Below are 117,957 nucleotides of genomic sequence, written 5' to 3'. Positions count from 1 at the left end.
GGGAGTTCTGCAAGGACGTGGCGCCAACCAATCAGCGACGATCACGCCCCCCGGTGTTGACAAATAAGAAAAGAGAACTGGCGACTCCCGCCCTCCGTCTGCACCAATCACAATGGTCCGAAACCCCCCCCACACCCCCCACCCGACCTACAACCCCCCCGCCCCGCGTGTCTCTCGTGAACCGAATCGATTCCGGGTCTCAGCGACACTGATGAATCGAATCGCACAACTTTTGGAATCGATGTTTTCTGATTGGCTTAAAGTCGCGACCGGGGGCGTGGAACTCGATTCGCTCCGAATTTACGCAGCGAGTCGATTCCGCGGATCGTTTGGCGGCGGCGACGACGTCACCGTCACCCCCCCACCGCCGAGAGCCAATCAGGTGGAGTGTTCGCTGCGTGACGTCACCCCTCTTTTCCCGCCAAATATAAATATAAATTGGCGGGAGAATAAGGCCGGCGGCAGCAGTGGAGGCGAGGCCATGGCGCAGGCTGCGACCGGGGCGGAGATGGGCGGCCCTGCGCATTGCGTGGCGGGTGAGCCGTGCAAGGCGAGGCTCCGCGCTCAGGGCTCTCCACGAGAAGGGGGGTTGGATTTGCTTGTCAGGCCTTGTGTGTGTGTACGGAGGGGCAGAGGAGCGAGGCACACAACAACGAGCGCAGCGCCGGGCGGTTAAAATGCTGCAAGTTTTGCGCAAGCAGCTGCCAGTCATCTCGGTCGATCGGCCCCATAGCGCACCTGGTTATATCCCGTGACCTGTCGGCGAGCCTTCGACACTTCACGTGGCCTCGGAGTGCACCTGGCCTGGCACAGGCGTCGTGGTCACGTCATCGCCACTTAGTGGCGCATCGAGACTGTTGTGTAGGTCTAAATATGTCTGCTTCAGTCCGTGCGGTCACTGTCAGGCGCTCAATGTTTGCGTTTCGTTGTCTCTCGCAAAGCTTCGGTGTGTGTTACTTTCTGTAACGCCACGGGGTCCCCCTTTCATATGGCACCTGTCTACCTGGTGTGGAGTAGCTTAGCCGCACAGAAATGCCTCACGTCTGGCATGATCAACCCCTCGTATAAGCTCCTAGCAATGTAACCTGGGCGTCTGTGAATGGCTACACGTGTGAGTGACCACACGTGTGAGTGGACACACGAGTGAGTGAGTGACCACACGTGTGAGTGACCATACGAGTGAGTGACCACACGTGTGAGTGGACACGTGAGTGAGTGACCGCACGTGTGAGTGAGTGACTACACGTGTGAGTGAGTGACCACACGAGTGAGTGAGTGACCACACGTGTGAGTGAGTGACCGCACGAGTGAGTGAGTGACCACACGTGTGAGTGAGTGACCACACGAGTGTGTGAGTGAGTGACCACACGAGTGTGTGAGTGAGTGACCACACGAGTGTGTGAGTGAGTGACCACACGAGTGTGAGTGAGTGACTACACGTGTGAGTGAGTGACCACACGAGTGAGTGAGTGACCATGTGAGTGAGTGGCCACACGAGTGAGTGAGTGACCACACGTGTGAGTGACCGCACGTGTGAGTGAGTGAGTGACTACACGTGTGAGTGACCGGCACGTGTGCGAATGAGTTGTGGGGAGCGGTAGTGTAGTGGTTTGCACGCTGCGCTACGAACCCGGCGACCCGAGTTCGATTCCCGCTCACCGGTGACGATTATCTGAACCACTCCTGGACCTCCCTTAGGTCGACTCGGTCTAAAATAAATACCTGATGCGGTGTGTAAACATCGCCACTAGGGATACAAAGGCGGTCGGGCGTGGTGCTGGCCACCCACCCCCTCGTGTGCCGGGCCCGCTTTTATAGGTGCTCGCTAACAGCACTTGCCCCAACAGGCTACACGGGGGATCGCTGTATTTGAATGACTTGTGTGGAGGTGTGCAACTCTGGTCTCCTGGTCAAGCGGCCGTGGGGAGGCGCTCTTTCTCATTCACAGCCTTGAGCCAGGAGTGGACAACCGCATTCCTATGGCGGTGGCGAAATCATCCGTAGCACAACCACTGTTGACCTTCCACCATGTGCTGCGAACTGCAGCCCTCTCGCTAATCTACTCTGGCAGGGTACTTGTGCTATAGCGTGATGCGAGCGCGTGTACAATAAACGATTAGATTCCAAATTTAATAACCAGAACGCTGAAGCTGACACCAACCCCCCTGGCTCATTGTTCTCGCGAATATTCTGCCAATACATTTCTACACAGATGTGAAAACTACAATTACATGTCTTGCCAATTACATTAACTAAGATATCAACCTTGTGCCTCGCTGCCCACTCTATACCGGATCCCCTTTCTGGGTTCGCACCATCGCCATCCTAGAATCTCACCCAGATGCGGAATAAATCTGGTGAACAGTGTGAAAACGTAGACATCCAGGAGACCACAGTTGCACACCTAATTCAAGACCCAAACGTCGCACCTGACTGACATTCCTCGAAAAAGAGTCGATTGTATCAGATCATCAAATGGCCGATGCTCACATCTTCATAAATATACAATTAAAGACAAGCCACAGTGCGATTGTGGCCATGCAAACTAAACTTTGGAGAATACAGTAAAGCATTGTGTAGTCTACGTTCCTTCAGAGGAATGGCAAAACCACGAAATCTTTCCTGAACCCCTCTCGTGGCAAGCAGACCTCAGCATTGTTATTTACCCCCTGAACATATTGCCATGCACAGGAATAGAATTGGCCCGATGTATTATTTATATTTATTAGGCTTATATACCCAGGAAAACCTCTGACAAATGCGGCATGACTTTAAGAAGGGTCCTGCCAAACTTTGGTCAGAGGTGATGTTGCTATGTATTGATGAAGATATAAGCTGTGTATTGCAGAGGTGGGACAAAGTCATTGTTATGCAAGTCCAAGTCGAGTCTCAAGTCATCAAATTCATGACTCGAGTCTGACTCGAGTCCAAGTCACATGACTCGAGTCCACACCTCAGAGGTGGGACAAAGTCATTGTTATGCAAGTCCAAGTCGAGTCTCAAGTCATCAAATTCATGACTCGAGTCTGACTCGAGTCCAAGTCACATGACTCGAGTCCACACCTCTGGTGTATTGTATCCACAACACCACCCAGGCTGATCCAGCATGCTCATTAGTCCCATATCATAATCTCAAATGTACTCTACAGTTTACATTGATATACTGGATAGCTATAACTAGCCTCGCACTGCAATAGCATTTATTATATGTACTCTGTTCTTCTGATTAAAAGACCTAATACAAAAGCTCTATATGAGAACATTTATGTTATCCTATAACATTTTCAAACTGCACTCACCAAGCCATCTCACCATTTCCATGTGCTCGGCTGAACTCTTGAGGTTGGAATTACTGGTGCAATTGTAAAATCAACGCTATTTTAATACGAGTATTGCTGGGCTGTGCTCTTTTTCAGAGTTCAAGTCTGCAATGATGGACTTTAAAAAGGAGCTGAAGCGTCTCCAGGCCAACCTGGCAGTGTTGACGGAGTACCAGGAGAGCTTGCTCCACGTCAACAAGATTATGGTCAGTGCTGTCCTCAGCCAGGCAGGCAGCCCGGATGACTCACTGCCTCATCCGAACCAAGACAAACCAGGAGACATATCTTGTTTTTAAAATCTAATAATAAATCATGTACGGCACTTTGTTACTGCACTATTAGATGAAAGCCTATTTACATCTTGTCGGTCATGGGGATTGTTTGACCATATTTCTACAATGGTTGGTAAAGGTGGCACGCAAGACAAATTTATATATAACTTGCCACCAATGTTATCCCTGGCCTGGGAAAAGGAATCGGGTAGTCGATTTCATAGTATAGTGTGTTAACTGTGGCAACAGCTCTGCACCTCATCACAGCAGGGTATCTCATAACAAGAAGTTCCTTGGTTTGATTCCCAACTCGGCACCTTTTTGTATAGAGTTTGTATGGTCTCCCCCTGTTCTGTGTGGATTTCCTCTGGGTTCTCTGGTTTCCTCCCATACCTGTATTAGACAAACATCCGAATGCTGAAAAATTATGTGCAAATTATTTAATTGGGATAACAAAATTGCAACATTGCCCCAAATTACACTTTGGATGTTACGTTCCTCAAAAGAGTCGAGACTCAATGAAGCGCTCCTGGTTAAACATGCGGAATAATAAAATGATTTCATTATAAATTGAAAACGGAGCTCCCAAGTAATACAATTCAATATTGAAGTTCTATAATATTTGTAGGGTTTGGATAACATTTCAACTGCTTCACATTGACGTTAATATACTTTGTTTTCTATCTCATTATGTAGTGACTAACTGATGCATTCTTTTCAGTGCTCTTGGATGGAACATTCTCAGAAACTGGGGGACCATCTCAAGCAGATGCCAGAAGAAATGGCTGCCACCCACCCAACATAAAACTGCTCATCTCAAGCTTAGAAGATGGGAGAAGTTTCTCTGGAGAGTAGATCTTTATGAAAGAATGAGGCAATACATGGTTTGTAATAGTACTTTATATATCATTTGGCATTGAATATGTATGACTGGTCTTTTGCCAATTTGATTCATTTTGATAATTTCATAACAGGGAAAGGTGCCTTATCAGTTTTGGCAAGGGAGCTGGGATCCACGTATTCCATTGAGCGAGAGTGCCTTCAGAAGCGTTCAATGTGTGAAACGCTTAAACATGACATTTAACTTTGATTAGTCAAAAGCCTGTCTTATTTGCTTGTTTTATAGGTTGTCTATAAATGTATTATCCATGGTTAAGGATTTATAGTTACACTAGTTTGAACTGCATGTGTCATGTTGGTATTATTTTCATTACATGGAATATAGTCTTATCCGTGGCCCTATTGTCTGCGACTCCATTTGTCCACGGCAGCTGTAGGTATTGCAAAAACTCCTATTATCCGTGGGCTGTATTCCTGTTATCCTATTCGTGCTTTTTTGTGGATAAGAGGATTCGTGTGGCAAATGCTATATTCACAGATTAGCCACAAAATGTGTTTATAACAAAATGCATTGATAAAAGAAAGTGTACTTGCAGCACTTTCTTTGACCATGAGACAACACATGCAATGACAGGGAAACACAAAGACATGAGGGTCTGGAAAATTCAGAATTTTCGTGGGTTATCGGTGGTTTTACTCCACTGATGAATGTAAAACCGTGGATAAACCTACAGAATAGGATCCACAATATGGTTAATCCAAATCACGGATAAGAGCTTTGTATAGACACGTTTTCAACTGAAAACTTAAATTACTTTCAGCAGGTGAGATAAGCAGTCAAAATATAGACACCCGAGATGTTTGTCACCAGAATCATGGTGGGCATATGGAGGTTTACAAAAACACGTGATAAATTCGTACTACCAGGTGTGTGTAATAGGTGCATTGACCTTGCTCAAATGGCTCTACAGTTAAACCTTGGATTGCGAGTAACTTGGTCTGCGAGTGTTTTGCAAGACGAGCAAAAATGTTAAATAGATATTAATTTGATAAACGAGCGAGGTCTTGCAATACGAGTAGTACGTGTATACGCTTTGTCTGCCGAGCGTCACGTGATCACAACTGATATACGAGTGCTTTGGATTACAAACACGTTTCCGGAACGAATTATGCTTGCAATCCACGGTTTTACTGTATATACTTTATTCGTGGATATCTGTATTAACACCCTGTACTTTTTAAATATTGAGTAGACATCTTGTCGAACTTACTATTATTTTATCAACACATGATATTGTGCTTAATAATGCCAGAGTTATTACTTTCTGTGAAAGTGAGGAAGCAGCAATCGCTCCACTCACGTCTGGTGGGTACATACCCCGTGTGAAACTCAATTCTCCACGGCTTTGAGGTGGTCAGGAGATGCCAGTGTTGTGAGTGGACTCTTAAGTGGTCTGTGTGGTTTGTGATTTACATTGTGATGCACAAGTTTTTTTCAGGTTGTTTCCTCTCGCTTCCAAAATGCTCATTGAAAAACTGGCTAAACATATCCAACATCCCTATTGATAAAGTTTTGAAATTCAGTGAAGCTTCTTGAAGACACGACAGAGTTATTGTACTTTATTTCTCTGACATGAGCTGAACTCGTGTATGGTTAGGGTTCAGAGGTAACAAATCATAGTGAGAAATGAAGTATGACTGAGTGAAGATCTTGATTTGAGGCTTTCGTGACTGCAGGAATCCATATTCTTTGGTTCTTTCGGTAAAGTCACGTCGGTAGAAAAATTATATATAATAAAATAATAATAATCCAGCAGTAGAACTGCTGGATTATTATTCTCTTTTTCCACCTGAGGACGACCGCTTGTGTTGCGATCAGAACGTCGTGATATATTATGTTTAATTTTTTTATTTTTCCACCTTCGTGACTTTACCGAAAGAACCGAAGAGTACTGAGTGAAGAGTTTTATCATTGGGGTCTGATGACAAATCACAAAAGGTATTGAGCATGTGACAATTGAATTTATATCACATAAACAGTAGGCTCGATTATCTGTGCTAATGACGGAGGACGACTGCAAATCGCAGGAAATCCTAAATATAATTTCCACGGATCTCGATGCCAAAACCCCCTATTATAGGTATAAATTATGTTTAAGTTAAGAAAATTTAGTTTGTTTCGAATTAACTGGAGCATACATTTGTTCGGTTTAAGTACATGAATTGTAATAAACATTTCCGAGAATAATGTTTAACTGTTTTAGGTTATTAATTTAGGCTTAAGGGAACATCCATAAGTTATTAATTTGTCAACATCTCAGGTGCACGGCTAATCCACAAATCGGATAAACCGCACGCGGATAACCGAGAGTATTGTAATTTGGATTTAATGGAGTCAAATAATGTATGGGTTTATTAATGCAAACAACCGATTTTGTTTAAGTTGCCAGCTTGTTGCTCAGCATTTGACAATGCAGCCAAAGATGAGCATTGTACGGGTAGGAACCTCTGGTTACACCAGCCCACAGGGGATTATTGTATCCGTCCGTCGTGCAGGGAGGGGCTGGGTGGGGAGGGGGGCTCGGTGGGGAGGGGGGTGGGGATGGGCTGGTCACCCCGTGGTGCCCTTATAAAACTCAACGTTTAACCTACTCACGCCGGCTTGTGCCCGCCCTCACAGTCGGGCATATTTGCGGAATACACCACGCCGCCGTTGACCCTGCAGGCCATTGACCGAGCAATCCAACGTTCCTACCAGCTCCCTCCACAGGAGGAATGTGTTACTGTTAAGAAACAAATGGGGCTTGTGATGAAAACGATCCTACGGACTCCTCCCATCAAGATCAAGCTTGAGGAAACTGGCTACTTGGAGCACCATATTACGGTATTGTAATACAATGGATCCTCAACAGTGGATAGTGCTGTCTGCGCAATATTCCACCATTGGTTACAAACCCGTAATCCTCCCTACTCTAGGCCTTTTACAGTCCTTAATGATTATTGCTGGCTCTTTAGGGGACAGTTGTTGAAAACCCCTGGTCTAAACGTTGATACAAATTCGTTGCTTCGTTCTGTTCGTGATGTTCAAATTCTGACTACAGCTTAAGAGATCACTTTGTACACGCTTTGGGATTTTTTTGGTATATTGCCTACATTTTTATTTTAACAAAAATAAAGTTTAATAATTTGAACAACATTAAACAGTTGCCAATATATTCACATAATTACTCATGTCCAATAGTTCAATGTACATTTGACGTCAAAGTCCATAGTTAATCATTGGTATGGAGTTTGCAATCCACTTGACCTTTGTGTGCATTGTTCATTTTGCATGTGGTTAACATTTTACTGGTAGGAACCACCTGGTTCCACCAGCCCACAGGGGATTATTTTGTCCGTCCGTCGTGCATCCACAAATGGGTGGGGCTGGGTGGAGAGGGGAGGGTGGGGCTGAGTGGAGAGGGTGGGGCTGGGTGGGGAAGGGCTGGTCACCCCATGGTGCCCTGATAAAACTCAACGTTTAACCTACTCACGCCGGCTTGTGCCCGCCCTCACAGTCGGGCATATTTGCGGAATACACCACGCCGCCGTTGATCCTGGCCATTGACCGAGCAACCCAACGTTCCTACCAGCTCCCTCCGCAGGAATGTGTTATTGCCTTTGTCCTGTTTCAAATATGAAGTTCATCGACTGCCAATTAAAATGTTTCAAGGATTGTTTTTCATGGAAGCCCCATCTAGGGTATTTTTGTATTCTGAGTACAGGCAGCTGACAATGGCTGCTGATCACATTAATAGGGGTGATCCGAAATGGATTTGATGGGTAGCAAAGCAACTAATGATGAGTGGTGGTTCCCGGTTGGGCTCTGACATGGAGGGGTCAGGAAGGCCACGCAGTGATGTGGTGGCTAACGTACCAGTGTCATCTGGCAAAGCAGCAGCCCGCGGCCCTTGTTTCACAATCACCACCCCCGCGACCAAACAATATTTGGTTGGCGCCACAATTTTTTTTCTATATTTTATTTAACCATATATTTCATGGGACAATATGTAATAAATGTATAGTGATATTGGAGAGATGGATTAGAAGTGAGGGGGAGGACAGGATGAGAAGAGAACGTGAGGGCAAATTGTGTTATGCAATTCAATCGAGGGCTCTGAATGGTTTTGACATCTGGTTATCTATCATGCTTGAGAGGAATCTGCATTTAAATAAACTCCACGGTCATATCTTCAGCAAACAATGATGATCACGTGAACAGAATACTGTATAGCAAACTGATATTCATTTCATTACCCTCAACTTCATCACCCTATTTAAACTACTGTGGTTGTACAACATTTTTCTTTTCCAGATAGTGTAATTTTGCTAATTAAAGGTACCACTTAATATTTTAACATATCATCGAAATTGGCCTTAAAGCCACTGCTAAGCATATTATAGCCCGAAGAATCGGCATAAGAACATAAGCACAATTGTCATTTTGCAGTATACTTTAATTACATTGTCAGAAAAGTATTACTTATTGCAAGGAATGTAAAGCTATGACAACAATATAGAAGGTACAATATAACCTGCACAGCCACATACCAACAAAATCACAATGAACTGACAATATTGAGCAATCTTGGTCTTTATATGTCCATTTATTGAATGTCTGGAAATCATGGGGGGTTGGAGGTTGTTATAAATAAATTATTTTAAAACAGCCAACAAGAGCTTAATTCCCAAAATACATGCCGTGCGGAGGCCTTCATCCAACAGTGTATTGACAATGGCAGCAAATGATTATTATACCGTATATACTAAAAATATAACAGTTGTGCATTATGTTATTTGATAAGTGTGCAATACAGTACACAACTATCAACGACAAAGTCCCATTGCATATTAACGTCTGTGGATAAGGGACAGGAACCAGGAGGGTTGTGGACCTCATCAATTCTGTACATGGTAGTGATCGTTTTGCAACGAGACAAATTCGCTTTTTAAGTAATTAATGTCCCTATTTAGCATATTAACGTTAGAATAATGTACTGTAGTCGTGTGCAGCTCTGTAAAAATGGTTTATGCACTTTATCAAGCATGCTTTTATAAAGTGTCGCGTGCTTTTTTGTTCAGCAAAGACACAAGTGCATTTCAAGCATTCAGTACCGTGAAAGCCATCGTGTACCACACGAGATGCAGTAGTATATATGTGCATATATAAATACCCACGTAAATAGACATAATTACTAGGTAGGCTGAACATCTCACCTTCCTTTAATCAATCTTTATTATTGAGTGCTAGACAAACCTTATCTCGTTTTAGTTTTAGTCTACTTATTTTAGTTGCATATATGTATGTGTACCTCACATTTTATTTCTCAGATTTCTCCAGCTCAGGAATGCAGGGCACTCAAATCCCTTTTTTATTGAAATGGTAAATGGACCCAGGAATTCATTGCTAAGGGGATGACTGTCTGGCTTTCACAGGAACACATTTCTTCAAAATTTAACGTGCCAACAATATTTAATAACTTCCATCATAAATTCGTTTATTAAGTTAAAACGTGTTTTTTTTATTGAAGACATTCTCTACTAAATAGCTATATTGTAACTATTCATATGGCAATACAAAAAAAATGGGCATACATTTTTTAAAATTTAATTATCGTCAAGTGCGGTCTCCAATCCTTATCCACTTTATTTCTCTGGTCTCTATTTAAATACTATGAATAAGGGTCATTGGATGAAATGTCGCCTATTATATATTAATCCTTTAACGCTGTGCACGTTTTTATTTATTAATTATTAAAGCATCTCTTCCACAGACGCGCGGTAAGATCAACCCATAAGCGTCGCCAGTGCTCTCACGGTCTGAGCACAAACTGCATCGACATCAACCACGAGCAGCAAGAGATCCCTGGCCAGAAGTGAAACGTGTCAAACAGGCACGGAATTAAACCTCGTCAGTCACAACTGGTTCAGTTATTAATATCAGAAAGACTTCAAAAAGAACCATTTAATTCTGCGGGTAAGTAGGGCTATCCTATTATAAAAAAAATACACAATTGAAGTGATGAAATATGTGCCATGCCATTGTTTAGTTTGCATTGCCACGTTTTAGATTAAATGAGTTGGGAAGAGTAGTAACTGTTAACGTTGTTTCAAAAGCATCTGCAACTATGTGAAATGTTTGGAATATTATTTAGTTTGTATACGTAACTGTTTCACTGTGTTGTGAATCATTGATTTAAGCGGAACAGTCATGAGTCACCTGGTGGTCTGGATGCCGTCACTCAGCCACCTGCCATCAACGACCTAATTGTTGCCACCAGTAGTTTCTGCATGGTGTTGGTAACCGAGATACACCACTTAAAATGGCAGTGGATAACAAACACCCTGGTACCATAGCTTGTCTAAGTAGACCATTGTGTGTTGGTACCCCCAAACAAAACCGCACAATTTAGAATGGCCTGCAAGGCATTCTAACTGCAAATACACATCTACAATGCTCCTGGTCTCGCAAAGTACATCGCATCTTTCAACTGCATGAACACAATGACAGATAATCTAATATACATGGTAGTGTTGTTTTCGTCGTCAATGCGACCGTCCACTGGTATTTATGCATAAGCTCTAAGCAATTCCTCAGTTTTTACACCAACAGCAGGTGCAGACAGAAACATCCATGCTCGCTAGAACGTTTCCAAAAGTTATTTAGAAGTACAGGTTGAACCGAGGGAAGCTGCAAAATACTGTAAACCTATTATCCCGTGTGTTCTTTTTGGCTTTTACAAATGAAAAGGTATCACGACGTTTAGTGCATCCTCAAGCATTCGCTACGGCATGCGTTGTGCAAGTGGCCATGCAGACTTCCAAACATTCCTTCATATGTTCGGGAGACATGGATGAATTTAAATCTCGTCGAATTGCAACAATCTCGGCAGCTTTTTGCTGTTACGACAGGAGCCGGTGAAACTCGGAGGCATGAGTACTCTTGCCAAGTCATAACTACCAGTGGACGGTGGAAATGACAAACAATAAGGTTGTGTTCCTTGTAAACTTGTTTTTCTAGTTGATGCCACAGTCTACGTTTCTCCCACCCATACCTTTGACACGCTGCTCAATCCTTAGGAGTTTGGTCAGGGGTTCATCAGTGGTCAGTTAAGATACAGGTGTTTGTTCCGTTATATGCTCTCACCTTGGGTTTCTGGTGATTGTTACACTCAATTCTGAAGATGATCTACTCTGCATCTTGTTTTAAGGGGTCAGGTCTCTTTCTTCCTTACCTCTCTATTGGTATTCCTGGTTCTTTCGGTAAAGTCACGTAGAAGGGAAATAATAAAGTAATAAAAAGAAAAAAAAAATTCTTATTTTATTATTTCCCTTCTACGTGACTTTACCGAAAGAACCAAGAATATGAATCCCTGCAGTCACGAAAGCTTTAAATCGAAATCTCTCTTGGTGTTCGTGGAGAGAAAGGGTGTTTGTTCTTGTGTATATCCTGCTACCACAATGGCTTGCTCATGAGTGAAGGTAGTGGGCAACAGGCTGGGGGGGAAGTGGAGGTAGGGCACACAATGTGCCCCACCTCAACTGTTGAAGATCTACGAGTAACTACCAGTGGAAGGCAGCATCGATTAGAAAACAAGTTTTTACCAAGCTACAAAACCTTATACAGTATATCGGAGCTTATATTATCGATTTTCCCGCACCTCCAATTAGCATGGTTGGCTACGTACAGTACCAAGTTCAACATACATATTGAATATCAATAGCAGTCATTTTAACAGGATCGCACTTGCTAAAAACTATTTTCCAAATTCTAAACCTTTCCTGAATAATAAACTGGGGTTATGAGGCAGTTACAATTGTAAGCAGTCGGGAAAACATCTCCATCTCGACTACATTCCTGTATGTACTGCATTAGCCAACAAAAACAACCAGACTACACAATAACTACATCATTGAAATGATCGCAACCAAAACTGCTTACACTACCCACTGTTAATAAAAACAGTGACGTTAAACAATGGCTGTGTTCACGTTGACATTTGAAGCTTCGGCAAAAACTGGCAAGACATCACACGTATGTGGGATTTAACTTGTGGCCACTTGAAAAGCGTGAATCATTTTACGGTCTGTTGACCTTCAGCCACACAAATTATCTCCTTGCTGTTAACTTACGACCAGAACCATGTGCTGGAGTGAGTTCTTGTGGGTCTCAAGAGTGACACATCATTTGATAGAGATGTTTTATAATAGTAAATACTTTAAAATCAAATATATTATCTGCTATTCAGCAATTCAAGTGTGTATTTCATTCAATCTTATTTTAACCATTCATATTTAAACTGCCAACGATGTGAAGCATTGCACTGGTCAATTCTAATTAAAATAGCCCATAATATAGGTCAGGGAATTTAACATCAAACACTGTACACGACTTCATGACATGATGGATTAAGCATAAAATACAAAATGTGAGCAGGGCAGACAGTGGTGCTGTTACTCAAGCCTCAACACGGGCACCTCGTGTGATTTATTTATAAGGTAGAACCCTCCACACACGAATCGAACAGGCAGCCTGCCTTACCCATAATGTTAAGTCCTCACAATCTGTATTGTTTCTCCCATTTTCTACATTCAAATAGAACCAAAGTAGGTTTACCAGATTCTCACCATACATAGCGCAGGGTGGATCCATACAAGCATGTGCTGATCACAGGTGATTATCATGAGCAGTGAAAGTGTTTTAAATGGGGTCGTGTATCACATCTACAGTACATTTATAGTGACGACTGCAAATGCAACCGACATCAGTTATCACAAACTGAAGAACACAATTTAATACAGAACCAAATATTTCACTAACCCCTCATACAAAAAAAAATATTGGTTTATGCAAGTGAAAAAAAATAGATGGGCGCATGAATGAGTAGGTTTAATCATCCGACTCGTAGCTGATGTGGAAGTTGCAGTCTGTTGTATATGCCGCCACACACAGTGCATCGCCTTGTGCATGACCGAGCTGCACAGGAAATTGCACCCAGAATTGATCTTGGCGTTCACTGGGCTGGTCATCTCACGGTGGTTAATTCAGCTCATCGATTTGTTTTCTTTCAATAACGGAATGATCATCTTTGAATAATTAATTCTAAATCAGACAGCCATGGCTGAAATTACGGGAAAATGTGGCTCCAAGCAGTGGTTATGAAGTTGATAGGAGTTTGTAACATTTGCATTTCATTTTATTCCCATTTTTACTGGAGTCAAAATCGACTTCTTTATACCTGGATTTTTTTTTCTGAAATCAACTCAAAGCATTCTGTTACTCTAAGATATGTGTTAATATAGGCGTGCCTCGCTTAACGAGATACGCTCCGTGAAAATTGCTTAACGATAATTATTTCCCCATTGACTCCCATGTTAAAAGCAAAGTTTTTAGCCTCAAAATTGTCCACTCTTGAAAAACTTTTTTTTAACATGAGAAATACAAATTATAATTTAAAAAATAAATATTAAAATCAAATATTACACGACACATTAAGAACCACAGTGCAAGATCCCCCGTATAGCCTTAACAGACTGTTGGGGCAAGTGTTGTTAGCGAGCACCTTTAAAGGCCGGTATGGCACAATAGGGGTGGGTGGCCAGTACCACGCCCGGCCGCCTTTGTCTCCCTAGTGGCGATGTTTACACACCGTACCAGGTACTCATTTGAAACTAAATTTTTATTTATTTTACTAAGGCCGACTGAGCTATATTGCTTTTTCAGAAGAGATGTGGCCACAAATGATTGCTCAGCGAAGTGGTTGATCACGTGGAAATTTATAAAATCCAAATATTAAAAACGCATTTCTGGCTGTGTCGACCTAGGGGAGGCCCAGGACCGGATCAGATAATCGTCACTGGTGTTGGCCTTGAGCAGGAATCGAACTCAGTTCACCGGGTTCGTCGTGCCGCACGCTCACCATTACACCACCCCACTCATTAGTGCCACACAACCAAACACCCAGGCAAGCTCTCACCCCCTGCCGCCACAGGATGCATATTTATCGGTCTCCACTCGATAAGCGAATAATTTGCTCGTTATTGCGAACAAATGGGTCTAAATTAAAATTGCTCATTATAGCAAATTATCGTATAAAGAACGCTTGAAAGAGACACGCCTCTATTCTACGAGTGCTTTTAAATAGTGATGGTATCAGGGCACACAGGGCCAACATGGTTTTATGCAGCGATGATTTCACATGTTGGTAACTAGCAAAATTCTAATGAGCAACAAGCTGCTATGACAGATAATTACATACTGACCAGATGAGTCACCGATAACTATACTGTAATCAGAACATTTTATGTAAAGGATAAAGATGATATAGTTGCAAGGACTATAAATAGCAAAATTCCAAAACAATGCTAATTATGGAGTACGAACAAGGCATAAAGAGACACCATTCGGCATTGAATCACAATTTGCAAAAACGTAATAGCTATTGCTAAGCAATCGAGGTGAAATCAGACACGTGATCAGAGCTCGTCGATCGCAGGCAGCAGGTCAGCGATGGAGTCGATGACGTAAGTGGGCGCCAGCTTTTGGCGCTCGTGGTCGTTGCTGTCGCGACAGGCCTGCGCCTCGGCCAGCGTAGAGACACCCGTGAGCACCAGCAGCGTGGGTAGGCCGCATTGCGTGCCCATGAGGATATCCGTGTCGAGGCGGTCGCCGACCATTAAGCAGCGCTCGCGTGCCACCTTCTCGGCACGCAGCACACACTCGAACATGAACTCGCTGGGCTTGCCCACGATGGCCGCCTTGCGCTGCGACGCACACTCCAGGGCGGCGAGCAGGCTGCCTGTGCCTGCACAGCACACAGGCGCGGACGAAACTCATCAAGCCAACAGCCCAGTTATCATCAGGCGTGATGCGATTCACCGCTCGTCAACACGATTCCACTGCAGCAGTCACGTTTCAGTTCCATTTATTTGGTATAGCCCTGTGAGCCATTCGGCTCTTGAATCGGGTGCAACCGCAAAAAATAATAACATGAACAAGAAAACAAGAACCCATAACATTTGAAATATAAGGACCGAAAACAATCGATTCTCCGAATGCACAATTCGATGCATGTATTTAGCAAGAGAAGTGAATTCAGCTTTCATCATAAAATGCTACTCTATACCAGCAACAGGCACCACATCTTGACATTTTTTGCAAAAAAATACAAAGATATTCTTTCGTAAGGTGTGACGTATTTCACAGCAATAAAATTAAGGTAAAAATGTGAGGAATATGCAAACCAGGAAGTCGTGTAATTTATGGTGTCAGGCTAGAATTTGACAAATGTATGGCTTTATTAACAATCGTTTTTCATGTTCCATTCATCCCATCATTCCTCAGGCGAGGATGAAACAACACCACAAACACACAAGAATGAACCTTCTACCACGTAATCAAACTTTCGTTTTTCAACAACATCACAGACAAGACTCGTTCTCTGTAGGAGCATATAATTAAACAGTTGGTGTGCATGCATTTAATTGAAATTTCAGTTCTGTCAAAACACAATTATTTATGGGCAATTGAACATGTCAGATTTTGGCAAGTTACACTACTTGCTTATGGAAATGTCAGTTAATGCAGAATATTTAAATGTATCTACGTAGTTGATCACCAATTACTTGCTAAGATCAAAGTACATTTAGCGTGCAAATATTTGCAAATTAAAAACCTCAGTGCAACTGCAGATATGAGCATTATACGTTTTCAAGTACAAACCTGTTCAAAAATAACTTTACAGCTTTCAGCTGATTCGGTAAAGTTACTGCATGCCGCTATGCAGGCAGGGCAACATATCAAATCACTCAACATGTATAGATAGCCAGTGACCTCTCAAAGTCATTCCCCAACGACACTGCACCACTCCAATTACGCTAACGCCGTTGAAGTATCAACCATCTCTTTAAATATTAACAAAACATTTTCCTAAGACCATTTTGGTCCCATGGATAACAGCAGACGTGGGTAACAAGGTCACAGATAATTGTCAGCTGTACTGTACATATGAACAACAAACATCGTCACAATGTAAATCAGGTTGTGAATTAATGTGCGGTACGATAGATCAAGACAACCAGTTATACTGGTAGGAACCTCCTGGTTACACCAGCCCACAGGGGATTATTGTGTCTGTCCGTCGTGCAGGGAGGGGCTGGGTGGGGAGGGAGGGGCAGGGTGGGGAGGGTGGAGAGGGTGGGGCTGGGTGGGGAGGGGAGGGTAGGGAGGGGCTGGGTGGGGAGGGGCTGGGTGGGGAGTGGGAGGGTTGGGGCTGGTCGCCCCGTGGTGCCCTTATAAAACTCAACGTTTAACCTACTCACGCCGGCTTGTGCCCGCCCTCACAGTCGGCCATATTTGCGGAATACACCCTGGCCATTGACCGAGCAACCCAACGTTCCTACCAGCTCCCTCCGCAGGAATGTATTTTTGCTATTTCCTCCAAGACTACCCTAAATCCAATGTGAATGTCCTTTCAAGTTTAAACTTTCTATGTAAGTTTTAGGAATAAAGATCTCATGGCAGGTGAAGGGAATTGCTTTCGAGGCGCTGTGGCAAAGTTGGATGGTCACAAATAGTAGCCATATTCCTATTCGCCATTTCCTTTACTTTTGGGATACGTTTTTGTGGCACAGCATCCTTTTATCCGCAATTTTTTCCCTGGATAAGAGTAGTCATACTCAGTGGCGGCTCCTGCAAAATCTCTCAGGGGGGGAAAATGTCTGGATGATTGATAAGGATAAGGTTCACCCATGCAATGGATAAATTAACAGCTTAAGCATGTAAAGGCAACTTCACTTCTTTAATATTAATGAAAAATAAAGTGACTCTTACAATACATCTTGTTTGTTTCTATACTCACTATTATTACAATACACTCAGTTTCTTTTATTAAAGATTCCACTAGGTGGCGACAAATAATATTGTTGACTGAAACGTGCTTACGTATGATGACGTAAGCACGTTAGTGCGAGCCCTCCCGGAAGCCATAGAGAATGCATTGGAGCGCCCGCCGTTCGAAAAAAAAACATCTTTGAATGTAAGTCTATGGGAACACTCTGGGCAATTCTCAGCCGGAGTGAAATCGCCCAAAAAGAGGCGGTACTCCACAGAACGTGACATGACGCTGATTGGACTATATCCAGAGGCACAGTAACGGCAAGCGTAACTCTGTGGTTGAATGACATTGGTGGTGCGTCGCCCAATCGCCCTAATGAAGAAACCGCCCCTGGTCATACTGCAAATATATCCTATTCGCGGGTAATCCGCCGGTTATGTTAACATGTGGATGAGAGTAAAATCGTGGATAGTTCCGTGGATAACAGGATCCATGCCATTGGTCTCCCATATCACCATGGACAAAGAGATCTGCATCTGTAGAGTTGACAAGCTACACGGGAATATAGAATGTCCACCACTGGCTTCACGCGCTGCCTTGAGAGGAGACGAGTTCCACTCGCTTCGGCAAGATGCTCACAATGGACCGCTGCAGCAGGTATTCAAATACAGAAAGACACCAAGACTCAATTGGCAGTGGGGGGCTCAACAGTAATATAGGCAAGTAAAATGGAGCCCATCAGCCAGAGGTCGCAATCGGGTACCCGATACCCGTACCCTACCCGATACCCGGCCGGGTATGAGTAGCCGGGTATTGGGTAGGGTATAGGTACGGGTATCCGTTTGCGACCCTGGTGCGGCCGGGTACGGGTAAGGAATCAAAACCCGATTGCGAACTCTGCCATCAGCTCACCTGGAATAACCCTGTCCCCCTCCAGCGGCAGACAGGTGTCAGTGTTGGTAGCGACGAAGGCACAGGCAGGATCGCGGAGGTAAGCCACTGCCCGCACCATCTTGGCGTAGCTGAAGTGTCGATCAAAGCCCAGCAGCACCGCCCGCACATCCGGGTCCAGTTCTGGCTTCTCCGGCGGCCAGCCCAGGTCCACTTCGGGGCCCGGGCCCCCAACAAAAGGGATCCCCGCCTCCTCAAGGGCACTCGCCATGGCCTCACTGCCGATCAGATACACCTGCAGGGCAGCGCCTCATGTTAATGGCTGGGTGGGGGAAAAGTACATTTCCATTTCAAAATGTCCATTTGTTTACTTAACACAAATATAATTACATATACTCTTTTATATATATACTAGCAACTCGTACGTCCTTTGGATGTGACTGTCCAGCCCTCCCCTGCCAGCCAGCCAATGTTTTAATCTTATACAGAGCCCTGTCACCAACTTTTTCTGTCGTCTCCGTATTGTGCATCCCAACTTATCTCGATTTCTCAGTCTCTATTCCAGTTCCCTCTTCTATCTCTCCCTCATATTCCTCTCCTCCCTCCACTATCTTATCCACTTCCCCCCCCCATCTCTCTGCATTTCTCTCTCACCCTCGCTCTGCTTATTCCCACTTCTCCCTTTCCCGTTTCAATCTCTCTTGCCTTTCCCTTATCCTCTCTCCCACCGCTTGTCACTTTCCTTCACCCCTCTTTCCATTTTGCTCTCCCTTTCCCCTTAATTTCATGTCCTTTCACTTTCTCCCTGCCTCTCTCCTCTTCGTTTTGTCTCTTTCGCCATCCTCTTATCTCCCTCCCTCACCTATCTCCCTCCCTCCCTCACCTCCCTCCCTCCCTCACCTGTCTCTCTCCTCTTATCTCATTTCCTCACCCATCTCTCTCCTCTCACATTTGCACAGGCTCCACGGCCAGGATGGAGGGTCGGTATGGGGGAGGTGTGACGTCAGCTCCATGCGTGATCATGGATCAACGCTGTGGGATATTGGTGACGTCATCACGCAAATAAGCGCAGCGATGTCACCAACATGCAAGCACACTTGCCCACATGTCAGACAGACAGGAATCCAGAAAGAAAGGATTTTCTCATGTTGTATCCAGTATGATACATAGTCAAGGTTAGCATGAACTCATGTTGTGTAAGATCTCTACATCACAGGCACAGGGTAGTTGTGTCCAAAACTAGCAGCATGTGCAACCTCACCACACTGTTGGCACACACACACATTTGTAATTTTCCATTTTGCAATGTCACTTTTTGTGTTGGTTGCCAATGTTATGGAAGATTCTCAAGTGTAAAAGACTGCAAGGCAGTAGTGTGCCTTACAAATGTTATTTAGGACGAATGTTTTACAAGATTGTATTTCTGCGAGACTTTCCACCACAAGTTTAAACAGGAAAACACCAGAGGTATTACCGCTGCTGAAACCTATGCTTGGTTACGTAATACAGCTTTTCTTTTCACAAATAACTGTGCACAAGATCCGTTTAATGTTTTAACATCATACAAAAAACCCATTGTAATAAGAAATTACCTAGATTACTATAAAAGTAGCCTATCCTGCATGAAAGAATGCACTGAAGAATATTCATGTAGTTTGCAAGGCCTAGTTCAGCAGAGAAAATGTTGAGAAAAGATACATAGCGTGTATTTTACATTAATGTGACATTAATGTTCACGTCATTAAATGTTCACATTGTTCATTGGTGAGGTACTGACAAGGGTTAGTTTAATTGCTGCCTATTGGTGATATCCATACCGACTCGTATGCATAGTGTGTATAACATTGCACACAGTATTCCCATGTTAAACATAAAAACCACACGTGCATAACTTTGCTTGTAATCAGCCTTGTGCTTGACGTGGGTGCTATTGTAACATATTTAATTTCACGAAGTAAATTAGTCAAATAAAGCTTTATCAGTGTTGTATTTTTACATCACAACCATGCCGCTCCGCACACAGCTTTCCAAACACAGGTCACGACGACACAATATGGAAATTACTCCACCCTCCACCTTGCAGCACAAGACGTCTTACTCAGTAGCTTCCGTTTCATGCACTTACGGGATAGCTATGGTCAGGGCTTGAGCAACGAGAAGTTTGAGTTGCTGTTCATAAATAAAAACCTGTTAATGTATTGTTGAACATTTATTTCTTTTCAACCAATGATATTGGTGTTAGACAGGCCCCCATTGTGTAAATGCAGTGGTCTTGCCAAAAAAATATGGCAATCCAGCAGTATTTGATTTACAATTCCAACTGCTTAGGAGACCCAAAAGGCTAAAGAGTGCTTGTTTAAAACACATGCTACTGGATAATCTAATATTTTTTAACAGCTTTATTCAAGGTGCTTGAAATAGTAAAACAAAAGTGACAGAAGAAAATGTATTTAATTGGAAGATTGCAATGCAAATATTGAGGAATGAGTGACTGCGATCGAGGGTACTTAGAGATTATGAAAGGGTAGGGGAGAAACGGAATGAGGTTATGAAGGGTGACTGCTTAATGTACAGGGGAAGTTTATTCCAGGAGGGAGATCGACCGAAAACAGGATTGGGCACAAGGACAAGGAGGGACAGAGAGAGACAGAAATTGGGAATGAAGAGGAGAGGGGACATAGAAGGAGATTAGAGAGGCAAGATAAGGTGAGGCAAGATAAGGTAGGGCAAGGGCATGATGAGATTAAACACAGCTGTAGTGGAGTTGAAGGAGGAGAGGAGAACTTCTTCTTGGTTCTTTCGGTAAAGTCACGTAGAAGGGAAATAATAAAATAATAAAAATTAAACATAATAAAATACAAATTCTCACGACGTTTCGGCCGCAACACAAGCAGCCGTCCTCAGGTGAAGAAACAGCTGTCGGAAAGACAGCATCCCAATGGACAGCTCTGTTTCTTCACCCGAGGACGGCTGATTATGTTGTGGCCGAAACGTCGTGATAATTTTTCTTTTATTATGTTTAATTTGTATTATTTCCCTTCTACGTGACTTTACCGAAAGAACCAAGAAGATGAATCCCTGCAGTCACGAAAGCTTTAAATAGAGAGGAGAACTGTGACAATTAATGGGGAAATTGAAAATAACCCTTGCAGAGCATTTTCTATTTGTTGGAGGAGAGTGAGAGCAGATACAGGGAGACCAAGAAGACAATTAGATTAAATAAGAAGTTGAATCAAGTCAACTATGTCAGATTTTTTGCGTACAAAAACACATTTTTGGAGTAGTTGTTAGTGTCTGATCATAGATAAAAACAAATCATATCAGATTCTTCAACACTTTGCCTGGTGAAGACAGGATATATGAACTAGTTATTTAAATAAAGAGGGAGAGGGTGATCATTTGGGACCCAGGAATGTAACCCTGTTTTCCTGTAAGGTCTTAAATTTGCCGATCGCGGTTTTTCCCAAGACGGTATTCCAGAACCATGATCACTACATTCGGTGAAGTTTTCCTGTACAATAACGATTACATTCTCCAAGTATAGGGCTGTGATGTAAGCAAGTTAGAATCTGCAATTTTGTTTAAAGCACAAAGGGTGATCAGCGAGTTGCATAGCTTCACATATATAGCCACAAGTAATGTCGCTCGGTACATATGCAATTACAGGGCACGTAACCTTATGCCTGTGTAGTGACTTAAATAGAGTCACAATGGGGACTCTCCTCCAGCGCGATAATCGTTCCCGCACCGTCTGTTGGTGGTCACACACACGAACCGGATGGGTCATTGACTGATCCTGGGTCTTCTTGTGCTCGCGGGTGGTGACACGAGTACAGGGGTAGGATTGTGGGTTTTGGTGCCAGGAGGTAGGGTCGGCCCTTGTACATTTGCTGACATTTGTTTTCTCTTTTCTTTCTCTCTCTCATTCTTGGTTAATTGTATGTATTGTATATATTGTATTTATTCTCATTCGCGGTTGTTCATTGTTATTGTTGGGAGGCATTCTTTTTTTTTATTGTTGCTGTTGTTATGGTTAAGGGGTTAGTGATCAGCCAGGACGGCTGTGTTTTCTAAAAGGGAGGGTTGATGGAGTGACGTACATAGAGTCACGATGGTGTTTAGCGCCAGCTACTGTCACAAGAGTGGAACTGTGCGTCTTGAGCCTCTCTCTGGCACCAGAGTGGGTATGGCATGCAAGCGGACCCTAGGGGGCATAGTTCTGGTGACGGTCTGAGAGAGGGCAAGTAAGGACGTGACAGTCTGTGTGAACCCAAGAGGGCACGTGACCGGGACAGGGTAGTGAGGGGGCCCAAAAAGGGGGCTCGAGGGACACGTGATGCTTAGTCGAGAACCTTCTGGTAAGAGCCAGAAGAGGACGTGGCCGAAGGCGGAGCGAGACCCCCCTTCGAGCATAAAAGGGAAGTCCCGAGAGCGATCGCGGCTGTCTGTTGGAATGGAACTCTCGGGGCTACGTCTCTTCGGTCTTCGGTTGTTACGCTCGGCATCGTGGATCAGGCAGTATGTTGCTGACCTGACCCGTTTATGTAGTTACCCTATTGGGGTCCATTTGACTAGTGTACGTTTATGTAGTTACCCTGTTGGGGTCCATTTAACTAGTGTACGTTCATGTAGTAACCCTGGTGGAGTGTGGTAATAAACGTGTTGCCTCCAAGTTCAAGTGTATGCCTCCATGGAACCCACTACACCTGTGTAACTTCACATTGCATTAAACAGTTCACGTTCAATTAAAATTTAAAAGCAGCTCCACAAGTTTCTTTAAACAATTATGACATCATTTTTCAATATTTGTACGTCTCAAACCAAATGCTGTAAATCTTTCAACACTTTATGCTGAATGCTATTTTTAGTTACTGGTATCCACACAAGGATATTCGGTGACAGGTGTATATATATATGTCTGTACCCCAATAGGCCACTCCACTATTATTAGTCTCAAATAGAATGTGGGTGTTTCTTCTAATAACTAAAACACGTCTCCATTTAAAACATTTGTAACTTTTGTAAATAAAAAGAGGTAATTTTAAGTATATATCTTTGAGTCTTATCGTATAAGCCTTGGATATGAGGACAGCATGTGATACTATTATATTACGTGCTGAGAAGTCATGTCACACCAGTGATGTTACGATGTGACAATAGTATATGACACTACAGCAGCCATATGCTCATTAAATTGATGTATTCCTTTGGTTTACTTTAGGTATCCAAGTCAATCGGTCAAAAAAGTTACATTTTAATTAATTGTCACAAGTCAACCTGGTTTGTTGCTTGTTAAAATTACATTTGTAAAAAGAACGCACAAAATAAGTCACGTGACAATCTTGGAAATGCAAGCCTACAACATAGTTGCAAAAGCATTAAAGGAGAGTCAACATCTATGGGTCCGAATGAGCAGGGATGTGGAAAAATATGTGGTTGTGGCATCTGCCACATGTGAGCATGAGCACTCGTGCATACTGCTGCAATTTCAAGATAAATAGTGATGAACATGCACGCACAAGCACATGATGATTCTAACCGTAGCGAACATATCCAAAATAATTTTTGGTCGATTTAAACTCATACAATCCTGTTGTTGTGTCGTTCTAATGCTTATTCACTTTGTTTCATTGAAAGAAATAGCACAAGAAATGAAAAGTTCACAGAGATATGCATGTATAACAAACATTACACTGAGATGAAGAGAAACCCATAAAGGAACAAACACTAATTACTGACATCACATTGACCATTGGGAAAAGTAAGCAGGTATGGGGTAGGACACATTGCGAGGAGAAATGAAGGCCAATGCATGGGACTGGTGATGGAATGGCAGCCAAAGCAGGGAACATGTCCAAGAGGCAACCTCTATGAAAATGCAGCGATTAGATCAGCTCGCGTGCAGAAGTAAGATGGATTGTGGCATCATGGGAGGCCTTCATCCACAGCGATAGAACATGGCTGATGAGGACGACAGTGAAAATTATTACACATGAAGAGAACTTTCTGTTGGTGTCATCATTTGCTACGGGAGGCGCTGTTGTTGCAAAGAATCACAGAGATGATCATAACTGTGAAAATTACATGTGTATGTTGAACTTCTTTCGCAGCATACATAGCCAACCATGTGAATCAGAGGTGCAGGAGAAAGACAAACTAAACACAAAGGGCAGTTCTAAATAAATGAGTCGCATAAGAATGGAGCCAAGTTCCCTTGGGCTGTGTACAGCAAACCCTTAATATTTGGCTGCGTCGCTGCTCGCCGACATCTCTCTCCGTCGCCAGGCCACGTGGAAGATCTCCTGCGTGGTTTCCATCGCCGTCATCGTCACGCCGCCAGCCAGCGGCATAGCCGAGTGAGGGCGATGGGACCCCGCTGAGTGATCGGCTGTGTGTAGCCAGTAGAGACGTTAATATCTAGTGTTGTACTTAGTGGGAGAAAGAATAAGTGTTGGCCTGTGCTGTGTTAAGTGTGAGTAATAAAGAAGTACCCTCCACACGATGTGTCACGGAAGTCGCTCATTACACATGTTTGAAGCTTAACATTCTTCTACTGCCAAGCAATGGAAGGCAGCAATGTCAAGGCACATTATTTAATCTAAACTATGATTTTATTTTTCCATTCAGTGACAGGCCACAGTTTACCAATATCATATGCAACAACAGAAAAACTCTTATTGGCGAATGCTGTTATCCGTGAGGTTGGGTCAAACCCGTCTGCAACGTTTCTCATTATCTGCAGACATCCTCGTCCTGGCGGGCATGAGACCTGAAGTCAATAATTATCCTGAAGGATTCGCAGGACAGTTAGTGTCAACATTAAAGGTGACAATACACGTGACTCTCGATTAACTACATCTACTGGCAGTGAACCTCATGGGGTCCATCAATGCTGACTGGTCACAGTGAACATGGGGTTAATTGTTGAGGCAAGGGGAGGATTCTGGGAATTGTGAGTATGGGCTGGTGTTGTGGGAGCAAGAAATATGTGGAAGAGAAAAATACGAAGAGGAAGGCCAGATTAAGGGAGCTGGTTTTGAGTGCAAAAGGGATGGAGGGTGTGGCAGATAGAATCAAAACTAACATCCATGTGCCAATCACAACAAGTGGACAACATTAAAACATAAAAATGCCCAGTCAAGGGCAGCGTTTCAACTGAAATCAAGCAAATACATCCGGAAGTAATATCAACGTCTTGTAGTCTCCGAATGTGCTAATAACGTCCTGCTACTTCCTGCTTCTGCGACATCAAGAGCCAGATGTGCCATCACACCAAAACGCAACTCCATCTTGTAGCTTATTGTTTCCTCATAACAGCATTAATCCATTATTATTGCAGATTCCAGAAAGCCACTTTCAACATACAGTAGCTGCAAATACATGCGGTGTTTAATAAGGCAAGTTATTTAATTAATACCTTGCTTTCTCAGCATGGGGAAACTGCAGCACATATTACATAGTTTAGATTAAGTTCAAGTCAATATCGCTTTCGATCAGATACCCCAGGTATTTTTGTTGTACATTTTGTCCCGATGTAAAGACTCATGTTTTAATGTGTTAGTATTGGTGGCTGTAAAGCTGACACTTTACAGGGCATCAGCTTCTTTCACATCTATAAGCATATTTTCGCAGTGCCATCAAGTGTCTTTGCACGGACAGAGTGGCTGCAAGCGCAGGCATCGGACACACCACTGTACTCAGGCTCGATGAGTAGACAAACGTTTTGTACTCAGAACTTTGCGCCCAACAAGCATCCAGCAGACGCACGGCTGCGCAATCTGCAATAAACCATTGCCTAGCGCAGGCATGCTCTGCTTCAATACATGCCACACGTTCAAAGTGCACAACTATTTTCACATGTATGCAATGTGGATTACACAGCCTGCATTACACAACATGAGTGTGCAATTCTTGTTTGTAGAGTCATTAAAGCTACCTGGCCAGAGGATAAAGGCAGATTTGATAATTTAATAACTTCGCAAAAAGGGGTCAAGCAAGGTTACTGTTATCCATTTCATTAACTGATAAGAGTTTCTCTCTGAAAGCCTCCTGCAGTTTGTTGATTTTTCAGATATAAAATAAGTTTGGGTTTCTGTTTTATGTGCAAATGTGTTGATGTTTTTTGTGTTTCCTCTCCTCAATTGCATGCCTCCATATCTGTTTGCTTGTGTATGAAAATGTGTGTCCCTTCAAGTTCATAATATGCATTCCATATTCTGAAATGTCAACAATGCTCATTCACTGGAGAACCTGGCACCACATCATAAGAATGTGGCATTTTTATCGCAGGCTCACGGTCTTGAAAGAAGATAAGTACCATCCCACACTAGTCTGAGCAGAAAGACACTTCGATTTTACAACACTTTCAATAGCGCTATTGACAAGAGACGTGTAACATGATTATACTCAACTACTTGACTTGTTTTTCATTACAAAAGTTGCTTCTGGATGAAGCTTACTTCTGTATTTATAAGTAGTAGTAATACTCATTTAGAGGTATTTGTCAATACAGTTCTGGATGAAAGCCTTACCCACACGATGAGGATTGTTTGGCTATGTTTCAACATGCTGGTGCGGGGGTGGGAGAAAGTTCAAACCGGTCTTACATCGGCTTGAAAGGTGTGTGTGCGTGTGGTTTGTGATTGACAATTTCAGATGACACACTGTTTAAGGTGGAATGAGTCATTTGCGTTTTAACAGTCTTAAGGCATTAAAAAGTGTCTGTGGAGATTGACAACGTGAAATAAGTTCTCACTCAGGTGAACATGCAAACAAAAAACATGCTCTGACAGTATATGATGCATTATCTTTGAAACGGATTGGTCCACACCAGAGACAGCTTTCTTTAGAGCCTAGTCTCAAACAATGTTAGACCAGAGGACGCCAAAAGGCGAACAGCACAAAGACAATGCACTATCAGGACATTGAGAGCTCGGGCTGATGATTGTTCGCAAAGTGTGGAAATGGCATAAGCAATTATAAAAATAACACTTAGCACCCAGAAACAAAAATTGTGTTACAGAGTGTTATGATTGGTTTACCGAGGTCAGGTAGGGCGACGCTTCTCAGGCGTATCACCAGCGTACATGACAAGGCATTTTATATTCATAGAACACCTCTCTCACATTACCATATCTGTAATGTGCTGTCTAGCACACAACAAGGTGGCCTTAAAGAAAGACTTGATGTCCGCTAACTACTTTTACAGCATCGTGGATGCTTTCAGAGACACACACGCGTAGGTGTGCTGTGGAGCCCTCGTTTACACGTGTCGTTTTCATAGAGGTGATGCGGGTAACACATGCGAGGTGTTGGCTTTGACACATTTGACATCGTAACTATTTTTAAGAGCAGCAGTTAACATTCCACAGAGCTCCATTAACGCATAAAGGATTGCAGAAATACACTTACTATTAGGGGCATAGTGTTTTCAAAAGGGCTACTCAATTCAGAATCTTCATAATGAATCATTCATACCGTGCCAATTGTCAAAACGCGAAAATTACTTTCCACGCAATTAGAAAACTCATCACCGAGAGAATCCGCATATCTAATGGGAAGCAGTAAAAATTTAACCCGTAAAAACTTAGTTTTTCACTATAAATCCTTTATATGCGTGGCATCGGTTTTATTTTATTATTCATTTCTGTTTTTCTTGAGTAAGAGTTTCATTTTAATCACATTGGTATTTTAAATTAAATATGAACATTTTTTTTCCCTAAAAAGTGGAAAATTTAGGAAAAATGTTTTCACGAAAATAAATTGTCACGCACAACGAGTCTGTGTGCAAAATGTCAGCTCGATTGGATCACGGGAAGTGGGTTAAAAAACGACCGAAAGATTTGCATGGTCGTAAGCTCGCAAGCAAGCAAGCAAGTGAACTTAATATAAAGGATTTTTTAAAAAATGTGCACACGCTGGTGACTCAACGATACCCCAAATGAGTCCCATCATTTCACACCCCCCCCCCCTGCCACCAACAAAGCCGACCGACTAACAATGCGTCAGACTCGTCATCCTCTTGTCGGCGAAACAGGCGAGACCAGAGAGGATGTTCTCGTTATCAGCAGATTCCAACAATCCGGATTTGGGAGATGGACACAACTTACCGCGAGAGATTAACTTCGCGGTCGTTCGAACCTGCCTGCGACAGCACGGTTACGTAAGTAAACTTGTGGCCACCCAACCACGTGGCCACTCCACATGGGAGGGCACACGAATCCGTCTCTACGTTCTCACACGGCCAATGGCTGCGATTACAAGTTCAAGTTCATGTATTAGGTAAAGCCCTGTGAGCCATTCGTCTCTTGAATCGGGTGCAACCGCAACAAACAAAAACCAAAAACACGAACAAAAAACATCTTAAAGTGAATATGTGACTAAGTGTAAACAGAAATTCCAAGAAAAGACAGCAAAATATTGCAGAAATAAAACCGTACACCAACGCTGTGTGCAAAAATCCCAGTGGGATGCAAGTCAAACAACAACAACAACCACAAGACAACTTAGATTAAGGCCATCAGTCTGACTCTGTACTACAACAAACAAACATGGCCAAACCGATACACTGTGATTACAGCGGCTGGTCTCCAATGGAAACCACACGCAGCCTCATCACTTGCTTGGCACTTCATGCACTCACAACGGAGAGCTGTTTAACTTTTCAAAGCCCTCCTACTTCGAAGGCGTTAAACGCGAGACGACAATGTACCAACCATTCTCGTGCCATAAAAGCGCTAATCAAACAGAGGTTTCGGCTTTCATAATAGGGGTTTATGAAACTCTGGATACGATATAAACATGCAGATATATGATACAGGAATGGGGTTATCAACGTGCTCGGGCTAAGTTGCTGCACGAGTGAATACAGGGAGGTTCAGCATAATGCCTTGAATCCACATCCCCCCCCCCACCTACGTTAACGTTTAACACACACAAAGCTGATTTAAAGCGTTCGTGACTGCAGGGATTCATATTCTTGAAACAATTAAAAACATTTCTCACGACGTTTCGACTGCAACACAAGCAATCGTCATCAGGTGTGAAATCCACAGCAAGAAAATAAAATAAAAACTTTTTTATTGTTTAATATTTGTCTTATTTTATTATTTCCCTTCTACTTGCGTTGTGGCCGAAACGTCGTGAGAATTTTACTTATTATTTTTTATCTAGTATTATTTTTTTTAAACGCCGTGAGAATTGTATTTATTTTTATTTATGGTTTATTTATCTAGTATAACTTTTAATATTTATTATTTCCCTTCTACGTGACTTTACCGAAAGAACCAAGAACACACACAAAGCTGTCAAGACACACACACACATCCCACTCTCGCAGCGTCATTCACACAAGTGGTTCTGTCGGTCAAGTCACATTGGGACGCTGTCTTCCCGACAACCCTGGTCCTCACCTGAGGACGGCTGCTTGCGTTGTGGCCGAAACGTCGTGAGAATTTTATTTATTTTTTATCTAGTATTTTTTTTATTTTTTTAAACGCCGTGAGAATTTTATTTATTTTTATTTATGGTTTATTATTGATCTAGTATAACTTTTAATATTTACTTATTTTAAAACGTGAGAATTTTTTTTTATTGTTTTATGTTTTATTTGTATTACTTTATTACTTCCCTTCTACGTGACTTTACCGACAGAACCAAGAAGATGAAAAGTGCAACGTTCCTCCGAACGTCAATGAATGGAGCACCTTGTACGGCCGCTGCTTCTCCTCCTGCTGCTGCTCCTGCTGCCGCTGCAGCAGCAAGAAGAGGGGCGCGCAGTGCGCCGTGCCGTACACGCTTCGCTGCGGGTCGTCGTCGTCGTCGTCCCCACCACCGGGCAGGCGCACGCCGAGACGCCGCAGCTTGTCGGCGTGGCCGGCCCGCGTCGCCGAGCTGTTGTTGGTGAGGAAGAAGACGCGCTTGCCCGGCGTCCGCAGCAGCGCGTTCAGCGTGGCGGCGGCGCCCGGCAGCGCGTCGGCGCCGCGCCACACCACCCCGTCGCAGTCGAACAGCAGCGTGTCCGTGTCCCGCAGCAGCTGCCGCAGGGCCGGCACGGACAGCCGCTCGCAGGCGTGGAGCGAGCGCGACATGGACATGGGACGCGGCGGCGGCGGCGGCGGTGGCGGCAAAACTGCGGCAGGCGTGCGGCGATTCCTATGAGCGAGGTCTGATAATCGATTCCAGAATCGTCGGAACGATTCCCGACGTAACCGATTCTCGATTCGCGATTTGGGGGGCGGGGGTTATTGAAGTGACGTCGGCGAATCGCAGTCGCGATGACAGGGCGGGTGGTGGCGGGTGGGGGGGTTCGCGCGCGCGATTCTCAGCGCAGCGATTCTCTGAGTATCGATTTCGTGGATCGCGCGATGCGGGTCACGGCCGTGACCGCGTGGGGTCGCTTCCCTGTGAGAGGTCACGGGAGGTCCCACGGGGGTCACTCTCGTCAAGGTGACCGCCCGTAAATGTAACGCCGTGCTGCCACTGTTGAGTTCGCGTATCTTGTGTGAAACATAAAATCATATGGGGCCGTCCATGAATGACGTCACACGATTTTGGGCGATTTTTGACCCTCGTCATACGGCGTCACAAAAAGTCAGATCCCCTCTCAAATGTGACGTCACAAAGCTCTGCCCCCCCCCCCCCCCAAAATAAAACATGCTCCCTCCATTCACTCCACTTTATTTCCCGATTAAACTTAAACACAGAACATACTTATACATGTATCTCACTTTTTCTGGTGTATTTTGCTCCCAGATGTTTGCAAGTGTTTTTATGTCACTGTTAGACCGCAATATATAGAGCTTGCACATGTAAATTTCGATTTAAAGCTTTCGTGATTGCAGGGATTCATATGCTTGGATCTTTCGGTAAAGCCACGTAGAAGGAAAAGAAAATAATACTTACTGTGTTTTATTTTTATTATTTCCCTTCTACGTGACTTTACCGAAAGATCCAAGAATGACTTGCACATGTACCTAACTTTTTATGGTCCCTCTTGCTCTCATTACATTTGCACTTTTTTATTCGCCTTTGTTCCGTTTACGACTGTGCATATCTGCGTGATTACATCACCAATATCCCACCACGTTGCATATATGTACCGTATGTTGAACTTCTTTCACACCGTACGTTGCCAACCGTGCTAATCGGAGGTGCATCGATCCGGGGTCGCGCATAACGCCGACGTCACACCTCCCCCAAATCCACTCTCCACCCGAGCCGTGAAACCCGCGCAATTGTGAGAGGAGATAGATGAGTGAGAGGGAGAGCGAGATAAGGGAGGTAGATAGAGGAGAGGGAGATAGGTGAGGGAGGGAGATCGATGGCGGAAGAGGCAGAGAGCCGAGATGAGAGGGGTGGGGACACAGTGAAAGGGCATGAACCGAAAAGAGAGAGCAAAGCAAAAAAGATGAGAGTGAGAGGAAGGGAATAAACAGTTTCAGGATTAGGTTAAATGCAAAAACGATTGAGACGGGGAAAGGAGAGGTGGGAATAAGGAGAGTGAAGGTGAGAGCGAGAAACAGGGAGAGGTGAAAGAGGGAACAGATGAATAGAGGAACTGTTAGAAACAGGCACACAATGAGAAATTGAGATATATTTGGGTATGGAGTACAGAGAAGGCAAGAGATGCGTGGAGACAGGGCTTTATATAAGATTAAAAGTTTTTTTCTGGTTGGCTGGCTTGGAAGGATGTGCGGTTTGCTCGTATAAACTCAATAAAACATTGCTATCGAAATTCTAGCTGTTACAATAGTAGTGCACAATTATTGATAAACAAAATAACTCTCGTTAACCACTATTCCAGTAATGTTTAAATGGAACTGTACAACAATGATTGTTCCAAATACAACAATCAACAAAACACATTCCTGCTGAGGGAGCTGGTAGGAACGTTGGGTTGCTCGGTCAATGGCCAGCGGCGTGGTGTATTCCGCAAATATGCCCGACTGTGAGGGCGGGCACAAGCCGGCGTGAGTAGGTTAAACGTTGAGTTTTATAAGGGCACCACGGTGTGACCAGCCCCTCCCCACCCAGCCCCACCCCTCCCACCCCCTACCCAGCCCCACCCTCCCCACCCCACCCTCCCCACCCAGCCCCTCCCCACCCTCTCCACCCAGCCCTTCCCCATCCTCCCCACCCAGCCCCTCCCCACCCTCCCCTTCCCACCCAGCCCCACCCTCTCCACCCAGCCCCTCCCCACCCAGCCCCTCCCTGCACGACGGACGGACACAATAATCCCCTGTGGGTTGGTGTAACCAGGAGGTTCCTACCAGTAATACTGGACTGCCCAGTGACCTTCTCGCCTCGTGGTCAGCGCGCCCCCTGCTGAAACATTCATGCGTGGCATCCCGATACTTTGCCACGTTAAAACACGTTTGCCTGATTAAAATCAGTTGCATTATTCGTGAGAATACTTGACATACGATTCCGAGCTGGAGTTGATTCACTACCGCCAGTAAAAAACAGCATGAATTGCTGCCTACGTGTATGGAATCTAAACAACTTTAACTGGTAAACACCTTGGCGATAGATTTTCCAAACGTCCTTTAAATCTTGCAAGCAGGAAAGATTCTAGGAGACAATTTAAACTTACTTTGAAAATGTTTGACTTATTCACGTGCAATAAAAAATGTCCATTGCGCAAACCGCCGTATATATATTTTTATTTCTTTACAGGCAGACAAATGTGTTGAGTTTTATGTTTGTGCTTGTAGCACCACTGTCACAGCAGTGTCACCAAAGAATTTGTTTAAACATTTATTGGTGAAATTTGAGTAAGAATTTACTGTTTATATCCACAATATTTATATTATATTCAAATTTAATAAACACAGAACACACAAACAATGTACATTTTGTAATATAAAAAAACAACTATTAAATGCATATTTATATAATAAACATTGAGTTTTATTTTTAGTCTTCGACAAAAACTATGGGGTTACCATACTATTGTTTTCTAAACAAAAATCTTAAAGAGGAAATGTTACAAGAGCTGTTTGAGTTTCCTGTCTATCAGGAAGAAAGTAAACGAAATGTTTCAATAAAAAATAGGGTTTCCAAACTTAAAAATGTCCTCACCTGTGAGAGTGAATAAAAAATATAAACACTTGGTTCTCGACTTACGTTTGTTACAAATGTGCAATTGTTGTAAGAATGATTTAATTATTATAAGTTTCGACTTCTGAATTCTGTATTGATGTGAATACAAACAAGTTAACTATAAACCGGGGGGACAGGTCGGTGTTCACAAATGTTCACACATTTTAGCAAAAAATGTGAGCAGGTCGCTTTTACCAAAATTAGTTTGCACTCAGTTACAACAACTTACTGGATTTTTTATTGATGTGAATTTGAAAAAAGTTAGTATTATTAATCGGTCGGTGTTCACAAATTTTCACTATAAGTGCGTGCAAAATTCATACAAGTGATTCTACTTATTTATTTCAATTTAAAAATTTCCAAAAGCCAACTATTGTTACACACAAATGAACTGAATAGATTATGTATTATTATTCTGTAATGGTGTGCAAAACGAAAAGATAAAATACAAAAACAGGGGCGCACTTGGCTTTTATCAAAAGCGGCGCTGGTATATTTTTGGAGAAAATGTGTTATTGTTGTCATAAACTATTAATTAGTTATGATTTAAAAAGCCTTTTATGAAAAACTAAATATAAAAAATTGCATGAAAATCCACGTAGCTTACCCAGCATTACACACAGCATACAATGTCAGACGTTGGGCACCAATCACTAAAACTCTATGTACAATTGACTGTATCGGGTGGTGGTGGGTTGAACGACACATTTATATTTACGCGATCTAAAACAGCGACACCTTGAATATGGATAATATTGGTCGCGAAAGCCTACGTGTTAAACTCCTCGTTCTCAGTTGACAGGCTATAGTCACATAGTCACTTTAAGATGTTTTCTTGTTCATCTTTTTGTCTTTTGTTTGTTGCGGTTGCACCCGATTCAAGAGCCGAATGGCTCACAGGGCTATACCAAATAAATGAAAACTGAAGCTCTGGTGAGATGCGAACCTGAATTCACGTGGCTTTATTTAGTTGATTTCAAATTTTTTTTTGGGTTTGACCATGTTTGTTTGTTGTAGTACGGAGTTATAATGATGGCTTTAATCTAAGTTGTCTTGTGGCTGTTGTTATTTTTGACTTGCATCCCACTGGGATTTTTGCACACAGCGTTGGTGCTTTTTCTTGAAACATTTTGTTGCTGTTTTTTCCTGGATTTTTCTGTTTGCGCATAGTCACTTTAAGATGTTTTCTTGTTCATGTTTGTTGCGCTTGCACCCGATTCAAGTGCCGAATGGCTCACAGTGCTATACCAAACAAATGAAAAGAAACGGAGCAAGTGAGTCGCGTCACTCGACGCGCGCGCCTCGCACGTGGCCGAGTCGGCGGGCAGCAAACCACGCGGTGACGTCACCCAGAAGCCCTCGCGACAAGCGACGTCACGCGGCGGAAGCCGTACCACGTGACTATAAATACCGCGGGTTCGCGGGGTTCAAGGCTCAGTCGCGGCGAGCGGGGGCCGCAGAGTTCCTGCTCCCGTGCGCACGACGCTCCTGACAATACACACGGACGGACAGACAGAATCGCGCTAAAGTTTGACGGGTTAGGTGTGCGGCGTGGCGGGGCCGGGGGGGGAGGGATTTGTTTTGTTTTGCCTTTGCTGGGCCGAGGCGAGGTCAGGGGCGGCGATGAACACCACCACCACCCTGTTCCTTTGTGCGTGAAGGAAAACGAAGGCAGCGACGCAGCGTTTCGACCCCCCCCCTGCCGCTCCCTCCTCATCCTCCTTCTCCCAGCCTTCCTTGGTGGACACTTGGTCGGCGAGGAGTGTCGACCATGGAGTGCCCGCACCTGTTCGTGGAGGCGTGCGCCCGGGTGGAGGGGGCTCGCTTCCCGCACGGCTCCCCGTCCTCGTGGTGCTGCTCCGGTGAGTCGGGGTGTGGGGGGCCCGTGGCCTCGCAGCAGACAAATCGACGACCCACACGGGGCATTAAGACGCAGCGGGGTTAACGCACGAGAGTTGCCGTGCAATTATACGGGGGTGGTGGGGTGGTGGAGTATAATAACATCGGCGTGGTGTGGCAGTAAGATCACACAGAGCGCGTGGTACTGTAAAAACAAAGGTAGCGTGGTTATATATTGTTGGTTCTTTCGGTAAAGTCACGTAGAAGGGAAATAATAATAATAATAACGAAAGAACCAAGAAGATGAATCCCTGAAGTCACGAAAGCTTTAAATCGAAAAATGTAACGTGGTTAGTTAATTATAAGGATATCATGGGCAGTAGAGTTAGACATCGGGGGAATATTGCTATACAAATTACATGGGGAATGCTTGACTGACACTGCAGTAACACGGAAAGTCGAGGTTAACACTTTCCGATATATGTATTTGAAAACACGACTCATCACGATCGTTAACTTAAGCATGTAGGAGTAAAGACATGCCAGTAGACTAATGATAATATACGCAATATGCAGCACATAGCAGTAAGAAAAACTACACTGATAAAAAAACCCATCTATAATACAGTAACACATGCAATAATATACTGTATTATAGCGGTAAATATATTGCGCACGAACAATATTGAGCAATATGAATGTCGAGTACATTAAATTACTGTAACACTGTTATTGACGAAAGGATGTCACACGGCACGTGCAGGAAATGCCATCGAGCAGCAGCAGAAGTGCCGTCTCACGCAATTAGGCAACTACAGAGGCAATGCTCAATGGCTCTTCATTCACCTGGGGGTGGCAACCAGTCAAATATCACTGAATACTGTCGTTTGTGGCCGCACTGGCAAGGGACTTTACATTTCGATTTAAAGCTTTCGTGACTGCAGGGATTCATCTTCTTGGTTCTTTAGGTAAAGTCACGTAGAAGGGAAGTAATAAAATAATAAAAATAAAACATAATAAAATAATGTAATATAATAAAATAATAATATGATAAAATAATATAATAATATAATATTATTACTTCCCTTCTACGTGTCTTTACCGAAAGAACCAAGAAGATGGACTTTACATTGTTAATCGCCTGAGCCATTGTCCGTGAAAGGCGCGGATCGCAGACAAAGCAAAGCAGCGGCTGCGTTGAGCCTCCAAGCTGAGATCCAAAGGGCTTCATCCCACGTCTCATTCACCCCGAGCCCAATGTGGCTATTGCCTTCTCCTCCTCCTCCTGCTTTGTGCTGCCGAAGGTTAATGCCGATTCGAACCGAGCCACAGCACGGCTGGGATTCCTGGATACGAGTTGGCGATTCGGGGCGTGTTGTCGCGTGTGAAGAGCGTGATGTGGGCCTTGGGGGCATTCACGGAAGAGTTTATTCGTGGGGTTCACTCGGAGGGAAAGATGCAACAGTTTCCGTAAGACACACGCCGAGGATTGTGTGTTAAAGGCTAGTCCCACACGCGTTTAAAGCCGAGTTAAATCGAAACGAGAATGTCACGTTGCTTCTACCAATTTGTCATCAATAAGACGTCAATGCACCGACGCGTTTCATTGATTGGGGTGAGGTCAGCAATGACGGATCAGCGTCTGGCCGTGATTTTAAATCTTATTTTGTTTGACCAAGATTCAATCAGTGTTTAACAATGTTCTTGCGTGAGCTGTTCGTGTTTCGGGTTGTGTGTGCTTTCCACGCAACCCGGAGGGCTACATCAACACTGGATGTGAAGATGCAGCACAATGGAGCTTGCTACGTGCTGTGATTGTGTGTTGACCGACATCTGTGTGTCTTGAGGGGGTATTGCGTCCTTTCCAGGGAAATTCCCGAATGGGAGACACGTGGCTTGAGATGGATGTGGGAGTTCGTTGCACAACACACTTTGCGTGGACAATTCTGCTCCATTATTAATGGAAAGCATTACGAGAGGAATATTCCCTTAAGGTGTTTTTATGCAACTCCCCACTTGAAGCATGTTTCTTTCACTTTGTACATTGACTCGTATAAATACAGACTAAGGATACATTAGCATAAGTGATTTACGATTATTACATTTCATCACTGATTTGACAATTATATTTTTGTTTTGTAAAGCTTATTCACGAACAAGAACAGTGGGTGAAGGCTTGATGGCGATGGCACAGCTGAGCTTGCCTTTGCTGGTGTGGACCCAGCCGGGTTCTGTCGGTGCAGGCGGCGTGGACCTGCCCTGGTGCTTGTACCGCCCCTCCATGTCCAGTAGGGGCATGTCTCGGCACGGTGTAAACAAATACGGGATATTAGGGCAATTTAGTACGTACGTAAACATCTGTCAGCTTGACCCCTCCCTGTACGCACGCGTACTTTTTACACCCTCCCCCCAAATCCTATAGAACGGCCGATATTTATTCCACGCAGAAACGATCAAGGATTAATAATATTAACGTGTTTAAGCAAACACATAGTCCACCTTGCACAATTTAACTCATTTGAAGGCCAATGTAGACAAATTATAATTATTATCGAGGCTTCACCCCCCCTCCCCCCCCCGGTTTCCTATGCGTACGTACATTGTCAGTAGACCCCCGACACACAAGCGTCATTTAGGTTAACCCCCCTTCATGCGTACGTACTAAATGGATGGCCCCTGACCGGGCCAGTTTCAGTCGTTCATAGAGACGTCGGATGAGCATCAATTACGATTTGAGTATGAGGGTTTTTTTTTTATTGTAACTCGCAACCAAAAGTTTTTTGGACGTGACCGTCCATCCGTCCATCCTTCCTTCCCAGCCAGCCAGAAAATAGTTTAATCTCACACAGAGTCCTGTCTCTCTCCACATTTCTCTGCACTGTATATCCCAATTTATCTGGATATTTAGTTTTGTTTCTGATTTTATCTGTTTCTCTTTCTCTGTCCCCTCTTACCCACTTCCCTCCGCCTGCCTCTCTGTTTCACCTCTCATCGTCACTGCTTATTCCCATTACTCCCTTTCACGTCTCAATCTCTCTCGCCTCTTCCGAAACTTCTCTCCCACTGCTTCTCGATTTCCCTCATTCTCCTTTCCGTTGGCTTTCTTATCTCCGTTTCATGTCCTTTCACTCTCTTCCCGCCCCCTTGGCTCCTCTTCCTCCGTCTTCCCTCACTTCTGTAACATTTTTTTTCATGATGATTTACATGTATAAAGAGGAAATAAGTGAGACATCACCGGGAATATAACATAGGAAAGAGACAAGATAGATAACTAGAGTGAGAAGGCCTTTTTAATCATTACTTCGGCAATAAAGGTGTCATGTTATGGAGGAGGAGCAGGAAGGACTTTTCAAACGCTCCAGTCCTGCGAAAACTGGCCGTGGAGATAAGGTTTGACTGACACCTTTTCTGTTGGAGGATGCGGAGGAGGCATTGCCAGAGGAGGTCACCTTAGCCGAAGAGGAAATACTTGGGGCCATACACACAGGTGATGTTAAGAGGAAGCGTGCACTTTCTGGTTGCAGGCTTCATAGCTAGATGAAAACATGGTTCCTTGATTCCCTGTTTAGATGCAGTTGTGTTTCATTGTTTCATGACATATAACATTTGTAGTGAATTTCAAAATCATCCGTTCTTTTATCATTTGTTACTGAGTTGAATATACTGTACGTCTGTAAGGGTAAACAGTTGATATACATGCAACACATTTTTTTTTATACTTTAATACTTGCAGAAGTACATACAATTATTTGAAGAAGTGTTACAGTCAAAGTGAAATGAAAAATAGCAGAAGCTGGATTTGTATACAATTCAATATTTTGTATGTCTGAATTATTTGATGCCTACTTCCAGCCCTTCATGGCAGCAATTTCCCATTTCCAAAAACAGTTTGTTTCCTGGGCGTAAACATTGTGTCCACTGCATTACCTACACTTCTTGAGCAGCTAAATGTGGTCACATTTATAGCCTCAAACTCAATTTATTGAGCTTCGAATAGTTTGTGATGTGTATACATCAGTGATTGCCATATGTGCATGCTCATCGTCATTACTTTCGGTTGTCTTAGTGACTACATTTTTTCTTGCTTCCACATCAACCTATTATATGCAGGTGAAGTTTTTTTCTTTTGGCAAGGGAGATGTACAGTACAAGGTAGCGTTGTCACAAGAATAACATGAGTACCAATAGCATTGCATGTGAGGGTTGCCGTATTTTACTGAGATATGTTTTCCTTGGTGCATTCCTCAAGAAGGTGCCAGGCGATGGGGGTCGCCTCGTTGTTGGAAAACATAACGTGCGGTGCCCCACTCGCGTCGTCTGCCCAGCAGTGGTCCATCGCTATGTCGCGTCTCCATGAGCAGTGTCCACTGTACCCTCTTCATCTCCTGTCTGTGCTTACTGCAGCATCTCTCTGGGGCTGGGGTGGCAGATTGTTGTTGGACTGGGGAGGATTTATTGTTTGAAAAAAATTGGTTTAAATTATATTTTCAATTTGACAATTATAATCAAAAGTTGTGGACATGGTTTAGCATGTAGAGTACTTTACTTCATGCAATAATTATAATAATTGAACGATGTTCAGTCTTTAGTTAATCCACGATTGGATGAAGGATCATCCCGCCCTGTGTTGGTCATGCGAGTTTGCCCATACTTAACCATGCTGGTCCATTAAGGATGGGGCTGGGACCATTTCAGATATCACTTCCGATTGATACTGCCAGTGGCTGGAAATTGAACTCGGGTCACTGGGCTCATATTCAACAAGGAAGGACGTGCAGATAGATGAAGAGAGCAGCAGAAATCAGATGATTATGGCAGAGATCATTCAACATCGGACCTGTCAATGAACAGAACGCTTAATGAATGAATGTAGTCCCACAAACTGGCTTTCGCATGATGAGGCATTTCACAGTTTGAGCATGTGCAGTAGTTATTGGCACATCTGTATTAGATACCCAAGAAACCCACTGGGTATCAAAGAAACCCAGCTACGTGACTGCACGCCATAACGTGTGTGCCCCTTCAGGTCCTCATAACAGGTGGTGCCGATTTTATCACGAGTGCGAAGGCTCACTGTAAGGAATGCACAGAAACAAGGCAAATGCTACAGAATCACGAGTTTACAATATGAACCAAACTACTGTATATTTCAAGTGTCATTTTTGCATCCCTTTAATGCTCTACGGCTGTAAAATTACACGAATAATTTAGTTATTCAGCATTTAATAAGCTGCATGATTTAAAGTATGTTCAGCAGTGCATTGGCAAAAGGCCTGTTAATTATTGTGGTGTAGAAATACTTCCATTTGCTGATAATATCGGCTTGGAACAGCTTGTCCTGGCAAGTAGGAGCATTTGATTCTGACCTGTTCATAAAGCAACCGCATTGTTATTTACTGTATTGTGTGGCGAATGCGGTGTATTGACATGAGTACCCAAGATGCATTGAGTCTCGCTGTGTAAGCTGTAAAGGGTGCGTTGGCCTCGGGTGCAGTGGGGGGCATCAGATGATGTAACAGGGCGAGCAGCTGGAATTGAACCAAGACCCATTGTAATCAAGACGTGGCAATTAGGCTCCCAACACTCACCGAGTGGGGCTGTTGGTGGTTCTCTCTGGTGGGTAGACAGTGGTAGCATTCTCTTGGTAGTTGTCCAATGTAATGCAGTAAAATCCTAAATAATGTCGCTTGAAAATGTCATATAAATAAGAACACTTTCACAGTTGGAAAATGTATTGCTTTAATTTGACAAATTCTAAGTATGAAAAACTTTGAATTAAGCTTATTGTATTATTTGCTTGTGCATGTCTTTTTAATTTGTTAGGCAAATGCACAACCTAGTTTTATTTTTTCAAACCAGGGCTCAAACGGAGACTCGGACGTACACTTGGAGACAATGCATTTGTTAACATTAACACGTTAACACGAAGGGGGGGTGCCTGCCCCTTCACCAGATGGTATGCTATGGTGGTGGACCACCAGGCTATCTACACTAATCACACGTAACTAACTACAACGGACCGGACCCCAGCTCGGGTCCGGGTCCTCGTGTTGGAGACTCTGCAGTACGTGGAACTTGGACGTGAAATCTTCGGGATGAACAACCGCAGCCGGTCCCACTGGGGCCCGGCTTGTATCCGGTGTGGCGGGGCTCACTCCACCCCTAGCCACGACAACCTAGAATCCTCGAGGATCTCCAACTGGACAGTGATCACCCCAGCCCCCCTTTGGGGGTCCCCGGGTAGACACCTTCGGTCACGTGTCCTCCGGGGTCAACCAAAGTGCCATGGCCCCTTGAAACCCCGTTCCGAGGCCGGCACCCTCGTTACCCTATCCTGTAGGGGCTGGCACTGCACGCAACGCGTGGTGCCACTGGTTGCTGTTAGTCATTGCTCCCTGAGCCCCGCTAGGGCCGGTACTGCATCTACCTTCAGTGGTGTCTGCGATGTCAATACATCGCGCGCCTTACCTCTTCCAGGCCGGCTTCCCATAGTGACATGCAACGATGTCACTACACCAGCATTGAATTCCCAGTATTAGTTTACAGGTTTCCCTCGCCTTGTGCAGGTTCGGTTTGTGTGATTTCGTGTATATGCGCCTAACCTATTTCTACCCAAAATGTTCTATATGCGGTTTGAATTCAACTGTATGTGGCTATGCAGTTGGATGTGGGACAACGTTGTGGGTGTACTGTATGCGCTACTCGGCAGGCAGCTGTCTTGTGTGGTTTCACTTAGTGTACCATTTTTTTTTAAGCAAAGCTACCTCATAATCTGAGGGAAACCTGTATTTGCTTACAGAAGCATGTGATAGTTGTAGCTGAGTGGTGGTGGTGGTGCATGCCTGTAGTCCAGCACTTTGGAGGCGAGGGTTGGTCAATCACAGATATTGCAAAACTTTGTTCCCATGGGTGTCGAGGTGCCATACCCTACCTAGCATGCCAAGAGATGGAGATACAGCAAAATGTGGACTCAATATGTTCCTTCTGGATTGGAGTTTTGCTTCCTCGCAAGCGTGAGTTATCTTTTGGTGCTCCAGTTTGCTCCCACATGGAAATACTCATTAATTGGTTGATAAAACCTTTATACAGAGGACCGCAGATCTTGGGAGGGAATTGGTGTCAGCCCACCACCTGGCTGCCTTTCCCGCTTGTCTAGGATTCTTCGCATTTCTGAGTCGTTTTCTATTTTCGAGAGTGAGCGAATACTGTGCGTGTTACAAATTATTATTGGAAATTAATAACATGGACAGCCATAGTATGAATCGAGGGCTGAAATGTCGTGTGGCTTCTTATAAAGTGGCTTTTGTGATTCACAATTTCTTTGAACAGTTTTTTAGAATTGTTTTAAGAACGTCATAATAAACTGAAAATAGCATTAACTTCACGGGGATTTTTCGTAGAAATCTAATGTGTGTGCCAGAACCTATTGGCACAATGCCCAAACAGCTGAATGAACTTTCAGATAGCTATCTTGCTGTAAAAATGTTGCATGAATTGGTTGATCGCTGCATTTTTGCTGCAATAGCTGACTTGTGGACATGCAACAATCTTCAGTTTCAAAGCTAATACATTTTAACTCTGTCTTGTGTGGTAATGCTTGGCCAAGAAGCAAAATTTAAGGAAAATTACGTGATTTTTAACGTTTAATTGATAGGATATAATTTTATTATACAAAACATTCACTGTATGATTAGCTTTATAACCTTATGATACAATATTCGTAATAATGATACCGAATAAGAGGCCTAGCGTTTACAATTGGATCAAGCAACATGTTTGTTTCTACCAAAAATGCTATATTTATAACATCCCTTGATCATGTACATCTTCATTTGTCCCATTCACACTCTGGATGTTTCTGCTTTTCCTCAAAAGCTAAGACTTAAGAGTTAATGTTAGAGAGCGATGTAAACGACAGGACGGAATTGATGGTGAGGTGTGGTTACTTGACATCTTGGCTGTACAAAATATATTTACACAGCCATTTAATTTGTGCCCAACCATGGCTGTGGCTGCTTGTAAACGGCCTGTGTCTTGTGCTTTGTCCCCACATGCTTTTGAAAAAGGTGCTGAACCAGTCCACCTTTGTTCGTGGAATGGCCGAGGGCCCAGTCTCAAGTTGGGCTGCATTCCCCACAACCCAGATGCTTATGAGACTTGAAGGAATCGATGCAGTGTTTATCATTTCATGTCTAAATATTGGGGCATATCACTCCAAATAAGATTGTTTTTTTTTTACGAGAACGCCTCGACTTACGAACACAATCCCTTTCTGAAACCCGTTCGTAAGTCGAATGTTTCGTTTGTGGGAACAGAATATACTGTATTTAAATTCCCATACCGTCAGTGTTATGAAATGTGTTTCGGTTCAACATAAAAGGGAAGCATTGTTAAGCTCATAAATAATAAATATTATACATGTGCATGTAACGCTGTAAAAATACTGTGTAGTAAATAACATGTGAAATAAAGTAACACATAAAAGAGAAAATCCGTTTTATCTTCACTTACCTTGAGTCCTGATGCTGACTTGCTTGTCAGAAGGGGTGCAATGAGTCACCATAATTGCACACACTCACACAAGGGGGTATGCACTCACGCACACAAATCGGCAAAAAAAGATAAGAGACACACCAATGAGAATGATCCCCAGTGTAGCCTTAACAGACGGATGGGACAAGTGCTGTTAGCGAGCAACACCTATGAAAGCCGGCACGGCATACAAGGGGGTGAGTGGCCAGTACCATGCCCAGCCGTCTCCCTTGTGTCGATGTTTACACACCAAATCAGATACTCGTATGATGCAGAGTCGACCTAGGGGAGGCCCAGGACCCATTGAAATAATCGTTACTGGTGTTGGCCGTGAGCGGGAATTGAACTTGGGTTGCATCGTGCTAACCGCTACACTACCGCTCCCCACACACTCACTTTCACATACATGTGCGTGCGCACGCACGCAAATACTCCCAGCGCGGAGCTGACTCGTTACATCTCGCGGAGGATCGCTCCGCTAAACAAAATAGTTATGCGGTTCAGTTTGCAAGTGCGAGTTCGCGTTTTGAGTCCATGTGAAATAAGTATAACCCGTAAAAACAAAGTTTTTCACTATAAATCCTTTATATGCGTGGCAGCGAACTTAATATAAAGGATTTAAAAATATATTCGCCTGTGGAGGACGCGGGGATCGATCCCGCGACCTTTGGCATGGGAAGCGAGGGCGCTACCAACTGCGCTACTCCGCCACGGCCTGTGGAGGGGTTACGCTCTGGGCTCTTGCACTGTGACGTTCAACCAAAGCCAAGAATGAGTTCTATTTGAATATATGTAAAATAAATTTTTTTTGCCTAAAAAGTGTAAAATTTTGGGAATTTTTTTCACGAACATTAATTGTCTGGCACAACGAGTCTGTGTGGAAAATGTCAGCTCGATTGGATCACGGGAAGTGGGTTAAAAAACGACCGAAAGATTTGCACGGTCGTAAGCAAGCAAGCAAGCGAACTTAATATAAAGGATTTTAAAAAAATAACATCTCATGGAAGCTGGTTCGTAAGTTGTGGGTGTTTGTAAATCGGGTGTTCATAAGTCGGGGACTGCCTGTACTTAAAATCCAAGTGAGAGCTCCTCAACATGACCATTTTCAAGGAAGACCTGGATTACAAAACAACAGCATACACTACAGAAACAAAAGAAGTATAGGAATACAAAATATATATATACTCGAAGTACTGCATATGGGAATATATCATATGTTGTATTGTGTAAATTAATCATTTGCTTCCCCATGTCAATCCATTTCTTGATGGGAAGAACAGAGTACGGTCATCCCTTGATTTGTGTGTGACATACGTTCTTGACAAATGGTCCAAAAAGCTAAATTCTGTATATCGAACCAAATTCCATTGACTTCTGTGATCTAACTGGCAATGTGTTCCTATGGAAAAACATTCAGCCCCAAGACGTATTAAAATCACACCTAAGAATGCAGTACACCGTTTTTAAGCAGAATTTATGGAATATTTATAAACGTTAAGATGAAATATACTTTTCAAACAAAGAGAGTCAAATGCGCCTCTGTGGCCGTCTATAATGCTCTTTCTTACGATATTAGCAAGGCACTGAAATTGTGCATGTAAATCCTAAATGAAACACTCGTATCCTTAGAACTGCTTTTTGTGTTTAGATCAGCACGGTCGGTACGTTGCCAACTGTCCTAATCTGAGATTAGTGCGAAAGAAGTTCAACATACATACTCAAATTAAGTCGTGAAATAAAAATACTGTACAGTATTCTTTGGGTCTTTCGGTAAAATCACGTAGATAGGTTCAAAGAAAATAACAAAACTACGACGTTTTGATCGCCACACTGATGACGATCGCTTGTGTTGCAATCGAAACATCGTCGTTTTTTGTTCATTTGTTCTTTTCTTTGAACCTATCTACGTGACTTTACCGAATGACCCAAATAATATGAATTCCTGCAGTCACGAAAGCTTTAAGTCAAGATGTACTGTACAGTGCTTACCCAGGTCTATTTTTTGCACTTCTGTTGCACTTAATGGCCTCTTTACAGACATCTTGGCTTACGCTTAGTGAAGTAAGAACGTTTTAAAAAGTTCAAATCCTGCACAGTATAGTACCAAGCATGATCAACACAAAGGGTGGCACGAAGAGCATGGGGAAACCAGCACAGTATTAAAAGCCCACACAAACGAACGAGAGCAATATCAAATGCACGCTTGGACAAATGCGTTTTTCCACGCTCCCCCCCCCCCCCCCATTTTTTTATTGAGATTCAGAATTCCGTAAATGTGAATTTTACATAACGTATGTCAAATTTGTACCCTAACTTAAAAGTTACATTACAGCAAAATGTTGTCAATCGAATTGCTGTATGACGAGGGGTTTTTGTAACTCGCGTGACCTTTAGGAGTAATCCCTCACGAATGGTGGAAGGTCGTCCTCTCCATGCATTGACTCGTCATGTCACAAGTGCTTCATGAGTGGCTTACGTTTAAAACGCATGTAACACGCGTGTAACGCGCTTACAGAAGAGGAACCCTGAACAGACTTCTCCTCGAACACTTGGCCCAGCAGTTTCTGTTATTTCTGCTATTAGAACAGTCTGGGGCTGCTGGATCTGTTGCAGCACTCAGCCAGCGGCACCCTTTTCAACTGCTGTTCGAACCCAGCATTACACACCTCCGGCGTCGCCCCACCCATCTCTCCACATCGTCGTCCTCTTGTTGTACGTCAATCGGCATCGCGACAACGCCTCCCTCGCCGGCCACGATGTCGTGACGAGGTGGAGCGATAGAGGGAGAGCTCCCCACCTCCCCCACCACGCCTCACAAAGGGGGCACCACGGTGGCGAGGAGATGTTAACTATCTCGCCTGGTATACAGGAGGTTGTGGGTTCGACCCCGACCTGGCATCTCAGTGACCCTGCCTAATATGTAAATGAGGGTGTGTGGACTTGGCCCCTTCCTCCCACTCCATGCCTCCTTTGCCTCTCTCTCCTTCCACTCCCAACCCCTTGCCTCTCGCTATGCACTGCAGCCATATGACCAACCCCAGGAGAGGCAACGTTCAAATGAGACGGCAATCTACATGTGGTGGGGACCTGGTGGGGCATGATTAAAACATATTTTGAAGCCAGGTGTAATATCAGTGGAAGTTGGGCAATGATTATTTACAATCATTATCCTTTGTAATGTTTTAACATATGCATTTAAAACTAGCATGGTCAGGTGGTCAGGTGAGGCACATGATATCAAAAGCAGAATATTTATGCTGGAGGAATCCGATGACTGAAGCTGTTTTTCACAAATGTCCAGTAGGGCGGGTAAGAAAATTACAACAACAAACAATACAAAAAACGAGAGGAATGCAAAATAGAGAAAATAGCAAGTCACGAAAAAGAAATAAAAATAAAGAAAGTTTACAAGTACAAATTGCATACGAACATACTATTATTAGTACAATACTCACCTTATATCTGTTTACATTTTCTAGATCTTCATTCTATTTTTACTATGATCAGTTAAAAAAAAAATCTGCCCAACTGAATTTATGTTGCCGGAATTTTATTATGAAGATTGATTTATGTTTGTGCATTATTTTCGATTTCCCACAGCTGTTTTTACTCTAGCTAATTGCTTCATGCATTTTGTCTTTGTGGTGACCCAGGGTCGCTCTAGCAAATGAGATGATCCTGGTCTCGTGAATTTTCACTTTGGTTGAACAAATACATTTTACTTGAGCAGCTTTTTCTACCTGACCCTGTTTACATGACTGATGTGTGAGCCCTCCAGCACGTAATCTACATGGATTGGCACGAATATGCCCAAATGGGCTGCCGTGGAGACAGGCCAGGCCGGTTTCAGGTATGGAAGGAAAATGGAGAAACTGGAGGAAACGCAAACTGAACAGGGAACATATTAACTTCACACACATGCATCCGAGTTGGGGAATCGAACCCAGGACCTTACTTTGGCACCAGGGTTGCTACTGAGCCACCCTGTCTTTGCCTCTGCTTTTATTTTCTGAAATGTCCTAATATATTCACAAAGGGCTTGATGCACGTGTTGGTGAATGTTGCTTGGTGTAAAACATCTCTGAAATCCTTTCAGCCTTCATACTGAAGAAAATGGGAAGAGGTCAATGGTTCGTGTATCTTATCGGATAAACAAAACACATCATGACTGCAATGTCTATTCGTCATCTCTATCGTTGACATTTTGCAATTCTCTGCCGTGAAGCAGTTTATGTCTTATTGCTTAACATTGCATGTTTGTACTCGGGTTATTAAAATAGTTTTTTTCTGTATTACCACTAAACCAAATAAAAAAAAGGTTACCGGTTTATTGCACATTCTGGGAATTGGTGCTCTTGGCTGGTGCATCCAATGGCCTTGGAATTTACTTATTTGTTCTATGCCTGCCAATGTATTTCCACCCACAACGCCCAAGATATTTTTGTAATTTATGCACTTAGTCTTTTTGACGTTCTTCATATGGTGTTTAGCCCCTTTTACGGATGAACATGTGTATGTATTGTACGGCATTTTGCGATGCAGTTGTACGAATGATCTAGAGCAGCAGTCCCCAACCTTTTTGGCACCAGGGACCGCTTTCGTAGAAGACAATTTTTTCACGGACGGGGGTCTTTCCCCCTTTTCAAAGAAGCTCTCCAGCGACGTTTGTTTTTTTACTCATTGTGGCTAGGGGTTAGCAGCTTGTGGGCTTACCAATACTGTGACTGAGACGAGTGCGCAGTGCGGGAAAGAGGCGCGTACGGAAGTGGTCAATAAAATAATGGGGGCGGGCCACGCGCGGACTCACCGCTCTCACCTCCTGCTGTTGTGCGGGTCAGGTTCCTAACAGGTCATGGACCGGTACCGGTCCGCGGCCCAGGGGCTTGGGGACCCCTGATCTAGAGGGTCAGCCCATCCTACAGATGGGGTTATCTTACCCATCGGCACAGTCCCCTGCACTCAGATATTCTCTTCTACTTTAGAACTCCTTTTTGTGTTTTAGTTTGTTGTCCTGGTCATGTACGGTGCGAAATAAGTTCAACATTCATACTAGTTTTTGCACCATTGTCTATTTTGTAGCCAGCTCTCAACACTCACCAGACACCTGACACCTCACCTGACACTTACCAAAAACTCACCACTCACCTGACACTACCACTCACCAGTTATACAACCTGAACCTCAACAGACACTACTCTGCTGATACTCATTACACTACTTTCCTGAAATTAAGCACATACATCACCCACCACAGTTGGTGTTCACGACCAGCAGTGAAACATGATTGAGATGTGCACATTAGCACGATATAATTCTGGGTTTTTAATTTTGTAGTCCACATAAATACATGTTTTTTGTTTCACGCCCATAACTCTGCAAGGAAAGGTTATGGAGACATTCCCCCCCCCCCCCCCCATATTTATAGACAATAGGTTTTCGATCTATACCAATGTTTTTTTACGACGCTGCTTTAAAAACGTGGATTTGTATGAGGTTTGTTTGAAGTGGCACACAGAAATTTGAAGACACAAAATATATTTTGTATCCATACATTCATAAAATCCACTGGAAGTGGTTACCAGTTCCTACCTTTAGTAACCAGTAATATAATCAATGTTGAAAATGGTTAGTGGTTTACCAGTTGGTAAATAACTCTTGAAATCAAGTATACTGGCTAAACATTACACTGATTCATAATTTAATTGTCAACATGTTTAACTGACCTAGTATTTTCATTATGTAGAACATATTGATAAGTATGTTTAAGAATTGTTTACATGATGTTTACTTACAATGCATCCAACCACAAGAAACAACCGTTGCTCTGAAGGAATGTGTCGGCTGTTTTTGCCATTTTGATAACATTAGGGCCACTTGGACTTTAAGTGGTCATTCCATGGAAAGAATGGCCCTCTATCCTGTTTATACACTACTTGCTTTAGTCAACATTTTCCTTCTGTATAAGGATCATTAAGTAAAAAACGTTATTTTAATTATTGTTTATAACCCAAATGTTTGTCTCTTAACTGTGATTCTTAAATATGTTGCTGTACTCTTTGGGTCTTCCGGTAAAGTCACGTGACTGGACCGAAAGAGCCAAAGAGAGTGAATTCCTGCAGTCACGAAAGCTTTAAATCAAGATTCATGTTGATATTATATTTAATGTTTCGTGAGAAACACTTAGTCTGTGCTCTCCAGTTCCTTGGGTGTAAAGTGGGCTAAGTTTTGCCCAATCCTAGCCAGCTGGCTCAGAACGTAATAGGCATCATTAGAATGAGGAATTTCCTTCACTCGTTTTGAGACTGATACCAGAGCTAAGAGCAACGACCGCATTGCACATTTGAGGCGGGAGAGACCAACTAAGATTTGTTTGTGTCACTATGCAGATACCTGAAGGTATGTGTGCAAGGTGCTGTTGGTAAATGCTTTGTGTCTGTGTTCACAGTGTGCCGCTCAAACAAGAGCCCCTGGGTTTGCCTGACCTGCTCGAGTGTTCACTGCGGAAGGTACGTTGTGGCATAAACACATTCCTGCAGAGGGAGCTGGTATGAACGTTGGGTTGCTCGGTCAATGGCCAGGGTCAACGGCGGCGTGGTGTATTCCGCAAATATGCCCGACCTGAGGGCGGGCACAAGCCGGCGTGAATAGGTTAAACGTTGAGTTTTATAAGGGCACCACGGGGTGACCAGCCCCACCCACCCCACCCAGCCCCTCCCTGCACAACGGACGCAATAATCCCCTGTGGGCTGGTGTAAGCAGGAGGTTCCTACCAGTAATATATGTTTATAACAATAGACTAGATACAGGAAAATAATCTTGATTTACATCTGAGCTTATGTTCCTCCTTGCCTGCTGAGTAATGGTGTATGGGTCTTCGCAAAGTGTTTGTTTCTGTTGTTATATATGAACACAATCCAATGCTAGATAAAGCCGAGGCCTCGTTGACATTAAACATATGAACTGCGGATAAGATGAATACTTGTTATTTACAGTGCTTTGCCATCCATTACCGCATAAAGGGACTCCATGTCGGGGAAAAAAAACATTTTGTGTGAAAGTTATTGAACTCATTTAGATGCCATGGTTACGAAAGATATCAAGAGTCCATTTAGGATCTGGTTCTTATGTTGACAAATCTTGCTTAGTCTATTTGCCTCATTGGTAATGGGAGATATAAGCACATTCTTGTGAGAGGAATAAAAATGGACGAAAAGTAAATTTTCATACACCAATCAGACATCGGCAGTATTAAGATGGATCTAACAAAATGTACATCAGCAGTAACCAGATGGATCATTGTATTGTGTGGCCATGAGGGATGGCAGTGATTTGGGAAGATCTTCATCCATCAGTCACTAGATCATGGCTGGTAATTACAGACAAATTGTCGGGAATTTCGTTACATATTTATAAGGAGCCTTTGGCTTTGCAGCTCAATCCTGTGTGATATTGTTAACAGTGCCTGTATGTTGAAGAGTAATACAGCAGCCCGTCGGCACACTGCAGTTGTAAGGGAAATCTGCACAGGGATGTAATGTCAATTATTGAATGAAACTGAATAATACTCAACTGTGTGCTACTGTAGTCTTATGTGAGGTATTTTTACATTTTATGGCACAATGCTGCTGATGTGTTTATTCATGATGTCAATTGCCACCTTTTCACCACATGCATTTTTTCTGCCTCTCCAGCTATTTAGTTTCTACTGGTGGAATGGTGGTTAGTGCATAACTCGCAGTTGAGAGGTTGTACCTTCAAATCCTAGTTGGGAGTAGACTCAACCGGCCATCCATCTGGTTGACAACTTAATACAGTTTTGTGAAAAATAAGCAGTGGTCTTTGAATGTGTAACGTTCATAACTTGGGGCAACCAATCAATATACATGAGAACTATAAAATTGTACGTTTTAAGCAACGAGGCGCTTTCACATTTTTCTGGGAAGAAAATAAAGAATCTTCTCCATTTAATGTTATATTTTATGTGTCTCGCCCCAAGGCTGAATGTAGAATCAGACCAAAATCACTTCTGATTCACTCGAACCAGATACAAATCTGAGCCACTCCCTTGCAGACTACAAAGTGGGGAGTCTCACATTTCTACCATATAAAAAAAAAGTAAGAACGGCCTGTTTTGCCCATTTTTTGCCAAATAGGAGAAAATGTCTTTTGACCAAAACATTAAGTCATGCTTTTTTTCCTGCATTGTTCATTTGCACTCATATCATCATTATTAACAGGACCAATCATCATTGTTGGGGTTGTGACAGGACTGAGCGGTGCTGCTTTTACTGCTCATTGCAGAAATTCACAGTCAAGCCCAGCAGCAGCTCTGGTTAATATTGCGGGTGTAATTAACTAAAAATATAGACGCTGTCTACTTCACCGTGCATGTCAAACAGCCCTTGACCTTATTCTAAAAAAGAGTCGGCCGTATGTATGCTGGTGTCATGGTCTAAATTTGTCACATTTTTCGAATTACTAATATCACCTAATTGGGTAAAACCACAAAGCAAAATAGCCCGTACTGAGAAACTACTGCAGACTATACACCTGTAAAACATAGCGCCTTGATGGTAGCCTTATGTTATCAGAATGGCGAGAATAGAAAATGTACTCGACTGATTTTATCCAATATTTATCCAGATTTCTGTAACATTGTGCAACCGGTTAATAAAACGTATATGATTTATTAATACATTTAAATGGATTAATTTCAAGAATGAATATTGTTTTGAATAACAATGTCGTGAAACTAGAAATTTAATCCAAAAGCAGTTTTCCAAAATAATAATCACAATAATATAAAATTTCACATCAAGCTAATACTTGTAATGAAACGGGCTGGAGAAAATATTGAATGTTTATCCATAAATATTTTTGATGCCTTTTTGAGTTATTTTTGGATGCAACTGACCAGCTTGTGGAAAAATATATATGCTGAACTAAGATAAGTGGGACCATGCCTAACATAACAAAGATAAAAAAAAACTGAAACCAATCTGGACATCATTGACAGCAGTGGAAGCAAGTGTAAATGTATAAACAGAATTGCTGTTGATGATTTTGCAAATCAAGAGATAAAGTTCTTGCATGCATTGACTAAAATAAACGAATCATCTTCAAAACTCCATTTTGCAGGATATTTTAATACTGCTTGAAATTAAACCAGGCCTTTATGTACAGTATAACGTTTTATAATATAATACATGTGTCTAATAGGCCAACATATTGGGCAACGGTTCTTCAAAAGCAGTAAGGTCGATGATTTCATCTAGTCAATGAAGAGCAAATATTTGAGATGCAGTTCTGAGTGATTTAGCCATTCAATTTTTTTGTCTGAGAGTTGGTGAATTGCAGACACACATCGCCTTCACAGTGCGAAGTTATATGGGCCCTGGTTTGGTGTTTGTAGCCACAGACACACATAGGGCAGCCTTTATTTTCCACTTGTGCATTTGGTATCTGCATTTTCCATGGTTTGTGCAAAACCAGTTAACCACTGCCCATGGCAAGAAGTGTGGTAGTGGGCTTGCTGACTCCGTTTTTGTTCGGCATGTCGCTTGAATCCCACAAATTGTTTGATGCACTTTCGATATGTTTCCAAAACAGCTTTCTGAATCTCTGTCATGGATGCAGGATGTTGTTCAGATCATCGTTGATTGGCAGGATTGCATCTGCTTCTGATCGATGCAGTGTACAGAGTGTTGCAGCATCGTGGTGAATATCTGGTAGTGTGATATTTGACAGTATAGGAAACCAAGGCAGTGGCATAGATTTTAAAGTTCTTGTGATATTATTCTGCATCCGTATGTTCAATTGGGTGTTAATGAGTCAATAATGGCGGTTTTCTGACCACTCTGGGGCGCAATTTTCTGCAGTTTGAGTATGCTTGGGCAGTGGCTGATCTTCGAAGCACTGAGGCCCCAGCTCGTACCAGAAATATATATTGGTTCTTTCGGTAAAGTCATGTAGATAGAAAACAAAAATCGAAATTAAAAGCAAAAACCCACGACGTTTCGACTGCAACACAAGCGGTCTTGAGTTATGAGTTCCATCCATGGTTAACATGAGTTCCATCCATGGTTAACATCCATTTTAAGTGATGAGATAGAGGCCCTCAGCTCTTCACCAACCTGCACTGAATGAAGTATGGTCAAACAACCCCCATTATTGACAAGAAGTGCATAGGGCTTCGTCCAACAGAGGATTTACAAAGGGTTCTCTATTTATTATGTTTTTCATATTGTAATTGTGTGTCCTACATGTGTATGACTAGTATATTTTATTTAGGTAGTTGTGTTTGCATTAACTGTTATTATAACAAACATTATCTACAAACCTTTAGCTACTGCTGGATGAAGGGCTTCCCATGCCGAATCGGCCCTGGGGGTTATTTTGCCTAGACTGCACGATGCTGGTCAGTGCCAACTCGTGAAGGAGAGCCCAGGATTGGTTCAGGACATCACTCGCCACTGATGTTAGCCGTGGCGGGCAATTGTACTCCTTTCACCAGTCCTTCGAAAAGTGTGCTACCCACTGCATCACCGCACCCCCGACATTCCCTGTAGGCACATCGAAATATAATTATAGATTTGAAGCTTTCATGACTGCAAGGATTCATATTCTTAGGTTTTTTCGGTAAAGTCACGTGACTTTACCGAAAAAACCTAAGAATAAGACATCATACTTTAGGGACACATTCAAATGTGAATTCATCTCGGGCCTGTTTGACCTTCCATACAGCAACCTACTTTAACCTTCCCTGTAGCTCTGATTTATGGAGAATCATTGGACCTATCGTTGCTGCATACAGATAAGTAAGGATTCCAGTGTGTATAGCTCCTCATGACATTTTCTCTGGTAATTTATTCTGTGATATAGAATTGCATGGTTCATATAATGGATACATAACATGAACTCTATTTAAAATACATATGTGATGAGAATGTGAATCTCTTATTCGTTATTATTATTGTGCATCTATGCCCACAGCTAACACCGGATTAAGTCCATAACATTAAGATTTGAAATGCATGCACAAGCACCACCTAGTGTTCATGGATTTTGTCCAGGAATGGTTTTTGTTGCCCTCCACTGATGTCTTTTTTTTTATTTGTGCATTTTGCATATCTTAAGCGTTTCACATTTCTGTTATTGAACACATTTTTCGAGAGGCTGGTCAAATGTTGCACAAATTGTTTGCATGTGTTGAAACATCGCCAATTAACATTTTTTTACGTGTATTCAGCACATGTAGAAATGTTATATAAAGCATGTGTTTTTTTTTAAGATAACATTAATGTTTAAAATGTGTAACGGTTTTAAACCACTTATTTAATGATATTGATGTGAAGTAGATGAAAAATGTAGTTTATTTGGTTACTGTTAATTGATCTAATTATATATTTCTGTATGTTATCCATGAAGTGTGTTTGTTCAGTATTTGATACATATCTCTTGATTAACTCCACAACTACAAGGCTTCCTGGAAAATGTCATTGTATCCTGGAAATGAGATTGGAATCAAAATGAGAATTTAGAACAATGAAAACAATTTCGATTTAAAGCGTTCGTGACTGCAGGGATTAATATTCTTGGTTCTTTCGGTAAAGGTGTGAAAAAACCGCCACTTTTTTCAAAAAAATTCTTGCAGTGGTTTTCACACCTGATGATGATGATTGCTTGTGTTGCAATCGAAACGTCGTGATAATTTTATCGTTTTATTTTTATTGTTTTATTATTTTTCTTCTACTACGTGACTTTACCGAAAAAACCAAGAAAATGTAAACAATGTTGTTTAACTACATATATACAACCATTTTTTAAAATGTATAATTAAGTCCTAGGTCCTGAAAGGCATGAATAACTACCAATCAAAGCCTACTAGCCATGGAGACAGCCAGAACCAGGGTGGAAACAGGCTGAGCCAGAGATCGTCTCCACGGCAGCCTGTTCTGGGAGCATGGTTACCAGTTTTTACCTCGAGCCAGTTGGGATGTCATGAAGTGAGTGTGGAATCCATGCATGCACACTGACGGTACAAAAAACATTTTTTTCTACTTCCATTTGCCTAAGCTAAACCATGTATACTGCACTAAACTTCATCATAAATATTTTCTTAGTGAGATCACTTCAAAATTACCACCCCCTTGCTGCAGAGGGTACTAAAAATGGGGTATGGACAGGGTAGGAATGTCAGAGCCCGCGATGCTTCATTGCTGTTGAGTATGGGGAGCAACAGGTTCTGTGCGGTGCTCTTCCATGGTCATCCCAGGCCAAACAGAACCCGAGTAGATGTGGAAATGAGGCAAAAGGCCCCAGAGCATCAGCATGGTCGCCTCTCTTTTGCCCCATGTTGCTCTTTGGGGCTGGGGGCGGGGGGTCCCTCTTTTCAGAACGTCACAAATGTTTGGGCGGTGGCGGTGCATGCCTGTACTCCATCACTGTGGAGGCTTGGTTTGGTGGATGGCAGAAAAGGAGAAGGCAGTACAGCAAGTGGATTAATGGCCATCTGTTTTCATCTGTGCGGGGATCGTGTTGTGTCCTCGCGCATGTGGGTGCTTTTCCGAGTGCTTTGGTTTCCTCCCACTTGTAACCAATTGACTGAAAACATCGTAAAATAAAAACCAAATGCAGGACCTTCCAGAAAAAGAGTCCTACGACTCATTGTGTCTTTTATGGATAAATAAGTAATTCATTTATTATGTCTGTGAACCTCACCATCGGAGTTACAATATTGTAGGTCTTGTTAATTAAGTTATGATTTGTGTTTGTAAACTAATCAGTTGAAATTGTTTATTTTGGCTTCATTTTGGTTTACCCATTAAAACTAGTTTTAGACCTACGTTGATTATTTTTGCTTGTCAGTGACGTGGTAATTTAGCCTACATCTTAAAGGAGTAGACAGATGGAGATACCATCAGCAACCATGGGTGGTAATGCTTTTGTGTGATTTGCATGTAAATGCAGCTGTTTGGTCCGGTACAAATGTGCATTGAGCCTTTTGTGAAATCATCACTCACTGTTGGTTTGACTGGTAACTGTACACTGTTGACTCATGTCGGTTCCCACCCCAGGTATGTCAACGGACATGCCAAGCGGCACTATGAGGAGGCGCACGCAGGCAGCCGGGACGCTCGCAAAGGAGACAAGGAGACGGAGCCGCATGCTGTCTGCATGGACTGCAACAGTTACAGCGCTTTTTGGTAGCGGATCCACAGAGCACGCACCGTCTGCACGGGTCATTCGGCACTTGCTGCATATGGGACACTCGGGTGCTCGCTGAACACGAGGTGCTTGACCAACACTCTAATTGGGGAATTACGGCACAATGCATACGGGACACTCGGCACACATTGTGTATGGGCTCAGCAGACACTGTATACAGGGCATTTGGTGATGACTGAGTATGGGCTACTCCACACACACACACATCTACTCTGTGCACACTCCATAGACAGTGCTCTGAAAGCTTTGAATTTGACACATGTTGTGTACAGGGCACTACCTGAAATGCTTGTAAAGTATTTTACGTAGACTGCATATGTAAGGTGTGAAGTGTTTGGGATTTAAACACACACTGCTCAAAATACATTCCAGAAGAGCATACTGGTGTATTCAAGGCAACTCCTATGACTAATTGTGAATGGGACGCAAGCGTAGGATTGATCACCCTGTCGCTGGCCGCCTTTGGGGAGGGTGTATAGTATGAAAGGCCGAAACACCCTAGGAACCAAAGGTTCACTACTGACGATGCGCTCCCCAAATTTCACCAGGCTCACTGTTCATGAACTCTTGGAAGTGCTTGCACAAAGGATAGTACCATCTCATCCTGTGTTTTTTGGAATCAGAAGAGCATACTGGTGTATTTCCATGAGTATTTGTGGTTTGCCTTGCTGGCATGCACACAAGTTGGATACACAGGTCAGATTATACGTCGAACTTTTGTAGCTTGGACATGCCCTGCATAGAGGTCACTTGACATATTTAATACATACTATGCAATGATAACCTTCCATATACTCTCTGGTTCTTTCGGTAAAGTCACGTAGGTTGAAAATAAAATAAATCACGACGTTTCGGGCGCAACACAAGCGTCTGTCATCAGGTGGGAAAGCATGGTCTGCTGATCCTATCCTTCTTCACCAACCCACACTGACCTAGTGTGGTGAAGTATGGATGCCTTCATCCAGCATTGGATTGACCAAGGGCTGTAACTCCTTATATTGTATATTACTCATTGGTAGTATCATCACTGTTGCATCGGTACCAGCGTTGATTGCTTTGAGTCTTCATAGAGAAGCAAAAGGTCGGGTAACAGGGCAGAGCCACTCTTTTGAGCTGGGAGACAGAATTAGCCAGTATCTGACCTCAACTTCCGTTTGGCTTTAAAATATATTTTTAATCACCCAGTTATTGCTTGTGTCAACTACACAATTATCGATGCTCACTCTTGCTCCCAGGTCTTCCTGTGCCGTATAAGTCCTTCCACTTAGCCTAAGCTGCCTTATCTTGGTGCTGTTCCCTAAAAAACACAGTTTGGGTACTTGGTTGATAAGCATATAGACTGTAAAACCAAACATTCACAGCCTTGCATGTCTGACAAACACACTGTGTCCATATATCACATTTGCAATATAACGACTACTTGAGCAACAATGCCTCACGTTTTTGCAGCCACCTCACTAACTTGCAGTTGGGTGGGGGGGGGTCAAACTTATTTTACAGAAATAACCAACCTAGCTTCCAAATTGTTGGATTACAGGTATATGCCAGGGTATCAACTGCATTGCCCAGAATTTAAGGCAATGTAAAGCTGATTTAAAGCTTTCGTGACTGCAGGGATTCATATTCTTGGTTCTTTTGGTAAAGTCTTTACTTATAGTTATGTATTCATTTGTGCTGTGACCTTTTTTGGAATGATATGATTTCAGCCTATGCAGTGCTCATGATTTTGAAAGACCAGCTAGTTTAAATAAAATGTTTTTTTTTGTCATACAACAAAACCCCTTCTACTGCAGTTGGAGCTGCGTACACTGTGTGCACATATAAACAGCAGTAATGTTTTCCTGTGAAACGATTTGTCTTGCACAGAAACAGTTCTAAATAAAATACTTCCCGTAAGCAACAGTCTTTCAAGCGCAAGACGGCGTCGTGTTTTCAATCAGGAAGTAATTTCCCAGCTTATATATACGCTCCAAGCTTGGCAGTGTTTCATTCTTCACCTGAAGACGGCTGCTTGCATTGTAGACGAAACGTCGTGAGAATTATTTTATTATGTTTTATTTTTATTATTTTATTACTTCCCTTCTACGTGACTTTACCGAAAGAACCAAGAAGATGAATCCCTGCAGTCACGAAAGCTTTAAATCGAAAAATGTCCACACAAGTTTACATACCCAGACAAGTTTCCAACATTCACTGTGATTTCTGCAGGGTTTTTTTAAAAGCTGAGATTCTTTGTCGATTAAGTCGAATAATCAACTACATATTATAATCGACTACTTTTTGTGGTCGATTACCTGGCCAATTTAAAAATGTTGGCAACTCCGACAATACAAACCACGCCATGGTGTATTCAAAGTCCTTCCCATCACCTTTACCCCCAAATATTTTAAATTTATCTGATAAGCCAAGTAGTCAAACTGAGAATCGGGAGTAATGTATTACATATTTAATCAGTAGCCCAGCTCTGTTATTTTTCATGTTTGGAAAATAGGAAGATTACATGAATTTATTATGGTAGCAATGTCCTTTGTATTCAGATTCCTCATAAATAAAAAAAACATTAATCAATAACACTGCCTTAAAAGGAAACCAAACAATCTACGTAATATATATTTACTTTAAAGATGGTGTTATTGACTAACGTGAGTATTTTGTTATTTTTGCTGCTGCACCACTGCCAAAGCAGTATCATCCCCCCACCCTCCTCGGCTATGTAAACCCTTGTTAGAGCCATCTCTTCGGGATACCTCGGCTACTGTTTTCGCTGTTGGTTGTCCCCACCTGATGACAGACGCTTGTGTTGCGCCCGAAACGTCGTGATTTAATTTAGTTTTTTTTTCATCTACGTGACTTTACCGAAAAAAACAGAGTATGGATCCTTGCAGTCACGAAAACTTCTAATCTAGAATTTGTGAGTTATTTGTTTAATAATTTGTCCTTTTTTTCAATCCACAACTGAATAAAGGGCTCCCCATGCTGTATTGGTCATGAGGGCTGTTTGATCACACTTCACCATGATGGTCATTGCAGGTTGATGTATAGTGCTAAATAGAAGGCCATGATCACCAACGTCTTCGAGAAAGGACATGGCATGTAGAGAGGCAGATGGTGGGGAGCCTAGGGATGGTTCACTCACGACTGATTATAGCCATGGTACAGAATCGAACTTGGGTTCGTAGCACACAATCCTAACCACTGCGCTATCACTCCACTCCCCTTGAACTACAGCCTTATTATTAATATGTAGCTTTCTGCATATTTATAGACCTATACATCTCCTTGACAAATGGCTGTAGAGGTATCTTAAATAGATTTTAAAAATGGTTTAAAGTTTAGCTTGTTAAACTATTTAACTTATTTATTGGCAATTTTTTTAGAAAATCTGTTTGGTTCACAATACACACATCATTATTTTCAGATTTGCAAAAATTATTTGTCATAGCCAAATGATATTTCATAGTATACAGAATTCATGAGAAAACAACAAGCACCATCAGAAGTTAAATATGCAGACACCTGCTAAAACATGTGTAGAGGAGAGATATACGCGGTGCGCGCTGTTAAGCGGGTGCAACTGAGGTCGAACAGGTTTGTGCGGTGCAACATGAGGTTTCCACTGAAAAACCGCCAGTAATTAAGGGCATAAGCGGGTGCGCTGTGACCGGAGGTTGGTGTCGAAGAGACGGGAGATGGGGGGTGATGATAAGGGATTAATGGGACAACTGGTGGCAGCTTGAGGGAGCACGTGAGGACTCGGAATGAGGGGGGATATGTAAGGGGAGTGTGCGTAAGCGGAAGGGGATTGTTGCCGGGGAACCAAGAGTGAAGGCATCTCGCCGCTGCCGCTCCAGCCGTCAACGGGACCTCAACCCTCACACCGTCGGCGGCGGGTGTTGGCTGAGCCCTGCCGCCCGGGACAGACGGGTGAGCGGGTCTGAGGGAGCGTAGGTGTGAGGGCAGCGGTGGAGATGCAGAGTTGCTGAGTGCGAAGTTTCTGAGTGCGAAGTCGCTAAGTGTGGAGCTGCTGTGTGCGGATTCGCTGAGAGAGTTGCTGAGTGCAGGATAAGTGAGGTGCAGAATAGATAAGAGCGGGGAGAAGTCAAGTATATGTGACCGTACAGATAGTTATCGGAGTGCCTATAACTGGCGCAAGAACAGGTGAAATAAAGTTTAAGCAGGTGACTTGTTAATTTTTAACTAGGTAAACATGCGCAGGGTAAAGATGACACGTGTATTCACACAGTACACATGTTCCGTATATCTTTTCTGGATGGCTTACTTGCCAACAAATTAGTGGTGTTTGATATGTAGAGTATAACTTAAAATTACGCAAAGTAATGATACGACGACGCTGCAGGATGAGTTGTTAATCGTGCTCCGATTAGCACAGTTGGCTACGTATGGTGCGAAAGAAGTTCAACATCCATGCTTTAAGTGCCTGCATTGCACTGCAAAGTGTTGATACAGATGTTGTGGCATGCTGTCAGTTTTATATTCTCAATAATAGCAGTGTAATCATACTACTTGTGTTTTTGTAATTTGTGTCCTGGCATGTGTAATGTACCCATTTAGTTTGTTTGTGCATAAGTGCATTCCTCTGTACATTTATGCGTGTGTTTATGTGTGTCTTGTAGTTACAGATGTGATGACTTTGTGGTGAACGACAACAAGCTGGGCTCGGTCCAACGGCTCCGCGAGCACCTGCAGAGCCTTGAGAAGTGATTTGCCACTGACGCCTGTGCACAACTCATGTCTCAAGTTTACCCTTTCATGGACAACAACATTATCGTGGAAGCCACAGATTTAATCAAGAGATTCCCCAAGTCCACATAGCACTGACAGTGCACTCGTTGTGGGTTACCCCTTTGTATAAATGATAAATAGGTCTGATCACATTTGTTTGCAAAATACATTTTTAATCCTAGATTTGTAAATGTCACCGCAATCACCACCACACTGCATTCGACATTTTTTTTTCGCTAAGATATCGGACGAATGTTAAGTGAGCGTCATTCATTTTTCCATTGCAATTATTCCGTCCACCAGTCTTCTTATAATATACATTTTGCATAACCCACAGTGCCACGGAATGTGCGCAAAGAAGGCTCTCGGGGGGTGAACCCCCACCCCTGCTTCCTTACTTACCTACCCCCTCTACCCAGAACTCCTCACCCACTTTCGTCTCTGCACTGAGTGAGTGGGTGCAGCAAAGGCTACTGCCACCATGAGCTAAAAAGTTAAAGTGAGGGAGGACAAGTTTCAGTGTCTTTCTCTTTACTATCTCTAAATCCACCCTCAGACGCTGCCAATTTGGCCAGGAGCTCAAGCGCCTTGACCCCCATGTCAGGCGTTTTATCGGTTTGAGGTCGGGGCACCCAGTCCACATCCATCCTTGCTGGTTTGTCGCCTGGCCTTGCTGTGGCTGGGTCACTAGGCCCTGCGCGAGGTCACCCTCCGGCTCGACACCTGACGCCCAGAAAGGTGGTCGGTGCAGCATTCAGCCCCCGGGCAGTGATGAAAAAAACTAATTTATCATGGTGAAAGGCACTGTATATAAGGCACTACATTGATAAGTAGTATTTTTAATTCTGAAATTCCATAACTTTGATAAATAATACTACTCTTTTTCTGTCTGCAGTTCAGAGAGGCTGTTGAATGACAGGAATGGCAAACGGAAGTGCACTGATGCAGGATCTCCGTCAAAGAAGCACATGAAACTCAATGTAAGCTAAAGCTAATGTGGACATGTGTGCAACTTAGACTCTTAAAAGTTGTAACGTGTGTGCTTGCAGTTGGCAACTGGGCTTATGTTTTGCACTAATTTATCATTTCTGTGACTGAAAGCATCGACTACAATGACATTTGGTCTGTTTGTAAAAGAACAATTATTTTCTTATTACACATTTTAATACCAAGACAAGAATGGCACATTATTAGTGTAAAAGAGTTCCGGCCCAGGTGAGTGGTGAACTTCAACTTTATTACGGCTTCCTCACAGCACGTCACGCATCATTCTCTTCTCCGAACTTTCCATGACGCCACCAATCCCCTTAATTTCTCCAAACGGGTCTCCCAACTGACCGCTCATTTCCATTTAGTTTTCCATGATGACCAATCTGTTTTGAATTTTCTCCACCTTCAAACCGGATCGTGTGCCCTATGTCGGCTCCCCCTGTGACAGTTCCTCAATTAGAGTTGAACGTGTTGTACGAACTCACAAGACATGGTGAGCGTGTATTTATATATTTATTTGCTAATAGAGCTTGCCTCTCGGGATCCATTACATCAGTATTTTATTTATTTATTTTTAACACAATGGGAAATGTATTTGGTTGAATGAGCAACACGTGTTTTGATTGGCTCATGTGGTTGCCATGGCAGCTGGTTTAACATGGATGACATATTTTTATGTGTATGGTACTGGGATATCATTGATGAGACAACTAGAGTAATATGAGGGTAATTTATCTTAGATACTTTATCACATTTTCTTAATTTTACTCGATTAATTTTCATCTTATTTACCTTGCCTTGCCAAATCTCCTACTTGGTTCTGGACTAGGGCACCAGATGAGAGGTATTAGGCTTTCTCGCAACTACTCTATGATACTAAATAATCATTAGCGTTATTATACATATACATTGGTAACGTATGAGTAATGGATTGGTATTGTGCAACTGTGTTACAAATCGGAAGCAACAAAAGTTATGTTTTAAATGTTGGATGTTAAACATTTGAGGAATACAGCAAAGCAGCTTAGGTTTTAAGCAATAAGCCTCCAGATATAACATTGAACCTTTAGAATCTAAATGGTGTGTTAAATGTTAGCTCTGAGCCACCATTACTCATGTTGAGGGGATGGATTTTGATAATACAGTAAAACCCTGGTTAGCTGAAAGGTCTGTTTTGTCGTGATTTCAACTAAAATCATTGTAAAACACAACAGCAGCAACCATATTTACTGTACAGTGTATGGTACATTAGTGTGTGTTGTGCATATGTGTGTGTTAGTGTACTGGGCGAACAATACAACATTTGGTACGTGTGTGCTGTGCCACAAAGTGCTGTAATTATTTCCATCGGTCAAAGATGCATTGGTCCCAACCAACCCTCCAACCACTGCCCACTGCTCCCCACCATCCCCCACTATCCCCCCCGGTACCATTAACATATTGCTTGCTGTAGGAACATTTAAAGCTCAGTAATTTTATATTTTACTATTATGTTATATAACATTCTAAATGACAGTAAATGGCCTGTACATTTTTTTATATATATACCGTATTTCTGCATGCCAAATATGTTAAAGATGTGTTTTATTCACTGGCATTGGTTTGGCTAAATGTGAATTCCGGCACACTGAGGTTTTATGATAGACGAGTTGGACATTAGTACATATCGGAAGTGATTGGGATACATGTGGGGACAATTCATCATCCAGCAGCATCCAAGCACCATCGAAGTTCAACCGGTAGCTCAAGGCTCGCCTGTTCAGGCTGGCATATGAGGAAAATAGAGATCTTGCTCTGCCCCTCAAGAGTTATTGATTGAACAATCTGTCTAATTTGTAAAACATACGCAAAGTTCCATGTAAACGAATATACAGAAAATAATAGATTTTTGAGTTGAGATTTAGATTTAAATCCAGGCAGCCGTTTGTGATTATCAGTGTTCTCAAATTTCGTGATATGTACTTATTTATCCAGGAAAAGCACAACAATCTCAGCCTGATCAGCAATGACTGCAACCTAAATGAATTTGGTAAATTAGAATGCTAAGACTGTTTTTACATCTCGGTGTGACTATACAACAGACATCTGTATCGAGGAGTGCATGGCACAGTGCAGCATCTCTAGTGTGGATACATATCGTTGGAGGGATCTCAAAAGTAGTTATGTGACATTACTTCCAGAGGCTGTTGTATAAAGGTGTGTGGTGAACTGCATTCTGCCACAGTTATGAATGAATAAACCCTCCTTTTGACATCATGCCAATAGCACAATTGGTACAGAATTTGGGTGAATTTTTTTTTTACGTTCAATTATCATCCCGAATTCAACAAGAATCATGACTGTTATTTAAATCACAGGGTGAGGTGAATTGTTCCATGCATATACATTCCATAGACTGTATGTATTTGAGCACTGTAAAATCAACAGTAATACAGTACAGTATATTATGAGTGCAATAAAGTATAAGCTAATTTGAACATAAAACTTACAAGTAAATATTTGAAGATGATGTGCGAGTTTTATAAGTTATGTGTATATATAAAAGTCATTCATTCAGTTTCATGAGCTGCACCTTGCCTGGTAATACATTGCACGGAATGTGTAAATGCGTGTTGCGTGCCCATGCTTACCCGTGGATACTCAGAATTTACAGGCTGCGTGTGGTAAATCAGTTTACAGGTAATCAGTGTTCATGCTCTTAGGTTCTTTTCGGTAAAGTCACGTAGGTAAAACATTATAGAAATAAAAGAATAATAAATGAAAATCAATCATTTATTATTTTATTTCAAATTTATTTTTTTTTTACCTACGTGACTTTACCGAAAACAACCTAAGAGTATGAATCCTTGCAGTCACGAAAGCTTCAAATCTAGAAATAAACCGTGTGTACATGCATTTCGCGGTTCGGTTGGCAAGCTCGCGGTTGGCAGGGGACTGCTATACTGACTCGTGCGTTGTCCCTGCTGCCTGGCTTAGGGCAGCCTGGTGGTGGGAAGCCTCTCTGCAACAGGACTGCGGAACCTGGGAAACACGTGCTTTATGAACGCCATCCTGCAGTCACTCAGGTACCACGGTTGGGAAGTTTAGTCTAACATGAATATGTGGTGCAGTGGGGGGGGGGGGGGTGTTCAACATCAGTCCTGGGAAAACGAAGGCAGCCAGGATTAATGCTGAATACCACAATATTCCATGCTGACGTTAACTTTCCATCTGAAATTGCAACACAAGCAATGGAAATTCTCTGTGTTCATCTAATGTGGACTTTTCAACTTGTTTTTTTCCGCTCAAACTCAATTCCCACCATTCTTAAAAAGTCTTAGAGCCTGATTACACAACTTGTGCAATTCTCGAAATGTCTTAAGCTGAGCATTGCCATAACTCCAATTCCATAGGCGATTTAGACATTAAAGGCTCGTAAGGTTAAGAGACAACTTCGGGGTGGTCAGGAACGCTCATATTCATTTAAAAGTAAAAATAAACTGATAATTAATAAAACAACATAATAGGCAACATTTATATGAAGAAGATTTATATGTATAACATTAATAACGAATTTAATAAACTTAAATATTCTTCTTCAGCTGGGCTGGAGTGTGCACAGCAATGGCGTCACGCCAGCCATTTTTCACGCGTGACTTTATGGCAACCATGTTGCATAGGGTTGTCTTCCTGACAGCTGATTTACTGGTGCAGTGGGAATAAACACGTTCTTTCGGAGTGGGCAGGTAGGAACTTGGTTGGACAGCGCATTTGTGCGATCCGTGTCACGCGGCGTGTCACGTGGTGCTGAGCCCGCCCGAAGCGCTCTATGAAATACAAATCGAGGGCGTGGCTATGCACGACAGACAGACAAATAATCCCTGGTGGGCAGTGTGGAACTATCGTTCCTACCTGTATGAAGTAATCTCTAGAAACCACTACCATGCCCCTAGATTTACAGTGACTGGAACAACTTTTTTCCTTTGCATACGTTTACATTTTGTTAACAAAATGTTGGATTTTACTAAAATCGCTGCCTGCCGGATTGGAATAACATTTTCTGTACTCAGGCCCCTGTACATGATCCCATGTCCAAGGCCTTTACTTATTTTTTTGTTATTATATCCATGCCTTTAATATGTCAGACATATGTTGATACATTGTGACACTACCCATTACAACATTGCAACACTATGCATTCGCATCTCATAAATTTGGCTTCGCACCCTCAATATCTTGTAGCCCCTTTTAATAAACTGTGCCCCACAGTAACATCCAGCAGTTCTGCTGCTTCTTCAAAGAGTTGCCAGCCGTGGAGTTGCGAAGTGGCAAGACGGCGGGCAGGAGAATGTACCACACGCGGAGCCAGGGTATTGACTGCAACATGTGAGTGCTTGTGGTTGTGTTTATCATGGAGTATTTGCACGCGATGATTTCCATCGCAAAAACGCATGTTATTACATCGTTTGGTATAACTAGTACTTTTTTGAGTCAATAGTTGTGACATATCCTGAAAACAAGCCACACATTGACACAAGGGAAGGCTTGCTTTAATTCCTGCTTTTATATATTTTTGCTTCATGAATACGTAAGTTTCATATCTGCACACCCAAAACCTTCCCAAAATTGCCTTTTCCCAGGAAATGATATCGTTGCGCTCAAGAACAGTAATTCGTAGAAGCATGCCGGTCCATCTGTAAAGGGGGGTTCTAATAACTATTAGTATGATATAATATTAACTAAATTTTAGTTTAGAGTTGTGATGCTATGAGGATTTGCGTTGTATAAATTGGACAAATTGATCAAGGGATTTCCTCAAACTTAGCATTAAAAACCAATGCTCGAAGGATTATCCTTGAGGGCCAAGGCGACATCATGTGTCATATGCTCACCTCATTTTTACAGTGATGTCACATGTGACGCCACCTCACAATGTCACCCATCATGTGAGGTCTTAACTTTTAATTTCAAGAAAACTATGTTTATGAGATATGTTAGTTGCAGATAATTGTTTAACCGTGCATTAAAACCAATGCATTCTGTAAAATATAAACTTTCTCAGCACTCGGTCTGCATGCTCATGGTTAAATTGTACCCAAATTCCCACCTGGAAACAATGGGAAACTTGATAAGCCATGGTCTCTCCAAGACCTCAGATGCTCCCGTGAAAATGACTCCCTGAAGCTCACTACTACACTTGCATACATACACTTGATATATTTTCTGCAGCATACAGACCCTGGTTAATATCCAATGGCATTGATCTCTCCACTTTACGTGACTCAATCTCCCCCTCGGTAGATGGCATTCCTGAAAGAAAGCCAGCATTAACACTACTGATGACCTCATATTAACAGTATCTACCTGGACATTCGCAATGCCTATATCCATCTTATAAATGAGAAATCATCCTTAGCTTTTCAATCTTATTGATGCCCCATACCTCCTATCACATTCTGGTGAAGGTAACCCTTGTCCCAAGATAGAATTTCAATCGTCAACTCGTCAGCACCTCAATGATATTCCACAACCCTCACCAGGCCCACATACCCCCACAATTTGAAATAAGATCACCTCCACTAGTATCTCTGAACAATAATAGTCACATCTAGAATTCTGTGTCCTCTTGATATGAAATCAACCATCCTATGCCTTGCCTAATGCAAGCTCCTGCACTGCATCTATCATACCAGCCAACACTGAGCCAAGAATAAGTCTAACCCTTCTGCCGTAGATTCACCCCCATACATCCAAACATCCAACGACACCTTTTGGACAGATGTCCAAAACATGTACACTACCATTCTGCCCACCCTCGAAATATTCCACCCCTGGAAATCAGATCACATCATTAGCCTCACTCATCCTCTCAAAACATCTGCACTTTACAAAACTACCTCTCACCCACCTAAATCTTTTGTAGAAATGTTGGCACATGCATCTACACATGTTATCTACCCGAAGTTCCTCTAACACTTATCATTGTCCTTTAACAATTGTAAATACTCACATACAGATTAAAAAAAACACGTGAAAAATATTAGACCTGTATTGCATGCTCTGCAGATGCTTTGTGTGCACTTAACTGTCTGGAATCAATTTTGCAGATCTCTGGTAGAGGAATTCAGGAAGACGCTATGTTCACTGTGGCAGGGCAGTCCAACTGCGTTCTCACCCGACTCCCTTTTCTACGTCGTCTGGAAGGTCATGCCAAACTTCAGGTGAAGCAATGATTGCAAGCAAACCCATTTGCCCTCAAAGCCAGAAAAGGAGGTGTTTTAACAATGGTCGTGATTAAATCCCACTTCAAAGGGGTAACATCATGTGCAGTGGCTTTACAGCACCAATTAGGTCAGTCTTTTACTCACAAGGTGACCCAAGAGAGCAAAAAAACTTTCACAAAGACCCCAAATAAAGATACTACGTATACATGAGTTGTAACACAGTAACTGGGTGTCGCCTATGCCCTCAATTTGTCTCCAGTGTAATGATCTTGGATTAAATTCATGTCATGTGAATGCAATTTTTGTGTCGCTGCCTGACTTTTTGCAATCCGCCGACACTCCTCCCATCTCGTTCTCGCCTATCCCTTGCCCCCATTGGTTGCTCCATGCCATCCCTGAATGTCAGTTCCCTCGCACATCGCATGATTCCCATCTTGCCTCCCAGCTCTCTCCTAACCCCCCGATTCCGTGGCCTTAACTGTGCAAAGAGTTCCCCCCCCAATTCATGTGGATGATCCTAGCAACCATGTGACTGACCATCACTCAGCATCCTCCTTGTAAGTGAAGCACTATCTGTTGTACAAAAACAAGTCATACCTCTTGTATGGGGCAGAGCTAGTTCAGTTCCTCCTTAAGGAGTGACAGCCTTTGCCATTCCTCTAAAATCATACTAAAATAGAAAAAAGTTTTTCTGGCTGGATTCCTGGTTGGATTATTGCCTGCCTCGCGCGTGCCCAAGTGCGCGTGCGTGGCTCGTGACGCCACCGGTATCATCTGCACGATGACGTCACCCTCATCCCACAGCTTTGAACTGGGTTCGTGTGTCACGGTGATGTCACGCCTCCACCCATCTACCCTCCACCCTTGCCGTCTACCCCATGCAAATACAATCGACGACAGTGATAGAGGAGGAAGGTGAGGTAAATAGAGGGGGGAGATGGGAGAGGTAGGCGAGGGAGTGAGATATGAGAGAGGAATACATGGAGAGAAGACAGTGACATAGCATGAAACCGAGGATAGAGAACAAAACAGAAAAAGAGCAAGAGAAAGTGACAAGCAGTGAGAGGGAGGATTAGAGAGAGGCAAGATAGATTGAGACGGGAAAGAGCGAGGTGGGAAGAAGGAGGGTGAGAGGAGAAAGAAACGGGGAGATAGGGGGCATGAAAGTGGGTGAGATAGCGGAGAAAGGAGAGAGAATATCGAGGGAGGGAGACGTAGAAGAGGAGACAGGAATAGAGCAACAGATGGAACCGGAGACAAAGTGAGAATTCTAGATGAATTGGGATGTAAAGTACAAGGCAAGTGAAAGGTGGAGAGACACGAGGCTCGATATAAATTAAAAGTTTTTCTAGCTCGCTGGGAGGGAAGGTCGGATGGTCATGGCCAAAGGATGGTGCGGGATGCTCGTAATGTTGTATAAATATCAAATTTTAAGGGAATATCAAGAACTTCACAAATGTGATGTCTTCTTTTAATGCTTTGAACCAATTGCGTATTATGCTCGCAGTACTCTCCGGGATTTCTTATTATGGCAGTGTTCCCCTTGCCTATGGATGAAATATATTGAAAGAGTTACGTGTTTATGGACCTATCAAATACAAGAAGTCACTGAGCTCAATAAAATTATCCAGCTTGCTGTTTCAAGTGCATGAAGCAAGATCACAGTGGGTGTACGAATGTGAATATACAAATATGTCACGTGAAAAATAAACCTGAATACATTGGTTAGTCAATAACAAAGTGATGAAAACTGACGGAACATTTTTTTTATCGTTTTAATTCACATATAAAATGTATGCCCAGGACTGGTTAAACATTTACTCTACTGATTAAAATAAAACAAATCACGACGTTTCGATTGCAACACAAGCAATCGAAACGTCGTGATTTGTTTTATTTTAATTTATTTCTAACCGCGTGACTTTACCGAAAGAACCAAAGAGTGTGGATTCCTGCAGTCACGAAAGCTTCAAATCAAGATTGATTATAGCCATGGCCGAGAAACGAACGTAGGCCACCGGGTTCATGGTGCAGTGTGATGACCACTGCACCACCACGTCTCCACGCGTTAACGTCGTTGCGTACCTATGTGTGTGTGTTAATATCTGGACGACGTAGGGGCTATCAACAGCAGGACGCCCATGAGTTCATGCGCTACCTGCTGGACCATCTACACATGGAGCTGCAGTGCGGCGTGGATCGCGCGGGCCGCTCCTGTCTTGGTCGCCGTGATGCGGCGGTCACAGAAGACGCACACGCCATGTGAGTTGGTCGCTCTCGATACTCCCACGGGGATTGTTTTTTATCGACTATTGCAACACTTGCACTATGAGACATCTCTTTTACCAGTGGCAAAATATAATAGTAGGTTTTTACCCTTTTAAACTGGTACAAAACTGACACCTTTATTCAAGGCATCATGTTTGCAATAACCACAACACAAGTAGTCAAAAAAGCAAACAAAAAGAAAGAAAGCTGTCTCGGGTGTGGACCAATCAACTTCAAGGACAGTGCATATTATTATCATTATCAGAGTTGCTTCTTTTTGTTTGCTTTTTTGACTACTTGTGTTGTGGTTATTGCAAACATGATGCCTTGAATAAAGGTGTCAGTTTTGTACCAGTTTAAAAGGGTAAAAACCTACTATTATATTGCAACACTAAACATGTCGTTTTGGTGATCTGTGCCTAGTGCCTGACACTTTATGGTGTGTGTAACACTGGGGATTATACGTGGATTTTCATGCAATTTAAATATTTTTTTAATGAAAAGCTTATTAAAATTATAACTAATTATTAGTTTGTGACAACAATAATACATTTTCTCCGAAAATATACCAGCACCGCTTTTGATAAAAGCCAAGTGTGGCTAGGTTTTTCCATTTTATCTTTTCGTTTTGCACAGCATTACAGAATTATAAATAATTTATTCAGTTAATTTGTGTGTGACAATAGTTCTTTTTTTGGACATCGAAAACAAATTGAAATAAGCAGAATCACTTTTAATTTCAACTCGGTGCAGTTTCACTTTGATGACTTTTGCTCGCACTTGTAGTGAAAATTTGTGAAAATTAGTGAACACCAACCTCAGATCAATAATAAATGGTAACTCTTTTGAAATTCACATGAATAAAGAATCCAGTAAGTTACTGTAACTGAGTGCAAATTCATTTTGATAAAAGTGACCTGCTCACATTTTTTGCAAAATCTTTTGAAAATTAGTGAACACTGACCTGTCCTGGTTTATAAATAGTTGTTTTTGTATTCACATCAATACAGAATCCAGTAAGTCGCTACTTATAATAATAAATAATTCCTATAAAAATTGCACATTTGCAAGTCGAGGACCAAGTGTTTAGATTTTTTATTCACTCCGACAGGTGAGGAAAAATTAGAGTTTGGAAATTTTTTTTTTTATTTAAACGTAGTTTCCTTTCTTCCTGATAGAAAGGTTTTTGTTGTGGCTGAAATTCAGAATCCAATCGTGGAGATAATGTCTTCATTCCCAGATGTGAATTTACCATTTATTTTGAAACGAAGACCAGTTCCAATCATTCCTGCATTTGCTATCACTGGCAATCACTCGCAAGGACAAACTTTGGAGCATGTTGGACTTTATTTCAATTGACATGTTTTTTCACCATGGATAACTTTATCAAGATGCAAAAATCCAACCAACATCAAAGTGCTGATTCAACAAATTCATCTCTGTGCAGCATAGATTTTTTTTTTACTGTCACTTTCTGTAAAGAAACGTCATATTTGAAGCAACTGCGTAATAAATTATTTAATTCAGTTCGACCTTTCCCGTAAAAATCCACCCACTCATGAATATTAATGAGGGGGGCTGGGCCTCATGTAGAGTGCCGTAGCACGTGGGGGTGGGCCTCGTGGAGTGATGTCACATTGTCCTTTATCAAAACCATTACAATGTGTTATTAATTTATTTGTTGCTTCTATCAAGACACACTAGGACATCGTTTATATTCAGGTAATAAGAGCATTGAGACTAAATGTATACTCTTCTGTGGGTTTATGCGTGTCTTTGTGTGTGCATGTTTTGTGATGATGCATGCAGGGGCTGCTCAGGCGAGGCACGCTTACCCCGATCCTGCCGAAATGGTGTTGCTACAGTGGTCACGGACATCTTCGGGGGCATCCTGCAGAGTGATGTCAACTGTCTCATCTGTGGCACCGAGTCAAAGAAATTTGACCCCTTCCTGGGTGCGTCGTTATCTGCTGTCTTGCAGTGGCTGGCGGGAACCAGTCCTTTCATCTCTGGAAATATCACGTGACTTTTGAAAGACTTTTGTACGGTGCACAGGCCAATTTATGCTCATACTTTGCTATTACATTGAAATGTTGCTAGTGTGTACTGTAGCTTGGGATTGGGGTGCGTTGTGAATGGGGGCAGGATGGAGGAGGAAAGCAGGTTACCAAGACGGAAATTTAAGTCGGCACCTGGGGGTCGGCAATGAACAGAAGGAATGTCTGTTAATGTATGGGTCTGAAGGCTTAATGCTCATGAGGTGTATTGTTTTTACAATCCTCGCATAGTTAAGAATAATGAAAAATGGCTTTTCATGTGTATATACTGTACTATTTATGAAATTAAATGATAGACTGAGATTACAAAATAGTAATAGCTTCTTTGAAAAAAAACGTGTTTACCTCAAATATATACTTCATGATTCAGCTACTTCAATAAACTATCATCCCCACTATGGGGACCTCATTTGCCAGTAAAAATATGATAATTGGTTCTTTACCCTTCTATCTGGCAACAAAACTGACACCTTTTTGCAAGGAGTCATGTTTGCATAGACCGCAATACCTGCAGTCATAATACAAACAAAAGAACATAACTCTGATAATGTGCACTGTCCTTGAAGTTGATTGGTCCACACCCGAGACAGCTTTCCTTAGAGCCTAGTCTCATATGGGTTGGACCAGATGACGCCAACTTCAAGGACAGTGCACATTATCAGAGTTATGTTCTTTTGTTTGTATTATGACTGCAGGTATTGCGGTCTATGCAAACATGACTCCTTGCAAAAAGGTGTCAGTTTTGTTGCCAGATAGAAGGGTAAAGAACCAATTATCAAACTATCATCCCCTTTTGAGGTGAATTTCCTCCCCTTTTTGCAAGACGCAAAGTCACATATCTTTGGATGGAATGTCCATCACCTTTAACTTCCAACAATAATTTAAATAAGAAAGATGATGAGTCTCCTTAAATATCTTTGTTTAGTCCGGTTGGTCCTTGTGCAAATTTGTTTTAAATCAACAATTTAAATCAGCAACATCATCTTTTATCTGGAATCATAGATTACCTAGGATATAGCTCAACACACAGACTGCTCCAAAACACCAAAAAGGATATGCCCTCTTTCAACTATAAACTGTATCATCAGTCTAAAACTCAACTTGATTTGAAATTTCATACCCAAAACAAACCCCCACAATTTGGCTAAAGTGGCAGAAAATACAAGCCAAACCCGACTCTTCCAAATTATTGTTCTTTACAGATCCTCATGAGATCAACTGTGCTATGGTCCCTCGGCATTACTCTCAAAATTAGCGTATTATTGTCAAATGGTTGAACACTCAGTCTGAACTTCTGGCCTCTTGTCCATTATGGGGTTAATCCCTCTTTTCAGATAGATAATAAACCCGTGCCTTGCCAGATTGGCAGCAAAAAATCATTCACATAATTGGTGACCTGCTTGGCCACATGTGAACTTCAACTCAAATTTGGCTTCATACCTCCCAATTTCTGATATTCTCAACTTAAAGCCATTAATTCAACATGATCACTTGTTATAACCATATACACTGTTCCAAACTGATTCCCAATCCTGCCATTTCTTTAGGACTCAAACACACATCCCAAACACACAAATAGTTTATTTCATATTTTTAATTCCCCAGTTTACAGTCATGGGCTAGTCTGTTGCCCCCCTTTCCCAACTTAGTTAATAATATGTTAAATGTGTAATCATGTTAAATGGGTAATATGGGCGAGTTTAAGATTTTGTTATTACATCAACTTGCTCCATTTTCTTCATACCATTTCCATTTAGCAGAACATTCCAACAATGGACCTAAACACCACCCACTTATATACTCGCCATCTTTGTTCTTGTCTTACATTTACACGAACATTACATTTTTTTAAATGTATATTTTTGTGTTTGCATCTTTTTTCCTTTTGTGCCCTTGGGGTATGCTGTGCATTTTTATGTTTAGTACAATATTTATTTTGGAAAATGATTCAGATACTTGAGGCTTGCTTAGTGTTGTGCACATGGGCATTGGATTTCATGTGGCCCATTAAATAATAGCCTATAAAACAGTTTTGAGGGGGAGATTATTTGAATTGATCCTGGCTGCCCTTCATAGCCAACTCACATTGACCAGCATGGTGAATTATGGTAAAGAAAAATCCATGACTAATGAGGCATGGGGAGGCCTTAATCAAGATGTAGATGAACAAATACCTGAACATTATTTAAACAGCTTGGCTTCTGTGATAAGCATATTTATTTAAATTATGGTTTTGTTGAACTTTGACAATGTTCAACTCTGCACAGCTTAATTAAGCATGGCTAATCTAAAGTTAATGTGCATTGCTTGATTTTTCACACCAATTCAGATTTATCTCTGGACATCCCACTCCAATTTAGGGAGAGGAAAGCCAAGAACCAAGAACCTGGTCCGGTGTGCACCTTGCCCGGTATGAAGTTACAGCGCACACAACTAACACTAAGATTGGTCGCTAAAATTGTCACTACAAACCTCAATTGGAATAAAGAGATTTCAATGTCAGTGGGGGTTAGTGTAGCTATACAGTGTGTATGCATGCTTGTGTGTGACATGCAAAGCTGTGGGTGTATATACGCCTCTGTGTGTTTGGAGTAAATTAATCTAATTTTTCCTGTAGCTTTATAATTGTAATGCTGTGGTAGTTTTATTGAACAATATTAATAGATTCAAAAGTATACAAGCCACAGCTGATTACTCGGTTGTGTAGGTAGGTTCACATGTTTCATGGTGACCAGTAAGCTGTTCTCTCAGGGAGCATACATATTGGGGGAGTTTGTGATCAGGGGGTGTGTATGTTGAACTTCTTTTGCACCGTACGTAGTGCACTGTGCTAATCGCTGTAGACCAGTTAATATAACACCTAACCAAACCCAGTGTGGAGCCCTTGAAAAAATACTATAATGTGGCTACCCTCACATTGTGCTAACACTGCCTTTCGTATACGTTGGAAACTCATTCTTTACAACTACTTTTTGTGTTTAGTTTGTTGTCCTTCCCCTGCACCTCCGATTAGCACGGTTTGTTACATACGGGGCAAAATAAGTTCAACATACATACATACGTGAAGCTGGAGCTGTAATTCTAGACTACTCGAGGATTGATTTTGTGCTCTGGGTACAGCTATATCACTAAGTGGGAATAGACTGTCCTGTACAGGAATCCCACACTATACAGGAACCCCCTGTTATATGTTCCTGGGAAATGCTACTTAACTCGAAATTGCTTAAAGCAAACTATGATTTCCGATATAGACATAATCTGAAAATTAGGGGTTGTGTTCCTAGCCTACATTTCTGGAAAAAAATGCATGACTTAATGTCATAAAATCTCCAAAATGCATATGGATCTAAGTTAATGTACATTTTAACTAATAATACAATGAACTAGATAAAACTTACCCGTAAAGGTTTAAGAGCTTACTGATTGAGGTCTCTAGGGGGGAGGGCAGTGGTGGAGTAATGCAGACAAAGGGGTACGATCAACTGCCTCTTCATCTGACGGTTAAGCTGGAGGCACAGGAAGGGTCACCAGAGGAATCTGGCTTCTGGTCTCTACTATGGACCTTTTGGCTTGAGTGCAGAACGTTGAAAAAAATTCCAAAGTCAACTAGACAACATGTTTCTTCTCCTTCTGCTGGTAAAGCTCCTTGTAGCAGTGAATACCATATACGATGGGGGTGGTAGTTTCATATCATCGGCCTCTTCCTTGACTCGTTGTTCCAGCTGCATCAGATGCTCGTTTGACAGGTCCTCACCATGGCACTCGAGCAACTCCACCACGTCCAACTCCTCCACATTGTCGAGTCCAGATTCCCTCTGCCACGTGGTACAGACTATGCTCGCACAGTATGGTATTCTATCGCAAAGTAGTCCGTTTTCTCCGCCCGTGTTAAAAGTACACATTGCACATTTACTCCCCACAATTTTTTACAAGAACGCATAGAGAAACATTGCACTCAAGAAGAAATATATTCGCTATATGAGAAGCAACGCATGATGTGGCAAGTCTAGCAGGGGATTCTTGTACTCACGAACTGAACAGACACCTGGGAGTGGTGTTGGTGAACGAGACTGTGGGAAATATTACGAGGCGCTGAGCCCCATGATGCTGTATTCTTGTCTCACTCAAAAACAGAATAGGAGGAATAGTGATATGGGTCATCTGTGGTTGACAAATTGGAAGCCTTCGAAAATCTTTGCTGTGTGCCATGCATATGCAGAAATGGGTATACAGGATAGATTCAGTGACGTATGATCATGTTCTGGCCCCCCCTTCACTAACCCAACTGACTTAACAGTCAAACAACCTCCATGAATAACATGGTGCGGTGAGGCCTTTAGCACTGGATTGATGAAGGACTGTAAGTTATTACATACGCATGTGCTTATCATTGCATGGATATGTGCACCATCCCAGGTGATGGATTGTTAACATACCAGGCTGCCAGTGTTAGTGGGTACATGCCCATTTTGCCTGCATGTTGGTCTGCTGTATTGTGTGGACATGCTCAAGTGCACGCTTACAGGTGGTGTTTTCATGTCGGATTCCCCACATGTATGCAGACTGCCTGCACAGCTTCACAGCACTGGAGCAGCTGGATGACTCGGAGCTCTACACATGCCACATGTGTAAGAAGAAACAGAAGTCCACTAAAAAGTTTTGGATCCAGAAACTACCGGCAGTGAGTGCCTTTTGATGCACAACATAGTTTACCAACATCACACCAATCCTTGGTCAAGTGCGAGAAAAGCAGATGTTTGCAACAAATGAGCAATTTTAAAGCGTATTATTGACATGCTTTCTATAAGTAGTAGAATCAGAATCTTTATTTAGACTAGAGTAATCCGATGAGCTATGAAGCTCTTTTATACAGATGTCCAATAGGGGCAAGTTACTATATATTTAATAAACTCTGATTTTATACAATCTGGGTTTTCTTTCCTAAAATTGTACATTTATTCTGTTCTCATTCTATTTGCTTCCTATATCTCAACATATTTACTCGTTTATTGCAGGTTTTCTTTGCAAAATACACATACTGCGTTAATGGGCTGTCACGTGGTTTAGAAAAACGGACCTTGGCAAAACATCAGTCGAGTGTTCCAAGATGCGGTGCTGGAGAGTGTGATGGAAACGGTGTAAATGAAAATGCGATGCAGATTTTTGTCAAGGGTAATGGGTTTGGAAGCAGGCTATAGAAATAGGATGGGTGCATAAAGGCAAAGGGGAGATTAGGTCAGATGAAGGAAGAGTTGAAAAGAAACATGCTGGGTGTTGGAAGAAGACGCATGCTGCTGATGCTATTACTGTGGGGGCACAAGGATGCAATTGGGTGTTGATGAACACTTGGTTCTGAACATTATTAGGACCATTATTCGGAAGCCACTGGAGCTGTGCACTTTTAAATCGAGATTGAAAAATAATTTCTTTCAAACTGATTTTTGTGTTCAGTTTGTTGTCCTTCCCCCGCGCACCTCTGATTGGCACGGTTGGCTATGTACAGTGCGAAAGAAGTTCAACTTGCATAGATTCAACATGGTTGGGAGCTTTTTTGCCTCGGGATATTGCCGGGAGTAGTAGAAAAGTATTGTTCATAGCAATAGGCAGTACAAAGCAGCAGATTGCAGCAGGCATAGATTCAACATGGTTGGGAGCTTTTTTGCCTCGGGATATTGCCGGGAGCAGTAGCAAAGTATTGTTCATAGCAATAGGCAGTACACAGCAGCAGATTGCAGCAGGCATAGATTCAACATGGTTGGGAGCTTTTGGCCTCTGGATACTGCCGGGAGCAGTAGCAAAGTATTGTTTATAGCAATAGGCAGTACAAAGCAGCAGATTGCAGCAGGCATAGATTCAACATGGTTGGGAGCTTTTGGCCTCGGGATACTGCTGGGAGCAGTAGCAAAGTATTGTTCATAGCAATAGGCAGTACAAAGCAGCAGATTGCAGCAGGCATTTCAGCAGCAGCTGCAGCACATTCACAACATTCAAGCTGCACCTACTTTTGAGAGACCTACTTCTTTCTATTCATGTTCCCGTAAGCATTCATGTTCCCGTAAGCATATAGGTTAATATATTTTTTACTTGCAAATTGTCTTGGTATATTTGTGTTTTTAAAATGTCATATTTGTATACTGCTTGTAATTCACCATCAAGTCCAATTTTATTTTCAGTTTTTGTGGCTTTGGATTCGGTCTGTATTAAGGTGATGACCTTGGCACAAAAGATTGTCAGCCTTGCATATTTTCCAGACATGTATAATGTTTTTCAATGGAATTCCACTACACGAATGTGAGTCATTTAAATACTTTCTAGGTATATTAAAAAAGATGGCTGGCTGCGAAAAACATTCTTCATGAATTGGTAGCATTAATAAATCAATGGACAATATATTTACATTGACAATGCTGGTGTTTCCTTTGTAACAGGTGCTGTGTTTGCACTTGAAGCGATTCCACTGGACAGCATATATGCGGAACAAGATCGATACATATGTGGAGTTTCCGCTGAAGGGTCTGGACGTCAAATCATTTTTACTCGAGGTAAATAGACTGCCCTGGGAGAATGTTGGGTGGCTGTGTGGAAACACCTTTATGATGTAACCGAAACCATTATGTTATAAAATGCGAGGTTCACACCTGGCTCATTCTTATTTTAGGTTCGTGTACTGCATGTGACCTCTTGTGACGGTGTTAAAAAAAACTGCTCTTGCTGCCATTCTAGTGCACGATCAATTTTACTGATCCATGTATCACGGGGGCGACCATTGAAACGGCGCCATTCTTTTGAGGGTCGCAGTCCGCTTCGAACGTCAACCGTCAACTGAAGTGCGCAGTTCGCTCAAGCTTGATGAGCAATGTGTGCAAAATGTGACAGCCAGTTAAACTCTCAATTGCTCGTATTGGGATTGGAGTCCTCTTTAGAAATGCCACCATGCTTGTGAATGTGTGTCAACTGTGTGAGCTGATGGTGACCTGTGCAACTACATGTACAGTGCAGTTAGTGGTTAGGACACAATTTCCACTGTTATGTTTATTCTTGACTTAAGGACGCTGGATTTACTTAACTTAATTTATTGAGAGATTTTTGAGGCTCAGTCCCAGTTCATTTTCACTGGTGGTGGTGTTTCCTACAGCAGTAGCTTTGGAAATTCACCTGGTTCAAATCTAGAGAAAATCTAAATAAAAACAACCTCTGTCTGCCATTCCGCAAAGACACAGACAGAAGGAACTGGTACTGTTATGTTAAATGTTTAAAATTGTTCACTCAGTGTGGCATGCTGTAGAGAAAATTGTTCCTGTATGTTTGATTTTTTTTGTTCACATTTTTGTAATCTTTCCACTATGTGCTTCCATTTGCGAAATAACGTTCCGTAACATACGTTTTATACTCATGTCCTGTCCAACAATGACATGTAAAAATATCTTAAATCACTTGACACATTTTCACGTGAATGATTTACAATATATTTATGATCAATATTGGGAGGGGATTGCCTCTCAGGTGATGAGGATGTCTGACACTGCAAGAAGTTAAATAATTATACCGTTACTCTTTTGTATTCAACATGTATGTGATTAACACCTAATATTTGAATGTTATTAACACAATAACGGTGAAAACCTATTTAGAAAATAAATTTCCAAAATATTAATGAATTTCTTTTGAGCATTTAAGTACTAATTTGGCAAATATATGCACTCTATACAACACTTCAAGTATAAAGAGTGATTTAGTTTGTTAAAAATATATATTAACAGTCACTTATTTACTAAATAAATGTAAAAAGTTAAAGAATGCACGGTTAAAACCAACATTGTGTCTTCGCGGTTGCATCGGTCTAACATATGTGGCATGCTGGTGGTGACCATACACTATTTTTTTGGAGATCAATTTGCAAATGAAACACATTTCTCATTAATATGTAAAAGTTAATGGCCACAAAACACTGTAACCTTCCGCACATAGCTTAAATAGCGCAGAAACAATTATTTTGTACATAAATTATTGTCAATATATTTGTAACAAACTAAATTACTCTAATTTTGCTTTAATCAAATATTTAATACAGTGCTTTTACTTTTAAATTAGTACTTTAAATGCTCAAAGAAATTCATTAATATTTTGGAAATCCATTTCTAAATATACGGTAATATTTTAAAATCCTTGAGTAGTTGGAAAACCCAAAGTTATATCTTTCCTGCATCTGACTTTGAGAGTTTTACTTTATATATTTGGTGTGTTTTTTATTATTATAAAAATTCTAGCCTTCAAATTAGAACATGTATTTATTTAAACTGATGTTAATGCCACCCCTTAACTGCTTGGGACTTGGAGGTGCTCAGAGTAATTACAGAAAATACATAAAGTAGGTTTATAAACAAAGGCTTCGATAATGAGTAACAGATATTGCAATATTTTGTCGTTACCACAGCAGGAGAAAGGTGAGCCACCAGGCAGCAGCAACAGTTGCAGCCTCTATGACCTTGCAGCGGTCGTGGTGCATCACGGATCGGGGTGAGCCTACTTATCCAGCGGGCAAGCGCAGATACGTCCAAGGCGTGATCCTAATATTACAAGCCCGGACATTAGATTGACAGTTTGCTGATATTGATTTTTATTTGGTACTAGCTTCTCTACCCGGCGTTGCCCAGGCCAAAAAAATATTTCAAAACTACTCTTAAAAATCTAACAGCAGTGCGTACTGACTGTGATGGTACCTGCTATGATTACAGCAGTACATACCGACTGTGGTGGTACCTGCTATCACTACAGTAGTACATGCTGACTCTATAGCAGTATTTATCGACTCTATAGCACAAAGTACTCGCCTGACAGTGGCGTGGTGAGGCCTAGTCCCGTGCAGAGCCTCTGGCCTCGCCTAGATTGTCCAGCTGGCCAAGGTGGCACCTTGGCAGGCTAAGGCTGGGCTGCTACCCCTGACCCCCACCCCCCCCCCCCCAGCCACGATCTCTGCAGTAATATCTACGGCCTATACGACTGTATAGTAGTAACTGCACGCATCGGGGTGGGGGGGACATCACACAGTGAAGAATTTACCTGAGCGTTTAGTGTATTTTTTAATAGCATTTTTAACGCGAAAGAAAATGCCCCCCTCACTCCCACCGATGCCATGCGACTTGGCATGGGCCGTCCCCCCCCCCCCCCCACCAAAGGCGCGTGAGTTGGTACGGTCGTGCACGTGTCATAAAAAATAATAAGAAGAAAGCGCACAGAAATCGCACGGGGCTTCGCGTGGTACCTGGCCATTTTTATTTAACGTTAACCCCACCGTTGGAGAGCCAAATCCTTCGCAAGCGCACAAACACAAACTAACCCACACACAAACCCCGCCACAAACCCACAGACAAATTTAGACTTTTTTTTATATATATAAGATGTCAAAACAAGGACACTTATCTTCGGTATTAAGCAACACGCGTTTGTGGGTATGTTTAGCTCCTGCTTTGAAAAGATTTGGACTATTTGTATTGTACAGGCAGACCTCGCTTAGCACTCGAGATGCATTCCTGAAGAATTGAGCGCTAAACGAATGAGTGCTAAAAGGAGCCATAATATCATTGTTTTTATGGGAATACGTTCCAAACAGCGTTATTTATTTCGTATGAGCAATATATGAGTGCTTCATTGGGGTATCAGTAATAGCGCTCATAATACTATTGATGGTAAACGTTATTTAATCATTTTAAACAAAGTATAATTATAACATCAGTAAGTATTGTGTACTGCACTCATGAGTGCATTCTACTGTGCTACGAGGCAGCGGTAGGAGACGAGGTTGGAGCTGTTGTGCTTCCAATCTGGGTCTGAGCAAGGCCCTCGGTAAAAAATTCTGTGGTGAGGTTTCTTTTTAGGTAGAGCATGAGACTATCTTGGTCTCATGAGTTCTTACCTGTCTAAACACGCTGTAATAACATATTAAACAATCAATATAAATGTAATCGTGACCACGAATTGTGATTATCGAGTGGGGTCTGGTTGGCACACATATTACACATTCATTGTGTTTGTCTGTGATGCTGTACATTCTTGATTTAAATTATATTCAACACACAGCCTCGTGAGTGCTTCTAAATAACAGGAATGTGTCGCCGTGTGTGTGCAGGGTTGGCTCGGGACACTACACAGCATATGCGGCGCACAATGGGCTCTGGTTCCACTTCAATGACAGCACAGTTACCCGATCAGAGGAGGACACAGTGGCCAGGGCTAAGGCCTACATCCTCTTCTACACAAAGCGGCAGCGGGACAATGGGAAATAAACCTCAAATTGTGCGTGCACTACCCTACCTTTGACAATGTGTGCTGCTCAGACAGCTTGGAGTATGTGTATGCATACACCAATGTAGTCTCGGTAAAGAATGTAAACGAATAGAATTCTCCTTGGAACAAGGATACTGGTGAAGCTTCATGCTGCCACGTGGATAGCAGTGAAACGAGGCCATTCTTTTGAATTGTACTTTGTATCTTGAGCCAATTAATGAGCAATGCTCCACGTCTGCTGTCTGTGCAAGTGAGATGACAGCAGGCTACATGTACATACATGACGATTGGGAAGGAGAGTGCATTGGAGCTTGTGAGAGCTGTGTGCAAGCGTTTGTCCCTGTTTTTGTCAGTTCAGTTTAACTTTCTGTGAGAGGACCAGCATTGAACATTGGAAAAAAGTGCCAAGCAATGGTGGGTCTGTCACAAAAATGTAATCTTTTAAATGAAAAAAAACTTTTATTTTCTTTGCAGACCATGTGAAATCTAATGAAATACGTGTCCGGTATTTGTTTTGCATTTTAAATGCAGGCACAAATATTGGAAGATGTGTTAGATCAGGTTTTGTAATGACCAAATTATGACAAACGTAAATAAATTTGGGCAGTCACATGGCCCAGCTGTAACGCTTTCTTGTTGCTTGTTACAGCGGTTCCTCGTTCAAATCCAGCCTCCTCCCTGATTAATACTGTGATTATGTTAACCATAAAAAAATAAACGTCTGCTTCACAATGGATAATAAAGATCCCCTTACGTTACCGCAAGAGTAGGCCTTGTATGCCAGCAAATGATCCAAATTGTTAAATCTAAAAATTAACCGCAAATTACTTTATTTGATTGTACATATCAATCATCAACCCCCTACTGCGAAAACCTGGCAGGAATCTCCTTAAATTCTTTCAGGATTTCCTGAGTAAACAAACATAATAAATAAATATACAATATAATTTCTCACTATATTCACATTTGTTACAATTTGGGGCACATTTAATCAAGTCGCTTATGAAATAAGAATTTCATCATTTTTTGGGAAATTGTTGCCAGATGACAAGTTTTAATTGTGATCAGCATTTACTTCATGAAAACATTTAACATAAAAATAGCCTAAAAGGCCTTCCACAAAGCAACACATTTTTTGTTATTTAAATTACAACCTAATATTGCATGCATTTTGTTTTATATTTTAAATGGCAAGCAAGCACAGGCAATCGCAACAAGTCAGGAATTGTACCGGTGTAAGGCGTCTGCATAACTGATGGGTTTTTTTCACAATGACTGGTCGTGCAGTTATGTCACCATCAGGTTTAGGTTTTGGAATGGAATGACAGTGAAGTACAGCGCAGCACAAACTACAATTCCATGTGCGCATGATCACAATTTCTGAATTGTTGTCTCCAAGCTGTTATTGCATTTCAACATTTGAAATGGGCAATTGCAAAGTAATGCATTGGAAAAAATAAACTGATTTCTTTTCATATGACCTCATATATATGTATAGACACGTGCTATTGAAGCAGGACTCCAATAATATGTACTCCAATCTGCAAATTCCTGTAATTTGTGGATTATTGAAGGTTTACACCTCCCATGATCTGAACCAGAAATCCAAAAACGATATTTGCATCTTTTTTGGGAGCAGGGAATTCTCTGATTCACAGCACACCGTATCAGCAGCATCCGCAGGTTAACTTGCGAGCCTTACCGACCTAATCCAGACATTTTATTTTTTGCTTAATGGGGCCGTGTGGCTCATTCCACTTGTTAAACATGGCACTCTATGGCAGATTAAAAACGTATCTTGGTCCGTAAACCATAATCCATAGAGGGACGGAGTTGGAAGGAAACGTGGATTTAAGATTTAGTTTTTGCATCATCACAGATTCGCTGTGCTGGTATGAATTGTTTAGTCGAAAATAATTAAACGTTTTTGTTACTTGGGATCATCATCACAATCCATGGGCAGATAGCCCGTGGACATATTTGTCCACTGCATATTTCATCATTTGTTTCCACTTTCCTCAGTCTTGTGACAATATACTCAAGTAGTGCACATCTGTCTGGCACCAATCTCTTACGTCGTGAAGCCATTCTCTGTTAGGTCTTCATCTCTTTAGACTTAGGATATCAAGTCTAAAACAATCCTAAATAAATCCCTTAATATAGACCCATATGGCAAATTTGCACCGTTTGGGTCTTGGAAAACTCGTAATTTAGTAATCTGCAAATTCATTGTGGATTAAGTTATCTGGTAATTTAGCTGGTACTCGCATGTTTGCACTTCCCCTGTCATCCGCAATTTTTTGTAAATAAATGGAATCGCACAGCTCTTTCCTCCCATAATCTGCTGCACACCACGCGAACATTATTTTCATGGATTACAGAACTAACCTCGGCAATGGGCAGAGAATTATGTGCTCCACGATATGGTCCCCTTCCATCATCACTGTGAGTGTTTGGAGTTCTGCTGTATATGCTCTACACATAATACGGCTGAATGAGTGTGGTCAGATATTTTTACACAATCACAACGTTGCTAGTTCAAATCTAGTGAAGGATTCGGTGATTAATTAGTTACCACTCTGTGGGAAATTAAAAGTTATTGTCATATGAAGCACCTGGTCTCCTCATAGTAAGATTCACAAATGGCTCAAGCTACTCATGGAGATGCATGCTGCCCCATTGAACACGCAGACACTGCTACATGGTGTATGGTACATGTGTGTGTGTGTATAGATATGGGGAGCAGTAGTGTTTGATTATTATCTGAATTAATCATGGGCCTCCCCTAGGTAGACTCGGCCTCAAATGAGTACCTTGTGCGATGTGCAAACATCGCCACTGGGGAGACAAAGGCGTCCAGGTGTGGTGCTGGCCACTCAACCCCTCGTGTGTCGTGCCGGTCTTCATAAGTGCTCGCTAACGGCACTTGTCCCAAAAGTCTGTTGAGGCTATACAGGAGATGTTTGTCTTTGTATGGTTATATACACTTACATAGTACCGACAGTACTCCATTATTAGTGGTGACAGTGACTTCGTATCCCAATCAACAAATGAAATATACATATCTGGTGCGCATTCAGCACGGTCATTTTTATGGTGTCAGCGTGGCTGCCATAATTTGCTTAAAGAATAATCATTTAATTTTACTGAAAGGAATTCACATGAGCAAATATCATAACTTGGATTTCCTTGTAAAATGTCTGATTACTAAGGTGGTTCGGATACTTAAATTTTGATTGGGAATTTTAGTCATTCCATGTAACTGTTGGAAAACATTTAACAATCAATATGTGCATTTTTATCATTGCTACGCACTCTTCAGCATGATTTTTGTAATTTGAAGCAAATTCTATTGATAATATTATGCGTAGTCCACGTAAGTATTTGGTCGCAAGAATACATACACACATTGGCTATTGTTGCTGCTTAAACTCTCCCTCACAAAGCTGATATTGCGGAAAAATTGGCCTCAATTTGGTTTATTGCTTCATGTGTTGGTGGAAATGAGCCAATTGCATCCGAAATTTACCCCACACGTCGCATGGCCTTAAGGTGCATGGCCATCACGATTGGCAACTATTTTCCTGAGACATCGGTCAGTTTTGTGTCGGAAGCAGTCAGACTAATTATGTTATGGCACACACATATACGTGTTTGTGTCTGCGATGGTAACATATGTCCAAAAACATTTATGATAAGGCCTCTATTTACATTGGGAATACATCCTTGGAAAACATGACGTGTGGTGAAAGAACGTCAATCTAAACCTATTTTACCTTTGACTTAATTATATACATTTAGGATGCATTCTTGGGGAGAATTTTTTGGTTAAAAAAATTGCAGAAACAATATAAAATACTGTAAGTAAGAAAAAATAAAAGCAAAAGATACCAAAAAAGATTATGTAACAAATTTGAATATATAAGTAAAAAAAAGATCAAAACAGCATTGGAGTGGATGCATTTCAAATCGAATTACGTTCCCGAATCCGTGACAGTGAAATGTAAATAGGAGCAATGTAAATAGAGGACTTAATGTATTTTTCAGAAAGTATTTGTGCATGAATGCGACATCTGAAAGGTATATGTTTACACTTCTGAAGCAGTAATAGCGTCTTTGCCAGTGCAATTATATCCTGGTGTTTGCTCCTGGAAGGCCTTCATGGATCTTGTATAAGTGAGGCTTTTCTCTCATTGCCGTTTGGCTCCACTAACCTCGCACTCTTTTAACCAAACACCTGGGGCAGAGGGGATTAATAGTATGGCACCTTTAATGGGTTTCTCTGCTATCTTGGGCCAGTTTTTTGTTAAATAAGCATACATTATTTCCGCCAACACATGATTAGACGATGAAGCCTCTGAGTGTTGTTGTAATATTGTCTCTCAATATTAGGAAAGAGACATTTCACAATCCACAATAAGCAAATCGAGGCTATATAAAATGTGATTTAAAGCTTTCGTGACTGCAGGGATTCATATTCTTGGTTCTTTCGGTAAAGTCACGTACAAGGGCAATAATAAAATAACATTATGTTACGTAGAAGGGAAATAATAAAATAATATTTTGTTTTATTTTATTATTTCCCTTCTACGTGACTTTACCGAAAGAACCAAGACTATATGAAACGTGGTCAACTTCTAAAATGTGCGATTTCATTTTAAAATAATTATTAAAATAACTAACTTTCAAATAAATGTGAAAGTAGACTTGAAATTACACCAGTTTTTTTCATATCGGGAATCTTATGCAGTGAAGATGTATATTGACAGAGATGAAGCGTGGATCTTTAGGCGTAGGCTGTAATTGACATTTTTAATCCAACTTCTTTATTACAATGTAATGAAGAGTGTGCACATTCCAGGCTTCGATGGCAAAGTGAAAATTATGGTGCTATTTTAAAACTCGCCATTTTAATTACACTGAATTACCACGAATTATTTCGTGATAACCAATAACATTTTTTATGGACACTACATTCAAAAATACTTGGTGTATATTTTCAAACAATTAAGTCCAGCCCTAAATTAGATGATATTACCATGAACTGTAATTGTCCTATGGAGAGATTGGCCCTCATCATGGGAAAGACCTTCTTACCACCGAGTCAGAACAAATAGCTTGTTGGATGTTGGCGAAAATTCACATTTTGCATTCATTCAACAATAACTTTTTTCATAAATGCACATGTTTTGGGTATCATAATATGTTTTACTTTGGTTTAATAATTATACTGGACTTCTATGCAAGAGGTTTAAATGCTTAAAAGACCTGGACAGGCAGCTGTGGTCCTTTGTTATCATCTGCTGACAGCATGGACGAGCTGCAGACACTTCTGGTGCTGCTATGTTCCTAAACGTTCTGACACGGCAACTTACAGAATTGACTGAAATGACCCATGGCTAAACTTCAAGAGATGGGTATTAGTCGGTTGATGAAGACTTTGTTCAGGATTGCTCTATATTGAGCACTGTTTGTGCTAATATGCTGGTCCCTTAACACCTTGCTGATAAGGCCAATGACGTAAATATTTCCCTTATAAAGATAATGTCATCTATTGAAACTCTTGATGTACCATGAAGTTAGACAATCTTTTCAAAGGGAACCTTGCCTACAAACCATTCCAGGATATCCTTTAATTTTGAGCATGCTGAAGCCATGAAGACATTATTTAGTTCTGGATTGGGTGAAGTGCATTTCACGCATTTCCTACAATAGCTTCATATGATGTAAACCAGACCTGTAATTGTGACCTTATCTCACATGATGCCCTGATGAGGTTTTATTTCAATATGTGCTAAATCATTGTAGAATAAGATACATTGTATTCGACCACTGTCATTGCCCACCGCATTGCTGTAAGTCATTCTGCACATGCAAATATAAAAGCAGCGTCACAAAACTGCATTTTCTTGTTGAACACTAGCATCATGTAACAATTTTTAATATATTTTTTTGAATGCATTATAAGTACCATGTCTTATCAAAGAAAGCAGGTCCCATTAATTGTTTATGGTTTAACAGGATTGTCAGGAAGCGGACACTTGCACCTCCAATTTGCACGGTTGGCTGTGTACGGTGCAAAAGAAATGTACCATACAATGGTGGTAAATACCTATTATCCGAATATTTTTAAATCACTGTTAGGTGCCAGATGCGAATTTCACATTCATGCCTGTATCATCCATATGATGTGTTATCACTCATTGCTGTTTACATTTGTTTTAATTGAAGTGTGTTAGCCAGTGTGCATTTCACCAGTGTGCATTTTCGAATGAGGAGCAATGGGCTCGTTTCTAAGACTCGAATCAGAAAAACTAGGAAAGGGAACCATAACAACTCCGTATGCTTCGTTGCAAAACTGAAATACCAATCCTGCAATTCCCACAATCGGAAAGAATATTGCTGTTTGTTATTTAATCTGACGGTGCATTCAGTGTATAAAATCGGGGCTGTTATTTACATTTTTGATAAGTGACGAAACTGCACTGAAGTGCAATTGATTTTAGAATTTGTCCTCTCTGGCAACAATACTATTAACAATGTAAAAATAAATTGAACGTTTGTATTTTCTTTCTGTTGTTAGAACGGCAAACTGCTGCAAACATGAGTTCATTCAAATGTATTCTTCCTATACGGTGTGAGATGTATTGTGCATACATGCTCAATATGCATTGTGCTGATTATATCAAATAAGTGTCACGCATGAAACTGTTTCAATTGGCTCAATGATTTACGTATTTCATGCAATATTTTGTAACCTATTCCTTAGTATTTTGGCACAATGCTAAAACATCACAAATTGCAAACATTAAAGATTAATCTTTACTCTGCAAAGTAAAGCCATTGTGATCGAATTTGAACCTGGTTAAAATATTAATTTAATGAGGCCCAAGGGAAATAAATGCTCGAAATAACGTTGAATGATTCTAATTTATAGCCGAATAACATGTGACGTGAAGAGGAAATTACGTGTGTAATATTTTTGTGACGTGTTACTGTTTCTTTTCAGCATATGTCATGTTGCCACTTATAGTGGCTGGGTCCCAGAACAACGTGGATCATGAATATATATGAAGTGAAGTGGCCCTAAATGTGTCAGCCATGTTTATGTGAAGAGGTCAACTTGAATCTATGTCATTTTTGAATTATAATTTTGGTAGCATTATAATAATGCTTGTATTTGATATAGGATGTATATGAGTGCATACATTCATCATATTTTTAAAGTATGTATATGTAATGGTGAATTTTTTTTAAAACTGGGGACATTACTTGACTCCATCCATCCAAGGAAAACATAACCACCTTGGATTTACAAATCTCCCACAACAGGTGTGGCGCTATATTTTTGCTAATGAAAGTGATTGTGGTACACAATAAAGCTCCAGCTGACTGGTTATGTTTTGTGAAGGTCGTCGTTTAACAGTAGATTTTAAAGTGTGTTTATTGCTGTTGCGTGTGCTGAATGCTACATGGTGGAATGGTGGTCTCGTGGGTTTAATGGTTGTTTCCACTCGAGCTGTCATGTTGCCACCAGAGATACAAAAAACCGAGACATCAGAAAAATAATATCTGGACGGTGGAAGAGGGCAGAACAACAATACATGTAAATGCCTTGAGTGATGTCTTATTACAACACTGACAAAATGCTGAAATTTTTTTACATCCTTGGGAAGAGATTTCTCAGGACCACCCACATCTTAAACATAGGATGTCCTGGGAAAACCAGGACAGGTGTCAAAACGAGATGTAATTTCACGTATTTTGCAATGAACAGTGGCATCAGTATCCGTAGTATCACATTTAATATGCTGGCAAAAAATTAAGTGTGAGTGGTTGTCCACAACAGTGATACTATATATCATTACATAGATCATCCCAGGATTAACAAGGACGCCGTAGTAGTGTTCCATAGGCTCACCGCAAAGCACATTTTCCATCCGTTTTGAATTTGATTACCATCACTTCCTGCCAATGCACGTGTTGTCTAACTAAAGCTGGATGTCTGGTGGAAAGGGGACGAAACGGACTCTTTGTTGGCATTCACGAGGGTGGGTTGCCCCGTTGTGGCCAAAATATACCATATTTCAAAACGACCCTAAACTAAGTGTGAAGCTTTCATTGGAAGGCAAAACGACCACACTATTTAGTGAGTTTAAAGTGCATTTTTTTTGTTATTACATTTCTGCCGTCTACTGGTCTTGTATGCATTTAGCAAAATCCCGCAGGGTCACGGAACGTATACAGAGAAGGCTGTTTGAGGGTGGACCTCTGCCCTCGCTACCCAACTTAACCCATTCTACCCATAGCCCCCCACCTTCGTTTCTGCACTGCATGAGCGGGTACAGCGTAGGCGAGAACCACCATCAGCTGGAAAGTGTGGGGGAACACAACTTACAGTGTTTCTCCATTTTATGTCTCTTGATGCTATACTCTTGATCGCATTATGGCACTTAAACACGTCCTCAGGCGCTGCCAGTGCGGCCTGCAGCTCAAGCGCCTTGCCTCCCATGTCAGGTGTTTTACCTGTTTGAAGTGAGGGGGGGTACCTTGTTCTTACATTGGCCAGGATGGTTGGGGAGCTACAAGCCTTACTAGCAGGCTTATCAATCTTAAGTTGAAGCTTTCGTGACTGCAGGAATCCATGCTCTGGTTATTTCGGTGAAATCACGTCGGTAGAAAATAATAGATCACGGCGTTTCGATCGCAACACAAGCAACCGTCATCAGGCGAGACCAACACAGCAGGGAAATGCTGACGAAGGCGAGAGAGCCCTTGAGTTGCACGTACAAAGAATGGCCAAATGGTGGGCTTTGTAGAAGTTGTACATCTTAAACGGCAACGCTTTTAGGGGAAAGCCAGCATCTAAGGTTAGACTGTCATTGTGGCGGTGAGATTGTGTTGTGCGTTGCTACAGGGGTATAGGCACAGTAGGGGGCACAGGTGGTGCATCAGCGAGTCATCTCAGTCAGTCGACCTGTGGCACCTGGGTCTGCCCCGTGACCTCCTGCCAGCGGGCGTTCGACACTTCACGTGGCCTCAAGGTGAACATAGCCTGGCACAAGCGTCGTAGTGACGTCACCGCCACTTAGTGGCGAATGGCGGTTGTTATAGGGACATTCCACCACGGTGGCTGCAACCTCGTGGACTGGAGCCTTCAACTTAAAATTAGAAGCAATCTGCAAGGGGCAAATATGCAAGTGACCTTAGACATTTAGCATTATACATTTGTCTTGCAATTCCATTGGCATCTCCCTGGGCCTCTCTGGATCAACTACGGTGCATCACAGGGCCCCACATTGACGCTGGCCTTGGAAACGGAGGTGTCAACGTTGGGCGACATCGGGGCGATCATGAAGGTTTTGGGCTCAACGATGCTTTGGCCGTTCTGGCCGGCCACCACTGGTTTCTCCGCTTCTGCGTGATGGGTCATCGCTGCCAGTTTCGCATCCTCCCCTTTGGCCTCACATCTTCTGAGGGGTTTACCAAGGTCCTGGAGGTTCTTGTGGTCATGCCAAGTTGGCAGGGCCACTATGACTGTGCCTACTTGGATGACATACTCATTCGTGCGGCCACTAAACAGCTCCTTGGAATCCTAGGCGAGGGCGGTAATTTTATCTTAACAGTCCAACGTTTTTTTCCTCTCAATGGGACCAATTGTAAGCTGCCCTCCTCACATTGACCCAAACATCTGGGTGCTGTCCTCAACACTGTCCAGGCTTGGCTTGCATGACACCCGAGAATTATGGCTGCTATGCTGTGTTGGTTTGATTCTCTGTTGACCGCTCTCGGAAACTGACCCAGTCTTTTCTGGTGCTCATCAGCCACCTCTCTGCCATGGTCGACGTACTTACTCCCTTGAGCCAGCCTCCGCATGCGAACCCTGCAGTGGCTCCTCTCCGTACTCGGGGGGCCTCCACTGTTGGTGCCCTTGCAACAACAAATCTCAACGAGGGGAAGCGTCGGGGCTTCTTCAACGAGCAGCTCGTGGTCGAGATGGACGCCCGGTCCTGAGCAAAGCGGTCCATCCTCCGCTGCGATGACATGACAACCGTTGCCATGGTGAACATGATGCTGGTCGTCAAGGGAGTCCTCGCTGTTCAACTTGCCTGGGGCCCACGGGATTCGTAGAATGGTCAGACATCTGTCTGGAAGTAAGAAACCGCGAATTGGCTAAGGGGCCGTCCATAAATGACGTCACGCGATTTTGGACGATTTCTGACCCCCCCACCCCCTCGTCACACGGCGTCACAAAAAGTCAGACCCCCCCCCACTCAAATATGACGTCACAAAGCGATGCTCCCCCCCCCCCAAAACATATTTCCATTTTGAAAATAAAACATGCTTCAAATCGCTTTAAACTATTGTCATTGTAGTGCGTATTTAATGTGGCGCTGCACTCTGATGTTGTAGGAGAAGATATTTATTAAAAAGTCTATTTAATTAAGTGTAACGTGTTGTCTATATTTATTTAAAGTTTCGCATTTTGATGTGACGTCACATTTCTCAACCCCCACCCCCCACCTCGTCACACATCGTTACACATCGTCACAAATGTCTGACCCCCCCCCCCCCTCCAGGTGCGTGACGTCATTTATGGACGGTCTCTAACGCATTTTTCAATTTTTTCCAGCCTGTCATCTGAGGTTGATCAACCTGGAACCAACGCAAAACTCGAGACCCTGGCACCAACTTGGGTGGCAGAAGTGTCGATGGTCCTCGCACAGCTGCCAAGTAGCATTCGTAACCCTGTGCAAACTCTGATTCTCTAGTTACCGCACCACCATTCCGTGTGGCATCGCTATATGACTACTCATTTCTCACTACTTTTGCAATCACATTTACTGGCACATCCCATTCACACCATCAGTTGGGAAAATATATTAGCAATATTAATTCGTCATATTCTTAGGTTTTTTCGGTAAAGTCACGTAGGTAAAACATTAAAATTAATAAAAGTAAAATAAAATAAAAATCACGACGTTTCAGAAGCAACACAAGCTTCCGTCTTCAGGTGGAACCGTCACAGCCCGACAGCTGTATCTAATTATATAAACGGAGTGGTATCTCCTGTAATCTCTCATTTACTTGATACAGCTGTCGGGCTGTGACGGTTCCACCTGAAGACGGAAGCTTGTGTTGCTTCCGAAACGTCGTGATTTTTATTTTATTTTACTTTTATTAATTTTAATGTTTTACCTACGTGACTTTACCGAAAAAACCTAAGAATATGAATCCTTGCAGTCACGAAAGCTTCAAATCTAGAATTAATTCGTCATAGCTTATGAATGCAGTATGCGTAGACAGACGTGTGCCTCCTGTGCACATGCATCCAACGTCTTGCATTTGAAAGTTGAAGCAGAAGTAACTGCACTTCAATCCTGGTGGAGGCATTGTGAGTGGGGCTGGCTTTACCACAACATTTTTAGTTGCTTTTAAACTGTGCCTACAAACACAGACGCTAACTCATGGGAGTGTTTCTGTTCATACGATGGTACTTATGCACTTTACATAGCTACTTTTCATGAGCCAGTTTAATGTGCAACTTGTTGTCTTAATATAACAAACAAGTTTTGATTTAAAGCTTTCGTGACTGCAGGGATTCATATTTTTGTTTCTTTCGGTAATAATAAAAATATAAAACAATAAAATGTTTTTATTATTTTATTGTTTCCCTTCTACGTGACGTTACCGAAAGAACCAAGAAAATAACAAACAAGCTTTAATTAAGAGGAAAGGAAATGGTGAATTGCTATTGTCAAATTGTGGATTTTAAATAATCCACCTGCTTTTGAGGTATTTACATGAGGGGGGGGGGGGGGTAAAGGGTTTTTTTCAGAAATGCTGAACTGTGATTGGCTCTCCACTGTCGTATGACCCTCATGTGACCTTCAAAATGGCCCGACTTAACTTTAACTCGGAGTTGCCAATTTACACTGAGAAAACACTCAAAGGTTCAAACTCAAGCAAATTGTATTTTTCCCTTTAAAAAATATTGAGCTCAATCAGCCTTGGCTATTAATTGAGCAGACAAAGTTTTCATCACATATAATTTAACTCTGAAGGTTGTAGATTTACACAATTATATTTTATTGTCTTGGAATATTTAATTAACAATACACAGATTGTTGTCAGTGTTCATAATATAAACTTGATGTCAATGTTAACTTAAAAGAAATGTATTAGGTGGTTAATCCACCGTATTACTGTTAATAGTGTTAATATCATTCAATTACACCTATAATATATTAATATAAAAAATACAATATCTTGCATATCAATTCGTGTATCACAATATAGTACTGGCGGATTCCTAAAGTGTTTTGTGCATGTCGGAGGAAACTGGAGGACCCAAAGAATACCCAATGCCTGTGTAGTGGTATAGCGCCGGCTGCTGGCAGAAAAGGGTAACTGCGGTGTATGGCAGTACTCGCGTCAGCAGGCCACGATATAGGGGAAAGGTCACAGAAGCGGCCCATCGGGAAGCCCCGGGAACCTGCTAGTAGGTTCCAGAAAGGGGGCGTGGCTGGGGCGGAGCGAGGCCACGCTGGGAGTATAATGAGGGGGCCCTGAGCGAGACCTCATGGCTGTTGCTGGAAGTGGAATCCCCGTCGTGCTGTTCAAGAGCATCTTTGTCACTATCTCATCGTCGTCACCATCTCGTCGTCGTCACCATCTCGTCGTCGTCGTCTCCGTCTTCACCATCCCCAGGGACTCTGTTCGTCAGACAGCCTACCAACTGTTCTAACTAAGTAGTGCCGCAGACAAGAGACGGTCTTAATTATAATAGTGTTCACCCACATCGGGTGTGTATATATCCCGATGGTGCTTGGTTAATACAGAAGTATTACTGTCTCCGATCTGCGTCGCTGCACATGTAAGGGGAAAAGTCATCGTCCATACAGACAAGCGCACAGATCCACTTGATCTATTCTGGCCACCTCATACAATACGTGTGGGCTGACGTATGGTCGGTCGCAGCCAAGTGTCCGTGTAACCTGACATGTAGAGTCGTGTTTTGGTTTTGTCGTCACGGCTGCTTGGGTATCTGTGATTTGAGTTGTGTGATGTTATCCGCGTGCATGGCTTCTTGCCATGCTCCAGCATCCTACAAATCCTGGCCAAATCCTCTCGGCCTGTTTCCTGGCTTAGCAGTGGCCGTGCCAAAAACAATCTCTATCCAAGGAGGTTGTGTTTGGTCAAAACTTTTACAATGTGACATTTACGCAGTTAGTATATTTTACGTATAAATGTAGGGTTCAACTACCACAAAATGCTCAAACTATATGTAGGACATGAATCTGTGGCATCTCTACTCTCCCTGTGTATCGTCCTCTGAATGCATCCTACACCTGATGATGATTGCTTGTGTTGCAATCGAAACGTCGTGATTTAATTTATTTTATTTTATACCTGCGTGACTTTACCGAAAGAACCAAAGAGTATGGATCCCTACAGTCACGACAACTTCAAATCTATAATGTATCCTACACCTATTAAGTATTTGTCATTCTTCATTTTGATACTTTTTTATGAGAGGTGTCCCAAAATCTACAAAGAGCAAGATTGCTTACTTAACAGAGACCTCTACAGAGGCATTGGCGATGATGCCACGTGGTTCCGCAAATGACTGCGCTGTCTTCTTGGTTCTTTCGGTAAAGTCACGTAGAATTGAAATAATAAAATAATAATAATAAAACATAATAAAATAATATAATAAAATAATATTTGTTTTATTTTATTATTTCAATTCTACGTGACTTTACCGAAAGAACCAAGAAGATGAATCCCTGCAGTCACGAAAGCTTTAAATCGAGACTGCGCTGTCGTTTAAAGTGACGAAAAAGCCAGCGTCATTGGCTTCCTTTGTGAGCTACTTTTGCGATAATTTTCTTGTTAATGTTCTTTCTCCCTGAAAACTCCAGCCGCTGAACTTCACAGAAGGTTGATCCCATTTGCGTCCATGCTCGTGGGCTGCAGGGCATCTCGCAGTGCGTGCAAGAGCAGAGTGCAGCCGTGGGAAGCCGCGCACGCCGCGCGCTGCAGCTTGTGCCGCAGCTCCGGCAGCCGGCGCCCTTCGGGCTGCTGAGCCACTCCGCGCACTCCCCGGCACAGCAGCACGCAGGCGGCCACGACGCTCATGGCTCCACCCAGCACCGACGTGTGAATGGCACGACCCTGCGGACTCAGCACCGCCCCGGTGCCCTGCAGGACTGGCTCGGCGCAGAGTCCCAGCAGCGCCTGCACGGACTCGAGGAGAGGGGCGCCGAAGAGCACGCAGCGTCGATGGCTCAGCTCACCCGGCTGCTCCTTGAAAGCCCTGATGCACGCGATGAGCGCCGTGGCGCTTGACGTCACGCACTTAATGCCCAGTCGGAGCTGCTCTCGGACAAACGGCTCGTCCACTTGCTCGCTGGCAGCCAGGCAGGGCTCCGAGAGCATCCTGAGGTTCCTGGAAATGCTGGTGGAGACGTCCATGAGCTCGCGCGAGTTGAGCTCGCATATGGGGGTGTCTCGTAGCCTCGTCCAGCTTCGCTCCAGCTCCAGGTGGGCCCGGCACAAGCCGTAGCGGTCCAGGTGACCTGGCCCCGCTGGCTGAGAGTCGGCGGTGCCCATGGCAGCCAGGTAGCCGGCGTGAGCAGCGCGCTCGGTCAAAGCCACCACCAGCTCAGCCGTGCTGGCGAGACTGTCACACACCTGCGCCAATGTGACACGTGGTAACTGGCATGACACTTAACTGATGATCGTGGACTGAAGCAATACTTATTTAGGGGGGGAGGGGAAACAGCGAATATGTAATACCATCCCAAAATATATGGCTGGCAATAATTGACTGTGCTCGCAACAGCTAATATGAAAGTGTAAGCATTCCGTAACAATGAATAATTGGTGATGACATGTTATTGAGCTCTTGTGAATACTTTATAATAACAGCCCTCCGTCAAGCCGCAGCTGGTTGGAGGCCAAGGGAGTTAATTTAGCCATACTCACCATGCATTCAGGATGGTGAAGGGTGTGTAGGGAGAGTGGGGGGCGATTATGAGGAGCAGTTCAGGTATCAGTCGCCATTGATGTTCGCTGTGGAATCCAACTCAGGTCACCGGGTTCATAGCCATGAATCCTTATCCTATGCTGTCACATTACACTGGACATTCTGTGAAAAAGAGCTTCATAGCTCATCGGATTCCTCCAGGATAAATAACGATTCTGATTCTGATCATGTCCTGCTGAAAGGCCCATTAGCCAAATATTAAACTTATGTTAACGTAATGTGCTGATTATTGTGATAACTGTTAGATGAAACAAAAACAAATCATTGAGATTGTTTTAAATAAAAAGTTCCCAAGTCGGTACGTAGAGTTAGGCCTTGCAGTGTGTTTTATTGCTGCACTTTAAAGAGGTTACTGTGTGGAAATTATTTGCCTTGATTCGACAAATTGTCACGATTTAGGGTCGCGATTCAATTGAAAAATATATTCTGTTTTTGTCAGTGAGCATAGAGAATCCACACTGGCTGCAGGCGTTATGTGACCTAACTACATTCTACAAAAATTAAACAATACATGTTCGGCAGGTGTCAGAATGTATTTAAATGAATTCACCGTTATACTCATCGATTAGCCGTTACATGCCCATACAACACCAAATGACACGAGTTGTGTGAGTGTGCAGTTTGACATTAGTTGTGGACGTGCAGCTCCCAAGAGCACACGTGTGCATCGAATGTCTGTGCCATTGACAACTTCCACCATGAAGAAGTGACATGCTTCTCTTATAGGCCAGCAGACAAGTAGCACACTTGCCAGACCAAGCTCAGTTTAAGGTAACTGCATGCTAGGTGTGCCACATGTGTGATGATAATCATTTAAATTAATATATGATCTAAATGTGCGTCTGAAGAATGCGATGTGATTTTCGTTATATTTTATATTATTCAACAAATATTCACGTGTAAAATATGTTTAATCAAGTTAAAGTATTTCGACTTAAGCACAAGAGAAAATTAAAATTAAAAAGTACATTAAATAAAAATGCTTAATGCATCAACTGGGCTGGGTTTTAAGCACTCTCAACAAACTCAAAGTAATATGGGGGTCAGTAGTTTCTGACACAAGCAGAAGGTATTTACCTTCAATAGGTGAATACACATCCCCACATATCTAAATAACTACATCAGCTGATCAGGTTGTTGAACACTGTACTATGAGACTATCTTTATTTCTACTCGCTTGTAACAATATTATTGAAACTGCCAAAAATTGTGCAAAATCTAGTATTGACAAATACAGCTGAATATGAGAGAACTGAGCAAACGATTGCCACTAGAACTCAAGGTAATCCGATAATAGAATGTACCTGGGCGTAGCGACCCATGTAGAGATGCGTCTGCACATCGAAGATGAGGATCTCCAGGTTCTTGGCGCACAGTGCGATGGACTCCTTGCAGCGTTCGTACGCGAGCTGTTCCGCGTGCGGCTCGACTGCCTCGGCACCAGGGCCCTCTGCGGGGCCTGACAGCACGGGCCGGATCTCGGAGGCCAACAGCAGAAGATCAGCCACGGCCTGCATGCGTGTGGCACTCGCCTCGCTCACCTGCAGCAGGCGGCGGAGCTGGCTTGGACTGCTCCTGCCAGCGCTGCTGCTGCTGCTGCCAGTTGCCATGAGTCCTGGGTGCAAACAATTTGGTGGTCACAATAAAGATGTGTTGGAATGAGAGACAAGAATAATACATTAATAATATATCCTATATTTACATGGATATGGTTTTAAAAATCGATGTTCTCTAAATGTGGTGCGTCTATTTCATTAGCCGATCAACATAATCAAATCCCCATTTAGTTAAGTGTACAAAGGGAGCAGTGTAAATTGGACACTGCTCATTTTTGAAGATTCCATTTCACTGCCATTGCCAATTCACCTATAATGGCACTACAAATACATCCAAAATATACCCAATCATGCTATCACTACCAACTGTAGTACGCTGTATTCACACAAAATGTTCCCGTGGAGCATTTGGTATCCTGCATGCCTCTGAGATGTCCCTTTGTAGATGACTGCAGCTGCTGGCAGTGTGGCAGAAACCTTGTGCTGGACGTCTCAATGGCAGGAAGCAGCTCCGGGTGGGGCGCTCAGCTCTTGTGCTTCCTGGCAGGAAGCTTCTTTGTTCAATGCCCCGACAGTGGACGGAGATTGGAAGTAAAGCACAACAGCATTGCTCAGCAGTCTACGTGGACATGTCTCACTCACTCACCAAGGTGGTGTTCTTTACTCTCTGCCTGAATTCTCTAGCCACGTGTGGATGGTAATAAAGTAACAAAATGTGGGTTCGCCCACATGGTAATTTAATGCCATAATTAACCCTCCACCACCCAACAAGATTGTTACGTTTCCAAAGATACTGTTAACACATACACATGGCTAACTAGTATCTACGTGGTCGAACCCAAAAACAAATATGGACCCCAATATTGGCTGCGAAAGCCGACGTTTTAATGTTTTCATCATCGCTGAGGTGGGGCTGTGGTGCCCACTTGAAGTGACTAAGCCATCCGTTTGAACACGTCTGCACGACGAGCTGACAGACGCTGTTGGGCAAGACATTTAACAGTTTCCCCAATGTAGTGGGGGCCTCAACCATTTGCACGTCATGCACAAACCAGATTGGTTGATATTCTTGGTTCTTTCGGTAAAGTCACGTAGAAGGGAAATAATAAATAAATAAAAATCCCCTTCTACGTGACTTTACCAAAAGAACCAAGAATATGAATCCCTGCAGTCACGAAAGCTTTAAATCGAAATTTAGATTGGCTGAGTTGACTTTAAACCTCGTGTGTCATCCACCTTAACATGAAAAATGTGCGGTCTCTGATTCCACCACGACATCTCTGGCCTCTCTATTTATGTGCTACTTAGAAGGGTCATTGCCCAAAGCATAATCTTTGACGTATTTTTCCTTGTAACATAGTCTATACCGCTACACTGTAGAGGTATAGACTGTATAGCCTTGACTACAATAGTCTACTAGAGGGCTGCCCGTCCTACAGTCGGGGTTATCTTATCTCCCTCAGAGACTCAGTCCCCTTCTTTCAATTACATTCTCCCCTTAGGGATGTCTCCACCATTGACTCAGCACCTCCTCTGGTGGCCACTCTCAACCATGGGTGGAAAAAACCCCATTTTTACAGCGGCAGGCATCGGTTTTTTTCTTTAATACAATTAAACCCGATTTCGGGGAATTAAAACCTGGTTTAATGAATACGAAACTCTGATCCAAGGATTAGGCTGCTTCCTCGTCGGTGCTGCTATCGTACTCGGGGCCGTCGGGCACGGGGTAGTCGTAGAATGCGGCGGGCAGGTTGGTCTTGATGAACACGAGGAGCTTCTCCTCCACAATCGTGGGCGCCAGTGAGTTCCTTAGCTTGGAATGGATGAAGCCCATCGCTGAGAAGTGCGGTTCTGCAATTAGAACCAATTAAACCGAATTTCTCACAATCTCAGATGATCGGGTTTAATATAAAAAGACAATTAACCCCGATTGTAAAAAACCCTACTGTGCCACCCTTGGTCTCAACACTCAGCAGACACGTGCCACTCTATCCTGATCACTCACCACTGAGCTGACACCACTGCTAAGAACCCCACCAGACACTCACCGGACCCTCTCCAGACCACCTCACCACTCTCACCATACCACTCCTTGTCGGCCATCCACCTTACCCTCTCCAAACACGCCTGGCACCTCACCACTCACTACTCACCAGACAAACTGCTCTCCTGAAATTCAGCAGACATCACCCAGCACTCACCTGACACCAAACACCAGCCTCATCATTCCCCTCAACACTCACCAGACCAACTGATGAAACACTCGCCACTCTCACAGAACGATGACCAATCACTTTACCACACCACTGCATGAAAACATTATACCATGTACTCCATTCTAGATATGCAGCTTTCGTGACTGCAAGGATTCATACTCTTTGTTTTTTTTGCTGGGGCGGTCATACCTGATGACGGATGCTTGTGTTGTTTCCTAAACGTCGTGATTTAATTTAGTTGATTTCATTTATTTAGTTTTATTTTATCTTTAACCTACGTGACTTTACCGAAAAAACCAAAGGGTATGTACACCATTGCAGTACAACACTACACCAACCGCTTTACACTATTGCACCATTTAACTTCACAGCCGAACACTATACCGCACAACAAAATCAGACCACGAAGCGACACCATCAACTCCACCAAACTGCATCCCACCACACCACTGCATCACACCGCAATACTACACTACACCATGCACCACGATATGAGGGCTTTGGGGTCTTCGACTGCACCAGCTAAACATTGAAGGACTCTCAAACCTAAATGTGGTTCCCTGGCCAAAAACATTAGAAATATGGACACTGAGAGCAACACGTGAACGGCAGGTTACACAATCTCATCGAATTTATATTTATAGAGCGCATTCACGCAATGTGCTTGACATAGCGTACGAAACGGTGAATGGAATTATGTAGGTGGCAGGGGCGTACAAGGATTTAAGAATGAGTGACAGCGATAGACGCTACTTCGGGATGATGAACGGGTAGGGGAGGGATGGGAAAGAGTGGAGGGGTGAGCGGGCGGAAGAGGTAGAGAATGGGCAATAGACAAGAGGTAAGCTTCATTCGTGGTGTCACCACCTTCTTGTTCAACGGCACCAATCGACAATCTCACCAAACAAGCTGTCCGGAAACAACTCACCATCGCATTGAGTCAACAGATCTAACAAGACCATACACTGTCGCTCAAATGGAAACGGCGCTGAGGTCACAAAGTCCAACAATGCACCAAGATGTGATGGCCTGTGCCCCGAATTCATCAAGAACCCGTGACTACATGGACAACAGCGGCTTTCAACCTCCTTCACCTTCATACGCAGGGTGGGCAAAATCCCAACAAATGGCAACCCAAAGTCATCGCCATTCTGAAACCCGGAATGCTGCAGGCCAATGTCCCTCTTGTGCTCCATCTCCAAGCTGACGGAACGTGCCACGCTTGCCAGACTCTCGTTGTAGAAAGGACACCGCTGATCGGGGAAGCGTCCACCAGATACTCTTAGACGGAAGCTTGTGTTGCCTCCGAAACGTCGTGATTTTATTGTTTTTATTTTTTTATTAATTTTAATTAAATTTTTTTTACCTACGTGACTTTACCGAAAGAACTAAGAGTATGAATCCTTGCAGTCACGAAAACTTTAAATCTAGAATTAGTCCACCAGATGGCAGCACCGCTGCGCATGAAGTCGATTTGGTCGTCAAGGTTGATTTGATGAATGGGGCACAGTCGCTTAGAGCTGCTCGTGAAATCGTTTGTGTAAGAATTGACGTTTTACAACATCTGCTTGTTGGATGTACATGGTGGCTCAAAATTTTATTTGCATAAAAAATCAATCAATATTATCCGGCACATTATGTCCTTGTTCAAAACTGATCTTTTTCAATCCTTGTACAATGCTTAGTATACCACGTCACTTTGCAACAGTTGTTCAACGTGTTAGTCTATTATGTTATTGGTTGGCTTGTGATGCTAAGTTAATAGTGCGACTTCGTGTGCAGTGCAAGCTGTAATAGGTGCTCCCTAACAGCACCTGCCTCTGTAGAATGGATGAATTTATCCTTTTTTGCTTATTTAACACATATTTATTTTTCCCATTGGTATGGTTGTGATCAATGTGTGGGTGAGGGAGAATGTAACAACAAGTATTACAGCTCTAATCGATGAATGTGCGTGGGTGCTGCGTATTGTGGCAGAGGCCCCACCGGTTTGTGGGACGCGGCGTACTGTCAGGCCAGAGGTCGCGACCGGGTACCCGATACCCGTACCCTACCCGATACCCGTACCCGTACCCGGCCGGGTACGGGTACGGGTAGACCGTGAGTCACTGGTGAGTCACCATTTGTCACTCATTTCCCAACGTCTTGTCTCTTCTCACAATTCAAGTTCCTAGGATCAACCCACCCGCGCCTGCAACGTGGCTTCATCCCAGAGGTCGCAATCAGGTACCCCCTACCCGTACCCGGCCGGGTACGAGTAGCCGGGTATCGGGTAGGGTATGGGTATCGGGTACCCGATTGCGACCCTGTTGCGGCCGGGTACGGGTAAGGAATCAAAACCCGTTTGCGACCTCTGATGTGCAAGCACTGGGATGACCGTAAATCCTGCAAGGCACGCCGCTCCAGCAAGCGGCGCTGTAATTCACGTTTAATTTTTTGTTTTAACCAAATGCAGTTAGAAGTCTTGCTTTCAGAAATGTACCAGTCTCTCTTTGAGAGACACAAATTATCCCGTATCTATGCTTAGACACATCAGCGTCTGTCAGTTTGTGGCACGTGACATTATCGGACACGTAATTTAATGTTACGTGACGAACCTTACTAATTGGCTGTGTCGGTGTTGGTGGCGGGTTTTAACGACGCATTTATATTACGTGATCTAACCCCAAAAATACTGTACGATATTAATTCTAGATTTGAAGCTTTCGTGACTGCAATGATTCATATTCTTAGGTTTTTTCGGTAAAGTCACGTAGGTAAAAAAATTAAATTGATAAAAAGTAAAATAAAAATAAAATAAAAATCACGACGTTTCGGAGGCAACACAAGCTTCCGTCTTCAGGTGGAACCGTCACAGCACGATAGCTGTATCAAGTAATACTTGATACAGCAATCGTGCTGTGACGGAGTGGAGGGGGGGGGGCTGTGCGATGGAGGCTGCGCCCCCCACCCCCCGAGACTGGAAGTTTGGTATTTCATCAATATTTACTGGAGAAAATATATTGAACGTTTTATTATTAGGAATGTGGGGGGCTCTATTTAAAATGCTTGAAATTTTGTGACCCTCCCCCCCCCCCCCTGCGAAAGCTAGATCCACCGTTGCTTTCTACAGAGACAGCTGCAGCCAGCGCATCCCCAATTACTCCCAACTCAAGTGAATATCCAGTTACGTGACATCTGCCAAACACCGTCCAGCATGTCCACAAGTTACATGTCGGGGAGTACAGAGGAGGCACACGAGCAATCATGATTTGATGCTGAAAATTAATGTGAGCCACCCCTAGTATCCTAGCGACACCAAGCGTGGTTCCATGTTAATCATGCCAAGTCGGTGAGGCTGTGTTCTTACTACCTCTGCAGTTGTTCACTGAAAGTGATTTTTTTTATAGGAGCCATGGGGAACTCTCCCTCTAGGTCAAGTTCAGTAGGAAGCTATGTGTGAAAGTCACAATGCACAATAGCTAGTTTCTGCTGTCGGCTTCTGGATTAAGCACTCCTACCTGCCCAACCAAATACATTCCTATTTAGGGGGCACATTCTAGAGAAAAGTGTGGAGAATGAGGAAACATTCTATCACCATTCTATAACAGCGTTACTTAACCCTAACCCTAATTATAACTCACCCTCACTGGAAGCTTAATGGGCCTCCGGACGGATGCCATCATGCAACTTTTCCAATATTTCAGCACCCTGAGGTGGGGATTGACACTCGTCTCATGCCCCTCCCAAAACACTGATACAGAAGGGGGGATTTGTTGTCAGACCACGCACCAATGACCATCACAATGTATATATTCATTTTGTATCAAGGACACTGGAACAGCAAACATTAAGTGTAGCATATGCTTTTCCAAAACAAGACAGAACCTTATGGAACACCATCAGATATTTTTTGATTTAAAGCTTTCGTGACTGCAGGGATTCATATTCTTGGTTCTTTCGGTAAAGTCACGTAGAAGGGAAACAATAAAATAATAAAAATATAAAACAATAAAATTCTCACGACGTTTCGACCTTAACACAAGCAATCGTCATCAGGTGTAAAATCCACAGCAAGAAAATTTGAAAAATTTGACCATCAGATATGTTCTGCACAGTCATATTCCTTGGTCAAGAGGCTGCCTGGTTATGACTCGACAGCCTTTCATATGGTCTGAATCATCAAAAAATGTCACCATTCACAATTTGAAAGGCGAGCCATCTCATATTGACATAAATAGACCAAATGTAAACTGTTATGCCCTTGGCCTGTAAACACGACACAAACGACGACAAGTCTACTTGCACAAAACTAAATCTTTTGGCGTCCTCTGGTCTAACACCAATTGAGACGAGGCTCAAAAGAAAGCCGTCTCTGGTGTGGACCAAACAGTTTCAAGGACAATGCATATATTATCAGTGTAATTTTTTTTGGCATTTCGACCACAAGTATTGTGGTTAATGCAGACATTATTCCTTGTAAAAAGGTTTCAGTTTTGTTGCCAGAAAAAAAGGGGGAAACCCCTATTATTATAAATCTGTAAACTAAGCTAGAAAGTTGGATTGGACACCTTGAAAAGTAATATCGACATGTTAAAAAAATATGTTTTGACTAGTTTTCTGCCAAGAATCAGCATGAACTGCCTGTCCATCATGTCAGTAAATGATTACTGGAATTACTTCAACAAACCTTGTATTTTTGTTTCATAGCTATCAGGCATAATCAATCCAATGCTGGATAAAGTCTTCCCTGTAATGTTCCAGTCCACACAGCACCCACACACAAACAGATTCCACCCCTCCATCTCCATGGGTGTCCTCTAGGATGTGTTTTCTCCATTTGCTGCCACTTCATCGCAACTCTTGACCATGGCTATCAGCCCTTAGTAATGATATCTCTGACCTGAATATGATCTTTTAGCTTTGTGTTTCTCTGTCAAGTTTTCAGTTTTATTCCAAGCACGCACATGTCAAATTGAATTTCCGTTTGGAAAACTGAACTTGATAATACAATCAATGTACAGGTATGCTATACAGAATACATTGGAATCAGTGCATATTACCTGCTATGGACATGGAAAAGAAATACATTTTAACAAGAACTGAAAAGTGCACAAAGATGCATGCTCAGAATTAAATTGAGAGACAAAGTAAAGGAATCTACCCATTATAATTATAAAATTGACCCCTTTATCAAATCAATGCAGGGTAAAAGATTCCCAACACTGTCAATTAAGGTGGTTCTTTGACCATACTTGACCAAATTGGTCAGTGCTAGTTGGTGAAGGAAGGGCCAGGAGCGACTCAGATGTTACTCCCCACTGATGTTCGCCTTAGCCAGGAACTCCACCCAGGTCACTGGGTTCAGAGCATCGTGTGCTGATCACTGAGCAAACGACTTCACTACATTAACCAATCATACTGGTAGGAACCACCTGGTTCCACCAGCCCACAGGGGATTATTGAGTCCGTCTGTCCGTCGTGCATCCAAAAATGGGAGGGGTGGGGCTGGGTGGAGAGGGGAGGGTGGGGAGGGGCTGGGTGGAGAGGGTGGGGAGGGGCTGGGTGGGGAGGGGAGGGTGGGGAGGGGCTGGGTGGGGAGGGTGGGGCTGGGCGAGGGGTAGGAGGGGTGGGGCTGGGTGGGGCTGGGTGGGGGTGGGAGGGGTGGGGCTGGGTGGGGAGGGGCTGGTCACCCCGTGGTGCCCTTATAAAACTCAACGTTAAACCTACTCACGCCGGCTTGTGCCCGCCCTCACAGTGGGCCATATTTGCGGAATACACCACGCCGCCGTTGACCCTGGCCATTGACCGAGCAACCCAACGTTCCTACCAGCTCCCTCCGCAGGAATGTGTTTGTGTAAAACAGGGAGTACGGTTCGATTGGGACCTTTAAGACCCACCTCAAGTAATTCCTATTTCAGAAAGCATTTACAATTGAAAGTTATCCACTTCTTCGCCATCCTCCTCATTGTCATTGATGCGAAGCGCCTTGAGATTGTATGATAAAAGGCGCTATATAACATATATTTATTCATTATTAACCTCATTGAACTGATCTCACCGACGAGTATTTTAGGCTGTTCAGCTGAGTAATTAACAACAAAATTAATGCCCATGTTTAACTTGGGAATTTATCGAAACCGTCATTATATTTGCTGACAATTTAATGTCAGCACATTCTTAAAATTGTTGTAAATTTGTCCAGCTGCGGGTTTAAAACTGTAATAAAACCAAATTTGCGTTTGTATCACCAACACCACGTGTGTCCTCACCCAACTTCGAATTGACTTCTGACCTGGATTTGGGACTATAACAACAGCGATGCATAAGTACTGCAAGCAGCTCTTTTAAGAACATCAAACGGGCTATGAAAACCCACGTTTGTGTTTTGCATGGTGAAATGTAATCATGTCATTGTATAAGTGTTATAGTTTGAATTCAGTTCTTTCACGTTTACGTATGATACTTTTAGAATTCAGGATGGCAAAATTTATCCTCATGATGCTAAATTTCTCTCGAGTGTTTATGATTACTCGTCTCCAGATTGACATTTTGGAATGGGTGTATTGTGATATGATGCAGTACTCAGTCTCGGTGCATGCAGCCGCAGATAACATCAAAGATAACTTGCACGCACATGCATGCACGCAATGCGTGCACGAAGGGTTCTCACTTCAAAACACGCGCGCTGCCGCTCTCTCGCACACACACGCACGCACACTACGGCGTGACATAACATAGCAAATATTGCAAAATCACTTCCCCTGCCGACAAAGATTACCGTAGGGATGTGTGCAGTGCGTGTCCGCCTGCCATAAACATACTTGTCATAAGTCGCACGCACAGTTTGCAGAATCTGCAATCTTCATCATCCACACCATTTTATGAATAAAATTTACCTATCACCATTGCCAGCATCATGTCGCCACTAACCTAAAAAATGCTTCACCAACACTGCCATCACAGTTATGGTGACTATTATTTAAGTGTATTATGAGGATGCACAAACATACACCCAAACCAGCACACAACATGGCACATTTATAATTCAGCATTTGAAAACATACATCTGTAAACCAAAGCACATATATGTACACTCATACCAATTATGGAAGTACAATTGCACATTTTATTATCGTGAGCAAAGTGTTTTTTCACGTACCGTATTGTTGTTGAGAGTTACTCTGATACAAAATGGGTTCTGTCAGGTGGCAAGAGGTCTTCACAAGACACCAACGTGGGTGGAATTATATCAGGCGGTATTGAGTAGAATATTTGTGAAATTCATGATTTGTGATTCTTCTGCCAGAATGTTTTAATTCGATATGCATGGTCTCAAGAGTGTGGATGGTGAAGGCTTCGTAACCATACTCATGAAATGGGGTTTCCACTTCACATCTGCAAGTGTGAGTCCTCCATCGCTAGCATAAGCAGTGTGTATAATAATAATAAGCAGTGGCTTCATGTTCCCCAAGTCATTATAACCTTTCATGGTTTGTGATACAAAAACACATTTTAGAACCTGCACACGATCTGATTTTATGCTGTATCCATGGTGGTCATCTTCTGGGGTGTGTTCCATCCTTTGGCTGTCACGACATCGTCAGCTTTGACCATTGGTCATCATTCTTTATAGCTTTATGTTCTGAAAAAGGCGACTTATTTTTCTTGATATGCCAAGATGATGTCTCTCATTTGAATTTGTTATTTGATCCATGTGTTGATCTTTGCTTCTTAACAGGAAAAGGAACACAAGTATAATTCCAATCATGCCCCTCCCAATGCTTACTTTATGTACTTTTCAGCTTTTGTTCCATATTGTCTGTCCACTGTTCATGTGTCGGATCCATATTTCGAAGCAGGTAATATGCACTGATTGAAAATGTCTTTTTTAAATAAAAATTCGATGCTGCTTTTCATGATCAAGTTTTCTGATAGCACACCAAGCCGCTCTCGCTCACCTATTTCATGATTTTGATCTCAGCCCATCTTCACTAAATGTTCTAACCATTCATGTTGATCCGCCAACAAATGTACTGCGGCGATTGTACTGTTCACGGCTCTGGTTTGGTTGATATATCTCTAGAACCCAACTGTGCATATGCTGTCGTGTGTATGTGCAAGTAATACAAAATGAAACATTCGTGTCAAGTTGTGTTGTGAGTTTTCTTTATTGTGTGTGCAATACTGCCAATGCCGTATCACCAAATAATGTGTATATGCAGTTTACTGTACTGTATATACGTGTCAACTCATCCAAATACTTGATGTGAAGGAACAAGAGAGCCCAGTGACAATCTTTGTCAATAGATACCTGTGAAAAATGCAATGTAAGAAACGTGAACATTAAAAAATGTGCAAGAGTTAGAAAATACATTTTCACAAATCAAAAACAATTAAAAAAAATGAGAATCCAGATCCAGTGCAAAAAAACTAAATTATGTGACAATAATATCGTCAAATGCCTCTTTCCATGATGATTTGCGGGGAAGGCTGATGTATAGCAGGTCTTGTGAAGTTGTTCGACAATTATCTAAAAGGTTCAGTCATGTAAGCTGGACAGCTGCATCTCTAGGGCAATGTGACTCACCCAACACGCGCACGCCACTCACAAGGCAGCTGTGTCTCGCATACACAAGTGAAAACGCAGGGCTTGTAATTATAAAGATGATGCTTGCATACAATTTGGTTGGCGGGTAGGAGCCTGTCCTTGTTTTGTAACCTTAACTTCAGTGACACGGGGCACTCAGTGACTTAATTGTCCATAGATGCGCATCACGCATTTACTGCGTTATTCACAGTCTCGTGTTTACATTCATCGCCGTGCAAGACCTTCGCTCAGCTGTTTGAGAACATGTATTCTACTCGCACCCCCGAACAGCTCGTTGGGTTTCATGTGACCCCTCACAGGATTGCAATGGAGAACCCATAAACAATGTTTACCTTAACAAAGCATGCTGCAAAAGGTAAAAGTGCATGAGGTGGGTTTTCCAGGTGTTTGCAAGGCACAGTTGTGACTATTCGAAATCCCATGAGAATTAGCCGATTTAAACGTGTTACAGCTGCTGAGTTATACTACCTAAAATCAATGACACCTGTGAAGACCCAGGCACTGGAGGTTGAGACTGGTTTGTTTTTTTATTAAGTCTAACTGCTGAATGGAATAAGAGGGGGAATGATATTTTTACCAATAAAACACCAAATCAACAAGACAGTATTAAGATGAAAGACACCGCCTAAAGCATTGGTTTAATTCACGCGGCTTGCACCTCTGAGAATGTGTTTGCATGCAGGAAGAAACATAAGTACGCAGAGACAACACATACCCAGGTCGATAACACTCGAAGCTCCACACAGAGATATTCAAGAAGCCTTTTGCTGTACTGTCTCCTGGTCATCTTCCAGCCCAGCATATCTGGGCTGAAAGTCAAACACTCTGTGAGCCACAAACATCGTCCCTCCAAAAACCATGGATTGTGGGTGTCAACCAGTACCAAGGTTGACCGCCCTGGGCACCCATTTAAGGCTGAGTTGACATAAGGGAGGTCCAGCACAAGTTCTGATACCATTTGCTAGTGTTTGCCATTTCTAGGAATTGATCTCAAGTCGCCGAGATTGCAGTGCAGTATGCTCACACATACATTTAGACACAGACACATGGACACTACAAAGACAAAGGTGCCATTTATAGCCTTTCAATTACGTTGGAGCAAGTGCTGCAAGTGAACAAACATGCACATACACACATGCATACTTAAATATATACAAATATATGTAATACACATACACGCAAATACAAGTAGGTTGACATGCATAACTCACATATATACAAAAATCATTTTATCCATTCACCGATTATCTGCAACTCCTATTATCATCCCATGCATAGTCCCATGGGATGTTGGCTATCAACAACAAGGCAACTAACTCCTATGACTAATTGGGAATGGGACGCAAGCGTAGGATTGATCACCCTGTCGCTGGTCGCCTTTGGGGAGGGTGTATAGTATGAAAGGCAGAAACACCCTAGGATCCAAAGATTCACTACTGACGATGCGCTCCCCAAATTTCACCAGGCTCACTGTTCATGAACTCTTGGAAGTGCTTGCACAAAGGATAGTACCATCTCATCCTGTGTTTTTTGGAATCTATCCATGGCAGTTGCAGAGTCCGCAAAACAACTATTTATTATCGCCATATTTCTTCCTATTATCCATAAATGTACCCATAATGCATAGCAAAGTGTAATTATAATATCTGTAATTTCTCTACAGATGGGAAGAATCATGCAGAAACACTCATTGTACCTGCGGTGATTTTTACCCTTCGGATAACAAAAGTAAAATCACAGACAACCCTGCATACGATAGGCTCTGCGATATTAGGCCCTCACATCACTGTGGATATACACATACACTACATACATGTTAACATTAATATGTCCAAACATACACAAATCCACAGAATTTATTTAAACACATTCCTGCGGAGGGAGCTGGTAGGAACGTTGGGTTGCTCGGTCAATGGCCAGGGTCAACGGCGGCGTGGTGTATTCCGCAAATATGCCCGACTGTGAGGGCGGGCACAAGCCGGCCTGAGTAGGTTAAACGTTGAGTTTTATAAGGGCACCACGGGGTGACCAGCCCCTCCCCACCCAGCCCCACCCCACCCTGCTTCAATTTGAGTGATCATTGTCTGGCAGCTTGCAGTAGATTCACCAAACACCTGAAACCCCCCTCTAAGATAACTAACATTGCTTATTCTTAATATATTCTATTTAGGATTTGGTTTCTAAATGAGGAACTAGGACACATCTAAAAGAGATGGTCCTTGCCTACAATATTTTGCAGTTCGCTAACATTGATTGAAGCAAGACTAGCAATGCTCATGAGTGGACACCGGTCGAGTTTGCGTGCACTGAATCAATGCAGCTGAAAGAATGCACTCCCAGAAGGAAAGCTAGATATGCGAAGTAGATATATTGTTTGATTGTCTATGTTGTGATTTATATTCTCCGCAATGACGCAAATTATGTTTTGGACAAATATAGAAAGGTTCATAATCCACGTTTTTTTTGGGTTTAGATCGCGTTATTTATAAATGTGTCGTAACCCTCCACCACCCGACACGGCCAATCAGCAAAAAAGTGTCACGTTGACAAAAGACAAATAGTTCACTACTTTAGCCCCCACCGGTGTGTTGAAGAGTGAATCCACAACATTTATAATTTTTGAGTAGTACGACGTTTCGCTGGTAATTACATCCAGCATCATCGGGCAATTTGCCGGAATAGTGAAGCCCTCACTTGCTCCCGGTCTTAAATAGAAATGATGCTGAAAATGTTTGATACAAAGTGTCAATGCAGATGATGAAAATATTCAATAGTCGCTGGCATTAGACAGCCTCAATATGGGCACTGCTTGTCACATACCCTAAAACAACACGAAGTAATAGATAAAGAAAACCCAAAGTACACCCCTCATTTAAAACAACTAAGTTATTGTAGAATTACTGCGGAAAGGGTGAACACTGAAATTATATACACGTTTTAAATAGCACAGATCTGCTACATCAGGTTATTTCAAGATGGCAATTGAGGACTCAACAGTTGACTCGAAAACATTGTGGTTGGCCATAAAATTAATTCTAAACAAAGTATCACATCATTAGGTTTGATGAGTAGGGTGATGCCATAAAAACAAAACATACTCCACTGATAATCACTTTTGTGTACATTAAAATAAAGTCTGTCCACTCATACCGAGTGAAATGTACCTGTGGCATTTTTCTTCATACACAAAATGCGAGGATGAATGATGTGCGTTGAAAGTGATGCAAACATATTTCATATACACAGGTTTGGTTTATGTGTTCAGCCATTGTGGACGATGAAAACGCAATAAGAATACATTCATGCAGTCATCCAAATTCGAAAAAAATCAAACTCTGTATAAAATATGTGAACAATAAACGCAATTTACGAAATTAAACAGCTACACAGATTGCATAAAAAGACTACCAAGGTACATATTAAAAGTGGAGTCAAAAAGATGACACACTTTGCCAAAGTGATCACACTGGCACTGGAAGATGTTTTCTGAATATAAAATATTATAAACAATGCAAATACTAAGCATCTGAGATTTGTTGATGACATAGTGATTATAATACCTCGTGGAAAATGTTACAACAACTTAATAATCAAAGCAGAAAAATGGACTGAACATAAATGAGCGAAACAAAAATCACGAACAAGGCCACCAAACAGAGCAACACAACTGAGAGACACAACAGAGTGCGTGTACCTAGGGTAGTTGTTTAAAAGCAGAACAATATCAAGTGATGAATACAAATACGGATGATAAAAGGTTGAAGTGCTTTTGGAAAAAAATTAACTTGATCATGAGAATCAACAAACTGATGTATATGAAGAGAAAGTATTTGAATCAGTGCGTATTACCTGCTATGGACACTGATGAAGAGGATGAAAGAAAAGCTCAAATGTGTGCAAAGAAGCATGGAGAGATACATGCTTGTAAATGCAGATCGTATGAGTGAAAATTTAGCTTAGTTTCTAGGAATTGGATAGTTTATTGGGATATCTTGGTTTAATACTCCGCACTTCCGACTAGCGCGGTTGGCTACGTACGGTGCGAAAGAAGTTCGACTTTCCTACAATATTCCCATAATACTTCACGTATGTTTAATCTTCCTGACCTGCAGAAACAAAATATTATGATTAGTTACTCTTATCCCAATCGGGATGCATCCTCACTTGCATGATATGTCTTTGCATGTGCGCGGATGTCTCAGCTTAAAGGGAATCAATGTTTTCCTATCTGATTGAGCATTGCTGACTCGCGGTGACTCTCTGCTGAAGATGCAGTTTGGGGTGCAAATGCAAGAGGCCATGACCTGTGGATAGCGTGGAATAGGTGTACATTCACACGTTAAGGATGTGCGGACATGGCACGCGTGCCTGCTCGCAGGGAATGTGTACTCTTCACGGTGCATGGCTTGGCATAGGGGTGGAGCTCACGCACCAATATGAGGGCATAACGTTCTATGCCTGCATGCGTGCCTGCGAGGAGTTACCAAGGGGGAGATCTCGTGCATGTATGCACGTTGAACTTCATTCGCACCGTACGTAGCCAACCGCGCTCATGGATTGACAATGCTTGTATAGGTGAGAATGTTTTATCTACAAATAATTTGTGCACATTTAGAAGCAATGGTGCTACTGTCCACAAAATCAGCATTTGATTAAAAAAAACATTTCTGATAGTTTCGTCAAATAAAAATTTCACGAGTTGCTGTGCTAGATTCAAGAGAATAAAATGTACTAACAGATACAACATGCTTACATTTGTTTAATATACAGGTACTTGTAGATGATATGTTTATGATATTTTAAATAAATAAAGTAATATGTGTGTTTGCATATGATGCTAGCAACTTCATTGAACGAAAAGCTAAGCGATATAGACATTTGAAATATAAAATGTTAATGTAGATTGTGGTGACAAGTAAAGGATTTGTGCAGAAAAGTCAGAGTATAGGTCACTGAGACAAACATCAGAAACCAAAGAGTTGACCTTAAACCAAACGGTGGGATACTAACGGCAGATGTTGGCACCTGCCTGTCGACTCGACAAAAGTTGTGGGATCTCGCGTTCATTACCAATCGGTGTGGCAGCATCAGCATCATTGGTTATGATTTCTTAATTTTGATATTAAGTCAGCGAATATTACCACTTACCTATACAATATTAACACTCGTAGCGAGTCTTCACTCAGGCTTCCCCGGAAAAATGCATTACGTTATTTTATTTTATATGTGTGTGTGTGCATTCATTCTGTTGCATTTGACCACATTCTGAGAGGTTTTAGTTCTTAAAATTGTGGTGATTTTTCGTGATATATTTTGCAGAATGTTCATTCTGGAGCAACACGTGAATAATTTGGAATTGGTTGGCCACCCTCTACACACCCCTTTGAGTGGCCATGTCCATAAACACAGAATGAACTGAAATGTTTCTGCACTTGCCCGACTCACCTCGACTCATGCTGCTGTAATTATTCAACATTGCTGCACTTAAAAAAAATGCATGACTATACTTTACCGTAATGTCTGTTAGTGGTATAAACTTTGCATATTTTCTCTTGCAAATCACTTCAATGATTCTTGACACATCTGCCAATGCATTTTGGAGGTGGTGTGTATAGGTTTGTGTTGTTAATGTAACCTTAATTTGGAGCTTTCGTGACTGCAGGAATCACTCTTTGGTTCTTTCGGTAAAGTCACGTATAAAGAGAAAATAATAAATTAAATACTAGCACACGACGTTTCGATTGCAACACAAGCAATCATCATCAGGTATAAATGAAATAGAAACACAAATCTAGTATACTTAGAAATGTAATGTACAGAGAGTCAGATAACATAACATTTAACACTTAATTAATCATTTACAGCGCTGTGTCTTGCCACTGCTGGATGTCGTAACCTTTACTCATCGATCTTCTTCTTTCATATGGCTGACGTAGACGCAGAGCAACAACTACAATGTCACATTCAGCTGGTCAAGCCAGGAGCAGTGGAGTGCATCGCTGTGATGTCTACTTCGTATTTGTGGATTGGGCATTGCGTCGTTTTATGTTGTGTGGTCTGTGCTGGATGACCACAGTCGCACATTGGAGAGTTTTTAAATTTTCCATTTGTGCATCAGGAATCTGCATCTGCAATGGTTCGTGCGGACGCGATTCAGGGTGGACCATGAGTTTCGTGGAATATCAAACCCAGGGATCTTCCGCGTTGGGTATTTCACAACAAGGTGTTTGTTTGTGAGTTCTTTTGATCTCCACTCGGCTCCACCCCCACAAGCACTCGTCGGTTGTGAGGGTTGACTACACTTCACCGCACTTATCAGTGCGGGTTGGTGAAGAGAGTGGGAGCCAGAAATGTCTTGATATCACTCACTACTGGTCTTAGCCATGGCCAGAAATTAAACTCAGGCCGTAACATTTCATATTGCAGTTAGCTAGCCACAACTCTCAAGTAGACGGAAGCTTGTGTTGCCTCCGAAATGTCGTGATTTTTATTTTACTTTTATTAATTTTAATTTTTTACCTACGTGACTTTACCGAAAAAAACCTAAGAATATGAATCCTTGCAGTCACGAAAGCTTCAAATCTAGAATTAACTCTCAAGTAGCCTATTTCCACTATTATTCTTTTGTCATGTCTCATGTTTGCCTCGGGTTCATCGCAATACAGGTGTATCTCGCTTAACGAGTGAGATAGGTTCCACGAAAAATGTCTCGTTAAGCGAAAATTCGTTCAACGATCATCGTTTTCCCATTGACTCCACGCTTAAAAGCTGAGTCACGTTTGAGCCCCCCCCAACATTTTCCCCTCTTGAACAACTTTTTAGCGTGAGAAATACCAATTGTAAGTTTAAAATAAAGTCATAAAACATTAAATGTAACGCCTACCACACATAATGAAGCACAGTGCTTAAAGGTCTGAAATTAATTAGCGCCGTCACCCCCCACCCATTCATTACCACGAGGCCCCCCTCTACCCCACACGGCTAATCAGCTGGTAAACAGCCGGTTAACAACTGCGGGCCGCGGTTAAACCTCTGCCGCCACGGGAACGCATTCGATCGCTCGGTCTCTGCTCGTCACGCAAACACTTTCTCGTTTTGTG

The 117,957-nt window shown here is 42.4% G+C and overlaps 3 protein-coding genes across 4 annotated transcripts; 1 reads left to right on the top strand and 2 right to left on the bottom strand.

Moving 5' to 3' along the window:
• Window positions 1-9,059: 9,059 nt before the first annotated feature.
• On the bottom strand, window positions 9,060-30,417 carry LOC133346405 (glycerol-3-phosphate phosphatase-like). Its single transcript, XM_061557935.1, has 3 exons — window positions 29,904-30,417; window positions 18,220-18,493; window positions 9,060-15,276 (listed from the first exon to the last, which is right to left on the bottom strand). Exons 1-3 carry the CDS (start codon window positions 30,291-30,293, stop codon window positions 14,948-14,950), a joined length of 993 nt encoding a protein of 330 aa, XP_061413919.1. The 5' UTR covers window positions 30,294-30,417; the 3' UTR covers window positions 9,060-14,947.
• Window positions 30,418-34,737: 4,320 nt separating this feature from the next.
• Window positions 34,738-90,840, top strand: USP3 (ubiquitin specific peptidase 3). The gene is made up of 15 exons (XM_061557933.1): window positions 34,738-35,162; window positions 50,117-50,177; window positions 56,748-56,876; window positions 61,533-61,616; window positions 62,537-62,621; window positions 65,608-65,696; window positions 66,880-66,996; window positions 68,718-68,831; window positions 70,953-71,096; window positions 72,912-73,057; window positions 75,489-75,569; window positions 77,722-77,840; window positions 79,588-79,701; window positions 81,594-81,676; window positions 83,286-90,840. Exons 1-15 carry the CDS (start codon window positions 35,072-35,074, stop codon window positions 83,440-83,442), a joined length of 1,614 nt encoding a protein of 537 aa, XP_061413917.1. The 5' UTR covers window positions 34,738-35,071; the 3' UTR covers window positions 83,443-90,840.
• A 4,013-nt stretch (window positions 90,841-94,853) lies between these two features.
• On the bottom strand, window positions 94,854-100,628 carry LOC133346403 (talin rod domain-containing protein 1-like). 2 transcript variants are annotated; one of them, XM_061557931.1, is made up of 3 exons: window positions 100,476-100,628; window positions 99,800-100,110; window positions 94,854-98,140 (listed from the first exon to the last, which is right to left on the bottom strand). In XM_061557931.1, the coding sequence occupies exons 2-3, from the start codon at window positions 100,103-100,105 to the stop codon at window positions 97,379-97,381; spliced, it is 1,068 nt and encodes a 355-aa protein (XP_061413915.1). In that variant the 5' UTR covers window positions 100,106-100,110; window positions 100,476-100,628; the 3' UTR covers window positions 94,854-97,378. The 2 variants fall into 2 exon arrangements, with proteins under 2 accessions (XP_061413915.1, XP_061413916.1); XM_061557932.1 differs by having other exon boundaries at window positions 100,438-100,487.
• Window positions 100,629-117,957: the final 17,329 nt, after the last annotated feature.

The sequence above is a fragment of the Lethenteron reissneri genome, chromosome 24, assembly GCF_015708825.2.
Source record: "Lethenteron reissneri isolate LAM-NWPU_2019-01 chromosome 24, ASM1570882v1, whole genome shotgun sequence".
In the NCBI taxonomy this organism is placed as follows: Eukaryota; Metazoa; Chordata; class Hyperoartia; order Petromyzontiformes; family Petromyzontidae; genus Lethenteron; species Lethenteron reissneri.
Note: the sequence above shows the minus strand (reverse complement) of the source record. Positions and strands in the feature narration are given on the sequence as shown.

Bases quoted from the DNA above. Each gene is read 5' to 3' on its own strand.
- LOC133346405 (XM_061557935.1), bottom strand. From the start codon at position 30,293: ATGTCCATGTCGCGCTCGCTCCACGCCTGCGAGCGGCTGTCCGTGCCG. The intron at 18,494-29,903 runs GTGCTCCATTCA...GCTGCCCTGCAG, and splicing joins AGAAGCAGCGGCCGTACAAG to GTGTATCTGATCGGCAGTGA. The intron at 15,277-18,219 runs GTGAGCTGATGG...TGTGCTGTGCAG, and splicing joins GGGGGACAGGGTTATTCCAG to GCACAGGCAGCCTGCTCGCC.
- USP3 (XM_061557933.1), top strand. From the start codon at position 35,072: ATGGAGTGCCCGCACCTGTTCGTGGAGGCGTGCGCCCGGGTGGAGGGG. The intron at 61,617-62,536 runs GTGATTTGCCAC...TTCTGTCTGCAG, and splicing joins CACCTGCAGAGCCTTGAGAA to TTCAGAGAGGCTGTTGAATG. The intron at 62,622-65,607 runs GTAAGCTAAAGC...TGCCTGGCTTAG, and splicing joins AGAAGCACATGAAACTCAAT to GGCAGCCTGGTGGTGGGAAG.
- LOC133346403 (XM_061557931.1), bottom strand. From the start codon at position 100,105: ATGGCAACTGGCAGCAGCAGCAGCAGCGCTGGCAGGAGCAGTCCAAGC. The intron at 98,141-99,799 runs GTACATTCTATT...ACATTGGCGCAG, and splicing joins ACATGGGTCGCTACGCCCAG to GTGTGTGACAGTCTCGCCAG.